The sequence below is a fragment of the Phyllostomus hastatus genome, unplaced genomic scaffold (assembly GCF_019186645.2).
Source record: "Phyllostomus hastatus isolate PE091 unplaced genomic scaffold, TTU_PhHast_1.1 phas_contig_113, whole genome shotgun sequence".
NCBI classification, from domain to species: domain Eukaryota; kingdom Metazoa; phylum Chordata; class Mammalia; order Chiroptera; family Phyllostomidae; genus Phyllostomus; species Phyllostomus hastatus.
Window position 1 is genome coordinate 1840840 of NW_025333530.1, and position 144179 is coordinate 1985018.

Sequence of the window (144179 nt, forward strand, 5' to 3'; positions counted from 1 at the left end):
CTATTGGAAGACATATTTGAGTCTCACAAATTCCATTGTAAATATTAGATATCCCAAACACTGGATTCAATTAAACTGAGAATTATGATCTAAAAGTAACATATATATTCAGCAATATATTTAATCCTTACATTTTGCTTCCAAATCTCAAAATGCAAACAAATGCCTTCCTCTATACTTGATTCTGATTCCCAGATAGTATAACTTGAGCTAGGTACACTGAACATATGTTCAATTGCTTTTCTTGGTGTCTAGGAAAAACAGAATTATATTGCAAGATGAGGTCATACTTCATCTGTGATAAACACCTCTGTCCATCCCTAGACTAGACTGTTATGGGAATGATTTTGATTACTCAAATATTCTTCATATATGCAATCTCCCAAGCAATAGGTGAACAAAAGGTGCTCTGCATTTTAAATCAAGTTTGAAGATCACTCTAGGAATGCCCATTAACTTTGAATTTATTTTATAAAAATGCTGAATTTAACTTTCTTCATTGTATCTTTAATAATACCATATACCTACTTTCAGTTTTAGAACATATTAGAATTTTTTTGCATCAATAGTCCAAATGTTGTGGATAAAGACAAATGACAAAGGATTAGAAGTGTTAAATGGCACTTTTCCACAGGACTGAAAACAATATGGATACTGAGCATAATCATTTTGTCTCTTACACTGCAGCAATGGCTGATGGGTGATAATGAAAGGGAATCAGGCTTTAAAGGGAAAAAAAAACCTTAAGAGCCCAATGATAAAAGAATATTATTCCCTCTTCCCTAACCTGAGAGGAAAAATAGCTCCTTCTGGGGGTACTGAGAATAGATTACTGAAGCTTGCATGTCAGAGACCCATGCATTAGTTTCTCCTTTCTAGAAGAGATTAACAATTCCTAAAGTCAGTGATTAAAAGTCTTTTAAACATACGTTATATATATATATATACTTAAGAGTTCAGAAAATTCACATGTGTATAGTCACCCAATGTTATGGACTTAATTTCCTTTGAGAGAGACAGACAGACAGACACGCAGAACCAAGTAAGGTCAAGAGGGAGGAAGACCAGTGCTACAGAATTGTTTTTATGCACTGCCATCTGACTAAGGACAATCCCTGATTTTGTAATGACATGATAATATAGTCTAATAGCCTATTCTATATTGAAAAATATATTTGAAACTTATAATTGCATATATTTATATGGTAAAAGAACCTTCATTTAGGTGTATTTCCACTTTGGAACATATTTCTAAAGAATATGTACATTGTTTACTACAGAGCGTGAGAAACTACATTTGACTCCAAAGAAATCCAATCTGCACATTACCTGAGCTGTAAATAGTAAGTATTAAAACCTAAAATGCTTGTATCTTTTAAACTGATTAAAGAAAATATATCCTGTTGCAAAAAAAGAATCCTAGCAGAGAATATTGTTTGGGTTAAAAGTGATTAAACATCTAAACAGAAGTAGGTTGTGAATACTATTATTAATACCAAAAAGTCCAGTCATTTGTTTTAAATTTGGAATATCATTCACTATGAATAAATTACTAAAGTAACAACCAACATGGTGCTTTACAGGTGGTATGCATCACCACAGAAAACTGACATGGGACTCATTTAAATTCCGAAATTCCTAATTACAACACAAATTTGGACATCTAATGGCTTAAGAAATTTAGTGAAAATGATCCATTTATCCAGGGGTCAGATTTTCTATGTTCTCAATTACTTTGGAACCTGGCAGAAAAAGTATGCTAGCATTTCCATCCAAGAATCTAAGAACTCCATTCAAATGGGTTACGTGTTAAGATAAACTCAGGTCAGTGGAACATAAAACTAATAATTAAATCAAGAATGTTAATTTACTGAGCTTGAGTCAGAAACTAAGAGAGATATGATATTGCTAGAAATTGAAGCCAATTAAACTGAGAACTAACAGACACAGCAATTTTAAAAAGCATTTCAGTGACTGCTGATGGCACTGTGGAATTTTTCATGGTACACTATGCTCTTGATGAAGAGTTCAATCATTAAATAAAAGCTGAATCATAAAAAAAGGTAAACCATGTTTAGTGTGCAGTTTAGAGGGCTGAGGAACCACACTGCATTTTAGAAAAATTTGTGAACAGAACAATGGTGAAAGAAAAGGATTTAAAAGCAGCTGACTATGGTCAAAAAGAATAAGAACTCAACAACTCTTACACCTGTAGTAACAAGGTAGGATTCTCCTTTCTTTGCAGTTTATTTTTCACTTTATATAATATAGAATATACATAATTCATTCTTACTACATGAAGAGATTTCTCCAATCCACATAGTACTGATCTGTGAACTTTTTTATTTTTACCAGTCTCCCATGGATGAAGTACTTTAAAAATTAAAACAAAAAGTCTAAGAGTTTCATTTACATATGAAAATACTAAATATTCTGGATTATATTCGGTACAATTTTTGGTACAATGTATTTTGTATTTTAAGTTTCTGGGAGCTGCATATTCTTATATGGTGTACACTCATAGTAATTCTATAATAGAATATACAGTTTTAATTTATTAAGATGTAAAGACCTTTTTACCAACTATTAATGTTAACAAATTTACTGTAGGTTTCTAGAACCAGAATAGTTTCACAATGTATAAGCACACACTACTTTTAGAAATGATTGGAAAACCATGGATCCCTGTATTTATTAAACTGAATCACCTGACAGTAAAATTCAGTTAAGGCTCTTGGCATTGGTGAGACTTCCTCCCACTCAGAGCGGCTGCTGTGGTAGACCTGCACTTCGTCTGTGATTTCATCTGGTGCATAATCACCACCTAATATATAAATTTTATCTTCAATTCCAACTGCACCTGCATTGAAGCCTGCACATTCAAAAGATCCTTCACCCTTCCAGACACAAGTATCTGGACAAAAACTGTAAACCTTATAGGTAGAAAGATCACATATATAGAGTGTGCAGTTTACTGGGACAGCTTTAATTAATGTTGCATGAAAAAACTGCCCAAACTCTGCGACTAATTCAGACCACTGATCAGTTGTAGCATTGTATTTAAAAAAGCAATCAAGTGATGGGTTAAAGGCATCTGTAATCTCCACCTCTGATCCAAGAACATAAATTACATTTTGGCATGCACTTGCTTCGGGGTAGTATATGCCCCTGGGTAAGGGGCTCACAGACATCCATTCTTTGGAAAGAGGGTTGTAAGATTCAACATCTAAGAGACTTTTAATGTCCTGAGATCCTGTAGTCTTTCCACCTATGACAAATAACCTATTAAGAGCCATAACTGATGTATGCATGGTTCTGGGTGTTTTCATAGTTGATACCAGGAAGAAATCATTTTTGACTGGACAGTAGCACCAGGTTTGATCAGTGGCATCATGATATGACTCTGCAATGTGAAGCCGAACCGTTCTACAACATGACCCTTTGCAACCACCTGTCAAGAATATTTTTTCTCCATAGCTCGACAGACTAGATCCCGGCAAATCAATCAGGTGCGATTGTGGCAGTATCTTCCACGAATCGGTTTTAATATTATAGCAAAATGTATACTGATTTTCTCCATTTTCCTCAGTTTTGTGAACGAATATGTATTTTTCAGTTGTGGATGGTCGAGCATCAGGGAAAAGTCCACCAGAACCTTGCACACACTTAATTGCATCCAAGATTACGTCAAAACAGTTTGTGCTTTTGAGTAAACACTCTTCACTGAGCAGACAGTCTTGAAGTGTCTCCTCAGGTAACTGATGTAATCTTACTTTTTTAATCAAATAAGGTAGATGCTTTTGCCTTGATTCTAAGTTATATTTAGTCCAATTAAGGACAACTTTCAGTACAGTTTCTTCTTCAGGAACATCTAATTCATCTGATTCCAGACATTTCTGTAGTATTCCAAAATTCATCTCTAAGAAATCACTGGATTTAAATAATAAGGAAAAGTGATGTTGTACAAAGTATAATGCATGATTAAATAAGCGGGTAGAGCCATAGCTATCTGACATAGATAATAACTGTAAACAATTGACAATATTAATACTTTTTATTAAAAAGTCACTGCAAGCTTTGGATAGGAAGGAAACTTGAAGAAATGATGACAACTGGAAGAACATTTCCACATTGTCATCTGTTATCTGTGTTTTTCCAGTATAGGCATAGTCAAGAAATGCTTTCACTGCTTTAGAGGACAAATTAGTGATGGTAACACTTCCACCATCTCTTTCTTTCATGTTTACTTCAAACATAGCCCTGCAAAAATGAAGAACATAGAAGAGGAAGTAAACAGAAATATTCTATTACATGATAATTTTCAGTATTAACTTATAAAATTTCCTCTAAGTTGATTTAAAATATATTTATAAAATATATTTCAAAGCATCCCAAAAATTAGTTTAATGTCTAGAATAGTCATATACAATATTATTTTTCCATAAAATATATGTATTATATAACTCCCACATTGCAAAATATATACATTATATCAGAGATATAGCAACTAATCCAAACAAGGCTATAAAAAGATTCAAATTCTGTATACTGATTTGATGTTCTTATATATTATTCATAAAATCAGGGTAAAATATCTCTAATGGCTGAATTTATTTATTTGTGAGTTAATTAGTATCAACCCTGCAGGTGATAACTAAAATTACTTAAGATATGTAATGCTTTTGGGTTTAGTATTTAAAAGTCTCTTTCAGGGCCCTGGCTGGCGTAGCTCAGTGGATTGAGCGCGGGCTGTGAACCAAAGTGTTGCAGGTTCGATTCCCAGTCAGGGCACATGCCTGGGTTGCAGGCCATGACCCCCAGCAACTGCACATTGACGTCTCTCTCTCTCTCTTTCTCCCTCCCTTCCCTCTCTAAAAAATAAATAAATAAAATCTTAAAAGTCTCTTTCAAATTAATTTTCACTTTGGCAGTAGTTAGACCTGTGAAAGATGTAATACAGTGCGATATCAGGTGTCTCTGACACATTGGTGTGGGGAAATCCTCCAAATAAGTAAACACACCTCTAAAAGGACACATTTCATTAGAGCACTTCAGGAAAAAGGGAATGAGATTTCATAAAACTAAATGATAATAGTGTATCATAGCTAAGGTCACATATCAGTAAATGGTAGAGCTGGGATTTAGATTTAGAGCATGTGTATTAGGAGGTCAAGTACTTAGCTATTATACTATACAGCTTCCTCTGATGAAGAGGTGACGTGAGGATAAGGGACCAGAAAAGAATTACTTAGAAGAGAAACTGGATTAGAATAGAGGGGGAGAAACTGGTCGAACCTGAGAGGGAGCATAAGAACAATTAGGGCTCTAGTGAAGTGTGAAGAAGAATAACTGAAGTGCCCTGAGAAAAGAAATGGGAAAAAAAATGAAAACAGATAGTTAGGCAAACAGCTAATAAAAACTGTATTTTTATCTTAAATCTTACTTGTTTTTTTAAAGTAAGTGTGTTTATTAGAAATTTAAACCCTGCTTACTTCAAATAAAAATTACTTCTAAAATTGAACATAATGCAAAATATTACAGTGAGGGCTTAACTTTATTGCAGTGTGACTAACAGGGCTGAAGTCCATGATGTCACCGAGAAGTCCGTGTATCTGACCAAGAGGCCTCGCAGGGTGGGCCATGTGTCTACACTTAACCTTGCAGACTCAAACACCCAATGTCGAAACAGTGGGTTGTTACAGTATCACGGCTAGGACACTCTTTGTAAGATGATCTATCTGGGGAGCGAGCTTATATTCAGTAGGTTGCCTAAATTTAGAACAAGTTGGGTGCTCTCCAGAGATGCTTCTAGTGGTACTTTTCCCTATTATAGGAGCAACTTTGCCTGAGAGGACAAACCTGAAACCCTCTGGGTCAGAGTGCCTCTCCTTCGGATAACCCATGGATATAATACATGACCCTGAATGTATTTTCCTCTCAGACTCCTCATGTTCTTTGAACTTTCCTTCCATTTTGGATGAATATCGCCTTTCCTCTTTTTCTAAAAGACATAGTGCACAAATCCCCCAAATGAAACTGACCCCAGATCAAAACAATTTTCCCCTGATCATTTTAAGGGACTAATGTTCTATAGAACTTTAGGAAATGCTGGCCTGCAAAGACCTAAGCTTTACAAAAGATTGTACTAAATTTTCATACTCAAAAATCATTAATTAATCTAGGTTCTAATTAGCTGTTTTTGAGAATTAAAATTTACTGTTGAATGCTCCTGTGCATGGAAAATTGAGTTTTAAAATATAATTATCCATATCATAAAATCTGAGTAATAAACAAGGTAAAGTACCTGAAAAAGTCACTGCATGCTGCTAACACACAACGATGACATGGGATTATTTCATCTTTCACAATTATTTTGAAATCATAAAAGACATTTTGTTCTCTAAAATTCTGCAGTACACTTAAGATTTTCTGTCCATGATCTTCTGACACAAGAAAGTCGTTAATCTTCTCAGATGAAATTCCATTACATGAGCTGTGTTGATTGAAATCATATGAATTATCCATAGCCAATTTCTATCTCTTCTTAGAACTGAAATGAAGAAAAAAATCACTGAAGTAGAGTCCTAATAAAACTTTCAAATCAAATTTGCCTTCGTTATCAATTACAAAAAAATGCTCACTAGGAACAATCATAAGAGAGCAAACCTTGTTCTAAATATGTGTTTTCATGACATTTAAAAATAATTCCTTTTGAACTTTTATAAATATTGTGCTCACTGTAATAAAAATTATACTATTAAGGGATAAAATTCAAGGCTATATAAATGTGTTAAGTAGCACAATTTATAAGTTGTATAAATAGCTTATATAGAATCTTACTACATGACTAGCCCTGTTATATGTAAGAGCTATTATTTATATAGTGATCATCATTTGGGTATATACCCAACACTTCCTTCTCCCTGCCCATTCATTTTCTTCTGGTAGCAAAGTAGATGTTAAAATGTTGATTTTGAAGCACAGATATATGCCTTTTAGGGTTAGACTTTTAAAAGACAACTGACTGGGAAAAAAATCAATGTTAAGTTGTATTAACTCGTTATGGATTTTACTAAGGAAGAAAAAGGCAAACATTGGTCCACATTGGTCCATTTGAAAGCAGAAAGAAACAGCAAATAACTTTATTTTAAAGGCCTTTTAAACATGAGGTCAGAAATCCCAGATAGTTGAAGGCCAGATAACTGACTTTCCCAAACCTAAAATTCATGAAAGTTTATACTGTAAAAAGCAAAAATGTGAGAAACAGCACAGAAAAGAAGACTAGGAACTAGAGGAGCTAGAGAAATAGAGATCCTTGATTCCTTAGTATAGTTCTGTTTTGGTTATCTATTGCTTTGCAAATCATCCCTAAAACTTAGTAGTTTAAGACAACAATTTAAAATCTCCTATGGTTTGAGAGATTAGCTGGTGCTTCTTGCTTGGGGTTAGAGTCAGATGGCAGGTCTTACTGAAGTCACCTGAGGGACTGACTGGGTTAGAGGTCCAGTGTGAATTCTTCACTCACATTCCTGATGCTTCAAATGGGACTGCTAGAACAGATGGGACTCTCTCTCTCCTCATGTACTCTCTCCACACGGCTAGCTCGTACCTCTGCATACATGGTAGTCTTGTGATATGTGGACTTCTTTCACGGAGGCTTGGTTCACCCAAAGGGGCTGTTTCAAGTTTAGGTGGAAACTAAACACTGGAGTAGTAGTCTCAATGGTTTTAAAGCACCAAACAAAGCTACATTCTAGGACTGAGACAATCTACTGCTGTGTACAGTAACAATGAATCATGTATAGCTATTTAAATTTAAATTACTTAAAATTAAATAGTTAAGTAATCATAGCCACATATAGTGTCATGGTTACTTTTATGTGTCAACCTCACTGGGCCACAGGGTACCCATATACAGAATGGGATAAAAGTAGGTTTACAATAATATAAGAATACTCACAACTAAACTCAAAACTATAACCTACTTCTGCCCTATCCTGTATTTATTTGGCTGAACATCATTTGTAGGTGTGAATGTGAGGGTGTTTCTGGGTGAGATTAACATTTGAACCAGTAGACCAAGTGAAGCAGACTGCTCTCCCTAATGTGAGTGGGACTCATCTAATCCACTGAAGGCCTGAAGAAAACAAAAGGCTGAGTAAGAAAGAATTCCTTCTCTCTGCCTGGCTGACTTCGAGTGGGACATCAGGTTTCTCCTACTCTAAACTAAGACTTGAACTACAACTTGACTATCACCTATCCTGGGTTTTCCAGATTGTGACTGCAGATTTTGGGACTTCTCAGTCTCCATAAACACATAAGCCAACCACTTATAGTAAATCCATCTATCAGTCCATCTATCCAGCCAGCCAGTCCTTCGATTGGTTTGTTTCTCTGCGAACACCCAACTAATACATGCGGCTAGTGCCTACTGTATTGTATAGCATGTATATAGCAAGTTCCACTGGATAGCTGATATACTGTTTATATTAAGAATAGTATGCTTATATAGGAGTATCTAATTGTGTGAGTGTGTATGCATGCATATTTGGATGTAATTGGCAGGATTACTGGAAAAATAGTTGCCTGCAATGATTTTGTGAGCACTGTTCTGAGTAGCTATAAATAGGGAGACATTAAGAAAGAGTGGGTGAAATGGAGGGAGAGTGATAATGAGAGGTTTGTGGGTAGTTCTGAACCAGGTGTTACCCCTGATCTATTTCTCAAGTCTAGCAATAGGCTGAAGCATCAATCTGTTACTGCAAAGAAGGGCCTCGTCTCCATGGTCTGCCTCAGAGGGTAGCCATAATTTAACATTTTAATTAAAATACATTTTCTCAAGGCTGCAGCCAACCATCTATTTTCCTAGATTGTATAACTAAAAGTCTGTGTTTTTACCCCTTATCTAGCCTTTTTTTACAGCTTAGAGAAGTCGGCTCTGGGGGGAGAAATGACTGCCCGGCACCAGCTGTGAAAATCCATAGGTGTCCGTGGGAAATTTACCAATTCCTGTTTGAAGAGAGATTGCACTGAAATGAGGGGAGGAAGCTCCCTCCCTTTCCCATGCTTCCCCTTCTCTGGAGAAGCAGCACATTCCCCTCCCCCTGATCTCTTTGTTCTGCTTTACCTCTAAATCCTTATAAAAACCTCCACCTGCATTGAAATTTTAAGATGGGTTTTTCTGATGACATAATTCTCCCATCTTCGTGAACTGCCAGCAATTTGAATAAAACTTCTTTCCTTTTTAACCAGCAACTGCCTCACAGGTTTGGTTTTCATTCACGCAGGCAGCTGAGCCTGGGTTTTTGTTACAAGAGAACCATAAAATTGGATGGGAGACTTGGTCTCTACCCACCCAAGTCAGCATAAGTAGAATAGAGAGCACAGAAGTCCACCTTACCAGGGTGTAATGAGGTGCCTCAACTCTCCTCCAATTTTCCTGCTGGAGTAATGTCAGAGAAGGCTGAATTGAGAGCCAGGCCATTAATATCTGCAGAGTGATAACAGTGTCCATCAATCACTTCCCCCTCACTGGAAGTCAAGACCATGTGGCACATGGGGAGCCTGCACTTCTCTCCCAGCTGGCACTAATATGGGATTCCTCCCTCTCCTTGCTGGGGTCAAGTCAAAGGCCTAGTGCAGAGTCAAGAATTTCACTCTCACTCAGTAGCAACAAGCCAACCTCACATGATGTCAGTGGAGACCACATCTGGAACAGCAACAAGGTGCTCCTCCCTCTCCCAGCCAGAGTGGTATCCAAGGATGCAGAGAGCAGAGCCTGAATTCCCAATTCTATCTAGCAGTAAAAAGGAGACCCTCCTATCCTAGATGTCAGTGTAGGTGAGGTACAGAATCTAGACCTCTACCCCAACCTGGAAGTAATTAGGTGATGACCTTAATTTAATAGAGCAGTGTCAGAAAAGACCTGCTAAAATGCAAAATTTAAATAAGTTCCAGAGTCTTACAAAATAATATTCTGAGAACTAGCAACATATCAAATTGAATGAGAAAAACAATCAACAAATACCAACACTGAGATGACACAGATGTTAGAATTATCTGCTAAGAATTTTAAAACAGTCATCACAGAAATGCTTCAAGAAGAAATTATAAATATGCAAATGAAAAAATAGAAAATCTTAGTAAAGAAAGAGAAGATCTAAAGAAGAACCAAACAAAAATTTTAGAATGAATAAAATAGCCAAACGTAACAGAGGGGACAAAAAAAGAAAGCATCAATGAGCTTAAAGAGAAAACAATAGAAACTACACAATCTGAAACTTGAAAATGAAAGGTTCCGATTGAAATGAAAATGAAAGGTAACACAATGAAAAAACAGACTGAAAAGAGGAAAATCATATTGAAAAACAAATGAACAACTTGAAGAACATGTGGGACTATAATAAAAAACCTGAAACCTATGCCACCAAGGACAGGAAAAAGAGAGTGGGACTAAAAAAGTACTTGAAGAAACAATGACTGACAATGTCCAAAATTTGGCAAAAAACATAAGCCTACAGATTTGTGAATATAAGCGAGGCCTAAACAAGATAAGTCTAAAGAAATCTATGCCAAGGAACATTATAGTCAAACTTCTAAAAACTAAAGACACACACAAAAATTTTGCAAGCAGCAAGAAATAACTTACTTGTAAGGAAAAATCAATTTGAATTTAGCATGAATGTTATAAATAACTCTACACATAATAATTTGATAGTGCAGGTAAAACAGACTAATTCCTTAAAAAAGTAAAAAGTAACACACATTAAAGTAAAGTAACACACATTACTACAACTCAATCAAAATGAAAAACAAAATTTGAACAGCCCTGTAACTGGGAAGGAAGTTAAATTAATCAAGTTTAAAGAAGAATTAATACTAAACCTATATAATTTCTCCCAGAATACAGAACAGAAGGAAATATTTTCTGACAAATTTCATCAAGTCAGTATTATTGTGGTACCCAAAGAGAGACAGTACAATAAAATACCCAATATACAGAACAATATCCCTCACAAATATAGATTTTAAATTGTTTTTAAAAATCAGCAAAAAAATCATTAATATATAAAAAGAATTATATACTATGACCAAGAAGGTTTATCCAGGGATGTAAGTGTGGTTCAATATTTGAATATCAATCAATGTTACCCACCACTGAAGCAAGTTAGAAAAATTACATGATCATACCAACTGACACAGTACAATCATGCACCACTTAACAATGATACATTTGGAGAAGCAAGTCACTTGGTGATTCTGTCATTGTGCAAACATCATAGTATATACTTACATAAACCTAGATGGTGTGGCCTACTACCCATCTAGGTTACATGGTATACACTGTCATATATGTGGTCATTGTTGACTGAAATCTCATTATGTGGTGAATGACTGTAAAAGCATTTAAAACTCCAACACCTATTCATGAAAAAAAAAAAAAAACTCTCAGCAAACAAGAAACAGAGAAAAACTTCCTCCTCTTGATGAACGACATCTATAAAAAACCTAGAGCTAACATTATACTGAATGGCAGGAGACTGAATGCTTTTGCTCTAAGATGAGGAAAATGGCCAGGGTGTCCACTCTCACCACTGCTATTCATCATAGCAATAGACATTATAGTCAATACTCCAAGGCAAAAAAAAATCTGTTATAAAAAGGTATATACACTGGAAAGGAAGAACAAAGTGTCTTTATTTACTGATGACAAGATTGTCTACATTGAAAATTTCAAGTACTCTACAAAAAAATTCATAAAATTAGTAATTTGGTTCAGCAATTCCACAGGATACAAAATTAACATATAAAAATTAATTGTTTTCTAAAGGTATCTGCAGTAAATCTACCAATTCCTGTTCATACCAAAGACATGAACACATGGAAACCAAAACTTCAAATGTAATACCATTTATAATAGTTAAAAGAGAAATACCTATGTATAAATCTAAACCTGTCCTGTACACTGAAAACTACAAAATGCTGACAAAAAAATCAAAGAAACCTAAAGAAATGGAGAGATGGGTCATACTCATGAATTAAAAAATCAACATAGTAAAGATGTTGATTATCTCCATAGCAGTATACAGGTTTAACACAATTTGAATCAAAATCCCAGGAAGATTTTTTTGTAGAGATAGGTAAGATTATTCTAAAACTTATACAGAATAACACAGAAACTAGAATAGCTAACATAATTTTGGAAAAGAATAATGTAGGAAGAATCAGTCTACCTAATCTCAAGAATAATGCAGCCACAGTAGTCAAGACTGTGAGATATTGGTGGATCACACAGATCAGTGGAACAGAATATATGACAAAGGAGTAGCCCCACTCAAGCAAAGCCAACTGATTACTTTTTTTATCTCCCCCCTTCACTCCCTCCCACCCCAGCCATCCCCACCTCCCCCCTCAGTTCTACCCCCTTGGCTTTGTCTATGTGTCCTTTATACATGTTCCTTCACAACCCTTCCTACTTTTCTGCCATTATCCCCTTCCACCTCCCCTCTGGTTACTGTCAGTTTGTTCTTGATTTCAATGTCTGATTCTATTTGCTCACTTGTTTGTTTTGTTGATTAGGTTCCATTTACAGATGAGGTATTTCTCTTTTACCACCTGGCTTATTTCACTTAGCATAATGCTTTCCAGCTCCATCCATGCTATCAGAGAGGGTAGAAGCTCCTTCTTTCTTTCTGCTCCATAGTACTCCATTGTGTAAGTGTACGACAGTTTTTTGATCCACTCATTTACTGATGAGCACTTACATTGCTTCCAACACTTGGCTATTGTAAATAATGCTGCTATGAACATTGGGATGCATAAGTTCTTTTGAATTGGTTTTTCAGGATTCTTAGGGTGTAGTTCCAGCAGAGCCAACTGATTTTTGACCAAAGGTCTAAAGCAAGTCAGCAAAGATACACATTTAACAAATAATGGTGAAGCAAATGGATATTCACAGGTTTAAAAAAAATTAACTCAAAATGAATCATAGATTTAAATGTAAATCTATAAAATTTTTGAAAGAAAATATAGGAGACAATCTTTGTAACCAGGGATTAGTAGGTTAGTAGATATGACATTAAAAGCACAATCCATGATATAGAGGCAAGAAGTTGATAAACTGAATTTTATCAAAACTAAGAACTGTCCCTCTGTGAAGGGCTCATTAAGAGGATGAAAAGACAAACTATGGGCTGAAGAAACTATTTGCAATGAAATCTGATAAAGGATTCATATCTAGAATATATAAAAAAAACTCTTAGAAGTCACCAGGAAAAAAAGGCTGGCTGGGTGGCTCAGTTGGTTGGAACATCATCCCATACACAAAAAGGTTGCACATACAGTCCCCAGTTGGGGTGTGTATGGGAGGCAACTGATTGATGTTTCTCACATCAATGTATCTCTCTGTCTTTATGTCTCTCCTCCTCCTTTCTCCCTAAAAATCAGTAATTAAAAAAAAAACTCACCAGCAAAAACCACACACACATACACAGACAAAATAATCCACTTAAAAACAGGCAAAAGACATGAAGAAACATTTCATCAAAGAATATATACAAATGGCAAATATGCATGTGACATGATGTTCAATATCATTAGTCATTACAGGAATGCAAAATTAAGACCACAATGAAATATCTATCACTACCCATCTATTAGAATGGTTAATATAGAAATAGTGATAACATCAAATGCTTAAGAGGATGTAGAGATACTGGATCTCTCATACATCGCTAGTGAAAATTGAGTTTCTTAAAACTTTGAACATAAGATAGTGCTCGCACATAGCCAGGGAACTTGATGGCACAGTTCTAGCTGATTTGAGACCCCAAACAACAAGCCTTACTTAGCTTAGGACATAGTTGTACTGCCCACCTGGGCAGAGAAGTTAATTTTAGTCCTGTGCTAAAGTGCTAAGTGTAGCCCACAGTCCCACGCCATCAAGTAAGCTGGCCAGAGGACCTGGGAAACTGACGAGCCCAGCAGCACTTAAGGAGAACACCTGGCCAGTGATTCCACCTATCTGCAAAGCCCAGCTGGTGAACTCATTAGGCCAGGGAGGTTGGTGTAGTTTTATCTTATTCAGGTTTCTAGCCAGGAAGACATGCCAGCTGTGGAGTCTGTTATAAAGAACCACCCAGGCTTGGAAAGCAAATATGTATTCAGCCTGCTTAGGGTTGAATACAGCCTGCAGGCCTACCAAAGAGGAAGCCTAACCAGAATACCTGGAAAACTTCATAGCCTCACCTACAGTTCCACTTACAACAGCACTGGAGCAGAGAGGTGAGCTAATATGACACCACCAAAGGAAAGTAATAAAGCTCCAATAACTAACCTTAAAGAAATAGAGATTTATGAACTGTCTGCAAAGAATTCAGAATATTCCTCTTACAAAAAATTTACTGAACTACAAGAAAACACACACAATGAAATGAAATGAACAAAATGAGAAGTTTAACAAAGTAAAAGCCATTTAAAAATACCCAGAAATTTTAAAGTTGAAAATAGCAATCAATGACTGGCCTGAAGAATTCATTGGAGAGCTTAAACATCAGACACAATCAAGCAGAAGAAAGAATCAGTGTACTAAAAGGAGGAGCTCAAAGGAAAATAAAGAGTGAATACAGACTATGGAGTCATAGGACACCATCAAAAGAACAATATATGCATTACGAGAATGCCAGAATAAGGAAGAGAAAGGAGAAGGAACAGAAAGTATTTTTAAAGCAATAATGACTGAAGACTTCCCAAACCTGGGGAGAGAAATGGACGTCCAGAGTCCCATTTGGCCCAAAGGATTACAAATAGGTTTAACCCAGAAGGGCTACACAGAGACACATTATAATGACATTGTCAAAAGCCAAAGACAGAATGCAGCAGAAGAGCAAAACATCAGACTGCCACTCCCAATAAGATTATGGGCAGAAATTTTGTAGGTCAGTCAAGAACAAGGCAATATATTTAAAATACAGGAAAAAAACTATCAGCTAAGAATATTACACCTAGCAAAACTGTCTTTCAGAAAAAAATGAGAGATAAAAACTCCCCCCATGCAAAAAAAAAAAAAAAAAAGCAAGCTATGGGAGTTCATTGCCACTATACCTGCCTTACGAGAAATACCAAAGTAAGTTCTTTAAGCAGAAATTGGATGCCATTAACATCATGAGAACATATGAATATACACATAACACTGACACTTGTAAATACAGTGTCAAAGTTAGAGTCTCTAATATTGTAATGGTGGCACATAATTCATTGACAACTCTAATTTAAAAGTTAACATACTAAAATGACCATTAATAGACCTCTGGCCAAGATGGAGGCGTAGGTGGACACACTGTGCCTTCTCGCACAACCAAGACAGGGACAACAACAATTTAGAAACAGAGTAACAACCAGAACTGACAGAAAATTGAACTGTATGGAAGTCAGACAACCAAAGAGTTAAAACAGACATGTTCATCCAGACCTGTAGGAGGGGCAGAGTTGGGCAGCCAGGCGGAGAGGGGTCGGGCAGAGAGGGGTCGCAGCACAAAGAGCGGTGGGACCCACATGTAAGGCATCCCGGGCACGCAAGACCACAGCGGGCGGATCCTGGGCACCCAGGCAGCAGCTGGCAGATACCGGGCTCAGGATGGCAACCGCAGACCCAGCAACACGGCGATTGTTAAGTAAGGCACTGTGCACAACGCAGTCTCCCAGCGCTGGGAAATAAAAGCCTCAGGGCACTAACTGAGAACACCTGTGGGGGTTGAGGCACAGGGAGAGACTCCCTGCCTCACAGGAGGGTTTGTTGGAGACTCACGGGGTCCTACAACATGCACAAGCCCACCCACACAGGAATTAGCACCGGAAAGGCCTAGTTTGCTTGTGGGAAGGAACAGAAGGGACTGAAGTCTGACGGAGAGTAGAGCAAGCTCCATTGTTCCCTCTCAGACCCCATCCCCATATACAGCGTCACAACCCAGCCACTGGGTTGCCCTGCCCTGGTGAACACCGAAGGCTCCGCCCCTCATATGTAACAGGTGTGACAAGACAAAGAAAAATGGCCCAAATGGAAGAACAGATCAAAGCCGCAGAGCAAATACAACTAAGTAACTAAGAGATAGCCAACCTATCAGATACACAGTTCAAAGCACTGGTGATCAGGATGCTCACAGAAGTGGTTGAATTTGGCTACAAATTAGATGAAAAAATGAAGGCTACACTAAGTGAAATGAAGGAAAATGCACAGGGAACCAATAGTGATGGGAAGAAAACTGGGACTCAAATCAATGTAATGGACCAGAAGGAAGAAAGAAATAATCAAACAGAAAAGAATGAGGGAACAAGAATTCAAAAAAATGAGGAGAGGCTTAGGAACCTCCAGGACATCTTTAAACGTTCCAACATCTGAATATTAGGGGTACCAGAAGGGGAAGAGGAAGAGGAACAAGTGGAAAAGTTATTTGAACAAATAATAAAGGACTACTTCCCCAATCTGGCAAAGGAAAGAGACTTCCAGGAAGTCCAGGAAGCTCAGAGAGTCTCAAAGAAGTGGACCCAAGGAGGAACACACCAAGGCACATCATAATTACATTAGCCAAGGTAAAAATGAAGGAGAGAATCCTAGAAGCAGAAAGAGATAAAGAGACAGTTATCTACAAAGGAATTCCCATCAGAATGTCAGCTGATTTCTCAAAAGAGACCTTACAGGCAAGAAGGGGCTGGAAAGAAGTATTCAAAGTCATGAAAGGCAAGAACCTTCATCCAAGATTGATCTATCCAGCAAAGCTTTCATTTAGAGTGGAAGGGTGAATAAAGTGCTTCTCAGATAAGGTCAAGTTAAAGGAGTTCATCACCACCAAACTCTTATTATATGAAATGTTAAAGGGACTTATCTAAGAAAAAGAAGATAAAAAACATGTATAGTAAAATGACAGCAAACACAATTATTAACAACCATACCTAAAACAACAAACTAAGCAAACAACTAGAACAGGAACAGAACCACAGAAATGGAGATCACATGGAGGGTTAACAACAGCAGAGTGAGAGGAGGAGAGGGGGAAAAGGTATGGAGAATAAGTAGCATAGATGGTAGGTATAAAATAGGAGGAGGGCAAGAATAGTATGGGAAATGTGGAAGCTAAAGAACTTATGACACATGGACATGAACTAAAGGGGGGGAATGTGGGTGGGAAAGGGTTTGCAGGGTGGAGGGGAATGAAAGGGGGTAATGGGACAACTGTAATAGCATAATCAATAAAATATATTTAAAAATAAAAACAAATAAAATAACCATAAATACAATAACTTGTTACAGAATACATACTATAAAATGTATGTAAATTGAAATAACAGCTCTGGTTGGTGTGATTCAGTAGACTGAGCGCTGGCCTGTGAACCAGAGTCACCAGCCTGATTCCCAGTCAGGGCACAAGCCTCGGTTGCGGGCCAGGTCCCTGGTATGGGGTGAGTGAGAGGCAACCACATATTGATGTTTCTCTCCCTCTCTTTCTCCTTCCCTTCCCCTCTCTCTAGAAATAGCTAAATAAAATCTTTAAAAAAAAACAATCAATAACCTAAAATATATGGAGGGAACAAAGGTGTCCAGTTTATATATATTATAAAAATTAAGTTATGAGCTGAAAGGGTGTTATATTATATGTAAGCCTCATGATAACCAATAAGGAAAAACCCGTAGGAACTACATACAATACTGTGATACCGGCGTGTAACAATATTACTACAAAAAGTGGTCAAATCACAAAGACATAAAGATAAAAAGAAATAAAGGATCGATAAAACTGTCAGAATGCAAAAACAGGGCAATAGCAAGACTTTACCTAGTAATAACTACTTGAAATGTAAATGGGTTAAAGTCTAAATCAAAAGACATAATGGCTAAATGGATTTTAAAAATCCAACAATAAGCTGCTAACAAGAGACTCACTTTGGCAAACAAATTGAGAGAAAAGGTGTGGGAAAAGGTATTTTAAGCAAATAGTAACCAAAAGAAAGCAGGGGTAGCTGTACTTATAACACACAAAATAGATTTGAAGCTAAAAATGGTCAAAGGAAACAAAGAAAGTCATTATATAAGGATAATGGGATCAATCATCAAGAAGATACAAAAATTGTAAATATTCATGAATGTAACATCAAAGCGTCAAAACATATAAAGCAAACACTAATGAAACTAACAGGAACTATAAACAACGTTACAGTAATAATTGGGGACTTTAATACTACACTTTCATCAATGGAGAGAACATCCAGTCAGAAAATCAGTAAGAAAACAGAGGATTTGAACAGCATTATCGACCAAAGAGAACTAAGAGATATTTACAGAAGATACTGTCCAGAAAAAGCAGAATAATCATTTTTCTCAAGCATAAAGAGAACATTTTCTAGGATAAAGACATATGTTAGGCCACAGAGCAAGTCTCAGCAAATAAGACTAAAAACACACGAACTCTGTTTTTTAGCCACAATCATATCAAACTAGAAGTCAGTAACAGGAGGAAAACTAGCAAATATTTGCAGATTCAACAACACACTCTTGAACAACCAATATATCAAACAAGAATTTAAGTAGGAAATAAAAAATATTTTGAGCCCTGGCTCAAGTTGGTTGGAGCATCTCCCATACACCAAAAGGTTGTGGGCTGGATCCCTGGTCAGGGCATACACCTTGGTTGCAGATTTTATCACTGGTTAGGGTGCATATGGGAGGCAACTGATATCTCTCTCTCCCTCCCTCCCTGTCTCCCTACCTCTCTCTCTCCTCTCTCTCTTTCGCTGTCTTTCTCCCTCCCTGCTCCCTCCTTCCCTTTCTCTCTAAAAAAATCAATAAACATATACTTGGGTAAAGACTTAAATACATACACACATATTTTTTAAATCTTGAAAATGAAATTACAACATACAAAAACTTATGGAATGCAGCAAAAGCAATTCTAAGAGGAAAATTTATAGTAATAAATGTATAAATCAAGGAAAAAGACCTCAAATAAACAACTTAATTTTACATCTCAAGGATTTGGAAAAAAAGAAAGAATACTAGAATAGAAATAAATGAAATAGAAAATATGAAAACAATAAAAAGACTGGCAAAACTAAGATGTGGGTCTTTGAAAAGATTAAGTTGACAAACCTTAACCTAGACTAACCAGAGAGAAAAGTGGAGAGATCCCAAATAATAAAATTATAAATGAAAGAAAAGACACGATAACTGATACCACAGGAATACAGTAAGAATCTACTATGAACAATTATACACCATCAAACCAGATTACCTAGATAAACTAGAAAAATTCCTAGAAACCTACCAACTCTGACTCATGAAGAAATAGAAAATGTGAATAGACTAATTACTGTAAGATTGAATGTGTAATCAAAAACCTTCAGACAAGTCCAAAAGCAGATGGATTGATGGGTAAACTTTACCAATCTTTTTAAAAAATATTTTATTTATTTATTTTTAGAGAGAGGGAAAGGGAAGAAGAAAGAGAGGGAGAGAAACATCAATGTGTGGTTGCCTCTAACATACCCCATACTGGGGACCTGGCCCACAACCCAGGCATATGCCCTGACTGGGAATCGAACTGGTGACCCTTTGGTTCACAGGCCAGCACTCAGTCCACTGAGCCACACCAGCCAGGGCTTGCCAAAGATTTTTTAAAAGAATTAACAGCCATTCTTTTCAAACATTTCCAAGAAACTGAAGAAGAAGGAACACATAAAATAATTTTATGAGGCCAGCATTACCATGATACAAAAGCCATATAAGGCCACTACATAAAAAGAAAACTATATGCCAATATCCCTAAGAAATACAGATGCAAAAATTCTCAACAAAATACAAGGAGGCTGAATTTAACAGCACATTTAAGGATCATATGTCATGATTCATCCATCCCTGGGATGCAAGGATGGTTCAACATACACCAATCAATAAATGTGATTCATCACATTAATTATAAAGATAAACATCATATGATCACTCAAAAGATCCAGAGAAAATATTTGAAAATTCAGCATCTCTTCATAAGTAAGAATTCTTATCAAATTGTACATAGAAGTATCTCAACGTAATAATAAAGGCAAATTATGACAAGCCCACAGCTAACTTCATACTCAACTGTGAAAAGTTGAAGGTTTTTTCTCTAGTATTAGGACCAAACAAAAGTGTCCACTCTCACCATTACTCAACATAGTACTGGAAGTTCTGGCCAGAGTAACAAGGCAAAAAAAAACAAATAAAAGACATTAGAATTAGGAAGGAAGAGGTAAAATTATCTTTGTTTGCAAATATCATTTTATATATAGAAAAGCCTAAACACTCCACCAGAAAAGTGTTAGAACTAATAAATTAATTCAGTAAAGTGGCAGGATACAAATATAATACACAAAATCAGTAGTACTAAACAACAAATTATCAAAAAATGAAAAATAATGAGAAAAATTCCAATTATAGTAGCATCAAAACCAATAAAATACATAAAAATAAATTTAAACTAAGTAAATGAAAGATTTATATACTGAAAACTATAAGACATTGATTAAAGAAGTTAAAGAAGACACAAATAAATGAAAAAATAGACTACATTCTTAAATTGGAATAATTAATATTGCTAAAATGCCCATACTACCCAAAACCATCTGTATATTCAAGGCAATACCTTCAAGGCATTTTTCACAAAAATTTTTAAAAATCCTAAAATTCATACAGAACTACCAAAGACTCCAAGTAACCAAAAGAATCCTGAGAAAGAACAAAGCTAGACATATCACACTTCTTAATTTTAAATCATATTACAAGGGTATAGTAATCAAAACTGCATTGTGCTGGCATAAAAATGGACACACAGACTAGTGGAAAAGAATTGAGAGCCCAGAAGTAAACATATACAGTCAACTAATATTTGACAAGGAAGCCACAAATATTGGAGGAAAATACATTTTCCTTAATAAACATTGCTGGGAAATTGGATATTTATATGAAAAAATGAAACTAGACCCCAATCTCATACCACTTACAAAAATTAACTCAAAATCAATTAAAGATGTAAATGTAACACTTAAAACCATAAAACTCTTAGAACAAAAATAGGAAATAAGCTCCTTAACATCAGTAATAGTAATGATTTTTTTTGGATATGACACCTAAAGCACAAACAACAAAAACAAAAATAAACAAGTGATGCTACATCAAACTAAAAAGCATCTGTATTATACAAAAATTATCAACAGAATGAAAAGGCAACCTACAACATGGAAAGAAATATTCTGAAACCACACATCTGATAAGGTGTTACTATACAAAATATATAAGAAACTCATACAACTCACTAGCAAAAAACCCCAAATAATCCAATTAAAAATGTGCAAAGCACTCAAATAGACATTTTCCAAAAGAAGATGTTAATGGCCAACAGGTATGTGAGTAGGTGCTCAACACCACTAATGATCAGGAAAATGCTAATCAAAACTCTAAGATGTTACCTCACACTCGTCAACATGGCCACTGTCAAAAAGGCAAGTGATGATAATTGTTGTGGAGGATATAGAGAAAAGAGAAGAACCCTTGCTCAGTTTTGATGTGAATGTAAATTCATAAAGCCAATGTAGAAAACAGTATGGAGGTGATTCAAAAATTAAAATTAGGCTATTATGATCTAGCAATTCAACCTCTAGGTATATGCATGTGACATGATGTTCAATATCATTAGTCATTACAGGAATGCAAAATTAAGACCACAATGAAATATCTATCACTACCCATCTATTAGAATGGTTAATATAGAAATAGTGATAACATCAAATGCTTAAGAGGATGTAGAGATACTGGATCTCTCATACATCGCTAGTGAAAATTGAGTTTCTTAAAACCAAAAGAAGCTAAATAATTATCCTGAAGAGATAACTACAACCCCAAGTTTAGTTCAGCATAATTAAAAATAACCAAGACAGGGAAACAAATGTCTATGGGTAGATTCATGGATAAGAAAACTTGATATTTATTATGTACACACAGGAATAGTATATAGCCATTAAAAAGAAATCCAACCATTTCTGACAACATGGATGGACCTTGAAAACATTATGCTAAGCAAACTAAGTCAGACAGAGAAAGACAACTACTGTATGCTGTCATGTATACGTGAAGTCATTTATAAGTTTCAAACACATAGAAACAGGGAGCAAATTGGTGTTTTCCAGAAGGTGGGAGAACTGTGTGAATGTGGTCAAAATGTACAAACTTCCCATTATAATATAAATAAATTATAGAGATGTAACATGCAGCATGATGACTAGTTACCAATATTGTATTGCATGAGGCCTGTCCAGAAAGTATCCAGCTATTCAATATGAAAATGAGAGACATTTATTGAAGAAAATATAAGAAACATTGTACACAGGACAATGACATCTCAGTCCCCATCAAAGTAGGCACCTTGGGACCTCACACAGTTCTCCCAATCGCACCAGCTTCTCGCTCATATTTTCCTGAAACTCATCTATGGTCTGAAATCCCTTTCAAAGTTGATTTTAGTTCTAGGAAAAGCCAGGAAATCTGGGCTGCAGGGGGTGCTGAGTCACCTGGGTGACTTGATGTCTTGTCAAAAACTCTGCACCAGATGTGATGCATGAGTGGGTGTGCTGTCTTGATGAAGCTGCCAATCACCAGTTGCCCATAGCTATGGCCTTCTGAATCATCCAAATAGTTTCCATGGAAGAATGTACAAGCTTAACACAAAATTTGACACAGATTCACTGCTCTACTCCCTCAGTCATTTTGAATGAGACAGCCACACAGTACATATGCTCATTCAACAATGTCTACTGCTCCCACTGACTAGTACAGTGAAATCATTATTCATGCATGCGCATTCTAGTCCACTCTCCTTGGCTGCCAGGTTACACAGATGTCGTGCAAACTGTTCTCGTTAACAATGGCTGAAATTTTTCCAGACCTCATATATTTGAAATTTGCTAATAGTCGTTCTGAAAAGTTCTCATCAGAATAAATAACATTATAACTATGTGAAGTGATGGATGTTAATTAACAACCAAAATATTGCTCAGTAAATAAATGAGTATACAACTGTGGTACATCTATACCATGGAATATACTCACCATTAAAAAGAAACAAACTACTCATATATAATAACTAATGTGGATTTAAGGGCATCATAATGAGTGAAAAAAGCCAATATCAAAAAGTCACATGCCATATGATTCTATATCTATTGATATAATATTCTTGAAATGACAAAATTAGAGACATGGAAAACAGGTTAGTGGATGCCAGAGACTGAGGATTATGGCTCACAATCCTCAACTGTGACTGAGGAGAACGAGGTGGACATGCACAAGATAGGGGTATATGTATGCATAAGAAGACCTGTGTAGTAATCTATAGCAATCTGTAACTTGATTGTGGTGGTAGTTACAGGAGTCTATCTATACATGTGATAACATAACAGAACTATGCACACATGGTATACCAATATCAAATTCCTGGTTTTGATTTTAGTCAATAATATGTAAGATGTAACCACTGGGGAAACTGGGTGAAGGATCAACCACTGGGCAAGTGATCAATCTACACTATTATATCTTTGTAAATTACTGTATATCTATAATTATTTCAAAAAATTGAAAGAAATATATAATAAAATATAAATTCAGTTCAAAAACTATTTTGATATTCCAGTTTTATTGTTTAAAACATGCAGAAAATGCAAAGAAAACATTGTTTTATTTTTGGTATAAGTGGTTCCTCGGTTTTTAAAAACAAGCTGAATATAAGACAAAACAGCTAAAAGGTACCCAAACCTGAGACTTTCAAAAGGATAAAATCTGTTATTTCTTCATAGTGGCATAAGTCTTGAGAATATCAATTTAACACATTGTATGCGGGAAAAGTATTTATACGTTTTACGTTGACTGATAGTAGAGCGCACGATAAAAACTACCCGCAAACAATGTGTTAAAAAGTCCCATACATAGCTATTCACTTGTAAGAAGTTGTTAAAAGATAAAGCCTTCCATGCATATTCTAAATGACAATTGCAAAGAGCTAAAATTTACATTCTTACATTTTGTTTGAGTAAGGGTTCTAAATGGCCCATCAATTACTAAGGACTCCTCTTGAGGCTCTCTGAGGGTCTGGCTTGCTCTTCAGCCAAGTGGACACACAAGTTACACTGTACTGTAATGTGTAAGTGATATCATGAACATTAAATATTGTCAAATGGTATGCAAATATTAATGGTTAAAATCAATAATACATGCTTAGCCAGAAACATTTTAATTCTTGGTAAAAAATCTGTAAGGCACTATTTTTCCTCCAAAGATTCTGCAAATCCAATATCATATTTCACTAATTTGAAGGCATATTTTTTAACATTTATCTAAAATTGATACATATCTTAAAATCACTCTTGGTCAAGTAGCAGTTACGACATATTTGTCATTATGTGTACATTATGTGTGCATGCATCAAAGTGTGAAGAATGGGTATCAGTGTCTTGAAAGAAAACCTTGGAGATAGATAATGACAGTCACTTATTTAAGAAATGATACATCATTAATGTTCTTGATAGCAGAGAACAGATGGAAACACAGGGACATCAAGACTTTGAGCTGACTTCCGGCCAAGATAGAGGCAGAGGTAGACACTGTGTGCCTCCTCGTACAACCAAAAGAAGGACAACAAATTTAAAAACAAAAAACAACCAGAACTGAAGGAAGTTTTAAAAAACAAATTGAACTGTATGGAAGTCCAACAACCAAGGAACTAAAGAAGAAACATTCATCCAGACTGGTAGGAGGGGTGAAGATGGACAGCCAGAAGGACAGGACTGCAGTAAGGCAGCAGCTGGCAGAGCAGGTGAGCCAGCAGCTTGAGGACTGGGCAGTCTGACATTTGTGTGTGGATAAACCAGGAGGAACAACTAGGGAATGAGACAGACCTCAAAACCCAGGGTTCCAGCACTGGGAAATAAAGCCTCAAACCTCTGACTTAAAAACCCTGTGGGGGTTGAGGTGATATCAGGAAAATCTCCCAGCCTCACAGGAGAGTTCGTTGGAGAGACCCACAGGGTCCTAGAACATACACAAACCCATGTACCCGGGAATCAACACTGGAGGGGCCCACTTTGATTGTGGGTAGCTGAAGAAGTGACTGAAACTGGAAGAGAGTGGAGCAAGCAGCACTTTTCTTTCTTGGACCACTCCCCTACATCACAACGCAGCCATGTGGGTTGCCCTGCCCTGATGAACACCTAAGGCTCCACCCCTCACTACTAATAGGCATGCAGAGACAGAAAAAAAATGGTCCAAATGAAAGAACAGTCCAAAACTCCAGAAAAAATACAACTAAGTGATGAAGAAATAGCCAACCTATCAGATGCAGAGTTCAAAACACTGGTAATCAGGATCCTCACAGAATTGGTTGAATATGGTTGCAAATTAGAGGAAAAAATGAAGGCTATGCTAAGTGAAATAAAGGAAAATGTACAGAGAACCAACAGTGAAGGGAAGGAAACCGGGACTCAAATCAATGGTGTAGACCAGAAAGAAGAAAGAAACATTCAACCAGAACAGAATGAAGAAACAAGAAATCACAAAAATGAGGAGAGGCTTAGGAACCTCCAGGACATCTTTAAATGTTCCAACATCCGAATCATAGGGGTGCCAGAAGGAGAAGAGGAAGACCAAGAAATTGAAAACTTATTTGAAAAAATAATAAAAGAGAACTTCCCCAATCTGGCAAAGGAAATAGACTTTCAGGAAGTCCAGGAAGCTCAGAGAGTCTCAAAGAATCTGGACCCAAAGAGGAACACACCAAGGCACATCATAATTACATTACCTGAGAGGGTAATCTCCTTAAAGATAAGGAGAGAATCTTCAAAGCAGCAAGAGAAAAGGAGATAGTTACCCATAAAAGAGTTCCCATTAGACTATCAGCTGATTTCTCAAAAGAAACCTTACAGGCAAGAAGGGGCTGGAAACAAGTTTTCAAAGTCATGAAAGGCAAGGACCTACATCCAAGATTACTCTGTCCAGCAAAGCTATCATTTAGAATGGAAGGGCAGATAAAGTGCTTCCCAGATAAAGACAAGTTAAAGGAGTTCATCACCACCCAGCCCTTATTATATGAAATGTTGAAGGGACTTATGTAAGAAAAATATCAAAAATATGAACAGTAAAATGACAACAAACTCACAGCTATTAACAACCAAACCTAAAAAAAATAAGAAAACCACTAGAACAGGACCAGAATCACAGAAATGGAGATCACATGGAGGGTTATAGTGAGGGAGTGGGAGGGGGGGAAAAGGTACAGAGAATAAATAGCATAAATGGTATGTAGAAAATAGGCAGGGGGAGGTTAAGAATATTACAGAAAATGTAGAAGCCAAAGAACTCATATGGACAACCCATGGACATGAACTAAAGGGGGAAATGCAAGTGGGGAGGGGTGTGCAGGGTAGAGGGGAATAAAGGGGGGAAAATGGAACTGTAATAGCATAATCACTAAAATATGTTTTTAAAAAAACTTTGAGTTGAAAGTGAGTTAGAAGAGTTAAAAAGACTATGAATGTGAAGAAGTTATAAGAGCATCACAAATAATTTTACTTATATTTTCTTCATATTTATGTACTAGGGTGATATTATTTTACAAAGGGCTTTCCATAAATATGAAAAATTAAAAGTGATAAAATGTTGTCATAGTTAAAATGCATCTTCTTTCTCAGTAGCACATACAACCATGGTATATTTTGTTTTATTTTTTAAGATTGTATTTATTTATTTTTAGACAGAATAAGGGAGAGAGAAAGAAAGGGAAAGAAACAATGTGTGGTTGCCTCTCACATGCCCCCTACTGGGGACCTGGCCCACAACCCAGGCACGTGCCCTGACTGGGAATCAACTCGAAACCACATTGTTTCACAGTCCTTGCTCAATCCACTGAGCTACATCAGCCAGGGGCCATGGTATATCTTGTAAGATTGCATCTCAGCTTCATCTCACCTTCTACTTCAAAACATTGAATCAATTTTCAAAATTACTATTTTCTTGCTGCTTAGTATCTTCCATTAAAATTTGACTTACAGAATTGAATCAATAAAAGCCCAAGAATCAAGCCTAAGAATCAAGCCTTTGATGTAATGACAAAAATGAAAATCCCACTTTATATAAGTAAAATGTCAAAAGTAAAGCTATGCCGTGACTAATCTGGGCTTTGATTTCATTGGGTCTTGCAGTAACATTAATTTGGCAACTGATGTTTCAATATAGAACATGATTTCTGGCCTATTCTAGCCAATATTTCTTACAGAGTGCTAAATATATGCCAAGTATTGAATTAGGCACTAGAGATAGCATAGAGAATAAATCAGATATGATCCCTGCTTTCTTAGTGTTTAGTATTTAGAAGACTGACAAATCATAAACTTATAAATACTATGAAGAAACAACTGGAAAATGGAAATAAAAATGAACTCTGCTGGGGGTATACTCTACTCACTTCAGATAATAATAATGGTTAACAGTGAACACTTACACAGTGTTTCACATCAGGTTCTGTACTGCATGCTTTATATACTCTTTAAATCTTCAAAACAACTATGTAAAATAGATATCACTATTGTCCTCATTTTACACACAGGGAAAATGAGGCTTTGAGAATTTAACTAATTTACCCAAGGTCACATAGCAAATAAGTAGGGAGCTGGGATGTAAACCCAGACAGTCTGACTCCCGGGTCCTTGTTCTCATCTATTACAATATTAGGGAGAGAGAGCTGTTCTGACAAAGTGTCATTTAAATTGACACAATAATGACAAGAAGATAAGGGGTTGCTGAACAAAATCACATATAAAGCCCTAAAGAGAGAAAAGGGTCCTTCATTTTATAAAAAATGAAAGAGGACTATCATTGCTGAAATGGAATTAGAGCAAGCAAGGATGTTGGTGAAATAGGGCTGTAGGAGGCCAGTACTGCCTCATGCAGGATCCCACGGGCCACAAGAACCTGGAATTTTATTTTAAGTGCAATTGGGACCACAGAAGACTTTGAACTGGACAGTGACATGATCTTTTTTTATATTTTTAAGTATCTGATGTTTGCAGAATGAATTAAAAGAAGGAAAGAGAAATAGAGTCCAAGTCATTCATTTATTCAACATATATTAAAAAGGTTATAGAGTAGCTATTAATGTGGCAAGCACTATTCCAGATACTGGGCATATAGCCAGAAACAATAAAGGCATGGTCCTCCACTCTGGAATACAATTTAGAGTGGTGAACACAGATAGATACACACACACACACACACACACACACACACCCCTACTCTCTGCTTACCTCAACAATTTCACCCACTCTACTGAACATTTTCTATCAGTGTACAAATTTTAGTATCTCCCATCTTTAAACAAACATCAAACAAAAATATATCCTTTGATCTTTTATTCCCCTCTAGCTATCATCCCACTTTCTACTCCCAAATGCAGAAAACTTCTTTAAAGACGTCTATATTAACTCCACCTCCAGTTATCTCAACCCACTACAATCAAGTTTCCTTCTTTCACCCTACTGAAAGGTTAGTAGTACCTTATACTTCACATATCTTTATATTTATTCTTATGTAGCTTTTTTGTACGGTTTTTTTTTTTTTTTGCTTTGTCAGATTGTAAACTCTCTGCAGGTGATAAGTAGACCTTAAATATAGCTCCTGGCACAGACTTTTATACCACTAACTAAACTAATATCTAAAGCCAGTAATTCATTTTACAGCCCTTTGAGGATTTGTGTATGTGTGTGTTCAAAATCCCGTTTTCCTGCAAAGGATTGAAGGGGGCTCATGGTATCACGAAAAGCTAATGGAAACGAATATAGATAAAAACAGTATATATATAACCCATGTTAAAGAGCATGAAGATAATCCACAGATAACTGTTAATTACTAATGCTGGCCTTGAATTGAAATTCCTTGGCAGCCAAAGGAAGAAAAGAACCTGATTCCCACAATGATATAGCATTTAATCTACCACAAAGTTAGGCACTTACATTTATCTGCAGAGATCGACTTTTCTCTGGACCAAAACCTGGAAGGGGCTTTGATCACTAGGTCTTTTATAAAAGTCACCTACAGTCTACGTGGCACAACTATGAAAACAAGAGACATCAATAAAAACAACTGAGCGAAGGCACAGAGTAATTCCGAAAGGCTGCTTAAGTTATTTAACTTCCGACACTTTTAGAGCAAGGACCTGTGATACGGTGTAACCACTGGTGTCTCAACAAGAGAATCCCGTTTTCTTCCGAGGGTTTTGGTCCAGGCTTGGCCACCGCAAAACGGCGCCTGAGTCCCTTGGTGATGAGAACAAAGGATCAGCGTTAGCCCAGCAGCTCGCGGGCAGCCTTTGCTTCAGGCGGGGCAGACGCCCCGCACTGTGGGCAGCGTCTCGGCCCAATCTTGGAAAGCGGGATTCAGGGTGGGCGGCACCTAGGGGTATAGGAAGTGTCCTAGGTGAGCGGAAAGGTTTGACCTAAGGGGCTGGGGGTTGGCGGAGGAAGTCAACTCGACCCTAGAGGAAGCACAACTCCAAAGGGCACCATGCAGTCCCTTCTCAGACGCGGGAACCTCTCCCATCCCGAACAAGAAGGAGCGGCACGGAATCCTCTCTTTGGTGTGTCACAGGGGCCGATCCTAGCTTCCAGGATTAGGATGCTATCATCCCACTCTGCCCTGAGACCCCAGAGATCACGCACCTGCAACCGCAGTATCCGAAGTCTCCACCCCAGTCTCTCAGCCTCCAGAAGACTGATTACGATTGGCTTGCACTGCTGTCCCGTTAGCTCTTTTCCAAGTGTGAGTGGCGTTAACTGTCCGCTCTGGGTCTTGGTCCCTCCTTTCTCTCGCCACCGAAGCACCGCCCCACGTGACGTTACACGTTGCCGCAAAGCGCAGAGGCGGGTCTCCGTCCACCGCCCCAGCCGCTTCCTTCTAGAGGAGGAGGCGGTGGTGTTGGGGGCGGGGATGTGAGGGGTCAGAAGGCAAACGTGCCCTAGAACGTACGCGATGCTCCGCCCTCTCCGCACACACGCCGGGTAGGAGGGCGCAATCAAGTCTTGGTGGCGGCGATCCTCGTCTTCAGTGTATGGTTCACCACGCCAGGCGGTTCTGCTTGGTTTCAGCCATGGAGGGCGTGCGCTGGGCGTTTTCCTGCGGCACCTGGCTGCCGAGCCGAGCAGAATGGCTGCTCGCAGTTCGATCGATCCAGCCTGAGGAAAAGGAGCGCATTGGCCAGTTCGTCTTTGCCCGGGACGCGAAGGCAGCCATGGTACTACTTGTCTCCGGTATTATTAGCCAAGGGAGATTTTGAGGGAGGTGGGCCTGGTTGTGGACACTCCCTCGCGTCCTAGTATCGAAGCCCGCCTTTTAGCCTACTTGGGTCAGGCGCGGGGCTAGAGTGGTCGGCCCTGCCGAATCTCTGCGTGGCCTGGTCTCTACGGCCTTTGTAGTTGCTTTGGAGGCCTGGCTCCGGAGCAAAAATTAGCCTCTCCCATGTTGTAATTAAAATAGAGACCCTACGAAACCATGAGATAGGTGTAGGGAAGGCCTACGAAATGGTTGGGGTTCTCCTCTCCATGAGTGTTTTTTTATATTTTTATCCTTTTTTTTCTTTCTGCGTGGGCGTGTAGCACATACTTAGTCTGCCAATTAAATAGCCCACCACTCAGCAAGGGTAGCCTGCACGTGATAGGTTCCTAAAAATATTGATGGTATGACTGAAGCAGGATATTAAGAATCTAGGAAAATTTCTGGGGAAGTGGAATGGGGAAACTGAGTAAAGAAAATTAAACAAGGCTAAACAGTTTGAGCAATGTACAGCCCGAGAACACTGGAACAAAGGAACCAGCTTGAGAAGGAGCTGGGGACTTCCTTTTCAGCTCCTCTGTTGGGAAACAGCAGGAATTTCCCCCTCCCAGGCTTCCACGTTTCCCCTATATAAACTTTATTCTGAAAGCTCAAGGTACGGTAGATGTTAGGATTTTCACCTTCTCAGACTGCTAGTCTTTGGTATTAATAAAAGCGTAATTTTAATACAATTCCTGTCTCTGTTTTTTGGCTGAGTGGTGATAGGCAGGCAGCACGGACCCTGGACTCGGTTGCCCTCCAGTTTCAGTATTTCGTTTATTCGTGCACACTGTGGAACTGGAAGAGACAAGGACCAGCCTCCTTTTACCAAAGAAACTGAACCCATGGACAGTGCGCTCCCAGGCATACCTTCCTGGCTACATAACTTGGGAAACAATAAGAATTTTTTATTGTAGTTACATATTTTTAAGCAACAAGTGGAAAGTTGGATTTCAAAATTACTTTTTTTAATGCAGTTTGAAACAGCTTGTAATTTACTGTCATTTCAAGAAACACTCCTTGAAGTTGACCCTATATTGAGAAAACTTTCATTTGAAATTTGAGCTAATTCATATTTTTTGAAGACATTGGTGAATATGTTTAGTGTTGCAGTTTCTAAAAGTGTTAGAATTGAAGGAAAAAACTTGAAAGATACTTTACAATTATATACTTTGTTATACCCATGAGTATTTTTGGTTATTTTTGTGTAATTTTAGTAATATCTTTCCTAATTATTAGGTGGAGCTGCTAACGAGTGGGTAAGGGGAATATGTGAAAAAAAAAATAGTTCATGCATAGCTAATTGTTGAAACTGAGTGATGAGTATATAGCAGTGACTTTTAACCTTTTTCATCTCAGTACACATAGACTAATTACTAAAAGTCTACCTCACACCAAAAAGTTTTTTGCTGCTCTGACCAAAAAAAGGTATAATTTTGATTCATTCACACCGACAGCTATTGTGTTTGCTATTGTCATTTTTTCATTTGACAGTTTAAGGGAAAAGAGGTCAGTGCTCCTAACTAGTCAGATATTGCATGTTTTAAAAGTTCTTGGCAGCACATGGGTTGAAAATCGCTGATGTGTAGGACCTAGTAATGCTTGCACGTGTGCACAGAGGTGTAGGTACAACAAGGTTACTCACTAGGGAATTTTTGTAATAACAAAACTAGAGCAAATCCATTTTAACTTCTTTGATACTATGAAATATAATATGCTACAACTGATAGGGCACAGACTGGACAGTTATGTACAGATATGACATAATCCCCAGTAAGTTAAAAAAGATTATACATAATAGAATACTATATATAATAGGGTCTCATATGCAGATAGCAAAATCATAGGTAAATGAGCATATATTTAGATACTTAGAGAAAAGACTGGAAGGATGCCTACTTGTTAACATTGGTTGCCTGTTCAGGTGAGGAAATTGCTAAGGAGAGATTAACTTCTACTTTCTTAAGCATTGCTTAAATCTTGATGCAATGTACTTTTTAAAACTTTAAAAAAATTTTAAAAACCACAAAAATTGACTTTGTATGTTACAGGCAGAGTACCTGTATGTATACTGATTGTTTATGTCTTATTTATTTAACAGGCTGGTCGTCTCATGATAAGGAAATTAATTGCAGAGAAATTGAATATCCCTTGGAATAATATTCGTTTGCAAAGAACTGCAAAAGGAAAACCAGTTCTTGCAAAAGACTCATTGAATCCTTACCCCAATTTCAACTTTAACATCTCTCATCAAGGGGACTATGCTGTACTTGCTGCTGAACCTGAGCTACAGGTTGGAATTGATATAATGAAAACTAGTTTTCCAGGTAATGTTGCATTTTTGTAGTACAAGGGTTAGGTATCTCCTTGTCTCCATTCGTACCTATTAATGAGTAATCTCAGGCCAGGAAATGTAGATGAAGTTTCAGAGAAAATATGCTCAATACTCAAAGGTGGTATATCTGAGAGAGCATATATCTGAAAAAGGCATATTTCTTTGAATATTAACAGACTTCTATATAAAGGATAGATTCTTTATTACCGAGGAGTCATATAATGCTTTGTCAGAGACAAAGTGAAATGTAAGGATTTTCTTTTTGAATTATACTTCACCTTGTTAAATAAGACTTGTTAAATAAGACTGAATTTTAAGAAACTTAAATTTTTAAAGAACAGTTTTTCAATAGTTCTGGACCAACTGGGCCAGAACTGGACCAAACTGGACTCCAGTCAATTTTGAGTGGCATTCTATTCAAAACTGTGGTGATTATATTATAAGAATTTTGTTACACTTAAGTATTTTCCAAAATTCATCAGTATACTGCAGTATATATGACAAAGTATATTGTAGTTCTTAGAATAAGATAACATGTATTTATGCCATATTTAGAACTCTTTGTAGCACATTTATATAAGTAAAAATAAAGAGCAAGCAATTATTAAAATATTCAAGTTGCTTATATTTTACCTTAGAAATTTGAAATTGGTGGCTGTAGGAACTGCTAACATTTATTTTGGGGTTGAGTATGCCCAGAGAATTTTACTAGAACACAGATTCTCTTAACCATAATTTTCATCATCACTAATATTGTATTTACCAAGCTCTTACTGTGTGCCAAGGCATTTTACTAAGTGCTTTGCATATATTCTGCAATTTAATTGTCCCAACCCTAAAAGGAATATACTATTATTTTTATCAAAGGATAAGTAACAGTCCAGGAAGAAAGCAGTTAATAAGAGAGACATCTTTCTCATTTCATAATGCAACTTCAGGATCTTTGCTTATGATTCCCTGAGTATGGAAGATTTTTATTAATATTATGCGGCCCCCCACCCCCCAATTTCTGCATAGATAACTTATTTACTGGTTACCTTTTGCCTCATTCTTACTTTAGGGAAGCCTTTGTGAACCTTTAAACTAGGTTCTTTGTTGTAGACCCTCATAAAATGTATCTCCTGCATTCTGGTACCATAATCTGTTTATGATTATTTATCAGGATGATTGATTGCCATTCTATTCTTCCTTAGGGAGCAGAACTATGTTAGCTACATAGTTCCCAATAATTATCTGTCAAATGAATCGATGAATACTCTGCTTATATATACATACTCATATGTGTACACACACACACACGCGCGCACACACACAGCAAGGCTTCAGAGTACAGCTGTGAATCTTATCTCTCATTTTTGCTGTCAGTGTCTTTACTTGGAATTTTCCCACCAGCTACTTTTTCTTTATTCCTTTTTGAGAGAGAGGGAAAGGGGCAGAAAGAGAGGGAAAGAAACAGTGATATGAGAGAAAAACATCAATTGGCTGCGTTGGGTACACCCAGCTGGGGACAAAACCAGCAACACAGGCATGTGCCCTGACCAGGAAACAAACTGCCGACTTTTCAGTTTGTGCAACAGCACCCAACCAATTGAGCTACACTGGCTGGTGCCTACCAGCTACTTGCTTTTCTGATTTGTTCATAAAACCTTTCTATTACAACTCTATTCTTAACTTTGCTCACATGGAGGATGTACAAGTGATAATGGATTCCTTACCTGAGTCCTTGGATAAGCATCAAGTTATTTTACTTTAATCTACTGAAATTATTTGCTACATTTTGTATACATTTTCTCAAGAAGAGAACTAGTTTTCAGCAGTGTAATATAGAAGGCTTATTCTGAAAGAACCACTGCTGTAGAGAATTGAGAATGAACTTTAGAATGAGCCCATAAGCTTTCAGAGTTTTCTGTTGTGCTTACATGAACTTTACCTAAAATCAGAAATTATCAGAGAGGCCATTGCTCCTCAGTCAGCATAATTACACAGCAAAGTTTGGCTCATCAGGGTGTCCACCTGGAAATTATGCCTTACCGTAAGACACAGATTTTATTACCAGTTGCCTTGATGGACAGTGTTGGCTTTGGTCAGTACTAAATAAACAAGTAATTACTAATTGAAATTTATAAGAAATGATAGGAAGATAATTGAGCATTAATTGACTAATGGTATCCAGGCCTTGTCTTACTCCTTGACTGGTTCATTGCCAGAAAGCTGCAATATAGCCAATAAAACATGGGTCAAGAGATATTTTCTGGTCATCATTATTATTGTGTCAGTAATTTCTAAAGTATGAATGGACATCATTTCTCAGTGAGGCGGCAAGTAGACACTGGTTTATTTCGCTGGAGATTTATTTGAATTGCTGTGTTTATCAGAATAAGTGAGGAAATTGAGCAAGGAGTGTTTTAAAAGTTACGAAATGATGGAGGGTAAAACTTAGAGCAGCAAGTATATTGTACTTTGTACTGGACATTATTATGATATTGTCAACTCTGAAGATGGAGTCAGTCTTTGCAGGCATTGTTTGTATATTGAAAGCCTCAGTTTTATACTCCCATTTTGTCTGCAGGTAAACATTATATTGGAACTTGTGGAGTCTTCCCTTGTCACATTATCCATTTCTTCTAGGTTCCATTTTCCCCTCCCAGTTCTCATTGCTACTATGGCAGGGCTGGTAAAAATATATTAATGGCGCTAGGAAGCTTTGGGTTCCTTCTAGCCAGATGCCCACAATTAAGGAGATTATTGCAACCACCACTTTAGTCTTTGCTTAATGGAGAAAGAAACCTTATTTTAAAAGTGGTGCATAGTTGGCATTTGATAAATATTTGTTTAATGAATGTCTAGAGAAGAGCAATTGTAAGATATTGGGGACCCTGGTATAAATAAACTGGCAGTGCAGTACATTCCTAAGCCTGGGGGGAAAGGTGTTTTGTAGGTCATTACTGTGATACCCAATTAGGAAATTTTAGTTGTTTTTTTTATTTTTATCTACCATTATTTATGTATTGTAATTACAAAACAAGGCAAGATAAGATAGATACAATATAAAAACTGTGGTTTAAATTTGGGAAATGACCAAGAATTTTTTTCCCCTGTGGCTTTACATTTTCAGCTTTACATTTTTATTATAAACTTTGCTGAGTGTTAATTGGCAGCACAAAAGACTCAATATTTTGAGATTTAATACTAATTTAATAGCTTTGAAATAATTTAGAACTGTTTTCTAGAACAACTGTTATGTAAATTAAGCTCAGTAAGTATAAAGTAAGTGATGGTAGTATATGATAGCTTGGAATGTGGTAGGGCCTGTTTCTTGTCTCCTTCCACTGTGCCATCCATCTCCTGTACCATTATAATGGCTTCCTAATTGATTCCCCTTTTTTACTATTGTACTCACCCAGTTGTTACAGAGTTGAAGTGGTCTTTTTAAAAAAAATAAAACCTGCAGCAGTTTTCTTAAAATTATTAGGTTGTTTTTTAGTAAAATCCAGTCTGTTTAACATGACCTAAAAATTCTCATTACTTCTCCATTTGTTGACCATTTGATCTTCTTTTCCTTCTCATTTGTAACTATGACTGACTTGATAATTTTCCCTCATTAGATAAGTTGAGGAGTCATGCTTGTTTTGTTTTTGCCACAGTATACCTAGTGCTTAAAAGGGTTGAGCATGTAGCAGGAGCTCAATATGTATCGAATGTACAAATGATAGGAGTTCTCAATTTTGCTGAAAATAATGTTTTCATTTGTTAAAAAATGAAAAAGGTACATAACCACAATGAACAATGCTATTTGTATCGGATACTAGTTAGAACATAAACTTTTCTCATCAGTGAGTTACGATAAAAAATAGTTTTTCCTTTGAGTCTTCTTCCTCACTCCATTTATCTCCCGAGCTTTTTCTCTTCTCCACTTCCATTCATTTCAGAGTCAGTTTTCAGCTTTGTGCCTGCTCCAGTCTATTCCACCATCATTTCTATCTAGGCTGATCGATATTCTAGATCTGCATTTTGCAGGATGTGCTAGTTAAAGCATTTTGCATGTTGTGCTAAGGCTTGCTTTTTAAGCTAGGAGTTTTGCCTAGATAAGTCAGTAAGTCAACACTTCCCTTTGTAGTCTGAACTTCTTACTGAAAACCCAGGTCTTCACTGGCAGGGAGTATTCCTCCTTCTCAGTTACTAAATGGGCTTTGAGTGGGGTTATAACATAGAACTAGTATTTATTGAGTAGCACCCATGTGTGTGACACTATTAAATGCCTTGTGTGCATTATCTTGTTTTATCCACTTAATTCGAGGATAGACAGTTGAGCCATGAACAGCGCAGGGCTCAGGAACACCAACCTCCCATGCAGCTGGAAATCTGTATAACTTACTACTCTCCCCAGAACTTGTCTATAGTTACCCTTCAGTATCTAACAGGGCACTGGTATCAAGAACCCTTGCAGATACCAGAATCTGCAGATGCCCAAGTCCATTATATAAGATGGCTTGGAACGGTGCTTACAGTCTGTGCCCTGCATCCATGGTTTTCCAACCTTGGATCAAAAATTCTGTCTGCGGTTGATTGAATCCACAGATGTGAAATGTTGAGATTGGGAGAACCGAGTGTATAGCAGAAAATATACCTATAAGTGGACCTTTGTTGTACAAACCTCCATTGTTCAAGGGCCAGCTGTACTATTAATCTTATAGAACAGATTAAGATACTTCCTCAAGGTTACTTGAACAGAAGGTCATGGATTTGAACCCATACTACAAAACCCAGATATTTAGGCCTGCACTCTACAATATATGGCCTCTTAATACTAGGCTTTATTGATAATGGTTAAGGATTTGCAGTTATAAGATCTGAAAAATTCTGTGGAACTCAGTTAAGTTTATTTAGTTCTTATGGAGGAACTGATGTCTAAGAAGACTTGTCTTACGATTTTTAAAAATACTAGACATTGTAAACAAGAGTGTGATGTTAGAAGAATAGACAACTAGGAGGGTTAAGAATTAGAGCCCAGTATCTATATATTATCTTTTGAATTTGGTTTTATTTTTTGCTATATGAATTTTAGTTAATTAAATATACTTATCTTTTCCTTGATAAATTCTGGATTCATCTTGTTTGAAAAAAATAATTAAATTGGTAAAAGATTTACTCCCAATTGTAGGTTATAGAGTCTCCTGTATTTTATTCTAAAATTGTACCTTTTTATATTTGTCTAATTCCTCTAGAATTTGTGTCTATGTGTATATTGTGTATTTTACATCCTGAAGCTAAACAATTCTACCACCATCAGAATTGGGTAAATAGGAAAAAACGTATAAAGTACTTAACATTTGATAAATGTTAGCTCTAAGTTTGTTGTGGTAGTTGTTGCTGTTATGTGTACAGAATGTTGTTTTTAGTATGGTGGTCAAAATATTAAAATCAGCCAGGATGTTTATTAAAAACTTAGATATTTTGAAATCACAGACCTACTGAACCAAAATTTCTGAGATGCAACTAAGGGTTCTATATGTAAGCAATTTCCCAGGTGATTGTTAGACACATTAATGTTTGAGCAATATTGTATTAATTTACAGAGCCAACAAAAGAAAATGATTGTAACCAATCAACATTTTTTACAAGTGAAATAACCATAAAGCCATTAGATCCTTATCTCACTCTGTATAACAGCATACCAGTAGTTAAAGTTAGGTTTTAAAAACAATTACTAGAACACAGTAGTAAATGTATATTTTGTCAGACCTATTAAAAAAGGATGCATTTTATACTCAAAAGGGCAAAAAAACACAAAGTCAATAGATGTGATTGATTTCATATTATATCTTTTCTCTCAGAAACCATGCAATAAATTTGTGGCAAATATAACAAAGGAGAATGTTGTTAATATATAAAATACTTGTGAGTACTGAAAGGAAAATGACTTAAGGCCCACTTGATGAATGTACCAAAGGCTTGATAAAACAATTCAAAGAGGATATATAAAACAACTACCCCAACAACCTTACAGCTAACATTAAGTACTTAATAGTTCTGGGCACTTTACATGTTTATTCCTTAATATGCCCAACTCTTTGTCCCTAATTTATTAGCTTTAAGAAATAGCCACAACGATGTTAAATAACAGTAAAGAAGTGGTGGAGCCAGGATTTGAACATTTGACTCCAGTCCATAACACTAAAGCTCTTAAGAGTGTTCGATTGTGTTTGTGTATTGAAGTTAAACTGTATTCGTGTGTGCCAGTGTCCTAGAACTCCTAACAAAGTACCACAGACTTGATGTCTTAAAACAACAGAAATTTATTGTCTGACAGTTGTGAAGGTCCCAAGTTAATGAAAGTGTTGCCAGGGCCATGTTCCCTCTAGGTTCTGGGGAAGATTCCTTTGCCTCTACTTCATTTCCTGACAATCCTTGGCATTCCTTGGCTTGGACCTTTCTCACTTCATTTTCCACCTTCATCTTCACGTGACCTTTCCCCCTATAGGTTCTCTGTGTGTCTAAATGTTTTTTCTTACAAGCATACTAGTCATTGGATAATAGGGCCACCCTAATCTAATATGACTTGATTACACTTGCAAAAAAAAAAAAACTATTTCCAAATATGATCACATTTGGAGGTACTAGATGGGCATGAATTTTGAGTGACACTATTCAACCCACTACATTCTATCCTGTGGCCCTGCCAAATTTATATCCTTCTCACATAAAAAATAAATTCACCCCATCCCAGCATCCGTAAGTCTTAAACTATTATAGCATTCATTAACTTTAAAACTTAAGTCACATCTAAATATCAACTCAAAAAGTTCCAGATCTCTATCTGAATCATCTAAATCAGGTATGGGTGACTCTGGGTATGATGGAATGTGGGGCAAAATTTCTCTTCCACTAGTGAACCTGTAAAGCGAGAGGAAAGATCACCTGCTTCTAAAGTACATTGGTGGGGCAGGCATGGGATTGACATTCCCGTTTTAAAAGGGAGAAGTTGGAAGAAAAAAGGCTCATGGGTCCCAACAAAGTTCAAAAGCTTGCAGAGCAAATTACAGAAAGTGTCAAGGCCTGAGGTTAATCCTTTGTGGCTCCCTGCTAGGTCCTCAGGCTCTTCAGGGTGACTGACCGCCCCTACTTTTGCCCCTTTATCCTGCTTTCACAGTCCTTTCTTTTACTTGAAAGATAATGCATTTGCAGCCAGATAGCCCTAACTGTAGGCCCTTTTCTTGCCTGTCTGTGTTGTTACATGTAGGTATTGATAAATGCAACTTAAATAAAAATGCGAAAAGCAACTGCAATTTAGGACTGCTTCAGTGGTGGAGAGTTTCAAGCCTCAATTGCGATTTTTTTCTGTGATGAGCTACTTGTATGGAAGGCTTAAGGGGCTCTTTTGTTAACATACTACATGGTTTGTGGTAGTGTGTGAAATCGTTTTTAGCAGCTCAGACTTTTTTTTTTATTCTGGGTTTGTATCTGGATAAAATTCCCAGACAAGTAAGCTGATAAGTCAAGCATTATTGTGTATATACTAACTGAAATTTTAGAAGACTGTCACATCCAATGGAAGCAAGATTACAAGTAATTCAGTACTTAGTGAATGAAACTACTAGAATTTCTAGTACAATTCATTATCCAAAGCTATATTTCATTACTTGAAACAAACAGATGGAAGAAAAATGGCAAACTTTAACTGAGATGCTGGTTTTGGAAAGAGATTGATGTTGGTTGGCCTTAACATTCTGGTACTTGTAGAATTTTTTTCCCCCATAGGCTTGCAATGGCACCGAGGGGTACTAACTACAAATTATTTTGTTTTACTTTACGACTGTATGTTTAATATGCTTCCAGTTGGTGTATGACCTTGATTAGTTGATTACTGGGAACATTTAGTTAATATCTAACACAGTTTTCCCTAAAGATTAATCTGTAAGATAAGGGATCTACTTTTTAAAACTTGGTTAATGGTTCTATATAAATTTTCAGTCATTTTGTCTGTTCTATGTGTATACTTAAGTTTTTTCGTGTGCAATAATAGAATGATTAAAATGAAGACTGTAATTACGTGAATATGTGATGGTATTATAGGCGACTTTGCCAACTTATATATCCAGTAATCATGCTGTTTTCAGTTAATTTGAAGGACAATGTACTATTTGGTATTCCTACCAAATTTTTTAAATTCCAATTTCCCAGATAAACAAAGTACTTAAGAGCCTTCACCCACTGTGTATTTCCACTGTGATGCCACATGGTGGTGCTGTCGTGCTTTGGCTGAATATTTACAAAACCATCTTTTACTGTTGCTGTCAGATCTCTTATTTTGTGAAGTAAATAAGATGCTCTCAAAAGTGTATAAAAATGTACTCATATCAGATATTTTTTGCTGCACATAATCAGTTATAAGATTGCTTTCCAATGATTGTGCTAGATTGCTTTTTATGTTAATCAGTTTATTATTAGCATGTATATTTAAATTTTTCCTTGATTGCCCCGTTATATTTAGTTAAAAATTAGAGGGTTATAAAATTATAACTTGAAGAAACCAACAAATAAACCATCTACACTGACTCTGTAGATGACAACAAGCATATCTTTTTAAATTTTAGGCTTTTTGGGTAGTAGTATGTTAAACTACAATTCCACTCAGATTACGTACTGCCGTTTTCCAAATCCAAGGTAGCTGTTCTTCCTGTTATTATTTACACTGTTTGTGCCAGAATCTATTCAGGAGGACAGAGTTCATGATTTATATAGTTATAGTGCTTCCACTATTTAAAGTCTTCAGATGTACTTCAGATCACTTATGCAAGGTTGCTTGCTTTACTTTCTCTACTGTGTAATTTGTCAAGTCAGAATATACTAGTGATGCTTGCATTTTAACAAGATAGTTTTTATTAAGCACCTTAAGGAATAAGCACCAGACTGCCAAAGGGATTCATAGCCTTGGGACTCTTAAGATCACAGTTTAATATTTTGATGCTGTTGCATGAAATGACTTTATAGCTTTGCTGGGCTACTTTTAGGAAATAATCATTTTAACAATAACAAACAGTAGATACTAATTGAATTCATAAAATGTATTGTAATGTTATTCTTGAAGAGGAGAAGGCTAGGAGACAACAGATGATTAAATGAGTCTAATGAACTTGAAAATAAATGAGGACCTTTGTCTTGAACTAAAGGACCACATATGTAGGGTTGTTGGAAATATTTCCTAGCTAAACAAGAGGAGACTTTTGACTATTTTGAAATGAGGATGGTGGGGGAATCTTAATTTGGAGCGCAGCTGGCTCTTAATATTTTCTACCCTTGAGATAACTACGGGAAAGTTACTTCTTTACTGTAGAATAATGACTTTCAACCCGTGTGGCACAAGAATTTTTAAAACATGTAGTACCTGACTGTTTAGTCAGGGGCACTGACTTCTTGCCCTTGGAATGAATCAAAATTATATCTATTTTTTTTTCCGATCTGCAAAAAATGTGTTTTTTGGTTTGCTGCAGAATTTTAGTAATTTATGTGTGCCATGAGATTAAAAAGGTTGAAAGTTGCTGCCTGAAGGAGAAACTATAAACTCCCTATGAAGATAAGGTTCATGTGTGTTTTGCTTATCATGATACTTCCAGCATCTAGCACTTACGCATTTTTAGAGTGAAAATTATAATAATAGGAGTCTAATTGAATTCTCATGGAGAAGTTAGTGATTAAATGCCAGCTAAGCATCAAGTAGGGGGATTTGACATCTTTTTTCCAGACATTCTATGTTAGCAGATGTCCATTTTTAGGGTTGTAGTCAATCAGTTAAGAATGTCAGATTTTGGAGATGGATATTTTAGAAATGGGAGTTGGAGTTAGAATAGGCAAGGTACACGAACAGAATCTGTAGAGGGACGATCTTCAAGAGGTTTTCTGGAAAAGCATAGGATAGTAAAACATTTAGGAAATAATTTACCAAATAATAAACATTCAGTTATTTATAGAGTAAACATTTGTGTTCATGTAGCTTGGGCCAGGCTTTCTGAGAGGCCATTAAGCTTGAAGTGTGTGAGAGCAAGAACCATGACTGATTTGTTTTTATTCGTTAGTTCAGTACCTGTTTGTGTAATATTTATACATGTCTGCATGCCTGTAGACTAAATGGATGATGACAGAAATTCCTGCCTTATAATAGTAAAAAGATACAAATGTAATTATAATATTTTTGAAAATATAGTACAAAAGGCATTGTCTATATTTTAATTTGTGTCTTAACCCTTAACTCTGGGAATCGGGTCCTTTGAGTTCTGTGCTTTTTGTCATTTATTTTTATAACACTATGTAATATTTTGTTTATGGAACAGTAGAGTTAGGGATAGACTTCAAATTTTTTAAAAATGAGCCTGTTTTATGGTATCCCCAAAAGAATAGAAATTGAAATCTCTTTTATTTGGAGAAATCATATTAGAAAATATTAATTATTTTGAAGGAAATAAGTATATTTTCCATTCATTGTGATAACTCTCAATAAAAGAACACTTTTCAGCCTTCTACCCATTTCTAGGAAATTATAATAAAGAAGCTGTTCCTTTTTTTTTCTGTTTATATAGCAAAGTAAAATTCTAAACCCCAGAATAGATTGCTCTAAGAGTTCTTAAGGGTGTATGATTCTTTGTCATATATAGGAATTTCCTCTTAACTAAAATTTATAACAGGTTTGGCTGCTAAATTTTACCAATTTGGGAGGGCATCTATTGCAATATTGTTTTTCTCCTTAAACATTTAGTAATTCATGGGATTTCACTATTCCTGTTGACCTGTCTTTTTCCTGATCTGACCCCAGTACATCATTGTACATTACTCTTTTAATTCCCAGCTTAATTGGATTTGCTGATACTTTGTTGAGGATTATTGTGACTATTCAAAAGTGAGCTTGGCCTGTGGTTCTCTTTTGTGTGCTCTCTTTAATAGATTTGATAATAGAACAGCTCTTTTTAATTCCCTGTTTCCTTAATTGACAGGTCGTGGTTCAATTTCAGAATTCTTTCATATTATGAAAAGAAAGTTTACCAACAAAGAATGGGAAACAATCAGAAGCTTTAAGGATGAATGGACTCAACTGGATATGTTTTATAGGAATTGGGTATAATTTCTTTCTAATTTTGAGAGTAAATGCTTGGGATGATTTTATTATCTTTACAAAAAATAGGACCAAAAAAGTTTTGGTTACCTGGTAATTCATATATTGTTTGAAGTTAAATAGGTCATTAGTTGGAAACTTCATGATTTTTATGTATACATTATTATAATGACATTTAAGAAAATTTAACATTTAATGCTCAGTTAAAAGGCATTTACTTTTGAAGCTAGAACAAGACATTTTATTTATCACTTTTTATAAATGTTTTCTGTGTTAAACTTATACATAGTAGGCTTTATTTAACAAACACATATAAAATTTACTGTATGCCAGAAGGCATTACTTGAAGCCTTTTGTAAATTAGTTAAATTATTATAAAAGACCTATTATTATTATTACATGTTACACATGAGAAAATGGAGGTCCAGGGAGTTTAAATGATTTTCCTTAAGGTCATATGGCTGGTTTGTCTTCATGTCTACTGTAACAGTGAAAAAAAATAGCTTATAGACATATTGTAGTATGGAGTTAAAGATCCAGATGTTTTAGGCCTGTACCTTTACATTGAAAATTTTTATCTACTTAAAGCTCTAAGAGAAAATGTTTTTCTGTATCTTAGGCACTGAAAGAAAGCTTCATAAAAGCCATAGGCATTGGACTAGGATTTGAATTGCAACGGCTTGAATTTGACATATCTCCATTAAACCTGGATATAGGCCAGGTTTACAAAGAAACACGCTTGTTTCTGGATGGAGAAGAAGAAAAAGAATGGGCATTTGAGGTAAGATATTTATCAGAATTGCTGTAACTGCAAGGATTTGCTTATTTTGTGCATGTGTATGAGATTGATTTGAGGAAGCCAGCCATTGAAATGAAACACAACTGGAATCCAGTTCCGGTGCTCGGAAGGTGAAGTCCAGGGTACCATGATGACATACAGCATTTAAGCTGACTGAAAGATTAGTCATGGTGAGTTAAGAAAAATGGGAAGAAAAAGGCTCTGGAACAGAAAGAGCTTTGTGTGTATAAACAGCTGAAGGAAGCCATTTGGACTGTTGTGATGAGGGCGTTCCAGGCCAGATTGATAATTTCATGCAGGGTATTATGGGTCAGTTAAAGATTTTGTTCTCTTTCTGTACTTGATTTCTGTTACTAGTAATTTTTAGTTGCCAGTAAGAGAAATCCAACATAAACTCATTTAAGCCAAATGATATCATAGAGGCTACTGGAGTGTTTCATGTAACTGGGCCTCTCAGAATTAACTAGACTTAGGGACTGGGAATCTCAGAACTCTTATATTTTACTTTTGCCTTTCTATGTATCCTGGCTTCAGTTTTCTCCCACCTTTGTTTCTCATTTTGTACATCAGCTTTCTTCTGTGGTTTGTGTAGCTGGAAACATGGCTGCCTACCACTCATGTAACAGGATAAAACCCCACAGAGATTAGTGGACTCCCTTTCTATTCTAAGTCCTGAGCTCACTGGCCTGGCTTGGGTCTAGTGCTTATCTTCTGACTAGTCATTGTAGCCAAGGAAGTGATCTACTGTGATTGGTCCAGCTTGTGTCAGGTGTCCAGAGCCAAGCAAATAGGTTGTATACTAATGTGGCAATTCTTGCAATAATCACCTGAATTGTCTTCAGAGAAGTTTGGTGCCCACGATAAAGAATTAGCAATGAGTCACCCTGGCTGGTGTGTCTCAGTGGATTGAGCGCCAGCCTGTGAACCAAAGGGTTGCTGGTTCGATTCCCATTCAGGGCACATGCCTGGGTTGCAGGCCAAGTCTGCAAGAGGCATCCATACATTGATGTTTCTATCCCTGTCTTTCTCCCTCCCTCCCCCTCTCTCTAAGAATAAATAAATAAAACTTTAAAAAAAAATAATTCGTGATGAGTGGATAAAATGGGGCTATTCACTAATATTCTGAAAAGAATTTAACAGGTGTTAGTAAAGAGTGATAAGATCAGATTTGTATTTTAAGAACAAGTTCTCTCTGGGTGGAGATTAAGGAAGTGAGATATCAAAGATATTATGATCAATTCTGTGATTTACATAGGTCCCACTATTGAAAAACTGGATTCTAGGGAACAAGTCAGATATGAGTTTGAGATGTCAGGTGAATAGAATGAAGGGCCAGGTCAGAGGGAAACCATCATAATCATCATAACATATGCCTGGTAGTTAAAGCCTTGGGATTTAAGGTTGCAGCTATTTTAGAAAAGAGAAATTATCTATATTAGAAGAAAGGCCCTAGCATCATTTGAGAATACTAATAGTTAAAGCAGGTGTGGAAGAGACAAAAAGAATGATAAAAAATAATAAGAAATAAACTAACAGAGTAGTGTTGGTGGATCCAAGGGGCAAAAGGTATTTTGGGAATGAGATCTGTGTCAAAACCGCTGACAAACCAAGTAAGGTAGGAATTTTATCAATTAAGTGGCAATTATATTTAGGATATTTTAAGAGTACAATTTTAAAAAATTGTAAACAAAATTATCTTTAATACTTAAAGGGTTAAACCTTAGCCATTTCACTCTGGGAGAATCCTTTATTCTTGATGGTGGCGTTGGCCTAGGAGCGGGGGAGGCGTACAGTCATGGCTGAGCCAGCTGTGCCTTACCTTTTTGGGTGGTGAAGATGTCTGAGTTCTTGTGGACCCAGTGGATGCTGTGGAAAGTGGTAGCCACTGGGCGTGAAGCATCTTGAAAGGACCCCAAGGAACTCCAAAATAAAGAGGCAGTGGGCAATCTGCTCTATATTAGTTGCTGAGGGCTGGAGTTGTAGGAAGTCTGAATGCAGAGCTAGCTTTGGGAAGTGGTGCAGTGAGGGCTAAAGAACTGGACGTAGTTCTTTGAAAGAACCCCACATGCCCACCCCATGAGTTAAACTAGCCTTTGAATACTTCATATGTTCAGGGTTCTAAAAACTGAATTAAATAGCATTGGTCATTCTGCCAGTGTCCTCCCACCCCCTTCCTTATTCCACCTACCTTAAGGAAACCAGAGTAGAGGAGAAAGATTAGAAAAGCAAGGTGAGGCCAGGGGGGATGTTTGTGCATTTGTTCAAGGAGTAAAATTGGATTTTTTTATGCCCAAAGTGACCAAAGAGATGTGGGGTTTGCCTAAAGGCTTGTTCAGGAGCTGGAAAAGGAAGGTTCATCAGGACACCTTTGAAGGCAGCCATGGAAAATAATTCTTTAAATGTCCCCAAGTGTTTTGGCAATTCAATGTACCAATTATAAAAGTAAGGAAACCATGTACAATACATTTATGTATGATGCATGATATATTTAAATGTGAATTGTTTTTTACACTATACACAATCTCTGGCTCAGGAGGGGAGAGCAAACAACAGAATTAACATGGTGGTATGGACAGCTAGAAACTAGCGATTGAGGAAAGAATGATGAGTATAGGGCTAAGGGAGGCATACCTGGAGCCGAGGAATGCAGATGGGAGGGTCTTTTCAGGGCATCCCCAAATTACTCCACTAGTGAAAGAGCCAGCCTTTTAAGCTCACAGTTGAGATGAGGCTATGAGTTTAGTGTACAGCCCTGGCATGAATGATCGTCTCTGTCCTTTCCTTCTTTTGCTTCACCCCTTTGCATTTGTGCCCATACATACTAATTCACCCACGCTGAAAGAACTGGAGACAGCATAGTTAATTTAATGAGGGCGGAGGAGACAGAGTCTGGAGTTTGGAAGAAATGAAATCAATTCCTCTCCCCATTGGAGGCTTCCAAACCTGAATAAGATACAAGCTAGATAAATGGGAGGAAGAAGCTCTTTATAACATGAGAATAAAACTGAATTTGGAGCAAACAGGGCTAAGCACCTTGATTGAGGGGAAATTTGAAAACAGAGAGACTAAAAACGTCATTTGGAGATCTGTTCAAGATTTCATCCAGGGAAAGAGAAAAGTGAATTGTCAGAACTTGTTTAAAGGTTGAGAAAATAAGTTGCCTTCTATTCCTACACTATGTTGCCTGGTGCCTTTAGTAAACAGAGAAGAAAGTATGAAGAAGGTTCAGCCCTTCCCCACTTTTTACATTTAACTCCAAATGAAAGATCTGCACAGGACAACTTGGCCACTCTCTACTTCTACTGTGTAGATACTACTTCCTGAAATAGCCAGAGTTGTGACCAAACACCATTAGCCCCATGCCTAGGTTTTTTCCCATATGTACTTGGTGACTGAATTTAAGTAACAGGCCATTTGAGAAAGTACTATTGCCTGGGTTGGACACAGGACAAATCCCTCATAAGACCAGGGTTTTTATTAATGCATATAGCCAGTGAATAACTAAACTACTTTAGACTCTTACACTCTTTTTCGTATTGTGAGAACTGATTTAGTTAAGCTGAAAAAAAGTCCTACTTCTACAGGAATCATTAAAAGAATGCCTGCAGGGGTTGAAGCTGCCTGTATGTAACAACATTAACTCCAGGTGTACAACTGTATGGTATCTCCTGGCAACCAAGTAAGTGATGGAGCAGGCTAAGGATAATGCCTTCATCTAAGCAGAACTTAAGGACACTGCCACATAGGATATATGGTAAAATTCTGCATATAAGAGGGGGAAAAAGGAGGCATTTATTTCCTTGGTGACCTAAAAGAACACTGTAAGTGAAAATTATATAAAGAAGATTTTATAAATATTTGCTTAGTGTTTTTAGTAACATTCAAGAAAACAGCATATCTGAAATGGAAGCTAAAACCTTAAGGAGAGAATAGGCTTGGCATTTGAGTGGACAGACACTGAATGAGAAACCTGGTTATTGCCCATGATCACAATCTCTGATATTCGCCTAAGATACAGATACTGCAGAATGCTGATCGAAGCAGTTTTCCAAAAGTAATTGTAGTCAAAATATCTGTTATGGTGTTTATATTATTAATATATTCACTATAAAGAATGGGAGGACAACCATGTGTCAAAAACAATAGATTTGACACTAACTTTAAATCAAATCTATTTTTGGCACATGGTTGTCCTCCCATTCTTTATAGTGAATATATTAATAATATAAACACCATAACAGATATTTTAACTACAATTACTTTCGGAAAACCGCTTCGATATCGCTAGCTATCAGAGAGATGCAAATTAAAACCACAATGAGATACCACTTCACGCCCGTCAGAATGGCCATCATAAACAAAGCAACAAACAACAAGTGTTGGAGAGGTTGTGGAGAAAAGGGGACCTTAGTGCACTGTTGGTGGGCTTGCAGACTGGTACAACCACTATGGAAAGCAGCATGGAACTTCCTCAGAAAACTAAAAATGGATCTGACTTTTGACCCAGCAGTTCCACTGGTAGGATTATATCCTAAGAACCCTAAAACACCAATCCAAAAGAACCTATGCACCCCAATGTTCATAGCAGCACAATTTACAATAGCCAAGTGTTGGAAGCAACTTAGGGTGTCCATCAGTAAATGAATGGATCAAAAAACTATGGTACATTTACACAATGGAATTCTATGCAGCAGAAAGAAAGAAGCTCCTACCCTTTGCAACAGCATGGATGGAGCTGGAAAGCATTATGCTAAGTGAAATAAGCCAGGCAGTGAAAGACAAATACTATATGATCTCACCTTTAACAGGAACCTAAACAACAAAACAAAGAAACAAACAAAATATAACCAAAGACACTGAAATAAAAAACAGACTGACTGAGTTCAGAGGGGAGAGGAGAGGGAATTTCAGGGGAAAAGGGGAAGGGTTTACAGGAACGAGTATAAAGGACACATGGATAAAACTAGGGGCAGGTTGAAATGGGAGGGCGGAGGGGAGGGCTGGGTGGGTGGGTTGGGATGGGAGTAAAAGAGAAAATTGTACTGCAACAACAATCTAAATAAAATTTTTTTTAAAAATTAAAAAAAACAATAGATTTGTTTTTAATATTGTGAGCTTGTTTTTATTAGCTAAAGGGGAAATAATGTATTAAATATTTTTGATACATATTGCAGCTAATTATGTATTTTTCCTCTTTAAATGTATTTTTCTAAATTCATATTGAATTTTAGTTTTTGTTAATTTGGATATAATTTTTGGATTAATTTTTGTTAATTTGGATATAAGTAACAGTTTCTGATTGTAGTTTCCTAGTTCACCTGATGTCTTGTGGAAGAATATCTTAGTAAAGTGGCTTTTTAGTGAAATTTTTGACTAGATTTGTTTTGTTTTGTTTTTAATGGTCACTCATACTTTTCTCTGGTAGCAGCTTCAGTATCAGTTGTCTTTTAAAAGCCGGCTCCCTATCCCCTTCCCTGCCCTCCCATTTAGTCTCATACATAGGGGAAAATAGAAAGTTGTGTGTTCTTTGTCTTACCTATAAAATTCCACCATGATTTCCTGTAGGCTATAGTATGTAGTTAACTAAATATTTATAAACCAGTGTTGCAAGCTGATTTTATATGTTAATTTTAAGCATATATAAAATTAAACATTACCAGTAAGGGCAGATGGCTAAATGTACCTCTAGTTAGGATACTTTATCTATGTAGTACTCCGGTTTAGAATGTATTATATAAATGATTAAGAAATAGCAGGAAGCCCCAAATGAGCAGTGTTCTTCTGTAAGTAAAGGGGGGAATATAGCTTGTATTTTAAAATATTAATCTCAGAAGAAAGGCTAGCAAGACATAACAACTGAATGCAACACTTGACCCTAGACTGCCTCCTGCATTAGAGTCGGGGGAATGCTGTAAAAGACATTATTGGATTAGTTCAAAAATTTGGAATACAAATGGCAGATTTAAGTACAATTTCAATGTATTATTAACCAAAGTTATTAACTACTCTGGTTATGTGAGAGAATATTCCACTTAGGAAATACATATTGAAATATTTCAAACTAAAGGGTCAAAATGTATTTGACTTCTGAAATGGTCGGTGGAAGTGGGGGAATGTGTGTGTGTGCGTGTGCGTGTGTGTGTGTGTGTGTGTGGAGATAGAGAGGTTGAGATGTAAAGAACATTGTAAAGATGTTTACATATTTAAATATCTAAGTTTACATATTTTGTGATCTGTACTGTGTTTTATTTTTCAGGAAAGTAAAATAGATGAGCACCATTTTGTTGCAGTAGCTCTTAGGAAACCCGATGGATCTAGACATCAGGATGTAAGATTTTAAGATTTTTCTGACTTTTATTTTAAAAGCATGAATCAATACTGAGTTTGTTCCTGACTGATAGAAATAATCATTTGGTTTATATCAGTTTTAGAGGGAGGGTTTTATTTGTTTTTAGATTATAAGTTTAGAAGTATTTTTTGTTATGAAATCCTTAAGATCATCAGCGATTTTACAGAAAATTATAAGAAGCATATTACCTGCTTCACATTCAAATACTTAAATATTACAAAGAAAAAAACTTCAGTAACACTATCCAACTACTCACAGTTTCAGTTGAAATTCAAGGAAATCACTACCTTAGTCATCATAACTGTGGTCTGTTTCCCAGTGTACATCTTGAATATAAGAGTACCAAGTTGACTGGTGGTGAGTAATGGAATTTACCCAGAAATTGAACCTGTTCCCCCTTTTAGCCTTAATTATTCCCAAAGTTACAGTAACAAACATGTGAGAGGCCTTGCATTGTATGGTGGTACAGTGTCAGCCCCAGTTCTTTAATTACAGTCTGATTTTACTTTATTCTGTTGTTAATTGGTAAGTGAAAAAATTTAAAAACCAAAAAACATGTAGGGTCCAGGACTCTTAGCCTACATATAGTTGTGATTCTATAGTAGTATTTAAGGAATACTGATAATGTTATAATAATTTAAACTATATGCATACCATTTTTACAGAATCCATGTCAGAAACTGTGGTGTGATCAATATACAAATATCATTATCTCTCGAAAAATAGCTCAGTCTATAGACCACGCCTTAGAGAGATTAACGAAGATTAAAACACCTCATAGATTATCTTCATTAAAAAGGGATGGTATGGGGAGCATCCAAGATCTTGCTCCCCTGCATATGTTAGTAGGTTGGCTCAAGTAAACGCTTATAAAAATTTTTAAAAAATTCACAAACAGTAAGTAAAATGGACTGATTAGATCATACCAAAATTAAGGATTTCTGTTCAAAAAAGTTCATTGACAAAGTTAAAGATGAAAGTTGGGAAGAGATTTTTGCAATATCTAAAACCAACAAAGAGGGGAACGTTTGAAATCTTGTTCTCTGGCATATATCATCAGTTAGTCTCATAAATTGTTACACAAATTCTAAAATTAAAAATAAATAAATTTAAAAAATAGGGATGGTATGTTAAAATTGACTCGTTGTTATCTGAAGATGTTCTGACCACTGTTACCTGTCCTTGTTACCTATCTTATTTTACCTCAGCCCTGCATTCTCTGTGAATACCTTATATTTCCATAGAACTTTGTATTTTTGTAACATTTGCACATGTTGTACTTCCTTTGTATTTCCCTGGAGAGAGCCTGTTTAGGCAGCACCAGTGACATGATGGGAAAAGGACTACCATTTAAACCTGTATTGTGAGCTTGTGCAAAAGTGGTTGATCTTCCTAAACCTTAATTTCTCCATCTATAAAATTGAGATAACAATCATATCAGCATATCCGTGAGACATAAATCACATTAAATAGGTACTGACCTTGTTAAAGCACTATATAAAATCCAAGTAGTACCTTTACAAGAATGTACAGGATGTTAAAGGTCTCTGTGGGGTTCAGTTGTGAACAAGTTCTACCTCAGAGTGTAAGATACAGATTAAGTTTAGTGTGGAATGAATCATTTCCTAAAGAAGTTTTGCATCTCTGTGTGGTTATGGGAATTTTATCAGATTCACTTTCTAAAATATTTCTCAAAAATTCACCTGGTAGCCGCCCTCTATCAGAATAATCCACGTTCTTAAATATTTTGGGATTCCTTTTTAATTCATCTGTTGAAGTAGAATGTTTGGATGTGTGACTCAGTCTACATTTTAATCAAATACCATAGGTTATTGTGATAAAGAAAAAGTGACAATCAGGTTATTTCATATTTTTCTGAATTTGTTATATTGGCAGCACTAATAGAAGGAGTAAAAACAATTAGAAATTCTACTGTGTTAACACTTTAGTATTACTGAAATGTAATTTATAATCTTATTTTCCTAATTATAAAATTGATCATAAGATTAACATGCAGTATAACAGTGAGATAATCTATTTTTTCCCCTTTTAGGCTTCATCTCAAGATGATTCTAAACCATCCCAGAGGCAGTTTACTATTCTTACCTATAATGACTTAATATCATCTGCTGTTCCTATGACCCCCGAAGATCCTTCATTTTGGGACTGTTTTTGCTTCACAGAAGAAATTCTGATACGAAATGGTACAAAATCGTGATATGATAAGTAATAAAGGGAAATGAAAACTTTGTAATATTCTGTACTCACAAAAAATAAATGCCTGATACTATCAAGTTTTATTTCACAAAACACTTTGAAAAAGAAAAACAACTTTCCTATTAAAAAAGCATACTCCCAGTTCAAGATAGCTTAGTAGAATACGTTTACCTTTTCTTTCTTCCCAGAATGGCATTGAATTGACAGAAGAAATAGAAAAGGATGGCAGAATGTTAAGTGATACAGGCATGCCTTGTTTTAATGCACTTTGCTGTTTTGTGCTTCACTTTATTGTGCTTCACAGGTGTTAACATTTTTTACAAATGGAAGAAGGCAAGATCCTCCACCAGCAAAAAGATTATGATTGACTTTATTATGGTAGTCTGGAGCTAAACCCACGGTATCTCTGAGGCATGCAAGTATGTAATAAGGAAGCATTTAAATTCCTGTCCTTCAGACATAACTGTATCAGAGATAACTGCTTTTAAAACCTTTTTTTGGCTAATGAATCCATATTAATATACTTGGGTGTTTTGTTTTGTTTTTTTTAATAAAAAAATGGGAACATACTATTTTGTAAATTTTTTTTCTCTTAATTGTACATCTACTGTTCATAAATAATTCTGTGGCAAACCTGTTACTGACTCTAAAGTATTCTCTTGTATGGCTAATATCAGTTAGGATGCTTTTGACCAGAGGTAACGGTGTCCAAATTAAACTCACGTAAAGTTACCAAGAATATTTATTATCTCATACAAAACACAGTTCAGAGGCATCATTAGGACACTTTTTTGCCTCTGCCTCAGGTTGTTTTGCCTTAGGCTTGTTTCATGGTCATGAGAGCTGCCACTATAACTTCCAGCTTCACATCTTCATAAAACTGCATCTCAAAGGAAAAGCTCTTGTGTTCCCCCCCTCACATCTCAGTTTCATCAGTGAGGAGTACATTTCCCACGAGTCCGCAGAAGAGTTCCCTTCAGTTTCCCTTGACTCAGATCAGATCACCAAGAAACCTGATCCTTAGACTGTAAAGTAGAAGCTAAGGTGAAGATGGCGTTGAGGGAAGCCTACTGCCTGCTGCAAGGGAGGTATGCCTCAATTTACTCATTTTTCCTCTTTGTTAGACATTTTGATTGCTTGTAGACTCTAAGCAGTGGTGCAGTGGTTATCCTTACAACCACATTGGAGCTACATGCTTAATTACTTCTTGAGAAAGTTTCTGGAAGTAGAATGGTTGGTTCAAAGGGATTAAACTTTTTTAGAGCTTTGTGTGGCCAAATTGCTCTCCAAAACTTTGCCTGTACAACTTACACTTCCAGTTAGTTTTACATGTGTGACCACCTTTCACCCCCCACCTGTCCTGATAAGCTATAGATAACTATCTCTTTTTTTAACTTAACCTTTGCCAATATATGTGAAAAATGGTACCTTATTTTTTTAATTTCTATTTCTTTCATTACAAATGAGGTTTGTATGTCAGTGTTGTTATTGCCTGTTTGTATTCTTTTTAATGAACTGCCTGTTCATTGTGTTTGCCTGTTTTTGTTTTTGAGTAAATAGGTTTTAAGTTAAAGTGGGAACATAATATATAAAATGCCAAGACCATCATATTGATGACAGAATCTGTTGGGTTGGCCAAACAGTTCATTTAGTTTTTTCTGTACGATGGCTCTAGTTGTGTTTAGTTGTCTTTAACTTCATTCGAAATAATTTTGTTAGATTGTAACAGCTGTCATATCAGCGTGCATTTTTAAAAAAATCAAAATTGGTAGATTTTTTGCGCATTTTAATATTGAAGATGGAAGAAAATAGGCAACATTTTTCGCCATATTATACTTTATCATTTCAAGAAAGGTAAAAACACAACTAAATGCAAAAAGATTTGTGCAGTGTAGGGACAAGGTGCTGAGACTGATCAAACATGTTAAAAGTGGTTTTCAGAGTTTCTTGGTACTACTGACATTGTAGCCAAATAATTCTTTGCTGTGGGGCTATCTTATGCATTGGAAGATGTTTAGTAGCATTCCTGGCCTCTACCCACTGGAAGCCAGTAGCAAGAGATAGCCAACATACTCAAAATATCCAAATCAGTAAGGCTGTTGGTGAAAATGAAAAGTGTGTCTTTTATTTTACAGAAAAAACTAAACAGACTTTCAAGGCAACCCATTTTCATGTGGTTGTAGTGCATGTCTTGGAGAATTGGTGTTACTGTTTAATATCAAGAAGTGAAATAATTTTATTGTTTCTGTTATAAAATTGAAAGTTGTGTGTAAAATTAGATACTTGCTTAGTAAAAAGAAATAATAATTGGAATGTTTTATAATTTTTTATTTTATTAAGCATGCCCAATATTCCAAGCATAGTAAATAACGTGTTTTAAACAAATTGAGTAGCATTTATAATATAGAAAGCATTATCTCTAGCATGAATGTAATGGTGATAGGAAAAACTGTCATCTCTCTTGTCATTATAATAAAATGATTAACATTGAATTTTTATGAGCCAAACATTGTGCTAGATTTTGTTTTTGTTTTTCTGTTCTTCAAGTTACATGTACACATAGTTTAAAGAGTCAAATCTACAGATTTTTTTCTAAATAAAAACACCGTTATCCTGATATCTTCCCATTTCTAGTCTCCAGAGTAAGCTCTTAAAACTTTTTTTTTGTTCTTTATAAACATACCAAAAAACATTCATATATCTTTTTTGCTTGGTTTTTCAATTTAAGGCAACACTGGTGATTACAGGGGGGAGGAGGGTATAATGGGGATAAATGGTAATGGAAAAATACAATAAAATATAAATTAATAAAAAAATAAGGCAGTTCTTCAATGTGTAATATAAAGCTTTACTATTCTGCTTCTCAGCCATTACATATTTCCTTCCTTTCTCCCTTTTTCTCAGCATAATTACAGTACATCTTTTAGAATATTGACTGATTAAGAATGTTTACATTATTGTTGGGAACCGCCCTGACTGGTATCAGAAGCTGAAACCCCCGCCTAGCTAAGGCTAAGGGAACGCCCTTGGAACTGTAAGCCAGCAAGGAGACAAAAGCTTATCTTCCTGGCAGGAATGCTGCTTCTGCTGCTTTATTCATAACTGAACCCCCAAAAGCTTGGTCGGTTAGCCAAAGACGGGTAAGATTCCCCATGGGGGGAACAACCCAAGCCAGGCACGATCACTTTGGGAGGCCCCCCCAAAAGAAGGACTTGGGGGGGGCTGCAGCAAAAGGGGGTGATGGACCCTCGCTCCTCGGCTTTGACAAAGTCTGAGTTCTCAGCGTCTGGAAGAAAATCTTATCTCTTGGTTACCTAGTTCCCTTGCTCCACCTAAGCCTGAAACAATGACAGGGTGGTACAGCTCGGTACCGAGAAGTGCGGATTTCCCGGGGTGATCAGGCCTAAGAAAGAACATGTAAATTACTGTGAAACCTTCTTTGTTTAGAATGCTCTCAGTTGAATGAGAAGGGTCTTAGGAGGAAGTTAGTTTGTTCCTCAGTCTTACAGCTCTTTGACCCCAACTCAATAGACCGGCAGAGTTCTTTGTTTTCTATAGTTCCTTACTTCCCCTAATGAGTACTGTACTTTACCTGAATTATTATGCAAAATGAGCCTAATAAAAACAGGTATGGACGGTAAATCAGCGCGCTCCCCACTAGGGGGGGTGGCCATTCCATCCCTACTTCCCCACAGAAACTAGTCTTGTCTCTGTGCATGTGTGTTTTTTCTCGCGTATTGTCGAGCCATCCACAGCATTCCGTGGTCACTGCTGGCCGGTGACCCACGTGCAACACATTATTAAGATTATGTAATGCTGTGCAGAGCTGAATGTATTCTTACCCTATACTGCATTTTTTATTTTAATTTTTTCTTTGTCCCTTTGAACTGTATGTAAATCTTTTTATTTATTGCGGCGACATTGGTTAATAAAATGTTATGGGTTGTATAATTCTGTAACATTTTCATATTGTACTGTGTGTTTGCCACCCAGACTCAAGTCTCCTTTTATCATTCCCCATTCCCCTTCTTTACCTTCAACCCCCTCAACCCTCTCTCCCTCTGGTAATCATCATACTGTTGTCCGTGTCTGTGGTTTTTGTTTTTTGTTTTTTTGTTCTTGTCTAATCCCTTCACCTTTTCCACCCAGCCCCCTTATACTGCATTTTTACTTCCTTGAGTTAATAACTGACTTTGTTTGCATAGGTTTCCATGTACTTCTTGCTAATTCTACCTAAAACTCTACTAGGTGTATGAATATCCTGTGTTCAGACATAGCAGTTCATCGTTTTCATCCATCTTCTTGAGGAAATGGTTCCTGTTGTGTCCAGTCTGGACTTCTTGCTTTTGTGGCTGGTACACATCTGTTCTAGAACTCCCTTTCACCATCATCCTGGGATTGCTTGCCTCTCCTCTATGTTGGAGTCCCTCATTTCTCACTTTCTGTATCATGTCTATCTTAAGATTTACTTCATCTGTGTGGAACATATCCTTGAGTAGCTTCCTGAGAACAAAGAGGATGTGGAGATAAATTTTAAGACCATATGAGGAAGGGGTGGTGCCCTTATGCAGAGTGGTACTGGAGATCTAGCTGCTGCTTACACATGACTCCCTTCACCACCACCAAAGCCTAGTGTTGGCACTGCCAGTTGAGTCCTGTACTGAGCTGGATTGTAGTACTGCTTCATGTCCATGTTTTGCTGAGTCCAAAACCATTCCTTGTATTGGGTAATGTGCTACATTACCCAATATATAACTTTATTAGTGTCTGTTACAGTTTCCTGCATAAGAACTCGGGTGAATTGATTTTAAATATGGGTCTGTTTGTCTGTGTGTGCATGTACACACATTCACATACTCCTTGCTGTTGAAACTCGATCAGATTTGTGTGAAATTTCAGTTACGTTTTTCAGTATCTACTACTGAGTATCTGAAACTCTTAATTAGATTTGGGAAACTCAGTAGACCTTCACTGGTTGAAATGTTACCATTGAACTTAAAAACTAAATAGATTTATAAATGCATGTTAATACGTATATCTTCCATCAAAAATATGCCTGAAAACAATTTGTTACTGAAAACAATTCCTAGTACTCAAAGGGAATGTGAAGAGAGCTAATGAGTTCATTTTAGGGGGAAAATAGAAGTTACAGTGTTGGTGAATTTTGGATTGGTAAAGGCCTTAGGACATATCTCCAATTAATAACAGCTTTGTCTTAGAACATTTTTTTTGTTTATTGTTGACACTATTACCTAGGTCCCTATCCTTCCATCTTTGCCCACTTCCACCCAGCCCCTGGCCCCTCTTCCCTCTGGCCTTCACGATAGTGTTGTCTATGTGTTACGCATATATGTTCTTTGGCTAGTCCCTTCTTTTATCCAGTCTTCCCTCCCTCTGACAGACACCATTCTGTTCCATGTGTCCATGCCTCTGTGTCTGTTTTGTTCCTCAGTTTTAGAACAGCTGTAAGTGCTTCACATGAATCAAGCTGTTCAATCCTCATAAGCTTATAGGGTAGGTTCTGTCATCCCTGTTTTACTGGTGGGAAAATAAGGTCCTGAGATCTTAAGCAACTTGCTCTATGAAGTCTGTCTAGAAGGTATCCAGCCATGTAATATGAAAAATAGAGACAGTGAAGATACAAGAAACACTGCATAGGACAATGATGCCTCAGTCTGTCCCCTTCAAAGTAGGCACCTTGGGACCTCACAGTTCTAAGTGCCGTCAGCTGCCCTGTCATATGTTCCTGAATCCCATAGACTGAAATCTCTACCCTTTCAAAGGTGATTTTAGTTTTGGAAAAGCCAGAAATCGCAGAATGCCATATCTGGTCTGTGGCAGGGCTAAGTCACCTCGGTGATTTGGTGTTTCACAAAAAAACTGCCTGAGATGTAATGTGTGAGTGGGTGTTGCCATGATGAAGTTGCCAATTACCATTTGCCCATAGTTGCAGCCTTCTGAATCATCCGAATAGTTTCTGCGAAGACATGTTGAAGCTTAATGCAAAATTTGATGCAGATTGGTTGCTGTAGCCACTCATTTTGAATGCAAAGACCACACAATACACATACTCACTGAGTTGTGTCTACCACCCACCCTGACTAGTACAGTGAAAATTTCATTGTTCACACATGTGCATTCCAGTCCACTCTCCTTCGCTGCTGAGTGACATTGATGTCACACAAACTGTTCTTACATTAACAATGATTGTTTGCCCATTTTTTAATTGGGTTGTCTTCCTGGAGTAGAGTCGTGTGAGTTCTTTATATATTTTAGAGATCAGTCCCTTGTCCAAGGTATCATTGGCAAATATATTTTCCCATATGGCTGGTTCCTTTTTCATTTTGCTGATGTTCTCTTTAGTATGCAGAAGCTTTTTATTTTGATGAAGTCCCATTTGTTTATTCTTTCCTTTATGTCCCTTGCTCTAGGGGATATATTGGTGAAAATATTGCTGCATGGAATATTTGAGATTTTCCTGCCTGTGTTCTCCTGAACAGACACTTCTCCAAGGAGGACACACAGAGGGCACAGAGACATGCGAAAGGATGCTCTGATCGTTATCAGAGAGATGCAAATTAAAACCACAATGAGATACCACTTCACACCAGTCAGAATGGCCATCATAAACAAATCAACAAACAAGTGCTGGCAAGGTTGTGGAGAAAAAGGAACCCCAGTACTCTGTTGGTGGGAATGCAGATTGGTGCACCCACTGTGGAAAACAAGATGGAATTTCCTCAGAAAACTGAAAATGGAACTGACTTTTGACCTGGTAATTCCACTGCTGGGATTATACCCTAAGAATCCTGAAAAAAATTCAAAAGAACCTATGTACCCAATGTTCATAGAAACACAATTTACAATAGCCAAGTGCTGGAAGCAGACTCAGTGCCCATCAGTAAATGAGTGGGTCAAAAAACTGGTACATTTGCACAATGCAATACTATCCAGCAGAAAAAGGAGCTCCTACCCTTCTCGACAGCATGGCTAGAACTGGAGAGCATTATGCTAAGTGAAATAAGCCAGGTAGTGAAAAGACAAATACCATATGATCTCACCTCTAAGTGGAATGTAATCAACAAAACAAGCAAGCAAAATATAACCAGAGACATTTAAATGAACAAACTGGCAGTAACCAGAGGGGAGGAGGCAAATGGGATAACGGGAAAGAAGGGGAAGGGTTGTCAAGGAACGTGTATAAAGGACCTGTGGACAAAGCCAAAGGTGGGTAGGATTGAGGGTGGGAGGTAGGGGTGGGTGGGGCAAGGGATAGTGGTGGTGGCGGGTAGTGAATGGAGACAACTTACTTGAACAACAAGAGAAAAAAAGAAAACAATGGTTTGACTTTTTCTGGACGGACCTCATACATCATACTCCATTGAATAGTGGACTCGATTCTTGAACCACACAGCCCCAATCCAGGGCCTTAACGCCACTGTACTAAATTCAGTGGTATGCTGGCAAATTTAACAATGAGCAATCCTGGGACAGGGATGATTGTGCCTGGAAGCCTTTATTTGTGGCTTTTACTAACTTTGGCGTGTAATGTCACATTTGTGACTAGCACCTCACACGTAATACTATTCCCTACGTTAGTTTCAAATTTTTATTTTTCCTTGCAGATGCATTAAAAGACCTACCCGCAGTTACCTGCTCCTCCTCTCTCCAGGAATAACCTATCACTAGGAGTTATTCATATAACTACTTGGTTGGATGTGCATCCATAGTTGATGGGTGGTGTTATGTCCTATGTGTTCCTAGTAGGACTGAAACATCAGAATGGGAGCTCTTTGTCACTTAAAAGTGGTAACAGTGTTGATAATGAGCTCACTTAAGCCAAAGCTTCTCAAAGGAAATTATATATAACCCTTAGGGATAGGCAGAGATGTGGTAGGAATTACAGTTGGATACCTAGAGGCATTTTATTTCAGTGTTTGGAAAGAAGGTTTTTATAATAAAAGCAATACAGATACTAGTAATAGAATGTATGCCTGCCACATTTTAAGATAAAAGGCAAGGGGTTCTGGAGGAATTTCCCTGCCTAGGGGTACAAGTATATAATAGTCACATTTTAAGCATTTTTCAGTGGAAAAATTGGAAAGGAAGATTTACTAAATATTTAAGCAGAAGTAGAGCATGATAGTTGGCATAGTACACCCCTCTGCAGGTCACCTGCTCGAGAAGAGTGCCCATGTGCTAAACTTCGGTGGTCCTGAGAGTACCCTATTTTTTGTTGATAGCTTCCTTTCTGTGTCCTTTCCAGCACTGCATTAGCTGGGAGCCTGCTAAAAGGGATACTCTTTATCCTTCTAAATCAACTCCATCCCCTCACACTGCTGAATGTCCTAGGCAGTTGACTTCTATGCACTGTGTTAACCAGAATCCTTGGTTGGCTTTTGCAAATGGCAGAGGCCACTAGGAGAAAATTGAGTGGGAAGGGAAAAAGGTCAGGGTGTTTATTGTCTTATCTCTCTTCATGTCATGCAGTGGTTTAGAAATAGCTGTGCTCCTCTATGTCACAGCTTCTAACACAGCCCTCTCCTCCAGAGAGAGGTCTCCAGGTTCACGAACTACTTTTCCTTACCTTTTCTGAGGAGTGGAAACACCTTGGTCTTGTTTTCTCAGGCTGGTTCACCATATCTGTAGGTTTCTTTTACCCTTGCCACCCTCTTCATTTAACTCCTTTTGGGTGTGCCATCTCCTGCTGCAGTCCGGAAAACTGTAGTAATTTGTACAATGAGTAGCCCCAGGAAACCAAGTGGGGTTCTGGGATTGGAGTGCTCACACATTTGATGGGTATACAAATAACTTGCTTGCCAGGGGAAATGGATACTTGTAATTGGTGGCAAGAGGTGATGTTACATTTACTCCAGTTATCACCAATGGTAGTGTAGGATGATGGAGGACAGTGAATTGGAGGATCAAGTGGCTATAGGGTTTAGCATTTAGCCAGTATGGCCATGGTGGGGATAACATTGTTTTCAGCTGTTTGTTTTGGATGTTCAGGGTTTAAACACAGGAAAAAATATAAATTAAAATCAAAGTTAAATGTCAGAAAATACGGCAACTTCCTTTAGTGGAAGAATACCTTATCTTTGTAGCTGACAAAGAGGGAAATGGTCTTACCTCACCCCCTACACCCACGAGAGAAAGTGGTGTCAATGACTGCATCTAAGACAGTTCTCTCCTCAGAAATATTGGTTCTCAGGATCCATACCTACCATCCACCTTTACTTCCTGGGAAATAATGAATTAGATGCCACTGTATCCCAAAGAGAAATACAAGATCAGGTCAAAGAGAAGGCATCCATGCAGAAGAATTGCAGATTATTACCACTTTGCATTGGTAGGGGTTTGGGGGAGAAGTGTAGGAATGAACTCTAAGGATATTAAACCAAAAAGGATGATATAAGAGAGACCAGACATATTGATATGGGTATACTCACACAGGAAGTATTCTTTAATGTGTTGGTTTGAGGACCTAGGAATGGTGATAGCAATGACTCATTACTGCCTACTGTCAACTAGGTTGACCTGTCAGAACTTCCTGGGCATGCTGTAAGCAGAGGTGTCCAACCCACAGCCCACCGGCCACATGCAGGCCAGCATGGCTATGAATGTGACCCAACACAAAATTGTAAATTTACTTAAAACCTACTTTTTGCTCATCAGTTTTCATTAGTGTTTGTGTATTTAATGTGTGGCCCAAAACAACTCTTCTTCTTCCAGTGTGGACCAGAGATGCCAAAAGGCTGGACACCCAAAGGGAAAAGTCCAAAGAACTAGAGAGTTAGGAATGTGGATCTTTTCTGTGCAAACCTGCTCATCACCACAAGCTCAGTGGCTTACCAGAAGAGAAATGTATTCTCTCACAGTTCTAAGGGCCAGAAGATGGAAATTATTTCCACTGAGCTAAGGTTAAGGTGTCAGCAGGGCTGTACTGCTCCTGGGGGATCTAAAACTCCAGGACACTGTCCCCTGCCTCTTCTGGTGGCAGCCATCATCCCCTGGCTTTTGTTCACATTGCTCCAGTCCTATCTCCATAGGCACTTTGCCTCCTCTTTTGCTTGTTTTTTTGTTTTGTTTTGTTTTGGAGTTTTTTTGCTCTGTCTCTCATAAGGACATTTGTGATTGCATTTAGGGCCCACTCAGATAATCCAACATTCACGATCTTTACCTAAATAACATATTTGGTATCTTTTGCCATATAATATAACACTAACATATTCCAGGAATCGGGAATTTATATCTTAGGGGGCCATTAATCAGGCTACTATGATATGTTCAAAATAGGTAAATGAGAAACACCTGTAATGCATCCTTACTATGGGCACTAACTCAACAATAAAAAAGAATGAGCTGCCCTGGCCGGCGTAGCTCAGTGGATTGAACGTGGGCTGCGAACCAAAGCATTACAGGTTCGATTCCCAGTCAGGGTACATGCCTGGGTTGCAGGCCACGGCCCCCCAGCAACCGCACATTGATGTTTCTCTCTCTCTCTTTCTCCCCCCCTTTCCCTCTCTAAAAATAAATAAAATCTTAAAAAAAAAAAAAGAATGAGCTACCACCTGGATGAATCTCCACAGAATGATGCTGAGTGAGAAAAGGCTAATCCTAAAAGGTTACAAACTGTATACTTCTATTTATATAATATTCTTAAATGATAAAATTATAGGGGTGGAGAGCAGATTAGTTAGTGGTTGTCAGGAGTTAAGGAGGAGAAGGGGGCAAAACGAAGCTGGGTGTGGCTCCCTGAAGTATCCTTGTGAAGATGTTAATGCTAGTATTACAGTTGTATCAATATTGACATCCTGATTGTGATACTGTTCTACAATTTTGCATGAAAAGGGTAGAATATCTAGAAAACCTCTAGTATTTTATAGCTATATGTGAACTTACAATTTCTATCAAAAAGCTTAGTTAGAAACTGTCTTTCTTCTTGAAGTGATGAGTGGTTTCTATTTTCCTCACTGAACCCAGGCTGACTTGGCCTCCATATCCTACCTCCTCAGGTTAATAAGCTCCCACCCGTGTTTGCCCATGTCAGTCATCACAAGCCTATGATTCTCAGTTCATCCCTGAGAAGGTTGGCTGCTGTCCCCACATGTGTTTCCATCTCTCAACCCTCACCATCTATGGAAACCCTTGTTTTTTAGTGCCCTCAGAAATGCAAGGTCAGTCATTAGCTAAACCTTTTTTATCTTCAACCTTTCCTGTGAGAACGGTGCCTTCAGAGGAGAGACATGTTTCAGTCAGAGCAGGTGAGGGGAGACCCATCACAGGAAAGGTTGAAGATAAAGAAGGTTTAGCTAATGACTCTCCTCTACACCTCTCGAATGTGGCTGTTTGTGTTCCCACCTCCCTAATACCACTGGGCCGGGAGGTGGCTTAGATGCTCTTCTTGTTCTTTAAGGAAAGCTTCAGGTTAGTCCCCTCCTTTCTCCTGTTCCTATATCATCAATCGATACTACCCACCATTTCTCTCCTCTTACTGTGGTCCTGAGGCACTTGCCCCTATTCCTCAGCTCACTCTCTCTCCATCACATTAAACTCTTGCCAGCTCTAATGTGCATGTAGATGATCAGTCCAATATCCTAGCGTGTCAGCTCCTTAACCTCCTTTTTCCAATATTCTTCATCTTACTTCAGCTACCTTCTTCCATGAGTATTTCCTGGACCTCAGTAACTAACTTCTCCACAATCTTATTTTTAGACATCCTGCTTTTCAAACATCATTTTCTATCTTTTTAGCTCATATCCTTTGCTAAATGAATTCCAGTAACCTTAATATAACTGATTCTTCTATTCACAGATCTTGTTACAGTTTCACTATCTTTTTCCCTTCATGCCCTTACTTTCTTCTTAATCACTTTGATTCTGCGATCAAACATCTCTTGCCTATTCTCTCAGTTTCCTTGCTCTTCATTTGTTAAACATTTAGGTAAGCCACAACCCTGGTTAATCTCACTCTATTTATTTTATGCCTGCGTTCACATAACTGATCGTCTCTGGAGAAAACCATGTTCCATGGTCTCAGTTTAAATTCATAATAATTGACCACATGTGGGCCATTGATACCACCCAGTGACTCCATACTATACTTCATTCAATCTTCTGTTCTGAATGTCTGTTTCCTATCTCTCCTTTCTCTCTCAGAACCCTGAAATTGCACTAGATTGCTCTCAGCTGATGGCATTACTTCTTATCTCACTGAACAAAAATTAAAGTTATCAGAACTTCCATAAATTCTCAGCAATATCATCTGCCCACCTTCCTACATCCGTTCCCACTTCCCATCCCCTCTTATTTATCAAAAATATGGCTCTGAAAGTTCTGCCTTCTCTCTCTTGTCACTGTTTCTTTCAAACTGGGTCACTCACTCTAGCATACCAACATGCAGCTGTTCCTCCCCTCTTAAAGTAAATAATCAATTCCCATCTGCTACCACTCTACTTCTCTTTTTACATTATATGCCATTGTATATATACTCAGTGATTGCAAATCTTTTCTCTCTTTCTCTCTTAAATCTGAGTAGGTTTCCACTCCACCTTGTCCACTGAAATGGTACTTATCTAATTTATGAGAGACATTCACATCAGTAAACTAACTGTTAAGACTCACTTTGGCACCATTTTATAGATAGTTAATTAATCTTTCTTTAAGTACTACTTTTCTTCTTTCACATGGCTTCAAGGACACCCCTTTTATTGTTTACCATGATCTTGTGGGTGCCTTCTCACCTCTCCAAACTGCACATGACAGCCCAAACCTTGGTCCTTTACCGCATCTCTTTTCTACCCATACTTATTCCTTTGGTGACCTCATCCAGCCTCAGGCTTTAAATCTACTGGCAGGCCTGTGCCTCCCAAATTGCTGTATTCTGCCCAGGTCTACCCAGATCTCTTACCTGTCTTCAGACTCAAAACTCCAATAGCCAACTAAACATGTGCACATATCTACTGGCCCCTGTGACCTCCTTGATCTCATCTCTAGTTATCCTCCCCATGTTTACTCTACTGCAGGCACACTGGCCTCCCTGTTCCTTGGATATGTCAGGCACACTCCTGCTTCAGGTCTTTGAACTCATTTTGCCTCTGTCTGGAATGTTCTTTTGCCACATATCCACAAGGCTCACTTCCTCATTTCCACCAGCTCTTTACTCTGATGCCACGTTGTTAGTGAGGCCTTTCCTGCCTACTCTATCTAAAATTGTAAACTGCCTTTTCTCACACTCCCAATGCTTCTAATCCCTCCTCCCTCCTTTATTTTTCTTCATGGCACTTGCCATCATTTATTTTCCTTTCTTGATTACTATCTGTCCCCTACTCCAGTCCCTGTCAGACTGTAAGTTCCATGTGGAGTAAGACCTTAAACTAGTTTTGTTTACTGCTATTTCCTCAGGGTCCTAGAACAGTTTTCTAATTCATATTAAAGTTCATAAACTATTTTTTGAAAGAATGAATATTGGGATTTCCTATTAGTTCACTAGGGCTGCCATCATAAATTACCTCAATCTGAGTGGCTTAAACAGAAGAAATTTATTTTCTCACAGTCCTGGAGGCTGGAAGCCAAGATCAAGGTATCAGCAGGGTTGGTTCCTTCTGGGGCCTTTCTCCTGGCTTGTAGATGGCCACCTTCTCACTGCATCTTGGCATGTCTCCCCTCTGTGTGTGTTGGTGTCTTAATTTCTTCTTCTGTAAGGAGGCCATTTATGTTGGAGTAGGGCCCAATCTGATTACCTCATTTAACCTTCATTTGATCTTTTAGGACCCAGTATCTAAATACAGTCACAAGAGGAGTTAGTGACTTTAAAATATGAATTTGGAATTTAACATATGAATTTAACATATGCACAATTCATTCCATAATAGGTTTCTATCTATATTACCTATTTAATCACTTCCTCAGATGGGTTATTTCTGTGCCCTCTCCCCCCATTATTTTCTCACACAAGCTGATATCTTTCCTTCTTTGCCCTTATCCCAACTCATAACTATGTATCTACACTATGTATCTGTATGTATATGTATAGTGTCTGTGTCTTTCTTCTACCTCTAGACTCTCAGTTCCTGGCATTGTGTTAAAACCTCGATTATATTCTTAACTTGAGCATCATACTTACCTTCTTTGCCCTACAAGGTAAGTATGATTACTCTCACTTCAAGAGTATACAACTGAGACTCAAAGAGATTAGGTAATGTTTCTGAGGTCACAGTACTAGTAAATGGTGTCATTCTGATTTTAATTTAATTCACTCAAACACTCATTTTCTTTCTTCTAACACAGTGTCATCAGGATGGATGGTGAAAAGCCATATTTTGGCCTTTGGCATTGTAAGTGAGATGACGTTTGAAGCAGGTTTCATGTTTAGGGAAAGAGTTTTAAGTGTAGAATCTGAATAATTATACCCACAGGCTGAATTTGAATCTCATGTCTATGTTTTACAATGCCGAAATTTTGTTGGCCTTGATGATCATCTGAATTTATTCTTTCCCTTGTAAAATTCAGGAACTGAAAATATTAAGAAAGTTTGTTTCCTTATTAAAATGTCAGCATTATACAATGAATGCTTAATGTCAAGGCAATAGCTGTTATTTTATTCTAAAATACAGAGAGAAAGGTCATTGCTTTTGTTATAAGAGTTTTAACATATGTTCTTGAAGACAAGCCAGAACTCTATTTGTGAAGACCCATGCTAGACTTTGAAACTCAGTTATTTATAGTTTGGTGAATATCATTCTCTCTTTGGGTATAGCTGATTGTTTATAATTAAAATTAAACATTTTCTTCATAGATTTTATATTTTACAATGAACTTTGCATTGAAAAATTTAATCCATTGACTATGAGTTGAGCAGTCATTTAACTGACAGGAAAATAGCTGCCAATACTTTTTCTTTTGATCTATATATGGAAATAATATAAGTCACAGTGTGACTACTTATAATGTGGGACTCTAGTTTCATTTGGCATTTCCAAATCACTGCTCTGAATTTATTGATAGTGATCAGGTGGCCATTTAATAGTAATTTTTAAATTGGCATTCAGGGTGCAGAGATGTGTCTTAAGCTGTGTATGAGGAAGTTGTTTACTGGTATTTTTTTTCTGTGTATGTGTACCTCCTAAAAATAAAAGAATAGCCCACTTTGTTCAAATTAATTTTGTTCAAAGCAACTGTACATTGTAAATGAGCTAAAGACAGATAATTTTCAATATACTTGAAATCTGATATTAATTTAGTGATTTAAAATTGGTCTAGAAATGACACAGTCACTGGCCGGCAGTGTCTGTGGCGTCATGGATGAGATATGAGATAAATTCACACCGACTACCAAGTCCTGTGGAGGAAAAGGAATGGCATGTCTACCCTCTCAAGAGGAGAGTGCCTCGATCCTTCCCTTCACAGGTTTTTATTGACTTTTAAATTGCACAGGAATACAGATAAAGTTCATTAATCATTTTCAGGCAATAAGGATGAAACAATAGATAGTATACAAAGAACTACAAGGACTTATTCTGAGTCAGGGTGTGTTAGCTAAAGGGCTATAAAACTTTGGGAAACAAACTCATTTCCTGCTCTGACCTTTATCGTTTAATTGAGAGCATTCTTAGCAAAGCAGGTTTCACAGGAGTTTATATATTCTTTCTCAGGCCCGATCACCCGGGAAACGTGCCCTTTCCAGCACAGGGCTGCACCACCCTCTGTCATTGTTTCAGGATTAATTTGTTTCAGGCAGAGGAAGCAAGGCAGCCAAGAGATTAGGAGACTTCACTCAGGCAGAATGAGGACTCAGGCTTTGTCAAAGCCGAGAGGTGAGGGTCCACCACCCCCTTTTGCTGTAGCCCCCAAAGTCCTTCCTTGGGGGTGTCCCATGTGATCGTGCCTGTCTTAGATCATTTCCCTCTTTGGGAATCTTACCTGTCATTGGCTAACCAACCAAGTATTGGGGGCCAGGCAGGGTGAAGTAAAAGGAGCAGAAATGGTGCTCCTGCCAGGGAGATAAGCTTTGTCTCCTCAGTGACTTATGGTCCGAAGGCCACTCACTCAGCTTTAGCCATGGTGGGGGTTACAGCTTCCGTAACCAGTCAGGGCAGCTCCCAAGATAGAAAAAACCTGTAGATAATTAAAGACTTACTATGAATAGTAATTAAAACAATGATATAGCCTGACTCTTCAAGTGTAAATTCTTGTTGTTTCCCTAGGACCCCATCAGACACAAATGAGTGCAGTTGACTGTTTAGTTGAATGAAAGTATTATTAATCTTTTAGTAATTTAAAAAAGGTAAGTAAGCCATTTAGTAAAGTTTGGTTTGTATCATTATTGGAGACCTGTTGTCTTTAATGTCAAATAATTATTTTGAGGTCTATCTCTTATATTTGGATATTCAGGATTAAGCTTAGTAACATTGAAGCAAATGAATTGAATCTGTTTTAGAACTGAGCTAGACTAGAAAAGCCACATCCTGGAGTCTTGATAAAGGTAATTTGAACATTCCTTTTATTTTAAATAAAAAAGTACAATTTTTGGATAATATTCATCAAGTAGAAGAGGGTTTTGGGTGTTTCAAAAAATAACATGTGATTTTTAGTGAAGGATACAGCCTTACTGAATCTTCTTTCATGGAAATCATGGTTAAAATATCAAATACATTATCTGTTAGAATTGCCTGTGGCAAAACTGACATCCTTTCAACTTTAGCATGATTAATTCACCAAAGAAAAAATGTTTACCTTTCCTTGAACCTTATTTACATTTGTGTTTAGAATTATCATTAAAAATAGTATTTCTGAAAATAGTCGATAGATTGTAAGTCAAGATAAATTTGCTTGTGAAGTTGTCAGATAAGTGTTCCCAAAGCAGTTATTTAACCTTTTACAGGAAAATGAATCTTTTAGATCCTTCATTCATTTATGTTATACCCCAGTTATTTGTGTTTTATACCATATTTAGTGTGTGTGAAAATGTTCAATATTTGATAATTCAAAAGCTTAACTAAGTTAGAGTCAGTCTGAAACAAGTGTAAAACATTATGTCCAAAGTCATCATGCAGACTTTCCATCATGAGAAAAAGTTGATTTATTTCAAATAGATTCCCTTTCCTATTTTCTTTCTTTTTAATAAGCTGAGTCATAGGACAATATTGTCTTTCTGGTAACCTTGAGTCAAGGCAAGGACAAGTTTGTTTCAGATAATATTGCCCATATTTATGAGTTACCTAGGAAAATTAAGAAAGCCATTTAGATTAAAAAAACATCCTTGGTGGGTACTCATGATCGATTCATATTTTTTAATATGTTTAAGAAGATGTTTTCTTTATATAAAGTAGGCATTTAATATACATATGTTAAATCAATTGGATTGGATTTGTGGAACAGTAGAAAGCATTATTAGTAGAAAGAGTAGACTTGGTTATAGAACCATTTCTGCCACTGACTTTGAACAAGAAGGTTGATTTCTAAAGTCCCATCTACAATTTTATAAATTTATAGGTGGAAGTAAATGATGTATCTATTTTTCAAGGAAATTGGTGAAAAGGCAAGCAAAAATTGAGCCTGTTCAAAGCACAGCCTAGGTATGAACCCTAGCAATTGACCCTTCAGTAGATTCAGCAGATTGAATGCACTGGAAGAAGAATGGCCACACCAGTGCCTTGGTGGAATGGCATACTGCCAAGGATGCCCCTGAAATGCAGTGACTGGGAAATTACAGTAATAGTATGTCCTGTGAATCCAAAGAAGGCCCAAGGAAACCACCAAAAAAGTTGGGGCCACCCACTAAAGTCCCCAACCAGTGAAGAACTGGCAAATTGATTGTATTGGCTCCTTCCCTCTAGGTGAGGATTCTAAATTTGCCTTGGTTTTTGTGAGTACTGTGGCCTAACTAAGCTTTCTTCTGTTGCCACTCAAACCAGGCTGCCACCATTGGGGATTAGAGAATCTCAGTACCATCTGGATACCCTCAACAAATAGACAGCTTTGGGAGTTACATTTAAAAGTCATTATGTGCAAGACTGCAAAAAAGAATGTGATATTGAATACAGGTTTTATCTCCTCTGTAGCCCACAAGTAGCAGGATTGTAGAAAGGGAAAATAAAGTATAAAGCAGTAGATTAAAATACTAAAATCACAGTGGTGGAGTGAACTAGCATATTGTCACAGGCTTTAATACATTTGAATGATCAACCAATAGGGCCTGTTGCCCGAAAAGCCAAACTTGGAACCCCTGCCAAGAAATCCAGTGCCGTAAAACTGTGGAAGTCATGGGGAACAGCCACTGTCCTGACCCTCACCTTGGATCAATGAGCTATGCTACTGAGAACACAAAGTCTGATCACACCTTGGAAAGGCAGTATCCACTGGAATTTGCACTGGGACATCCCACCTGGATGAGTGAGTTACTGTGTGGTCAGGAACCAGTCAGTCTCCACTGGGATCTCATTGTCCTGCTGCAAACCAGACCTGTTGAATGCACTATATCTTGAATGAAACATGCCTCACTGAAAGAGGGAAGAAGATGGGAGCTCAGGTCTGGCATATCCTGCCCCCAGGTCAACTCCTCATACCTGATGGTGCTCTTCCCCAGCCAACATGTATAGTATGCACAACCAAATCAAGTTCTTAAAGCTACCAACCTCCCTCTCCTCAAGGCTGGGTGGACACATTCTGTTTTCCACTGGTATAGTTATTTGGCTATTGTCTTTGTTCCTCCATTGACCTGGAGGGCATTATACCATGTAGAAGTTGTTACTTAGTTCACCCAGCAAGCCTTAAATGGTAGACAATAAATCCTGACTTTACTGAACACTAAAATGTCTCTAATGAGGAAAGCCATCCTTCATTGTCCTAGATGGCCTTGGACATTATTATTACCTCACAAAGAGGCACCTGTGCCATTATCCAAACAGAATGTTGTGAGTATGCTAATGTATACTCTTTTTTTTAATTTAAGAAATTTCTTTTTTTAATTTATTTTTATTTACTTTTTAATTTTAATCATTGTTCAAGTACAGTTTTCTCCCTTTTACTCCCATTCCAGCCCACTCACCCAACTCTCCCCATTTCCCTCCCATTACCACCCTCCCCCTAGTTTTTGTCCATGTGTCCTTTAAATTTGTTCCCGTAAACCCTTCCCATTCTCCCCTGAAATTTCCTCTTCTCTCCCCTCTGATCACTGTCAACCTGTCGTGTATTTCAGTGTCTTTGGTTACATTTTGCTTGTTTCTTTGTTATGTTGTTTAGGTTCCTGTTAAAGGTGAGATCATATGGTATTTGTCTTTCACTGCCTGGCTTATTTCGCTTAGCATAATGCTTTCCAGCTCTATCCATGCTGTTGCAAAGGATAGGAGCTCCTTCTTTCTTTCTGCTGCATAGAATTCCTTTGTGTAAATGTACCATAGTTTTTTGATCCATTCATTTACTGATGGGCATCTAGGTTGCTTCCAGCACCTAGCCATTGTAAATTGTGCTGCTATAAACATTGGGATGCAAAGGTTCTTTTGGATTGGTGTTTTAGTGTTCTTAGGATATACTCCCAGCAATGGAATTGCTGGGTCAAAAGGCAGATCCATTTTTAGTTTTCTGAGGAAGTTCCATGCTGCTTTCCATAGTGGTTGTACCAGTCTAAAGTCCCACCAACAGTGCACCAGGGTCCCTTTTTCTCCACAACCTCTCCAACACTTGTTGTTTGTTGCTTTGTTTATGATGGCCATTCTGACGGGCGTGAAGTGGTATCTCATTGTGGTTTTAATTTGCATCTCTCTGATGGCTAGCGATATTGAACATCGTTTCATGTGTCTTTGGATCCTCTGTATGTCCTCCTTGAAGAAGTGTCTGTTCAAGTCCTTTGCCCATGTTTTAATTGGGCCGCTTGTCTTCTTAGAGTGGAGTCGTATAAGTTCTTTATATATTTTGGATATTAAACCCTTGTCTGAGGTATCATTGGCAAATATGTTTTCCCATACAGTTGGTTCTCTTTTAATTTTGATACTGTTTTCTTTAGCTGTGCAGAAACTTTTTATTTTGATGAGGTCCCATTTGTTTATTCTTTCCTTTATGTCCCTTGCTCTAGGGGACATGCCAGTAAAAAAGTTTCTGTGTGAAATATCTGAGATTTTCCTACCTACGTTCTCCTCTAGGACTTTAATGGTGTCACGGTTTATATTTAAGTCTTTTATCCACCTTGAATTTATTTTTATATAAGGTGTAAGTTGGTGCATGAGTTTCATTTTTTTGCATGTAGCTGTCCAGTTCTCCCAACACCATTTGTTGAAGAGGCTATTTTTACTCGATTTTATGTTGCTGCCTCCTTTGTCAAATATTAATTGACCATAGAGACTTGGGTTTATTTCTGGGCTTTTTGTTCTGTTCCATTGGTCCATGTGCCTGTTTTTATGCCAGTACCAGGCTGTTTTGATTATAGTGGCCTTGTAGTATAGTTTAGTGACAGCTATTGTGATCCCTCCTACTTTGCTTTTCTTTCTCAAAGTTGCAGCAGCTATTTGGGGTCGTTTATGGTTCCATATACATTTTTGAAGTGTTTGTCTATGTCTGTGAAATGAGCCATTGGTACTTTAATAGGTATTGCATTGAATGTGTAAATTGCTTTTGGTAGTATGGACATTTTGATGATATTAATTCTTCCAATCCATGAATACAGTACATGATTCCATTTGTGTCTTCCTTGATTTCTTTCCTCAGTGTTATGTAGTTTTCTAAATACAAGTCTTTTACCTCTTTGGTTAGGTTTATTCCTAGATATTTTATTTTTCTTTTTGCTATTTCAAATGGAATTTTTTTCTTGATTTCTGATTCTGCTGTTTCATTGTTGGTGTACAGAAATGCCTTTGATTTCTGGATATTGACTTTGTATCCCACTGTTTTGCTGAATTCATTTATTAGGTCAAGCAGTTTTTTAGTGTAATCTCTAGGATTTCTTATGTACACTATCATGTCATCTACAGTGACAGTTTTGTTTCCTCCTTTCCCATTTGGATGCCTTTTATTTTTTTTCTTGTCTGATTGCTGTGGCTAAAACTTCTAGTACTGTGTTGAATAGAAGTGGTGAAAGTGGACATCCTTGTCTTGTTCCTGATCTTAGTGGAAAAGATTTTAATTTTTGCCCATTGAGTATGACGTTGGCTGTAGGTCTCTCATATATGGCCTTTATTATGTTGAGGAATGCTCCCTCTATTCCCACTTTGCTGAGTGTTTTTATCATGAATGGGTGCTGTACCTGATCAAATGCTTTTTCTGCATCTATTGATATGATCATGTGGTTTTTGTCTTTGCTTTTGTTTATGTGATGTATTACATTTACTGATTTGCGCACATTGTACCATCCTTGCTTCCCTGGGATGAATCCCACTTGGTCATGGTGTATGATCTTTTTAATGTATTGTTGGATGCGGTTTGCCAGTATTTTGTTGAGAATTTAGCGTCAATGTTCATCAGCAATATTGACCTGAAGTTTTGTTTCTTTGTTGTGTCTTTATCTAGTTTTGGAATTAGGATGATGTTGGCCTCTTGAAAAGAGTTTAGGAGTCTTCCATCTTTTTGGATTTTTTGGAATAGTCTGTGAAGGATAGGGGTTAGCTCTTCCTTAAATGCTTTGTAGAATTCTCCTGTGAAACCATCTGGTCCAGGGCTTTTGTGTGTTGGGAGTTTTTTGATTACTGCTTCAATTTCTTTTGCTGTTATTGGTTTGTTCGGGCTTTCTGCTTCATTTTCATTGAGTTTTGGAAGATTATGTTTTTCTAGAAATTTGTCCATTTCACCTAGGTTTTTAAATTTCTTGACATACAGTTCTTTGTAGTAATTTCTTATAATCTGTTGTATTTCTTTGGTATCTGTTGTAATCTCTACCCTTTCATTTCTGATTGTGTTTATTTGGGTCTTCTCTCCTTTTTTCTTGATGAGTCTGCTTAAAGGCTTGTCAATTTTGTTAATCTTTTCAAAAATCCAGCTCTTGGATTCATTGATCCTTAGAATTGTGCTTTTAGTCTCTATGCCATTTAATTTTGCTCTGATCTTGGTTATTTCCTTTCTTTTGCTTGCTCTGGACTGTCTTTGTTGTTGTTCCTCAAGTTCTTGTAGATGCAGGGTTAGGTTGTTTGAAATGTTTCTGACTTTTTTAGGTCGGCCTGTATAGCTATCAACTTCCCTCTCAGGACTGCCTTTGCTGTGTCCCATAAGTTTTGGGTTGTTGTGAGTTTGTTTTCATTTGTTTCCAGAAACCTTTTGATTTCTTCCTTAATTTCATTCTTGACCCATTCATTGTTTAATAGCATGCTATTTAATCTACATGATTTTGAATGTTTTGAGGTTTTTTCCTTGGGGTTGGTTTCTAGCTTCAGTCCCTTGTGATCTGACAAAATGCTTGGTATGATTTCAATTTTCTTGAATTTTTGAGGCTTGTTTTGTGTCCTATCATGTGGTCTATCTTTGAAAATGTTCCTTGTGCATTTGAAAATAATGTATATTTAGCTTCTTTGGGATGGAGGGCACATATATATCAGTTAAGTCCATTTCATCTAGGGTACTGTTCAATGCCATAATATCTTTGTTGATATTTTGTTTGAAAGATCTGTGAATTTTTGATAGTGGGGTATTAAAATCCCCCACTATAATTGTGTTGCTTTCAATATCTTTCCTTATGTCCTGTAAGATTTTCTTTATGTATTTGGGTGCTCCTATGTTGGGTGCATATATATTTACAATGTTTATGTCTACTTGGTGGATTCTTCCCTTGAGTATTATGAAATGACCTTCTGGGTCTCTCTTTGTGGCCCTTTTTTGGAAGTCTATTTTGTTTAATATGAGAATTGCTACCCCGGCTTTTTTTCCTGTCCAGTTGCTTGGAAAAATTGTTTCCAGCCCTTCACTTTCAGCCTGTGCAGGTCTTTTGTCCTGAGGTGGGTCTCTTGTAGGCAGCATATGTGTGGGTCATGATTTCTTATCCATTCAGCTATTCTATGTCTTTTGATTGGAGCATTTAATCCATTTATGTTTAAGGTTATTATTGATAGGTACTTATTCATTGCCTTTTATGTGTGTATGTTCCTCTCTCTCTCTCTTTTCCTTCCTTTCCTTAAAGCAGTCCCTTTCGGACCTCTTGCAGGGCTGCTTTGGTGGAGGTGTATTCTTTTAGACTTCTTTTGTCTGGGAAGCATCTTATTTGGCCTTCTATCGTGATTGAGAGCCTTGCTGGGTAAAGTAGCCTTGGTTGCAGACCTCTGGTTCTCATTACTTGGAATATTTCTTGCCATTCTCTTCTGGCCTGGAGTGTTTCCATTGAGAAGTCAGCTGTTTGCCTTATTGGGGGTTCCTTGTATGTCACTTCCTGTTTTTCCCTTACTGCCTTTAATATTCTCTCTTTTTCTTGAAATTTTGCGGTTTTAATTATGATGTGTTTTGAGGTGGGCCTCTTTGGGTTCCTCTTGATTGGGACTCTCTGTGTTTCCTGGATTTGTGTGACTTTTTCTCTCATCAAATTAGGGAAGTTTTCCCTCATTACTTTTTCAAATAGTTTTTCTATCTTTTGCTATTCTTCTTCTCCTTCTGGTATCCTTATTATACGGATATTATTGTGTTTCATATTGTCTTACATTTCTCTTAATCCCTCTTCATTCTTTCTGAGCTTCTTTTCTTTTTCTTGCTCTTTCTGGGTGTTCTTTTCTAGTTTGTCCTCCAATTTGCTAATCCGGTCTTCTGCTTCATCCATCCTGCTTTTTATTCCTTCTACTATGTTCTTCAGTTCAGAAATTGTATTTTTCATTGCCTCTTGGCTCTTGTTGATAGTTCCTATTTCCTTTTTCATGTTGATGTAGTTTGCAGTGAGATCGTTGTAGCTTCCCTGTAGCTTCTGATAGCTTATTTTGAGTTCATTGAGCTTCCTGATAATCATTGTTTTGAACTCAATATCTGATAGTTGGGTTGCCTCTATTTCATTTAGCATTTTTTCTGAGGCTTCCTCTTTTCCCTTCATTTCGGGATTGTTTATTTGTCTTCTCATTGTTTGTGAGACTCTTCTTGTTAGCCTCTGCTTCTTAAATTGATCTGTTCTGGTTCCCTGTGTTTATGGTGTGAACTTCTATGGTAGAATATCTGTGAGATTCAGTTGTGCAGTCTCCTTAGGGTATCCTGGTGTTCAAAGCTTCCCCCTACTCTTTTTTGTCATCAGTTGGAGGAATAAGGCAAAATGGTTTAAGACAGCAAGACAGTATTCTATGATATTTACATTAGTAGCCAGTAGAGAAGAGATGGGATATCCTTTGGCTACATATAGTGTTAACCGTGATCTTCCTCCCCTTCAGTCATGTTTTAGAAAGGATGGAAAGAAGAGAAGACTCTTATTGCGGAGGAAAGGATTGTTAGTTGGATGTAGAAAGCTGTGAGGCTGTGGGAGGTCAGATTCTGAGGTAGGGTGGGAATAAAGAATAGTAAATGGGAGTAGTGTGTAAAAGAATAGAGGTAGCTCCCACAATAATAGAGTTCAACAAATTGCGAAGTGGGCTGAGATCTGGGAGGGGTGTTGTGTAGTATTTACAATTATATGAAATAGGTCTTATTTACCGTAATATTAAAGCAACAATCATGTGACAGAATCTATGAGATCTAGATAACAAAAATAAGGAGTATAGAACCTTGAGTGGTGTACTAATGGAACACAAATGAAGGACAGTAAATTAGCAATACACTGTGACTGAGATAACAGGGGAACCTATCAAATGACAGTAGAACCAGCCAAGCAAATAAGATTATAGAGAAAGAAAAAGAATACCAAAATACTATTAAAATAAAAAATGTCAGAAAAGTGAGAAAAAGATAATACAAATTTGCAGTAACTTACAAGCTCAAAAAAAAAAGGAAAAAAGTAGAAGATGGAATGCAGGGGAGATAAATTTGGTGTGGAAGGAATAATATTAGGATGAAAGGAAGAGAAACATAAGGAATTGAGAGATATAAAAATAATAAGTAAAAAATAAAAAGTCACTTAAAAAACAAGATAAAGTCAAATAATCAAACAACAGCACCCTCCCCACCTCCCAGCAATAAAAGACCAAAAAAAAAAAAAAAACCTCTTGTTGGTTTCTAACTGGCCAAACCAGTTTTTCTGGTCTTGCTGGCTTCAGTAGGCTGAGGGGCATTTGGAATGCTTATCACTCTTCCCAGTCAAAACTCTGTCAGTCTTTCGAGTACTGTCCCCAGGGCCAGCAGGGTACTCTCCCCAGAGCCAATCTGATGTCCTCCTGCAGGACCCTGGATGTGGATACAGGCGCTCCCAAGCATGCTCTTTGGAGCTCACAGCCTCAGTCTCCCGAGCTCTGGGCCCCTGCAGAGCTCCTGTGTCTTTTCTGGGTTCAAGGTGCAAGCTCCCGGGATCGCAAGGAGACGCACCCTTCCCCTAAATTTCACTGCGGCAGGCTCGATGTTGTTGGGAAGCACCTGCGTCTTTTCTGAATTCATGGTGCAAACTCCAGGGATCACTCACCAAGGGGCACACACCAATTTCCCTGTTTCAGGCTCCAGGAACCCCCGAAGCACTGCGTCCTTTCTGGGTCCACAGCAGGAGTCAGGAATCCTGAAGGGGCACGCGCTTCCCCAAGTTCACCACTGCAGGCTCCAGAAACCCAAAAACACCCCTGTGCCCTTTCCTTGCTCAGGGCTGTGGGGTCTGGGTCTTACACAGAACCACACTCCCACTGGGCTGGGGGCATGGGAGCACGTCCAGGCCCCTGGTCACACAGGCTGGGGGCACTCACCCTTCCCACGGCTACGCATGGGTGCCTGCAGTCCCTGTGTGGCTGTGTCCCAGTCCAACTCCCCTCTCTGTGCCTTCAAGCCACAAGGCCTCCCCTGGTGTTGCCCAACCCCTGTTGTCCAGGGAGTGAGCAGCGACTCCACTCTTCCGGGTGCCCTGAGGCAGACCTGGGAATACCAGGCCTGGGGACTGCAACTCCCCTGATTTCTGCGCTGATCCCTGGGTCCCTGTTGTCCTGAAGCAGTCTCCTTACTGTCTGTTTTTCCAATGCCTGCTATAATTTTTGATGTCCTATTTTCACAAATGTTTCAATAACCTAGGCCCCTAGCTCTGTTCCTCCGCTGATCCTCGAGTTTCTCTCCCCTCCACAGAAGAAGGGGATCACACTCCCTCCAACAAAACCGCCATCTTAGGACCCCCATGTATACTCTTTATAAAGTCACATGAGGACACAAATGAATGCTTTGAGAGATCTGACTCCCAGCCTAAGGGACTAAAGTCAGTGGTTTGGATCATGGGACTGACTGTTGGTCGAAGAGAACAGTCATTTATTTGTGGAATCATTATCTTAATCTGTGTTTTTTCTTATATGTGCCTACGCTGTTGCTGTGGTATCTGCCTCCAGTTAGACAGATAGCTGCCAAAATAGCCATCTCCATGCTAGTGAATCCCCTTGTTGGCCACTCGGGAGGGGTGGGATTTTGAAGGAAGTTATAAAGAGGATGTGAGTGCTGGTTGGCCCCTGAGCTGAAGCAGGCAATTGGAGGACCCTCATCCCTTCCCTGTCCTTGGAATGTATGTGCTGCCCACCATTCCCATAGCCAAATACATTTTAGGAATATAGCCCTGAGAGAACAATGTATTGTTGAGACCATCTGGACTGAATATGTGACTAAACCCAGTTAAGGCTTCTACATAAACTTACTTGTAAAATTCTGGTAGGCGTGTGCAGAGGTCTTCTTGTTCTGTGGCCACTGAAGATAAGCCTTGTAAATTCCCTTGCTTATGAAACCCACCACCTATCCGTCTGAAATGATCTGCTTCTTTAGTCTCTCCTTGCCTTCTTTGTGCAGGGGCCAGCTACAAACCAACAAAATTTACTCCTAAGTGTTTTATTGTTTTGATCCTATTGTGAATGGGATTATTTCTTTTTCAGGCTGTTCAAATGTTAGTGTATGGAAACATTAGTGTATGGAAACACATTAGCTTATTTTTGTATGTTAAGTTGTATCTTGAAACTTTATGGAATTTGTTGAGTAGTTTTAACCATTTTTTTTGGATGGAGTCTTTTGGGTGTTCTGTATATAAGTTCATGTCATCTAAAAATAATTTTACTTCTCACTTTCTGATTTGGATGCCATTTATTTATTTTCCTTGCCTGATTGCTATGGTGGAACTTCCAGTACTATGCTGAATAACAGTAGTGAGAATGGGTGTCCTTGCCCTGTTCCCGACCTTATAGCAAAATCTTTCAGTTTTTACCATTGAGTATGATGTTAGCTATGGGCTTGTCACATAGGAAGACCTTTATTATGTTAAAGCACGTTCCTTCTATATCCAGTTTTTAAGGGTTTTTATCATGAGAGATTGTTGAGTTTTATTAATTGTTTGCATCCATTGAGATAATCATGTGATATTTATCCTTCATTCTGATGCTGTGATATATCACATCTATTGATTTGTATGTATTGAAACTTTCAATCCTGGGATAAATCCTCCTCATTTTATCATGATTTACTATACTTTTAATGTGTTGTTGAGTTCAGTTTGCTAGTATTTTCTTTAGAATTTTTGTATGTATCTTCATCAGGAATATTGGCCTATAATTTTTTTTTTGAAGTTGCCCTGTCTGGCTTTGCTATGAGGGTAATGTTTGCTTTGTAAAATGAGTTTGAGAGTGTTGTCTCCAATTTTTTTAGAAGCGTTTGAGAAGAATTGGTATTAATTCTTTTTTAAACATTTGGAAGAATTCACCAATGAAGCTATTTGTCCTAGACTTTTCTTTGTGAGAAGTTTTTAATTTTTATTTTATTATTTAATACTGCTTCAATTTCCTTATTTGTTATTAGTCTGTTAGATTTTTTTAATGACTGATAAGCTGTGTGTTTCTAGGAAATTGTTCATCATTTTCTGGGTTGTCTGACTTGCCTAATTCCTGAAAGTGTTTGTTATTTGCTGGGCTAGCCAGGAGGGAGAAGACAGTTTGAGTGCAGAGCAGCAAAGGCACAGGGAGAGGAAGCAGCTGGAATGCTGCTCTCTGTGTTTGGTGTGGGTGGGTTAACTGGAAGAATAATTAGTTGCTAAGATTCATAAGTTGGCTGCTACAAGAGATGTGAGTGGTAAGTAGACAGGTGGTCATCAATAATTTATTAGGCTAAAGGATTTGAATTTTATTCTTTACATTATTGGAAGTCATTAGGAGGATTTTAAGCAGTGAATTACTTTGATGGTAAACAGAGGTTAGTATTATTACTTAAAAGTCTTTCCTCAGGCTTTGCCTGAATCTCTTATGAATCAAAAAGGGAGATTTAATGGAACTGTTAAGTGAGATACTTCATCCTTTTGATGTATTTGTTTGTCACCCACAGATAGGTAAACTAATAAATAGCTGCTGTTCAAAAGTGATGAGTTCACTCATTAATACCTCAGCCCTCTCACTGTGAGGTTACATGGAAGTGACTAAGTTACCTACCTGTTTATCAGTTTCCCCAAAACAGGGATTGACTGTTCCACAGGGCACCTCTGTGGTGCAATGGAAACTTTAAAAGTATTTTCAATGCTCATACATCTTAATGAGGATGACTTCAGAGATGAGAAAAATCCAAGTAAATGCATGAAAATAAAAAGCCATCTGCTAGCCTGAAGATTAATTCTAATCCAGACAATGCATCCAACTCAACATTATGCATTCTCTACTCACAACAGCAATGAATATAGAAAAATATTGGTTCAACATTAGTGTTCAAATTTCAGGATTTTTTACTCATTTTTATTTATTTTGTTTTGAGCATTGAAAATCTAATACGAACTGTTAATGCCCTGTAGATACCACCAGATATATTTTTGTTTCATCTGATTTGTACTATACTCATTTTGGTGGTTTATTTTATACAACATTTTTGTAAAGCTAGCTAGCATTTTTCATCTTTATATGCAAACTCTATGCAGAGCAATTCAAAAAGCATATCTTCTCTACTGGATTCTCTGCATACAGTGCCAAGCAGAGCTGAAGCTACCAAAAGAAATTCTGTATATGCAGTGCAAAACCTACAGATATGAAGATAAAGATAAACCTGAGCAATCGAAATGATGGCTCCCAGACTAAGTCTGTGTGAAGGCAACACATGCTGAGATTGCCCCTGGGACTGAGCCCTGAATCCCGTCCATGGCTGGGGAGGGGAAGACTTGAGACATAGAAGAGCAATTCTAGTTTTAGAGTGCTAAGAAGAGTAATAGACAAAGCTCTTGTTGAATAAAGTGTTTATTTGATAATCTAGAGACACCATGGGGAAGATCAGCAACTCTTTGGCTGGTGAGCAAATGAGCAGGTGTAGATTAAGTGTACTTGTAAAGTTTATTAGCTTAATGACTGTGGACATTTCAGAAGACACACTAGCAATATCAGGATAGAGAGGAAGCTCCAAATCAAAGCTACACACTGTAGATTATAAATCTGATCATTAGAAATTTTGTTTTTGAGTAAATATCTGAGTGTTTGTTTAGAGAATATACTTGAGAAATGTGCTTTCATTAAGCTTTCCATGCTTTTTTCATTAAGCAAGATATTTTTATTAATAAGTTACATGTCTTCCATTAAAAGCTTGATTTGTTGGTGTGCAGAAACTCTCCTATGCCTCGCTAATGTTCTTCAAAGGTGAACTCAACCAGTATGCACCTGTAATAATTAAAACTCATCCAGTTGCAAGGGTCAGAAACCTTATTCTATCTAGTTTATGCAAAGAGGGAAGAGTTAGCTCATATATTTGGGAAATGACAGGAGTCAAATATTTTCAGCATCTACTATGCATCAGGCAAGAGAATCAGACAGTCTAGATGCCTATTTTGGTTTTGCTACTTCCTAGCATTATGACTCTGGCAAGTTACTTCCTTTCTGTGCCTCAGGTTTTTTTCTTTTTTTTTTTACTTACATAAGAAACATTAATAACTTACTTCATGATGTTGTTGCAAGGATTTAGTAAAGTAATATGCATAAAGTGCTTGGAATAATGTTATCATTTCATAAATCCTGACATTATCCCAGGTGAGGAAGGTATCATTTTAAAGGGAAGGAATAGTAAGTTGTCTGCCAAGGTTTCACACAGCTAATTAATATGGGGATGTCTTTCTACCTTGTTATGCTGGCTTGTGACCAATGACAACTGTGCTTTGAGAGGGTTAACATGGGGAAGTTAACTTTGAGTTAAGTAAAATGAGTTAGAATGGAGATAAGCAGGCTATGACAAGGCCATATCAATGATCCATCAAAGAAATCATGAAGGTCTGAGTTTGAATAGTGAAAACTGGCTTACTGAGGATAGGATGGATTTGAATGACATTAAACAGATAAAGTTGTCAGAACTCAGCAGTTATTTGGATAGTAAAGGAAAAAGGAATTAAAGGTGACTGTGGCAAGAATGTATATTCAACAGCTGTCACATCCTCTAACAGAGGCTCAGTTTTTTTTTTCAGTCAATAAATGAATAACAATTAGTAGACCTTGAGTATGAATGTCTGGGAGCATTGTGTTATATGAAAATTTAGGAGAACAAGCAAGTTTGGGAGGGAGAATGGTAAGTTCCATTTTGGATGCACTCATTTGGAGAAGCCATCAAAATATTAGGGGATTTCCTAACAGAATTTTGAGAATATAAGGCTGGAGCTTAGGTGAGACTTCAGAACTAGAGGTAGAAACTTAGGAGTCTTCCAGGTGAATGTAAATGTTGAAGCCATATGATGAATTCATATTTTCAAAGGAGAAAATACCCAGAAGAGAAGAGGGATAAAGGCAGAGCAAGTGGACAAGATTAGTGAGGGAGGAGAACTTGAAGTTCATGGGCTGTGCAGGAGCAACCAGAGAGACGGAGGCAGACCAGACATGCCCAGAGGGCAGAAAGGCCAAGGTGCTACCCAGAGCCACTGCTGAGAGCACAGTATGAGAGAGTCCACAGGCATTGAAGATTAGGGGGACGTTTTTCTAGAGCTGTTCCGATAAAGTAATGAAAGCTAGATTTCACTAGGTAGAGGTATGAATAAATGAGATTCCTGGCTGTTGTGGTTATCTCCTTCCAGCTGTGCCAGATGTTAACAACTGGCCAGCCATTGTCAGACTGCTTTTATTTTTTTTTTTTAACTTAGACATCAATTTACTTAGAGATAAGACAAAGTGAAGCTTCAACCAAATGCAGTTTTTTTTTCTAGGGAGGCTTAGCTTGAATTCCTATTTTGTTTCACTCTAATGAGCTGAGTGGGTCTTGAACTGGCCAAAATTCGTCCCCTGGGCCCACTGTGGCTCCTCTCAAACCCTGGGGGTAAACGTTCCTCCCAAGTAATCATCTTTTGTCTCATCTTACTATCTGAAAAGGGCCTAAGACAACAGAGAGAAGCCCACAGTCTGACAGGGAGATGTTTATAATTGCTTCATTCTTCCCATCAAACTTCATTTAGTTATTTTCTCCTTGACCCAAAACAGAAAGACCAAATGAACAAAGAGACCCTAAGTTTTACCAGATCAACAGTATTAAAGAATGCTTGTTATGAGGGGGAGATTTCAACATGGCCATAAACTGTGTGGAAGAACCAAGTAGAAAAGATAGTAAGTTCAGAGTGGATCACGAGGATTTTGAAAAATGCCTATGTTGTTCAGTCTATTAGAGTTGAAACAAGTGTCTGTGGTTCAGGAGAGAGGATCAGCAATAATACCTATTAGATTGCTGTCAATAACTGTTGTACACATCCCCATCTCACTTTGTCTTTGCCATGACCCCATTTCATGCCCTTATTTCTCTCATCAAGACTATTACAGGACAGTTGCCCTCCCCTCCAAGTTGCTCCCTTCACACTGCTCTCAGCTTAACCTTCTGGAAACAGCTCCATATCCCTCCCACTATCCATGCGTCTGAGTCTGGAGCACCATTGTTATAAGCATTAGAAAAATCCATGCATTCAATGAAAAGTAGTTTTTTAATTTCCCAGTTCCCCCTCTATGACCTGCTAGAACTTTAAATAATAACAAATGCCTACTTCCCGTTTACATCCATCCGATCCTATAATCCATAGTTGTCAAAGCAGGGATGGAGGCAGGTAAACATCTCTTTTCTCTAGTTTGAGTGGAATCTTCTGGGTTGGGTAAAAGTAGGTTTACAGTCATGAGTATGTAAAACATAGTTTATTCTTGTATTATTGTTTATTTATTTTTGTATTATCTTCCATATGAACAATTATAGACCAACTTTTGCATCACCCTGCATTTTTTAATACATAAAAAAATTAATTGATGCCCTGACTGGTGTGGCTCAGTGGATTAAGCGCTGGACTGCGAACCAAATGGTCATGGTTTGATTCCCAGTGAGGGCATGTGCCTGGGTTGTGGGCTAGGTGCCCAGTAGGGGGCATATGAGAGGGAGACACACATTAATGTTTCTCTTCTTCTCTTTCTCTTTCCCTTCTCCTCTCTAAAAATAAATAAATAAAATCTTTAGAAAGCTTAATTGATATACATGAGGACACTTTACTCAATAGGCTATTATTGAGGTCATACATAATGCATATTCACTTTTGTGGATATTTATACATATATTTCTATGCCTCACAGTTCAATGTAACAACACCAGAAAGAAAGAAAAAGCAATCCACTACCCTTAATGCTATTTTAACAAAATGTTTTAAATTATGTTTCTTCTAGTTAATGGTTTAGAAAGAAAAATGGAGAAAATGAATGAATTTTACCAGAATGAGCCATCAGAGATCTAAATAAATGGACCAAATGAGTTTGTTTGAGTGTTTCCATTTACATAGGATTACACATTCAAATAAAATTGTATACATTTATTTGAATATGTAATCAAGGAACTGAACATAAGTGGTACTTATTTTCAAGTGTAGTATCCCTAGTTTACACATGTGGGTACCTCAGTGTGTTGTTAAAAAACAGAAAATAGTTCTTTCTATATGCATTTTATGCAAATTTCATAGCTGTTGCTATTGTTCATCAGCTTCATTGCTTCTCATGCACAAAGCACCTGCACATATTAGCAATAATGCTGCTACAAAACTGAGGACTATATTCAAGTTTCTCAAATTGTCTGAGCCATTGGAAAAGTTCAAGTTCATTCATTCCTTCATCCTTGATTTAACAATTAGTTGTTATCCACTGTGCTGCTGTTGGATTACAAAGGTATAAGAATCATCTAGGCATTGGAAAGTGCCTATTCCTACTGGTTTTGGTATTATTTCAGGGGATAAATCTGTCATGGTCCATGACCCAGATGCTTTTAGTTCACTGACTTGTGGGCCACCACTTGGTTGTTAAGGAATGGAGGTAGGCGATGCTCCTGGGAAATGCTTGTGCTATCATGTGCATAATGTAACACAGGGGTACAAGTGGGGACACATGTGTCAATATAAAACATTACTCACCACACTAATAAAGCATTGAAAAAGTAAGTTCTAGCCCTGGCTGGCAAAACTCAGTGGATTGAGTGTGGGCTGTGAACCAAAGCATCGCAGGTTTGATTCCCAGTCAGGGCACATGCCTGGGTTGCAGGCCATGGCCCCCAGCAACTGCACATTGATGTTTCTCTCTCTCTCTCTTTCTCCCTCCCTTCCCTCTCTAAAAATAAATAAAAAAAAAAGAAAAGAAAAAGTAAGTTCTGTTCTCCTGTTCCTGTCTTCACAATGGCTGAAAGGCCAAGTTTGAATGGAGAATTCTTGGGTTCTTCAGAGTTTTATGCTGGAATGTGGCAGCATCGGGGATCAGGCCCTAGATCTTGGACAAGGCCTTCAGCCTGCTCCATTCTTTGCATAACTCTGGCTCCCTCATGTTGGGAACTGCCCTGCCTGGTATCAGAAGCTGTAACCCTTGTCAAAGCTAAGGCTGAGGGAATGACCTTTGGACCATAAGCCAGCAAGGAGACAAAAGCTTCTCTCCTTGGCAGGAGCACCACTTCTGCTCCTTTTACTTCACCCTGCTTGGCTCCCAATGCTTGGTTGGTTAGCCAATGATGGGTAAGATTCCCCAAGGAGGGAACGATCTAAGACAGGCACGATCACATGGGAGGCCCCAAAGGAAGGACTTTGGGGGCTACAGCAGAAGGTGGTGATGGACTCTCACCCCTCGGCTTTGACAAAGCCTGAGTCCTCCTTGTCTGTGGGAAAATCTCCTAATCTCTTGGCTGCCTTACTTCCCTTGTTCCACCTAAGCCTGAAACAATGACAGAGGGTGGTGCAGCCTTGTGCTGGGAAGACTGGGATCCCCAGGTGATCAGGCCTAAGAAAGAATACATAAAATTCTGTGAAACCTGCTTTGTTTAGAATGCTCTCAATTAACTGATAATGGTCAAAGGGAGAAGTAAGTTTGCTCCTCAAAGTTTTACAGCTCTTTAGCTATCTGACCCTGACTCAAAATAGGCCCTCAGGGTTCTTTGTTATCTATTGTTTGATCCTTACTTCCTGGCAATGAGTAATGAGCTTTGCCTGAATTCCTGTGTAAATGAATCCAATAAAAGCCTGCTCAGGCAGGAAAATGAGGCGCTCTCCCCGAGGGAGAGTGGCTGTTTGGTCTCTATATCCCCACAGGACCTGGTTGTCTCTGTGTATGTTTTTCTTGTGTTTTGACGAGCCATCCGCAGTGTTCCACAGTCACTACAGGCCAGTGGTCGTGTCACCCTCACACACCACAAGGAGCTTTACATTCTGATGGGGGACACCATGGCTTACATAAACAAGCTCTGTCTATACTGCATAGATAATTGTCCTGGACCTAGTGAAGACAACTGAACAGGCCCTGGAAGCAGTTTTTGGCCCCTTGAGAGATAAACTTTGGATTCCTATATATCTGAAAGGTGGTCTAGAAGAAGGAATGTGCGAACTCTGGCCTTGCTAAGGGATGAGGGTGAGAGCTCTCTCCCCTTGCCATTAAGTAGATTTCCAGACTGAAATGGAGATTTCTGGAAAACTTGTGAGCGTAATGTACAATAATCCTTTTGCTTCTTAATCATATAAGTATTCAGACCCTACCTGTGAGTACCTCACTTGGCCCTTTTTGCACTGCCATAATGTTAGATGAAAGAAAGTGCAAAGAGGAAACTTTATATATGAAGATGACTCTAATCTTTCTTTCTCCTTCCACCCAACTGCATCCCTATTATGGTGACACACAGCTGGTGTGAGTGAATCCTATTTGGAGAGGGGTTGTGTTGGCCTGAGTGTTCTCAGTGAGTTTGTGATCATGAATGATCACTGTGCCCTGAGACATACCTCTTTCAGGGACTGGGGATTTTGATGACTTTGCCTAATCTGTTCCATTTATTCTGAACAAAGTGTGAGGAAAGAAAGTGGAAGGAGAGAGCAGCAGCAGCTGAGGGAAAGATGCTGCTACAGAAGTACAATTACTAAGGGATTTTCAAAGTTAAAAAAGGGACAGTTTTGTTCACATATTGTCTAAAAATAATATGAATTATCAACAAAGAAAAAAGTTGACTAAGACACTGATATTGAATAACTAAATGACAGTAAAAATGTGTATGCCAAGTGATACAAAGCTATGCAAATATGTCTACATGACAAAAATTTGTGAGAGTAGGTGACATGAATTAACAAGCTGTTGATGTTGATGATGATGATGAACATTTACGTATTGGGTGCTTACTTTGTTACAGGACAGGCACTGTTTGAATGGGCTTACATGTATTAACTCATTTAATCTTTATAAAACCCTCAAGGAAGTTCCAATTAATGACCCCATTTTTCAAATGAAAAATAAGGCACAGATCTGTCCAGTAATTCGGACAACATTGTAAATGCTGGAGCCAGGATCTCACTCCAGGGCCTGCACGTCACACCTCTACACAGAGAGGCTGAAGTGTCATCATCACTGAATTAGGCTATAGTGTCCTCTTTTTGTTTTATTTTGATGTATTTTTTTCTACATTAATATAACAAATGCCCTTTGTCATGGAAGTTTTCTACTTCTTTTCATTACTTTTATACATCGACTGAATAAAACCTGTTTCTTATTATCCATTGTAATTCCATTATTTCACCACCTTGGAATATTCCTGTTAATTCCAATAATCTTTATGTGTCCAAGTCTTACTTTCAAGGTCCAGCTCAAGTGCTCACATTTTCATGAAACTATTCTTAATTCCCCAGATGTAAATGACTTCTCCCACCCACTTATAAATATCCAGGACATGTATTTATTCCTCTTATTACAAACTGTATTTTTAGCCTTGCTTGATAGTTCAATCATAGTCATCTCCACTTTTACCTCTTGATATATATATATGTCTCCGTATTTTTTAGGCTCTCACTATAGCAGCTTGTACATATTACTGAAGTACGAGCCACATTGAAGTGACATTGAATGGATGACTGTGAACAGGTGTCCTCAGATCATATTGAAACAGATTTAAGTACTTTTGATATCTCCTTAATAATACACACATCACAGTGGAGGCTCTAGTAACACCTAGAAACCCCTGCAGAACCAAGGCATTTATTCCTCCAGCTGGGAGTGTTAGCTCACAGTGATGATTCACAGCTAAGTCCCCTCCCAGGAGCTACATCACCCAAGCTTGTGGCTCTTACATAGGAACTACTGGCATCCAGTGACTGAGCTGGGGTTCAAAGACCCTGTCCCCTGACCCCTTTGAGACGTCTCTGAAAGTTCATCCCTGCTTTGAAGCTCTTCATGGAACTGACTGAGGCCTTTTGCAAATAAATCACAATTCAACTTCTTCTGTCCAGTTCTAATGAATGTGGTTCCTGAGTTAATTCCCCAATAAATTTCTATACAAAACTCTAACTTCCAACTCAGAGTCTGCTTCCTGAAGAACGAAGTCTAAAACACTTGTTTTTTTCAATGGATTGTTTTCTGGAGCTCTTAGACTTTGGCACCCTACAGATAGATCTGGGTTTGGAGCAGGTTTGAGTTCTGGCTTTATTACTTATTAGATCTGTGAACTTGGAATGTTATTTATGTTCTTACATCAGTTAGAATCAGATTCAGATGCATATAATGAAAGCCCAAAATCAGTGCTGATTAAATTATATTTAAAAAATATTTCTCTCTCACATGGCATTGAATCCTCATGATGTGGATATGGACCAGCTCTGTGATCCTCTGTTCTAAGGTGTGATCCTTGTCTTCATTATCCAGAATGGCTAATGAGCCTCAGCCACCACATTCGTGGATGGCATGGAGGAGGCAGTGACTGGAATGACTCCTACCTTTAAAAGGGAATTCCCACAGGTTTTCTACAACACTTTGATGTGTGTATCATTGGTTAGAACATACTCTCATGGCCACACCTAGAACTAAAAATGTATCTGAAATGGTAATCTGCCCATCACAGGCATGGTAAAAATTTTGTTCTTTATACAATGCTTTGTGATAAAGGTTAGAAAAAATGTATGAATTGGCTACCAAGGGTGTCCAACCCGTGGCCCATGGGCTGCAAGTGGCTCAGGATGGCTATAAATGTAGCCCAACACAAAACTGTAAATTTACTTAAAACCTTTTTTTTAACTCATCAGTTTTTGTTAGTGTTTGTGTATTCAATGTGTGGCCCAAGACAACTCTTCTTTTTCCAGTGTGGTCCAGAGACACCAAAAAGTTGGACACTCCTGGAGACAGATGATGGTCAATAAGTGGCCCCAAATTCTTTCTTTTATATCATAGCTATTCTTTTTTTTGTATATACTTAATGTTTTTTTATTTAATCTTTATTATACAATTTTTTCCATTACCATTTAGTCCCCTTATACCACCCCCGCGCCCCCTGCAATGACCACACTGTTGTCCATGTCCATGAGTCTTTTTTCCATTTTGTTCAGTCCCTCCATCCCCTTCATGTTTAAAATGAGTAGCATTATTGATAAGTCAAGAGTACTAGAAGCCAGCTGTGTGACTGAGATCTTTGGGCCTTCTCTTCCTATATGTCATAATGGGATTGTGGTTATGATTAATGAAAAGATGCTGGTAAAAACTGGTAAATAAGACAAGTTCCTTTAATGTAGACAAAGGATATGACTAAGAACATGCAGATACTTCTCAGAGCACGAGAAACAGCAGCAATTAGAACCATAGGAGCAACTATGCCTGGTCTTCAGGTCCCCACCAAAGTGATACTATTATTTGGAGAGGAATCTTGTCCACGGCCTTTCTTCCAGCTTTTTGTTTTTAGAATCTTGCCTCTATTGATTATCCTGTAGATTCTAAGCTACTTTTCTGCTTGCCCCAAAAATGCAACTAGTAACAACCCCAGCATATTCTTGAGTCCTTACTCAGAGGGGAAATCAAATGTCAGTTTCCCAGGACAAATTTTCCAGATGTCCTTGTCCCCAGCATTTCCTTTCTCTAGTTCCCTAGACCTTCGCTGTTAATTTTGGCAAGCTGAGCTGAGAAGATTATATACAACAAGAGTTCCTGGCACTCTTCTGTAGATTTTTACTCTGATGTTGCCACTGTGGCTGCCATCTGCCCCATTTAACATCAGTCAGGAAAATCATTTCCTCTACTCTTCTGCTCTAGGCAGAGGTTTAAGCTCATAATAATTGTTAAGTGGTGATCAACATACAGTTGTGGTTCTATAAATTGCAATGACTGTTATGGCTGTTTATAAGCAATATGTTCACCTTCCTCTTACTGTTTCTGAAATCAGTGCATTACATCTCAGCAAGTTCATGACCACACCAGATTTGTGGATCTTCCTATCTGCAGAATCTAGATCTGCTTTACCATATTCAGGACCACTGGGATCAGATTCCCTGTTGCCTTTTATATTCTCCTTTGGATGAGACATTTTTTGCATCATGGGGATGTTTATAATGTTTCAAAAATTGGCTTGGTTCTTTTATAAGAACCATTGTGGAGGATGAAAACACCATTTGGCTTTGTCATTGGACAGACCTGGTTCTGCATCTACCCTTTGCCACCTTTTAGCTTTATAATCTTAGGCAAATAAATTAATCATTCTAAGTGTACTCCTTAGTATTCCTGTAAGGATTTAATGGAATTTATGAAGTCCATTGCATAGTGTCCGATGTAGTAGCCATGCACAAAAGATTACCTTTTATAATAGAGTTATTCATTATTTATTAAAGAAGATTTCATCCTATTTATAGTTTTCACTTTTTAAAAGTAACATTATAAACATATGTTCAATCTGATCAGATCATTTTGGGCATTAACTGAGGTGATTGTGATTTTTCTCTTCTAGTCTATTGACATGAAAAATCACTATAATACTTTTGAGGTGAATCATTGTTGCGCGTGGGTCACCGGCCAGCAGTGACCACGGAATGCTGTGGATGGCTCGACAATAAACACGCGAGAAATAACAACATACACAGAGACAAACTAGTTTCTGTGGGGAAGTAGGGACGAAATGGCCACCCCCCCTAGGGGGGAGCACGCTGATTTACCGTCCATACCTGCTTTTATTAGGCTCATTTTGCATAATAATTCAGGTAAAGTACAGTACTCATTAGGGGAAGTAAGGAATACAGAAAACAAAGAACTCTGCCGGTCTATTGAGTTGGGGGTCAAAGAGCTGTAAGGCTGAGGAACAAACTAGCTTCCTCCTAAGACCCTTCTCATTCAACTGAGAGCATTCTTGAACAAAGAAGGTTTCACAGTAATTTACATGTTCTTTCTTAGGCCTGATCACCCTGGGAAATCCGCACTTCCCAGTACCGAGCTGTACTACCCTGTCATTGTTTCAGGCTTAGGTGGAGCGCGGGAACTAAAGCCACCGAGAGATAAGGAGATTTTCTTCCGGACGCTGAGAACTCAGACTTTGTCAAAGCCGAGGAGTGAGGGTCCATCACCCCCCTTTTGCTGCAGCCCCCCCAAGTCCTTCTTTTGGGGGGCCTCCCAAAGTGATCGTGCCTGGCTTGGGTTGTTCCCCCGTGGGGAATCTTACCCATCTTTGGCTAACCGACCAAGCTTTTTGGGGTTCAGTTACGAATAGCAGCAGAAAGCAGCATTCCTGCCAGGGAAGATAAGCTTTTGTCTCCTTGCCGGCTCACGGTTCCAAGGGCGTTCCCTTAGCCTTAGCCTAGGCGGGGGTTTCAGTTTCTGATACCAGTCAGGGCGGTTCCCAACAAATCATTCTTACATACCTTGAAGGTACTTTTTGATTTAATTAAGTCAATATATTACTTAGGAATCTTTTTATCTACCTATATAAATAAAATGGACTTATAAATTTCTTAAAGTATCCTTATCTGACATTGGAATCAGGATTGCTCTAGCCTAATAAAAAGCTAGGCATCTTTCTCAATTTTTCTAAAATAATTTATATTAGATAGTAAAGAATTATTCCTTGAAAATATGGTAGAATCCTCTGTAAAGGCAAGATAGCTTAGGCTTTGGGGAGGAACAGTCTTTGATTATCATTTCAATTCCTTTAATGCTTACTGCTGTACTGATATTCTCTCTCTTTTTTTTGTATTTCCAGGAATATTTATTGGATCTTATAGGTTATGTCACTATTTATGTTAACTGGGCAGTATTGTCTTTATAGATACACACACACACATACATGTACACACACACACACACCATATATATATATATATATATATATATATATATATATATATATATATATACTATATATGTGTAAGTGTGTATATATATATAGTATTGTATATTTATGTTAACTGGGCAGTATTGTGTGTGTGTATACATGTATATACACACACATATTTTAAGTATATTTTATTGGTTATCTATTACAATTGTCCAATTTCTTCCCCTTTGCCCACCTCCACCTAGTACCTCATTCTCTCCAGCAATCCTCCCCACTTAGTTCATGTCCATGAGTCACACATATAAGTTCTTTGGCTTTTACATTTCCTATACCTTTATTAACCTCCCCCTGTCTATTTTGTACCTACCAATTATGTTTCTTATTCCCTGTACCTTTTTCCCCATTCTCCCTCTCCCACTCCCCACCGATAACCCTCCATGTGATCTCTATTTCTGTGAATCTGTTCCTGTTCTTGTTGTTTACTTAGTTTGTTTTTGTTTTTTTTTTATGTTCAGTTGTTGATAGTTGTCAGTTTTCTGTTATTTTACTGTTCATAGTTTTGATCTTTTTCCTAGAAAAGTGCCTTTAACATTTCCTATAATAAGGGCTTGGTGATGATGAACTCCTTGAGCCTTACCTTGTCTGGGAAGCACTTTATCTGCCCTCCCTTTCTAAATGATAGCTTTACTGGATACAGTAATCTAGGTTGTAGGTCCTTGCTTTTCATCACTTTGAATACTTCTTTCCAACCCCTTTTTGCCTGCATGGTTTCTTTTGAGAAATCAACTGATAGTCTTATGGGAACTCTTTTGTAGGTGAATCTCTGCTTTTCTCTTGCTTCTTTTAAAATCATCTTTTTATCTTTAATCTTTGGCATTTAAATTATGATATGTCTTGGTGTGGCCCTCTTTGGGTCCAACTTTTTTGGGACTCTCTTCCTGGACTTGTATGTCTATTTCCTTCACCAAATTGGGGAAGTTTTCTTTCAATATTTTTTCAAGTAAGTTTTCAAATTCTGTTCCTCTTCTCCTTCTGGCACCTCTATGATATGGATGTCAAGTAGGTTTAAAGTTGTCCCAGAGGACCCTAAGCCTCCACTTGTTTTTTTGAATTCTTATTTTTTCTTTCTGTTCTGGGTGAATCTTTATTTCTTCCTTATGTTCTAAATTGTTGATTTGAATCCCAGCTTCCCTCCCTTCACTTTTGGTGCTCTATATATTTTTCTTTATTTAACTTTGTATAGCCTTTACTTCTTCCTTTATATTGTGGCCATACTCAATAATTTCCCTGAGCATCCTGATCACCAGTGTTTTGAACTCTGCATCTGATAGGTTGACTATCTCCTTGTTGCTCAGTTCTTTTTCTGGAGTTTTGATCTGTTTTCTCTTTTGGTCCATGTTTCCTTGTCTCCTCTATTTGGCAGGCTCCCCATGTTTCTATGTATTAGGTAGAATTTCTTTGATTCCCAGTGTTAGCACATCTGTTATGTTGTCAGGGGCAGGGCCTTAGGTATTTGCTAGGGTGGGGCAACCTACTTCTCCTCTCTGTGGCAGTGTATATGCAGGGAGGGGTCAGAGAGGGAACATTGTCCTCGCTCAACTCTCACCTCATTTTTAGTCACTTCTCCCACTTCCTGTAAGTGACTGGTGCCCTTCTAGCTGTTGCCCTGGTGCTGATTTCCCAAGTTAGTGCATTTGTGTATGTTCTAGGACCCTGTGGGCACTTTAAACAGACTCTCCTGAGAGACTGGAAGTTCTCCCATCTCAGCAAACCCTGCTTGTTTTTATAACCAGAGGTTATGAGACTTTATTTTCCCAGTGTTAGAACCCTGGGCTGTGCAGTCTGGCCTGGGGCTGGGATTGCTGGCTCTCCAGTTGTCCCTCCCAGTTTTTATTTACCACACATAAATACAGGACTGCCTGTTCCACCAGCCACTGCTGCCACCTTGCTGCACACCCTCTCTTCCCAGGCTTCCCATCTCCACCCCTCCTATTAGTCTCGATGAATGTTTCTTCTTTAACTTCTTGGTTGTCAGACTTCCATACAGTTCAATTTTCTGGCAGTTCTGGTGGTTTTTTGTTTTTACATTGGTTGTTATCCTTCTTATTGTTGTGTGAGCAAGTAAAGTGTGTCTACCTTCACCTCCATCTTGACCAGAAGTCTTGACATTCTCTTTCTGTACCATTTTTTTGGTTTTTATGTTTCTAGAAATGTTTCCATTTCATCTATGTTTTTAAATTTGTTAGTATATACTTGTCCATAGTAGTTTTTATTATTTTTAAGTATTTGCTATCTCCTTAATTACTTTTCCTTTTTTTAAAAAAGATTTTATTTATTTTTAGAGAGGGAAGGGAGGGAGATAGAGAAACATCAATGTGCAGTTGCTGGGGGTCATGGCCTGCAACCCAGGCATATACCCTGACTGGGAATCAAACCTACAACACTTTGGTTCACAGCCCGTGCTCAATCCACTGAGCTATTCCAGCCAGGGCTACTTTTCCTCTTTAATATTAAATTTTGTTTTTACATTTTCCCCCTTTTCCCTTGTTTAATCCCATTATGGGTACTTTTGTTTTATTTTACTAATCTTTTAAAAAAGCAGCATTTGGTTTTGCTAACCTTCTGCTCTAATCTTTATTTCCTTCCTCCTGGTTTTTCTTTTTTTTTTAGAGAGGAGGTAGAGGTGGGAGTTTATGTTCTGATGCTCTAAGTCCAAATTCTTGAGTTGAATGCAGTCATATAAAAAACTTTTATTATGGAAACTTTCATATGTGTTTTATATTATATTATACATTGTATAAACATATAAAATATTATGAAAATTAATATTTATATATTATGTAGAGAGAATAGAATAATGAGGCTTCATATACCTACACGTAGCTTTAGCAATTATAGTCTGGACAATCTAGTCTTTTGTCTACCCAGCACACTTCTTTTTCCACTAAGATTAATTTTCAGCAAATCCATACAACATATCATTTAAATTACAAATACCTACATAATAATCTCCAAATATAGATTTTTTGAAATATAAACACAATGCCATTATCCCACCCAAAATATAAAAAAATGAGTGGTATCTTTTTTATGTTGTATTTCATTTCATTTTAGAAAGGACCCTTAACTAAGATCTACTCTATTAATAAATTTAAGAATGTACAACACAGTATTGTTAACTATAGGCACAGTCATGTGCAGGAGCAGAGCTCTAGAGCCTGTTCATTATACATAACTGAAACTTTACCTCTTTAACAGTAACTCCCACTTTCTCTTACCCCCCAGCCCCTGTCAACCACTATTCTACTCTCTGCTTCTATGAGTTTGACTATTTTAGATATGTCATATAGGTGGAATCATGCAGTATTAAATGAATTGCTAGGCCTTTAATTTCTTTTATATAAAGGTCTTAGCAACCCTCTTCAAAAAGTTATTGTGAAGACTAACTCAACCAAGTGACTCAAAAGACTCCAACAAGTATATGCTTCCTCAGAAATTCCTATAAAGATGTGATACAGGAATCTTCTTTCTATTCATACTTGTTGATTTTTTTCAGCTTTATTGAGATGTAATTAACATAAAAAACAACACATATGGAAGTCTGTCCAGAAAAAGTCCAGCCATTGTTAATATAATGAGAACAGCTAGTGCTGTGTGATGTAACCTGGCAGTCGAGGAGAGTGGACTGGAATGCACATGTATGAACAATGATAACTTCACTGTACTAGTCAGTGGGGGCAGTAGACACCACTGAATGAGCATGTGTACTGTGTGGCCATCATGTTGAAAATGACTGAGTAAGTAGAGCAACAAATCTGCCTCAATTTTTTAAAATATTTTATTTATTAAGGAAGTAAAGGAGAAAGAGAAGGGAGAAACATTGATGTGTGAGAGATACATCAATCAGTTGCCACCTGCACACCCCCAACCTGGGACCTGGTTGCAACCCAGGCATGTGCCTTGACTGAGAATTGAACCAGAGACCTTTCCATTCATCGGCTGGTACTTAATCCATTGAGCTGCACCAGCCAGGGCAAATCTACATCAAGTTTTGCATTAAGCTTGCACATTCTTCCACAGAAACTATTCAGATGATTCAGAAGGCTGCAGCTGTGGGTAACTGGTGATTGACAAGTTCATCATGAAAATGAACCAACTCATGCATCACATCTCGTGCAGTTGTTTGGTGAAACATCAAACCACCCAGGTGACTCAGTTTCCTACAGCCCAGATTTGATGCCCTGTGACTTCTGGCTTTTCCCATAACTAAAATTACCTTTGAAAAAGAAGATATTTCAGACCGTCTATGAGATTCAAGAGAATACAATAAGGCAGCTGATGGCAATTGGGAGAACTCTGGGAGGTCCCAAGGTGCCTACTTTGAAAGGGGCTGAGGTATCACTGTCCTATGCACAATGTTTTTTGCATCTTGAATCTTCTTTAATAAATGTCTTTATTTTTCACATTACATGGCTGGATACCTTCTGGACAGACCTTGTATATATTGTTTACAATTTGATGAGTTTAGACAAATGCATATACCTGTGATACCATCTCCACAGTCAAGTTAATAAACACGTTTATCACCTCCAAAACTTTCCTCATGCCCTTCACGTGTATGTGTTAACACTTTACATGGTATTCATCCTTTTAAATAAATTTAATTGCACAACACTGTTATGTAAACTATAGGCCTGTGTTGTACAGCAGATCTCTAGAATTTATTCACCTTTGTGCTTCCATATAAATTTTAGGGTTTTTTTTTCTGTTTCTGTAAAAAATGTCATTAATATTTTGATAGGTATTATATTGCATCAAGATTGCTTTGGGTAGTATGGGCATTTTAACATATTAAGTATTCTAATCTATGAACACCAGATATCTTTCCATATTCATCCCTTTAATTTCTTGCATCAATGTTTTGTTATTTTCAATGTACAAGCTGTTTACTTTGTGAGTTAGGTTTATTCCTAAGTATTTTATTATTTTTGATGTTGTTATACATGAGATTGTTTTCTTATTTTCCTTTTTGGATAGTTCATTGTTAGCACACATAAATATACTGGATATTTTTGTGTGTGTGTAGATGCTGTATCCTGCCACCTTATTGAATTATTTATTAATTCTAACAGGTTTTTTGCTGGAATGTTTAGGGTTTTCACCAGATAAGATCATGTCATTGGTAAATGAAAATAGTTTTAGTTTTTCCTTTTCTATTTGGATGCCTTTATTTTTTTTTTCTGGCCTAATTGTTGTGGCTAGGACTTCCAGTACTGTAATGAGTAGGAATGTCAAGAGTAGGTATCCTTGTCTTGTTCCTGATCTAGAAGGAAAAGCTTTCTGTGTTTCACTATTGAGTATGATGTTTGCTGTCCAGAGGTGTTTAACATTTTGGTGTCTTTGGGCCACATTGGAAGAAGAAGAGTTATCTTGGGACACACATTAAATACATTGCAATATGTAATTACAAAAGAATCTCATAATGTTTTAAGTAAATTTATGATTTTGTGTTGTGCTGCATTTGTAGCCATCCAGGGCTGTATGTGGCCCATGGTCTTAGGTTGGACACCCCTGCATGTAGACTTTTATATATGGCTCTTATTATGTTGATATAATTTCCCTTTATTTTTAGTTTGTTGAGATTTTTTTTATCATGGAAGATGTTAAATACTGTTGAATACATTTTCTGCATCTATTGGGATGATCATATGATTTTTAGCTTTCATCCTGTTAATATGGTATATCACCTTGAGTTCCATATCTCATGCAGCCCAGGAATAAATCCCTACTTGATCAGGTATATTATTTTTTGATGTGTTGAAGAATCTGGTTTGTTACTATTTTGTTTAGGTTATGTGCATCTGTATTTATCAAGAATTTTGACCTGTAGTTTTCTTTTCTTGTAGCTTCTGTCTGGCTTTGGTAACAGGGTAATGCTGACCTTGTAAAATGAGTTTGGAAGTGTTCTCTGCTTTTCAATATTTTGAAAAATTTGAGACAGATTTCTGTTAATTCTTCTCTAGATGTTTGGTGGAATTCATCACTGTAGCAATCTGGTCCCAGGCTTTTCTTTGTTGGGAGATATTTGATAACTAATTCAATCTCCTTTCTAATTATATGTTTGTTTAGATTGTCTATTTCAGTATAATTCAGTCTAGGTAGGCTGTATGTTTTTAGAAATGTATTCATTTAATTTAGGTTATCTGATTTGTTGATGTATAATTGTTCACAGTAATTGCTCATGATCCTTTTTATTCCTTTGACTTGAAAACTGAGTGATGTCTTAATATTAAATTTGTTTAATTGTCTCAAGATTTTTTTTACAGTTTGTTTGAATCAGTATTAAAAATGTTTCTGAGGTGCTTTTTTAGTTACTTTTGATCTATACATGCCCCCTCAATTATATTCTTGCTATATATTTGCAGAAGAAAATAAGGCATAGTTTTTATATTTTATTAACTTAGAAATACTTCCAGTGTTAACTTGTTTCATTTTGCTTTTAAATTTTGGAGATCAGTGCTTTTAAATTTAATTTTGCTTTTAACTATGAAAATTAATAGGTGTAAATTCAATTCTACAAAATAATACATATTAAGGTAATTTAAACTTTTATCCTGTCCTCTCCACCTTATCAATTTTCCCTCCTTATATAGTTTTTAAAATGTTCTTGTTTATCCTTCCATTAAAAAAAATAAGCACTCTCTGGCTTTTGCTCATTGCATCCCTGTGGTGTTAGTTAATATATCCCTCTGTGCTCTTCAATTCCTGTAAATTGGTAGACAGATCTAGGGCATACATTCTCAACAGGGGTGATATCACCTGCAAAAAAATGAAAATTGGCTCTTTTGGAGTTAAAAAAATTCTCTTTTAGTTATAGTTCTCCAATTTTAATATATATTGTTTTCACAATCAATAACATCAAATTAGTGAATTTCCTATGTGATTTTCTTTTTATAATATTTTACTTTTTTCAAATACATAAATTTTTGAATCTGTATTTTATTTTCATTCTCTAATTTTATTGCATCATGGCCATATAGTCAACATAATATTAACAATTGGGCTTTTATTGGTGATTCCTTTTTTTCTTTACATATTGCCTATTTTTGTTAAAGTTTTACAAGTACCTTACTTTGTTAGGTGTATATTCCTCTTTCTGTGTGTGTGTGTGTATTTGTGTTAGCACCACCATATTCAAAATATTGATCAAATCCTTGATGTCTGTGTTTTGTCCTTCATCTACCCATTACTGAGATGGATGTGTTAAAATCCCAAATTGCTACCATTATTTACATATTTCTTTCTATGCTTATGTCATTTGCTGCTTGAAATATTTTCAAACATTAATCTTAGTTGCAATGATGTTAATGGGGGTATATCATCTCATTGTATTGCTCCTTTTACCAGTATATAACATTCCTCATGCTATTTTTTACCTTCTTTATATTTTGTTAGCTACTAATATTGCTTTATTCTGTTTTATTTACCTAATAATTTTTTAAAAACCTGTTCATATTCAATCTTTAAAAGTTTTCTCTGTTGTTTTGTCCCAAGAGAATTTCTTGTATACAGTGTATTACTGACTTTTTTTTTGTCATCTGAGACCCCAATCTGTTACTTGGTAAATTATTCCCATTTACATTTATTGTTATTACTAATATAGTAGGATTTTATTTTTGCCACCTAATTGCTGTACTTTTTTTCTTTTTTATTCACTGCTGTTTTCTGTTAAGTATGTTTTCTTCTACTGATATAAAAGTTGCTATTTCTGCTTTCATTGTTTCCTTTAATCTCATACAATCTATTCTCAATACAGCAACAAAAGGAATCCTTTCAAAACATAAGTAAAATTATGCCAGTTCTCCCTCAATGTTTTCCTTATTCATGCAGATAAAAACTAGTTATTAATGTGTTTGATTGTGGTGTACCCGGAGCCCATGTTCTTAGCTACTATACAATACTGCTTCTTGCTAGGGATAAATATTAGTTACTTTTTCTTCTCACTCTTCCTCCACCTACAAAATAGGAAATTCATAAGAGCAGGTTAAGGACCATGACGTGTCTCCTTTTACATTGTTGCAGTGTCTGGCGTAACACTCATCTGTTAACTAACATAAACCAATAAACTAAGGAGAAGACAGTAAAGAGTGAGGTCAAGTTAGAATAGAGAGACTGCAGACTCAAGCATAGGAAGAAGTTCTGAGTTATTGATCTCCAACAACATGCCAGTGATATTACCAGCAAGAGTAGGGTACACAGGCTGAGTTGGATGGAACAGCCCTTTCCAACCTTTGCTTCTGCTCTTGAGGAGGGGCACATGCCAACCTGAAGCAGTGAAAGGTTCCTGACCTTGTACATGAACAGCAGCTGCTGCATGGTCAGTTGTAGATCTGTGTTAAAATGTTGAGGATTGGGAACTCCCACAGCAGATTTCTTCTGTGAATTTGTAGCCATACTACAAGCCCACCAAGCTAACGAGGGTGCTCAGAAAGCAGTTAACAGTGCCACTGGTGCTCCAGCTGTTTAAAATTGATCAGGCACCATGAAAAGAAACTCGTGCTTCCTTGGACAAAAATATCTAAACATTGAAAAACTTAAATATTGTGGTAAAAACATTGCAAAATATAAAATAAATTTAAAAGTAAAGGAAACCGTGAACCTTATGTACTGAGTAAATGCCAGGTCTGGCAAACATAATGCTAGTCTTCGAAGTTTTACAAAACTGGGGAAGACAAATTTTCAGCAAAGTACAGAAATTTAAAGCATTCCTTTCTTTAATTTTGTAATTCTTTACATAATGTCATTTCTGTTTTAAATAATAAAATTGATAACTGAGCAAGGAAACACAATTTGGGTTATAAGTCTTCCTTTAATAAAAATTCTTTAAACAGTGAAAATTAAAAAAGAGTGAGGTCAGGCGAGAGGACTGATCCACAAGTATCCTCTTCTTTCTTGTTGTGGGCACAGGGTCTAGGATCAAATTTCCTTTCTGATGGTCATTATTCTTAAACATGTATGGCTTGGCTAATGTAAAATCTTGGCACATTTTTAAAGAGTGAAGGAATAGCTTCCTTTTCTTAATATAGATCTGGATGAAGAGGGTTTAACTATCAGCCCTCCAATAATAACATTTATTCATTTAGTAGAAATATGAAATAGCTAGTTTTTAATTAGTTCTCATTGGTTGGGGAGCTGTTAAGCAAAGTGGTTAATGTTACTTATTTTTCCTTAAGCCTTTGGCAGCCTTCCTTTTGGGTTGACACTTGGACTTGGAAATAAAAGAGCCAATGTTTTTATTTTACCACTTTCATTTCCAGAGCACATTTCTAATTTCTTTCAGAATGATTGTTTTCATTTTAAAATGTTTTGAGCCAGTTTAATAAGAATCTAAGCTAAATTGCCCTGTGTATGAGCTGTGGAGCTTTAACCTGATGGGGGCAAAAAGTCAACTTAAAATCAAAGGGTAGGCCTTGCATAGAGCCTACATTTGGTGACCTTAGTTCTCTGGAGAGATTAGATTTCCCCAGCTGATACATTTGTGCTCAGCACTGGGGAAGTGAATGCATTTGGAAGTGAATCTTTCCTTATGCTTATTGCCCAGTCATTTCTTTATTGGCTTACAGGCTCGGATCTGATTTTACTAACATCATATAAGTTCACTGAAGGGCAGAATAAACAATGAAAACTTTATTTACTTGGTTATTGCTCAGATGACCATAGTTAAGAAGACTTAAATCACAGGGACTCATCCTAAAATATTGATTATGGTAAGTCATTACTCGTGTTCTGGGATTTCTGGTAGTTTGATTTTGGAATATAAGCTTTCCAGGTAAAAAGGCAAGAGATAAGGACTCTCAGATCATGCATTCAATTCATTCAACTAGTATCACTGTGAACAAAATAGACAAGACATAGTTTGGAAAAAAATCCAAAAGACATTGGTTAGTCTGAGCTAAGAATTGCTACTGATTTATGCTCCTGAGTCCCAAGAATAAAATGGCATTAATATTGATGATTATGTACATGTTCATATGTTTCATTGCATTTAGAAATTCTTTGAATTGCCAAACCTATTTGCTCATAGGATGAGCTAATGAACTGGCTTAGTGGATCGAAGAAAAAATGAGTGCAGAGATTCAGGGGATCACAAGGCACTGATGGTTGTTACTATCAGACTCAGGAAAGCCATCTTTTCCCAACTTGTTCATGCACTGAGCTAAAATTATTGGTGCAATGAAGATGGAAGCATGTGTAACAAGTAGATGGGTAGCTTTAACAAATGCTTTCCATTAAATTACTTGTACATTTGAAATGCATGATATGACTTATAAGACAGAGACAATATCTTTCATGGGAAACAGATAAAATAACCTCAAATACACATAAAGATAAGGTGTATATTAATTTATCAAATTTTTAAATAAAATGCCTAAATAGAAATAAAATTTAAAATACTACTTTTGGACACTGAATAACAATATATAGATATAATGTTATAAAATGAGATAATTTGATACAGTGGAAAGGATAGGAGATTTAAATTCTGTTAATCTGGCCCAAATTCTTTCTCTTGTTATCTATCTCTATAATCTTTGAAGAAGTTTCAGGACATTCTTAAGTCTATGTTTTCTCACCTTAAAAATATAGATATAATAACACACACATAATAATCTTATCGTGCTATTTAGATATATATTAGATGAGTTAATATATAAGAAAACCCTTATATTGATGATCTTTAATAAATATCAGTTCTCTTCTTCTTTCTTCTTCCCACTAGTTAGAATGCATAACATTAAGCAGTGGGTAGATTCATTTTGTAATGAAGAAGTTATACTGATAAGATTAGAACTTCAATCATGATCCTGTCTATGCTATAATTAGAAATCATATCTGAGAAAAAATAAACAATATCTTTTGATTAATCACTTTAGTACTATCAATGGTTTTAGTGTGATTCCTCATCAAGCCTTTAAAATTATTAGATCTTTTTAATTAAGAAGTCTTTCCTAAAGTGCAATGCTTATTTATGTCAAATGATTTACAATGAGATCCTTTCTAATTGTAGATGTTACATCAACTTGCATAGTTGGAATAGTTAGCCAACATATGCATCCAAGCTCACTGTATCACTCCAGCACATCACTGTAGATTAAAATGTAACCTTGGAATAAATAGTAGGATTGGTAAAATGAACAATGTAGGGTTATCTTTGTATTAATTCTGAACACAGCAAGATTAATATTGGAAGAGAAAAACACAGGTATCTGAATCAGACATTCCTGATTTTGCCATTGGGGGCTTTATGGTAGTTTCTTGCCCATAGAGAGAGGATAGGGTGAGTAAAAGAGCCAATGGTTAGTTAAGGCAAATCCAATTCTAAGAACAGTGTTAAATAATTTTCTGTTTTTTAAAAAATATATTTTATTGATTATGCTATTATAGTTGTCTCAATTTTTTCTCTTTTGCCCCCTCAACCCAGTACCCCCATTCCCTCCAACAATGCCCCCCCCCCTCAGTTCATGTCCATGGGTCATATATAGAAGTTCTATGGCTTCCCCATTTCCTATACTATTTTTAACCTCCCCCTGTCTATTTTGTACCTACCATTTATTCTTCTTAATCCCTGCACCTTTCTCCCCTTTTTCCCCCTTTCCCTTCCCAGCTGAAAACCCTCCAAATGATCTCCATATCTATGATTCTGTTCCTGTTATGGTTGTTTGCTTAGTTTATTTTTTTTTAGATTCAGTTGTTGCTAGTTGTGAATTTGTTGTCATTTAATTGTTCATAATTTTGACCTTCTTTTTCTTAAATAAGTCCCTTTAACATTTCATTTAATAATGGCTGGGTGATGTTGAACTCATTTAGCTTTACCTAATCTGGGAAGCACTTTATCTAGCCCTTCCATTCTAAACCATAGCTTTGCTAGATAGAGTAATCTAGGTTGTAGGTCCTTCTTTTTCATGACTTTGAGTACTTCTTGCCAGTCCCTTCTTGCCTGCAAATTCATTTTGAGAAATCAGCTGATAGTCTTATGGGAACTCTTTGTAGGTAAATCTTTGCTTTTCTCCTGCTGCTTTTAAGATTCTCTTTTATCTTTAACCTTTGGCATTTTAATTAAGATGTGTCTCTTTGGGTCCAACTTGTTTGGGATTCTCTGTGCTTCTTGCACTTGTATGTCTATCTCCTTTGCTAAATTGGGGAAGTTTTCTTTCATTATTTTTCATATAAGTTTTAAATTTCTTCCTCTTCCTCTTTTCCTTCTGGCATCCCTATGATTAAGAAGTTGGTATGTTCAGAGATGTCCTGAGGGTTCTTACACTATCTTGTGTTTTAAATCATTTTTTCTTCTTGCTGTTTTTGTTAAATGGTAATTTCTCCCTTATGTGCTAAATCATTGATTTGAATCCCAACTTCCTCCCCTCCACTGATGTTTCCCTATAGATTTTTCTTTATTTCACTTAGTGTAACCTTCACTTCTTCCTTTATGTTGTTGCTGTACTCAATGAGTTCTTTGAGCATCCTGATCACCAAGGTTTTGAACTCTGCCCCTATTAGGTTGGTTATCTCCATTTGCTTATTTTTTTTCTGGGTTTTGATCTGTTCTTTCATTTGGGCCATATTTCTTTGTCTCCTCAATTTGGCAGCCTCTCTGTACTTGTTTCTGTTTATTAGGTAGAGCTACTTTGACTTCCTGTCTTAGTAGCATGTCCTATTGTAGAAAAGGCACCTATAAATTGTGTGGGGCAGAGCTGTAATCACCAGGGAGGGGCAACCTGCCTCTGCTTTGTGAATTTTTGTGGTTGAAGGGCGTGGAGAGGGGACAATGCCACTGACTGGCTTCTGGAGGCTTGCCTAGCACTTGCCTTATTTCCAGTCACTTCACCCACTTCCTGTGTGTGACTGGCCCCCTTCCAGCTGTTGCCCTGGTGCTGAATCTCTTAGTGGGTGGGTTTGTGAATGTTCTAAGTCTGTGTGGGCCCTTTAAACAGAGTCTCCTGAAAATCTGGCCATTTCTTCCACCACCCCAACCCCCACTGGTTTTTACAGCTAGAAGTTATGGGGATTCATCTTCCCAGGTCTGGAACCCTGGGCTTCGCAGTCTAGCCTGGAGCTGGAATCACTCCCTCCCAAGGTATCTCTCCTGATTTTTCTACCATATGTGAATGTGGGACTATCTATTCAACTGCCACCACCTCCCCACACCTGTATGGTTGAATGTGGCTTCTTTAAATCCTTGGTTGTCAGACTTCCATACAGCTTGACTTTCTGATGGATCTGGGTGTTATTTCTTTCAAGATATAGTTGTAATTTTTCCTGTGGTTGAGTGAGAAGAAGTGTATCTACCTATATCTCCATCTTGATGGAAGTCCTAATTTTCTATATTTTAGTCTAAAAGCTATAGTGGTTGATCCCTTAGCAATTTATCTGATTCTGTTATTCAATGATGCTTTTAAAATAATTTATATCTTCATTTATAATTTTTAATTAAAACTGCCATGGTAAATGAGGCAGTACAAAGACCTACACTCGAGAACCTCTTATCTATCAAGGTCCATGAATCACAGAGCTGGGAAAGAAATCAAACTTGGGTTAAATAAATATGAAAAGCCATATTTTTTTGTCTTTATTGGAAAAATACAAATAGATAAAAATCACTTTTTAATTAAATAAATACTAGTAAAATGCTATTTATCACACTACTGAAAATTATATTTTCAGGATAATATTCTATATAGAAATATAAAATATCTATTTCATCTATTCAATATGTATTTATCCAGGAAACATATACTTCCTATATTGTATAAATAGAAATAACTAGATATCAGAAAAAGCCTAAAAATGTGAGATTTTTATCAGGAAAAAAGATCTGATGTGAACCTGAGGCCATTAATAATTTCAATGTATAAAAGAAATCCAAATAAATTGCAAAATGATAACTCAGTGTATCATATGCCTTCTAATATATATACTAGAAGATCACAGTACCATTTTGTAGTTTTCCTGACAAAAGCACATAATCTGGATCTTGTGTTGAGGAAATAATTAGACAAACCAAGATGAATCACGACCTGAAAACAACTGGATTTTACTCATAAAAAAATACAGCTCATGAAAAACAGGGAAAACCTAAAGAATTATTTCAAATTAAAAAAAAAAGAGGACCTTTGACTTAAATGTCAGATAGTATACAAAAATTAAGTTAAAACAGGTCACAGGTCTAAACATAAAATGTAAAACTATAGTGGTTTTAGAAACAAATATAAGAGAAATCACTGTGAACTAGAACTGGGCAAAAAAATTCTTATAAATGAGATCAAAACCACAATCCATAAGAGAAAAAAATTGTTAAATTTAATTTCACCAATATTGAAAACTTGTTTTAGGAAAGACACTGTTAAGGAGATACTTAAAAAGCTACAAACTGGGAGAGTAGTATTTGCAATTACATATCTGACAAGAAACTTATGTAGAATATATAAAGAATGCTCAAAAGTTAATAATAGATGATTTCTGGAAGATTGTGACCAAGTAGGTGGGAACTGAGTCCACTTGCTCTTGTGCCCAACTAGGACACTTAGCTGATCTTCCAAAAAATAAATAGTCAATGGAATCTTAGCTGATATGAAGTTTGGAAGCCAAAGAGTGCAGAAGATTCTTCAAAATGGGTGGTAAGGAGGATTTATAGGTGGACAAGGAAAATCTCCAGGTATGGCACCAGCAATCACAGTACCAGCAGCCACAGTGCCTACATCCATGGAGAGCCTGGTCAGAGACAGCTTAGCAGCTTGCTCCCCACCCAGGGCAGGGAATCCCCAGACTGGGCCAGGAGCGACTTGGATATACAGTCATCAGGGACACCCAGGCTGAATACACACACAGCTAATAGCACACCCTTAGCTACAGTGACAAATGTTAACTGGGAGAGTGCCAGAGACTGAGATTGGACTTGCACTTGGATGTGGTGAAGGTGGAGGGCCACAACTAGCCGTGACTGGATGTTTGACTAGACTCTTGACGTTTTGGAGAGGTAGTGTGTACAGAAAGCCAGACAATGACTCAGTGCTGCAGTGGGAGTGCCCAGAGAGACTTTTTTAAAAGGAGACCTGAGGTATACTGGGCAGGGACCCCGCATGTGCAGCTGCCTTGCCAACAAGGAAAAAGTATTGTGGGTGCGATCTGCTTCCACTCAGTACAGCCAGACAGATTGATAAAAAAGGTACAAAGCAAGGTGATTTCTTGACCCTAGCCTGGCGCAGCTATGCAGAGTGGAGAATGTGGCTGCAGTATGCTGTGGGTGGGGACCTGAGTACCCGAGATTATTTAAAGCCAGACTGAGCTCCCTTTCTTGGCAAACTGCAGGGGAGAGAAGGTTGTATCCAGCCCCCACATCCTGCAGGAGCAGGGGAAGATCTGCAAAGACATCTGGGCAGGCTTAACAACACTGCAGGGAGCATTTTCTCCACAAGAGAAAGCCACCAAGAGGGATGCCTAAAAGGGCCCATTTTGAACTCCTCAGATGGATACAAAGTACACTGGCTCCCACGGCCCTATTTCACTGAGGCCATCAAAGCAGGGAGTTCAAAAACCACCTAAAAGTGGTACAACAAGAAGGATTCAGGGCTCTGCTCAGCCACAGCTCACCCACAGAGCTGACATTTACACCAATAGGAGATAACTGACTCTTATACAGACTGAATTCCCTCCTCCAACCTATGAAATGGACAGCTATTTAATAAAAAAATATATATATATATATATATTGCTGGAAATAAACTGGAACAGACTAAGAGGGGACGTGTAGGGGCAGGGAGGGAATGCACCCACAATTTTCCCAGGAGACTGAACAGTGCCTCCCAGGGGGGACACAGAGGACCCACCCTCTCAGTCACAACAGAAGCTCCCACAAGAGGGAGCAAGTGAAGGAAATACAGGAAGTGTTGCCAGAATTTGGATGACCCACCCCAGGACCTTGAGCTGATACAAAACCAGAGACAGATCCAGAAAGAAGGTAGAAGGCAAACACCAACAGCTGTGAGGTGAAATTCATCTCCATCAAACCAGTGTGTTTTTCTTTCTTTCTTCTTTTTTTTCCTTTCACATAGCCTTTTAACATTTCTCTTTTGTTTCAATCATATACCAACTAAATCACTACTCTTGGTTGCTTATATTGTATTATTTTGAGTAAGATTATATATTGTTTTATATTATTGTTATTTCAAATTCTACATTGTACCCTTTCTGGCCTTACTCCATTTTGCCCTTTTCTTGACCTTTCTTATCATTGCTGTAAATTCTATTTTTTCCCACACCATAGTGTTCCTATTCCTTACTCTTACTGTTTCCCCTCCATCTATCCTCTCAAAAGCATTCTTATATCCTTAAGTCAGCTCACATTCCTTTTTCCCCTTCTCATAATAGTCTTATTTACTTTCCATCTTTACAAGTTGTGGCTAGTTGGGTGAGGATATCATGGCTACTTCTATTTTATACAATACGTACAAGACACAGCAGGAGTTGGTACTACCAGTCAGCCAGCCAGAGGGCAGAAACCACCAACAAGCAAAGCCAAAATACTAGAGGAGAGCCCACACAAACTAAATAAAGGGCAAAGTTAGAGCATCCAGATCAGGAGACCAAAGAGACTGCATGACTGAAGCCCACAGAACTCCTACCACAGAAGTCCACCCCACGAAGACAGGCAGGCAAAGCACAGCAACCTGAGATGCAGAAACAAACAAAATGAGTCGTCTAAAATGGGGAGACAAAGAAGAATCCCCAATCAAAAGGAATGAAGGAATCCCCAGAAAAAGAACTAAATGAAATTGAGGCAAGCAATGTATCAGACGTAGAATTCAAAAAAATGTTTATAAGAATGCTAGAGGAACTCAGTGACAACTACAAGGAACTGAGTGGGAATTATAGTGGCATGAAAAAGGAAATAGAAACTGTGAACAAGAACCAGGAAGAAATGAAGAATACAATATCTGAAATGAAAAATACACTACAAGGAATTATAAACAAACTGGGTGAAGCCGAGGACTGAATCAGCGAGCTGGAAGACAAGGTAGAAAGAAATACCCAAGCAGAAAAACAAAACAAAACAAAAAGACTAAAAAAGAATGAAGATAGTTTAAGGGTACTTTAGGACAACATGAAACGAAAAAAAATTTTGCATCATAGGAATATAAGAAAGAGAAGAAAAGGAGCAAGGGATAGAAAACTTGTTTGAAAAAATAATGACAGAAAACTTCCTTAACTTGGTGAGGAGAAAAGTCATGCAAGTTCAGGAAGCACAGAGGTTCCCAATCAAAATGAATCCAACAAGGTCTACTCTAAGACATATCAAAATTAAAATTCCAAATAATAAGGACAAAAAGAGACTCTTAAAGGTAGCAAAAGAAAAACAGCATGTAACATACAAGAGAGCTCAGATAAGGCTATCAGCCATTTTCTTAACAGAAACACTACAAGTCAGAAGGGATTGGCATGAAATATTCCAGATAATGAAAAACAAGGACTTACCACAAAGACTACTCTATCTAACAAGGCTCTCATTTAAAATAGATGGTGAAATAAAGAGCTTTCCAGACAAAACAAGGCTAAAAAAATATGTCTCCTGCAAACCACCACTGTGGAGATGCTAAAGGGACTACAATAAAAGGAGAAGAAAGAGAGTGCAAGACAGACAGAGAGAAACATGGGTACAAAAAAAAGTGGCAATGAATAAGTACCTATCAATAATAACCTTAAATATAAATGATATGATGCTCTAATCAAAAGAGTATGCTAATGTAGCCAAGTGGATAAGAAAACATGACTCATATACATGCTGTCTACAAGACACTCACCTTAGAAAAAAGATCTACACAGACTGGAAGTGAAGGAATGAACAAAATATGCCAAGCAAATGGACAGGGAAAAAAGCCATAGTAGCAATAGTTATATCAAACAACATATATTTCAAACCAAATTGCATAAAAAGAGACAGAGAAGAACACTTTAAAATACTCCAGGGAAGAAGCTATCAAGGAGACATAAACATTGTAAACATATGCACCAAATATAGGAGCACCAAAACATATAAGGAAAATCTTGGAGGACTTTAAAAGATATAGACAGCAACACACTAATTGTAAGGGATTTAAACACCCCACTGTCAACAATGGGTAGATCTTTGAAACAAAGAATCCACACAGATATTATGGCACCGAATGACACTCTAGATCACAGGTGGTGAACACAACACCTGCGGGCCGAACCTGGCTCTCCAACTTGCTTTATCCAGCCTGGCACCTTGTTTACCTGACAGCAGCACTGAGATCCTTACCCCCAGTTAAGGAGTAATTACATTTATACAGCCCTAAAATTACTTTTGGCCCTTTGAAGGCAACCGTGAGAGTGATGTGGCCACCAGTGAAAATGAGTTTGAAACCCCTGCTCTTGATTAAATGGACTTAATTTATATATGCAGACCCTTTACCCCAAAGAAGCAAAATATACATTCTTTTCAAATGCACATGGAATATTTTCAAATATAGACCACATGGTAGGACAAAAAACAAGCCTCAAGTAAATTCAAGAAAATTGAAATCATATCAAGAATTTTCTCAAATCACAGTGGCTTGAAACTAGGAACCAACCTCAAGGATAAAACTCAAAAACATTCAAATTTATGGAGATTGAATAGCATGCTGTTAAACACTGAATGCATTAACAATGAGATCAAGGAAGAAATAAAACATTTTCTGGAAACAAATGAAAATGAATACACAACAGCCCCAAACCTATGGGACACAGCGAAAGCAGTCCTGAGAAGGAAGTTCATAGCAATACAGGTCTACCTAAAAATAAAAATAAATAAAAATTTAAAAATAACAGAAAAATTTGAAATAAATAACCTAATCATACATCTGCAAGAACTAGAAGAATAACACTAAACAAAGCTCAGAGCCAGTAGAAGGAAGGACATAGTCAAGATCAGAGCAGATGTGACATATTATCTATAAAAACAATTCAAAGGATCAGTAAATCCAGGAGATGGCTCTTTGAAAACATAAAATCAACAAGCCTTTAACCAGACTCATTAAGAAAAAAAAGAGAGTGTTACAGAACAGACTGGAGTGCTGAACAATATAAAAGACCTCCCCTTTTTGCCCAGGTGTTCCTCCTCTGTACTAGGTTCGCTTTGCCTGCTGCCAGAGGAAAAACATCTCTCAATGCCACAGATCCATGAAAAGGAAAGGAATTATTATTTATTTAAAAATTATACAAACTAAAGTTTTTTAGAATACCCACAAACACACACGGCCTTTCCTTCTCCCTCTGCCCAATCTGGGGTACCGTATCTCAGGAAAGATGTAGAAATCCATGATTCCAGCTCCCGGCACCATCCACTTGGCAAAAGGGAGCACTTCCAAAGCTGGAGGTCCTGATTCCACCAAAGTCACGCGGTCCCTGAAAGGACGTGTGGTCCCAAAGACAGACGCCAAATGGCTGCCACGCCTAGGTTTAGATCCTAGCAACAATCTTCCTCTGCAGCCCGATTTCTGGCTCTTCCCACAATTGGTCACAGCTGCCAGCATTCCGGGCAGGTGTGGCCCTGTGGTGTGGAGCCAATTATCTCTAAGCTCTTTCAGACTTCATTACAAATCCCTATTTGGGGCCCCCTTCTTGACTGCACCCTGTTACAAGAGGACACAAATACATAAAATCAGAAAGCAAAGAGGAGAAATTACAACCAATACCAAAGAAATACAAAGGTTTGTCAGAATTTCTTTGAACAATTATATGCCAAGAAATTTGACAACCTGGGCAATATAGACAAATTTCTAGAAACATATAGTCTTCTGAAACTGAATCAAGAAGAAGGATAAAGCCTGAATAGCCTGGTAACAACTAGTGAAATTGAAACAGTAATCAACAAACTTCCAACACACAAAAGCCCTGAACTGGATGGCTTCACAGGCAAATTTTACCAAACAGGGAAGAGCTAACTCCCATCCTTCTCAAACTATTCCCAAAAATTCAAGAGGAAGGAAGACTCCTAAACTCTTTTTATGAGGCCAGTATTATTCTAATTCCAAAACCAAGTAAAGGCAAAACAAAGAAAACTACAGACCAATATTGCTGCTGATCATAGATGCTAAAATCCTCAATAACATATTGGCAAACTGGAACCAGCAATATATTAAAAAGACCATGCACCATGATCAAGTTAGATTAATCCCAGGGATGCAAGGTTGGTACAATATTTGCAAGACAATAAATGTAATAAATCACATAAACAAAATGAAAGACAGACATCACATGATCATATCAACAGATGCTGAAAAAGCATTTGGTAAGTAAGATACAGCACCCATTTATGATAAAAATATTCAGCAAAGTGGGAGTAGAGGGAACAACCTCAACATAATAAAGGCCATATAAAAGAAATCTACAGCCAACATCATCCTCGATAGGCAAAAACTAAAAGCTTTCCCATTAAAATAAGGAACAAGACAAGGATGCCTGCTTTCACCACTTCTATTCAACATAGTATTGGAAGTCCTAGCCACAGCAATCAGACAAGAAAAGGAAATAAAAGGCAACCAAATTGGAAAGGAGGAAGTAAAGCTGTCACTGTTTGCAGATCACATGATAGTATACATAGAAAACCCTATAGACCAGGGGGGTCAAACTCATTTTCACTACGGGCCACATCAGCCCCTGGTTGCCTCATAGTTGCCTTCAAAGGGCCGAATGTACTTTTAGGACTGTATAAATGTAACTGCTCCTTAACAGTTAAGTGAAAGCTTGGCGTTGCTGCCAGTTAGAAACAAGGTGCCAGGCCAGATAAAGCAAGGTAGAGGGCCAGATTCAGCCCATGGGCCTTGTGTTTGCCACTTGTACTATAGACTCCACCAAAAACTACTCTACATAATAAGTGAATTTGGCAAAACAGTGGGATACAGAATCAATGTTCAGAAGTCAAAGGGATTTTTGTATACCAAGAATGAAATATCAGAAACAGAAATCAAGAAAAAAATCCCATTTGATACAGCAACAAGAAAAATAAAGCACTTAGGAATAAACCTAACCAATGAGGCAAAACATCTTTACTCAGAAAACTATACACCACTAAGAAATAAATTAAGGATAACACAAATAAATGGAAGCATATATCATGTTTATAGATTGGAAGAAGTAGCATTATCAAAATGTCCATACTACTCAAAGCAATATACAGATTCAATGCAATCCCTATCAAAATACCAATGACATATTTCACAGATATAGAACAAATATTTCAAAAATTTATATGGAACTATAATCAACCCCAAGTAGACTTAGCAATTTTGAGAAAGAAGAACAAAGTAGGAGAGATCACAATATCTGATATCAAATTATATTACAAGGCCACTATAATCAAAACAGTCTGGTACTGGCATAAAAACAAGACACATAGATCAATGAAACAGGATAGAGAGCCTAGAAATAAACATATGTCTCTATGGTCAATTAATATTTGACAAATGGGACAGGAGCATAAATGCAGTAAAAATTGCCTTTTTAATAAATGGTGCTGGGAGATCTGAACAGGTACATGCAAAAACAAAATGAAACTAGAACAGAAACTGACACCATACACCAAAATAAACTCAAGATGAATAAAAGACTTAAATATAAGTTGTGACACCATAAAAGTTCTAGAAGAAAACATAGGCAGTAAAATTTCAATAATATTTTGCAAAAATGCAACAATATTTTCACCAATATATCCTCTAGGGCAAGAGAAAGAAAGGAAAGACTACACAAATGGGACCGCATCAAATTAAAAAACTTCAGCACAGCTAAACAAAACATCATCAAAATGAAAAGGGAACCAACCATATGGTAAAACATATTTGCCAGTGATACCTCAGACGAGGGTGTGATCTCCAAAATATATAAAGAACTCACACTACTCTGCAACAGGAAGACAAAAGATCCAATTATAAAATCAGCAAAGAACCTGAATATACACTTATTCAAGGAGGACATACAGAGGGCACACAGACATATGAAGGAATGCTCAACATCACTATCCATCAGAGAGATGCAAATTAAAACCACAATGAAATACTGCTTCAAACTGGTCAGAATGGCTATCATTAACACATCAACAAACAACAAATCCTGGTGAGAATGTGGGGAAAAGGGAACCCTGCTGCACTGTTGGTGGGGATGCAGACTAATGCAGCCACAGTAGAAAACAGCATGGAATTTCCTCAGAAAATTAAAGGTGGAACTACCTTTTGATTCAGTGATCTCACTGATGAGATTATACACTAAAGTTCCTGGAACAACAATTCGAAAAAGCCTGTGCATCCCAATGTTCATAGCAGTGTTATTTACAATAGCCAAGTGCTGGAAACAGCCCAAGTGCCCATTAGTAAATGAGTGGATCAAAAAACCGGTACATTTACACAATGGAATATTACGCTGCAGAAAGAAGGAACTCCTACCCTTTGTGACAGCATGGTAGGACTGGAGAGTATTGTACTAAGTGAAATAAGCAGGTGGTGAAAGACAAACACCACATGATCTCATCTATAAAAGGAACCTATTGAACAAACAAATGAGCAAAATAGAACCAGAGACATGGAAATAAGGAACAAAATGACAGTGACCAGAGGGGAGGGAAGAGAGGGATAATTGGGAAAGAAGGGGCAAGGTCTAGTCAAGGAACATGTATAATGGACACATAGTAATGGACAACAGTGTGGGGACTGACTGAGGAAGTGGGGCAGTGGGGGGTTGGTGCAATAGGGGAGAGCAACAGGGGGAAATTGGGGCAACTGTAATTGACTAACAATAAAAAGACTTTATGGTGAAGCAAAAATGAAACTTAATACAAAAATAAACACACAACTAAAGAAAGTGGGCAGAAAACATGAAAAGACACTTCACCATAGAGAGTATATGGATGGTAAATATCCAGAGAAAAAGATGCTTAACTTCATGTCAGGGAAATGCAAACACCACATTCATACCTAGAAGTGGGGTGCAGTATAAGAAAAAAAATATGTGAGTTGCTTTGAGATCAGGCAGTGGGCAGCAGGGAAACCACTTGAGGCTCAAAAGATCATATCCCATATTCTTCCCTGGAAAATTTTTTTGATAAAACTGTTACTTGCAATAATAGTAACAAATAAAATATGTGAAATACTTGTGGTTTTAGGTGAAGAGGGCAGGAGACTGAATGTTAACTTGTGTGACTTGGTTCTTACTATCTTTATCTGGCCAAGGTTCAACTAGAAGGGAAGGAGCTTAGAGAAGAACCAGCAAATTTGCAGGTAGAGATGGAAGGAAACAGAGGGAATCCAGAAATCCTGGAACTCGAATGACTGAAAGATGAGACTGTGTTTTATCTCCAGCTGGTTATAAAGAGGAAAAACTGATAAATGCTTCAAGCAGTAAAAACTGACTAGGATTCAGCCTTGGGACAAAGACCAAATCAATGATGTTTCATATGTTAAATCTTTTATATGGATTAATCTGGGTGGGAGAGAATGGCACTTTTTTAAGTTTTATATAATCATCTCAGGAACAAAGACTAAAGGATGTGTTTCATGAATCCAAATAAGTTAAAAAGTACTTGTTGTTAATGTAGAAATATGTACAAGTTCTGTCCAGAAAAAGCTCAGCCACTGTTAATATTATGAGAGTGGTTTGCATGACATAGATATAACCTGGCAGCCAAGAGAGTGGACTGGAATGCACATGCTTGAACAATGACAACTTCACTGTGCTAGTCAGTGGGGACAGTAGTCACCATTGAGGGAGCATGTGTGGCTATCACATTAAAAAATGACTGAGCAAGGACAGCAATTAGTCTGCATCAAATTTTGCATTAAGCTTGAACATTCCTCTGCAGAAAATATTCGGACGATTCAGAAGGCCACAGCTATGGGCAACTAAGGACTGGCATCTTCATTATGACCATGTCCCTGCTCATGCATCTCATCTTATGAAAAGATTTTTGGTGAAACATCAAATCATCCAGGTGACTCAGGTTCCACTATAGCCCAGATTTGGTGCCCTGCAACTTCTGGATTTTCCTAAAACCAAAATCACCTTTGAAAGAGAAAAGATTTCAGACCATTGGTGAGCTTCACAAAAATATTATGGGGCAGCTGATGGTGACTGGAACTGTGTGAGATCCCCAAGTGTCTACATTGAAGGGGACTAAGATGTCATTGACCTATGTACAATGTTTCTTGCATCTTGTATCTTCAATAAATATCTCTATTTTTCATATTACGTGGCTGGTTACCTTCTGGACAGACCTCGTATATCACAAAAATAGTGGTGGGTGTGATTACTGGTAAATGAAACTGCTTATCATTCAGTAAGTAACAAGTTTTTAAGAAATTTTCTGTCAAGAGTTGCCAGCCTGGATAAAAGTGATTGCGATTTCACAAAGCTTTTTCTGGCAGTATGTAGACTGAGAAATCTGCACAGCTCCAAAGGGCTGCATGTTCTCCATTACCTGGTTTATATATGGTCAAGGAGGATATTGGAAAAGGGAGAATCCCCTAGAAGGTGGAACCAAGGGCTATGAGGAACCATGAATAATGGAGCTAATCCCAAATAGCAGAAGAACCTGGCCTAAACAAGAAATATTCCTAACCTGAGGGTAGGGGTTTATTGGAACATTTACCTAATGAAGTTTCAGCATTACTATTAATCAACAGCTGCTGTGCCTCTGATTTATATCTTTGTTAAATGGTAATGTCTGTCATCATTTCCTGTCTCTGTCCTATTGTATATTAGGAAGATAACTTTTTAGAAAATTTTTACTATTACTTATAATTGTCTGATTCAAGAGGGCTTAAATGTGATGTAGATGAATTTCTGGTCTGGTGTTGTGATTGGATAGGACATTTAGAGCCTCATTTATTTTGTGTGACTAAAAGAGAGAAGCAACTACTGATATTTGTGACCAAAAGGGTAGATTGTGCTAGACTGAATTGTTTAGACAAAGAAAATATGTATTGCCTTCTTTTAAGACACTGAACTTAGCCACGCGACTTGCTTTGGCCAATGGTGTATGCGTCGATGTTACTTACACTGATACTTAGTTCCTGCATCTATCTCATTCTTTTTTTCTACCCAAAGAGTAGCATGTCCCAGATAGGGCCTCTTTCTTCAGGTTGGGCCCTGGAATGAAAAAAAAAATTGTGAAACAGAGCTGCAGTTGAACTATATAGGTAATGACCTGTAAAGAAATCGAGGAACAAATGGTTGTTCCCATAAGATGTTGAGACTTTGAGGCTCTTTGAAACCTGTTATTTCACTTGACTACTTTCTCTTCCTTATAGTTCCTCATCTATGCTTCTAGTCCTATTCAATCCAGTTTTAATTTCTTGTAGAGTTTAGAGTCTAACTCATTCTCTATTCTCCAGTAGAGTAATAGTAATATTTATCCTGGTTCAAATGTAAGAAGATGACATTTTCCCTTAGATTAAGTGTAACTCCCTTAGATCAGACTGTAAGGTTTCCTTCTCTTTTCTCCTTAGCTCTCCAATCCAAACTCTTACAATTTTCCTCTCGCCACTGTCTTCTAAATTTTACCATAGTTCATCAATGCATCTTTATTTTTTTTTATGTTCTCTTCTTTGAGCACCTTCCCCATTGTTTCCAATTATCATTCCATCCCACTCACATGTGGTTAACTCATACACTCACTCTCCTCTCTTGGTCATCTTAAATGTCACCTTTTCTGGGACATCTTCCTTGGTCTTGGTTTCCTGCTCTCTATGCTTACTTTGCCCACATGGTAACACTCATAATGATGTACCACAACTTTGAGTTTTCTTGGCTATCTCTCCTCTTGACTATAAATCCCTTGATCTCAAGGACTTTTGTCTGTCAACACCCAGTTTGGACTTGGCTTCTTAAATTTTTGTAGGAAAACAAGTTGCCAGGCAGAATTCTACTGGAGAAGGATATATCTGAGACAGAAGCAATCAAACAGTTGCCTTCTGTTGATATATTAGAATATTAATTTCATGATCTATGCATGAATTATTCACTTTATGAATCCTCTGAACAAAAAATTAAGTTTAGGCTAACTTTACATCATCATCCAGCATGCTCATGTTCCTTCACTGTCACAGCACAGCTAGGTATCACAGAGATGAGACTGACATCGGAAGGGCCTTTGAATAAAATACTCTCATTTTTCAGATGAGGAAACTGCTAATGCAGCTTGTTGGTGGCTGAAGTGAGACAAGAAAGCTTTGTACTATAATATCTTTAAAATACCACATGTTAAATGCAAAATTAGTTGGTATTAAGTGAATTCCAAAATCATATCTTAATTAAATTTGTATTACATGAACCATATTTCCTTATATTCTTGCAGATAATTAATAATGAAGTCTTTTTACATTTACATAGAATTTACAATTTATGGGGACTTTTATGTGTATTAGCTCACACAATGATCATTTGCAATAGGCAAGGATTATTACAAATAAGGAAATTTAGGTTTGAAGAGAAAGAATGAGTTGTTCAAATAAATGTTAGTAAATGATGATGTAGGGGAAGTATCTGGGGTTGTGTTATATATACTACTTAATTCCAAGCCCCTTTTCCTATGTCCCCAAGCACTTCTATAATCAAGAGTTGATTCCTTGATAAAATTTTTATAAAAATATATATCAAAGTCCACTGCTTAAATGGTTCAGGATATAAGTTGTGAGATTGCTGTTAACAGTGTAGCTTATTAAGATATTGAGTTAGTTGTTCTAATGAGTTCAGCAGTTCCCAAAACAAGTATGTGCCAATTTAGCAACCCTTACTTACATAGGGCAAATTTAAGACTTTTTAATAAATAAGATAGCTGGGTCAGATAAGTTATTATTCAATAACAGTGTTTTCTGCTTTATACTTTTAAGATATCATGAAAATACCCATTTTCTATCTAAAATCTCTATTTAAACCTTTTTCCTAAATAGTTATTCTTATGGAATAAAAGATGAATTGAATGTTCCTAACACCCTTATAAATGTTGATCACGTATATGGTGTGGTACTAGATGGAGCATTTTACTCTAGATTTGAGAGGCCTTTGAAGCTCTTTAGAAACTTAGTAAACATTGCATCAGCACACACAGAGAGAGAGAGAGAAAGAATGAAAAAGTGGGATTTAATGATCATACTGTCTTCCTTGAAAGAGTGGCAAATAAATACTATATTGTAAGCTCCATAAGGGAAGGAACAGAGTATTTTTTTTCCCATTGTAGTCCCAGCACCGGTACGCCTTAATAAAATGACTTTGTTAACCAATGCAAATATGTAAAATTAGAGTTTTTCCTTATTGTCAGTACAGATCCAATAAGGCTTTCTCAAGGAAAGGAGGAGCAAAACACAACATCCTGAGTAAGTTGAATGTTATAAGGATTAAATAAGTTGTGTATGTAAAATGCTTAGCATAGTGCCTCATATATGAAAGGTTGCAGGATTTAACAAATAAAAATATAGGACGCCCAGTTAAATTTGAATTTCAGATTCTTTATCTGAAATTAAACATATTTCCACCAAGAAAATTCATTATTTATATGAAATGGAACATACACTAAAAATTATTTATTATTTTCCTGAAATTCAAGTGAGCATCCAGCCAGCACTAGACATACGCTGATGTCCTCAATAAATGTTACCCAGTGCTGCCACTGCTGCTACTACCATCTTGCAATGTGACTTTTACTCCCAACACACTGCAAAAGTAAAGTGGTGAGAAATTTGTGCCTTTTCACAGACCTTTGAGGCAATTAGCTATGACTCACCTGGGGTCTCTGGTATGAAGGGCCACTCTCACTTGACATCTTCTGTTGCCAGATCTTTTGTTGTTTTGATCTTCTTCCAATCTCTACAACAGTTAGGTTTCTTCTGTGTCATAGTTTTTTTTTTTTGCTTTCTCCTGCCAACAGCTAACTCTAGGCATTTCTTTATTTCCTTTTATTTCTTTCTCTTTGAAGAGCACAGCTTTCTCTGTAGTTTTAGTCATCACTTTTATATTATTTCTATGTCATCTAAGCTCCTGTCCTGACCACCCCTTTCTTCTGCTCTGAGCCTGGCAAAAATGCCTGTGTGGTCAACACAAGGGATTTCAGGCCCAAAGCATATGAGATACAGAACTAAACAGTTTATTGTGCTTCCCAACTACTTCTTCTTCCAATTTCCTGAGTTTTGGAATATGTTGTTTTTGAATTCTCTTTCTTCTTTAACAGTCATAAGTAATCAGTTTCAACTGTATTTGATTCTTTGAGAAATAGGATAAAAAATGGTACTTGAAGTAAACAAAATAACTGTAGCTACTTCTTCCTTTTAGGCTTATGTGTGAGTTTGGGGAGGGACTATAGGGAGAATTGGCACTATTTATTTCAAGGGTATGTTGTGACCCTTCAAGGCCGTGCAGGTCCATGGTATTTGTGCAGATGGAATAATATTCACAGAGCCATTGGGATGTTGGTATACCTTTATTCAAGGGTGGATGAGCCACGCACGCTGCAAGCTCCGTGTCTATCTGCCTGTCTCATGTCGTGGCCCTTGCTCCCTCCCCAGCATGGCACCCACCATGGCACCTGTCCCCGTGTGTGTCTCTCATCATCATCACCCCCAGCAGAGTCCCTACCTGTCTAAGTACTAGAGGGGAACAAAGCCAGAAAATTGCCAGAACATTACATAACATAACATAATTCTGCGCATGCGAGCCCACCTCATGTTATGGGAACAGTTTATTGGACCCAATTTCAAGGCTATGAGAACACTAGTTATCAGGCCCCTCCAAGGTTGTGGGAACACTACTTCCCTTAGTTACCCAGACACATGGTCAAGGAAGCCAGGCTGCCTCCACTTATCCTACAAGCAGGAACATAAATATCTATGCTGCACCCTTTTATGTTCAGGGTCGAGGGTATGGAGAGAAAGAAAACCCCTGGACCTTCAGCCTCTGGCAGTTTATCTGTTACAGAAGGGGAAGACCCCAAATGGATGTGATCCAATAATGAATGTTTGTTTATGCAAATATGAGCTGAGGAGCAAGGGGAAATCAGAAATTTTCTGTAAAATAAAGTACGGGAATTTGGGGGTAATAGAGACTCAAGGGAAACAGGTCCACAAAAAATAATAATGGGAAGCAGGAGTCTCCAGAGAAAGGTTCCTACTGAAGAATTGCTGAAGAACTTGCCAGAGTGTGGATATCTGATATTCACTTTAAGTGGCTTGCTTAGAGCAATGTTTGTTAAACACAAAAATTCCTACAATTGTTTGATATGGAGCATATATAGAAGGAGGCATGATTTTGGAGGTAGGAAGGAGATTTCACCTGAAACGAAAATGGAACCAGAAGTGACCATGAGTATGCAGGACCCTGGAGATTTGCAGAAACTTTAGGAATGTTATTGCTAACATTCCTAAAGGGCTTCATATGAAGGGCTTATGAAGGGCTTAAACCAACTTTATGTAAATCTGTAAGGACAAGGTGACTTTAGCTGACATTTGGGTTACATTCTTTTAATAGGATCCTAGAATATGTCCTCCCACAGCCACACCCCTTATCAACTTACACCCAGGTATCAACCTATGAGTCTTGATGAGATCTCTAGGCCTCTATGACTTCCATCTACACTCCCATTAATTCTACATGTTTCTGTCTTGGTTTTGTGGATTTCAAATCTGAAATTCTGTTTCGAGTTAGTTGCATGACTCTGAGTTGGTTCCCTTGGTTTCTCTCACCTCAACACAGAGAAAGTGATACAGTCAATTCCTGATTTTCAATATTATGAAATTCTGTAAATGATGTGAGGCCACAGAACAGCTACATATTGAAAGCTCTATTTTGTGCTTAGTTATGAACATGACTTTTACTCTTTATCTCCAGCAGATGGGGCCAGGGAAAGGCATTTGTCAGATTTCAAATGCTTTGTGAGGTTTCCTTAAGCCAGCTGCTTTATCCTAGGTTCTCGCACAACCCTTATAACAGCCCTATTAAGTAGGAATTACAATCCTTGTTTTGCAGATGGGAAAATTGAGGCTTAAAGGGTTAAGTAATTTGACTAAGGCTGAACAAGCTAGTAATAGCAGAACCAAGGTTAGATCAGAAGTCTTTCGGACTCCAACTGCCATGCATTTTCTCTGCAGTGTGTTTTTTCCCCCAGGATAGAAAAAAAAAATGCTTATTTCAGCTATGTTCCCTAGATATAAAAGCACTGAGCTTTTTGGGAGATTTCAGGTGAATTGATGATTAAGCATGTTAATCAGGAAAAAAAATGAAGTGTAAGGATTTTAGCAAAGTTATGTGAGCAGATCAGTGAAATGCAAAGTAGCAAAAAAGTAGGGACTCTCTGTACTTGCTCTTAGCTCATGGAATTACTGTGCAAATCAAAAGAGAGAATGAGCAAAAAAGCACAACGAGAAGTACAAAGCACTCTCCAAGTACAAGGTTTTATGATTTTAGTTATTACTATTTTTGAAATTATTCTTTGGGTCCCCATTTGTGCAGTGACTTTACTTTTTTAATTTTAATTTTTTGCTTAATCCCTTCACCTTTTTCACCTACCCCAACCTCCTACCCATTGGCAGCTGTCAATCTGTTCTCTGTATCTATGAGTCTGATTTCTTTTGTAATTGATTTCTGTGGTGGCCCATTGGCTTTCCCAGGGGAAGCAGTCACTAGCTAACTTCACAGAGCTGACCTTGGCAGGCAGAAGCAGTGCACAGCAGCAGTAGCTTGGCCCCAGTGGGAACAGCTAGAACCTGAGGTGAGGTTCTATGCAGAAAACTGCCATGGAAGTATGGACGGGCAGGATTTGACAGTTCCAAGTGGAAGGTACATGCGTTAGGTTGGCAGCGTAATAGCATTTTTTTGAGGTAATTACATTTTATGGTAATAAAAGGGGAAGCAATCATCACCAAACTTGATCCTTGTCAAAATCCTGTGGTGTATCAGTAATAGGATAAAGTTTGGACAGCTTTGGGAATAATTGAATTTTGTGCAACAGAGGCAATTTAAAAGTATTAACTTTTTTCCTTTGTAAAAGTAATGGACATTTATTTTTAAAAAGCAAGGAAATCATATCTATCAAGTAAATGTCCCACTTTTCAATTTCCATGTTTCCCCACAATTCCTCTATTAAATTTTAATAGGTAGTTTTCTAGCAGTTTAATCTGTTCTCTCTCCATATATTAACACATTTTAATAGATTACAGTGCCTAAAATGAATGTATTTAAATAATAAAAATAAATGTATCTTTATTATAATTTATTATATAAGTAAACAAAAATTGGACTCACACTGCAATTCTGTTCTGACGTCTGCTCCCCTCACTGTTGTGAACATTCCTCTGTGTTAAGATGGGGCAGGGCGGGGAGAGCAGTGGGGAAAAGGTGAGACAACAGGAGCTGAACAACAGCAAAAAGATGTTCAGCCTTAACTCATGGTTAAGGCAATTTTAAAAGCTAATTTATATATTTCTAGGAATTTATCCATTTCATCCAGGTTGTCCAGGTTGTTGGCATGTAGTTGTTCATAATATTTTCTTACAATCCTTTGTATATTTTTGATGTCTTGTTATTTTCCCTCTTTCATTTCTGATTTTATTTATTTGGGTCCTTCTTTTTTTCTTGATGAGTCTGGTTGAAGGTTTGTCAATCTTGTTTATCTTTTCAAAGAACCAGCTCTTGGGAAGAAAATGAGTGAGAGAAATGGCAATTAAAAAACAGAATGAGTTGAACATTCTGTTTATCTCTCTCTGCTTCTTATTGTGTGGTCAAATAGGTTTTTATTTACCATGTGAAATTCCTCAAGGACAAATGTTCAAATCTAATAATTTTTTAGATGTAGTTATTTGTATTGAAAAAGCAATCTTCATGTAAAGAAGTAGAAAGAAAACATAGGAAATTAAAAACAAGCAATTTTTAATTTTTAATTTTTATTTTTGCTATATAAGGCCTCTTGCTAGAAGCAAACACTCTGTACAGATATCATTTTAGAAATGGGTTTTTTCACGTTACTGTTACTGTTTAGCTCACAGTTGAATGGAAAAGCACACTGTGAGTTTTGCTGTCTAAAAACAAACAACACTGCTGGAGAACATTTAGCATATAGTGTTTCTACAGGAGAAAATTTGACACAATTTTCTTAGAAGGAGGAGTCAACTTCTCAGAGATGTTCTTTATGGAGTTGAATTTAGAATGTCTAAAGGTATAAGGACTAAAGTAATGTGAAATAATTCTTACAGGAGCTTTTTACATTGGCTAACTGAAATTGTAAATTCAAATGGTTTTTTTTTTTAATTTCTACTCCTGGAAATGACCTTGGAGATAAGATTAATGAGGTTTGGAATTAGCAGTGTGATATAAAAAAGTGCCATTGGCCCCTTTAAATATAGCCTCCTTGGTTTGAAATGTAGGGCTTTTTCCCCACTGTCTGCCTTCTAGAGATTTCTTTCCAAGGCACGTCCTTAATACTTAACACAGCTGTCAAATGGAGACAGAGATAATGAAATGCACTCAATGAAGAGTTTTCAGACACTTAACTGAACTAGTTGGGGTGGGATGGGAATCTGATAGGCAATTAAATCATCCAAGGCCAGGGTCAAAGTTGCTATTGAGAACGACCCAACACGGGGCAGGAATGGGATGGGGCTAGTTTCCCTGTGATGCTCAGTGTTTGCCTTCAAGAAACCTAGCAGCCACGTGGTGCAGGCTTCACAGGCAGCCGCCCTGGGCAATCAGTCACTCAACTAAGCTTCTTTCAACAGGCTCCTTTGAAGGTAATCTGACAATACATCTCCCTGGCTGTCATGCCACCTTACTACCTCTTGCCAAAGACATACTCACAGAAATAGACTAGGAGTAAAAGGGGGAATAAAAGAAGATTCCATCTTGTCCCATTTATTTAACTTAAATGAACTAATTTTCAAAGTGGACAATTAGACTTATTGGTAAATTCAAAATCTTGGGCAAAATGTAACCATACAACTACCTCAAAACAATAGACCAAAACCACAAATCATGTAGCTGAAGCATGAGCAGAGGAAAGAACTTTGATCTTTCCAGCTACATGGGAACCAAAGTCTACCCCCCCCACCCCCACACACAGGAAACCAAAGGACCAGGACATAACAGAACTTGAACACCAGAACCCTTTCAAAAGCAAAGGGTTGATTATTTTAGGAAGATCTAGTGTTAATGCCTTTTTATATAAATGGCTGAGCTCCAAGTTCCTCCAATTAAAACTTGCCCACCAGTGCTTCCATATACCCGTTCCCCCTATCCCCACAAAAACCTCCCCAAACCCTGAATGGCACATTAGCTTCCCATTCTCCTGGGTGGTCCATTCATAATAAAAGAGCCAATCTTCCTCCACTATAGTTCTGGGTGTTTAGTGTTTGGATCTGTTAAAGACAAACTCTTTCTGTTGGGTAACAAAGATGGCAGTATCTGTTTCTGTGTGTCCTGGAAACAGAAAGGTGGATGACAGGGATGACAGTTCAGTTTCAGGAAAGCATCAGCTCAGTTCTCCAATCTAGAGAAGAAACAGAAAGCAGAGGGCACAAGTCCCTGTACTATTTGAGACATGAAGCACTTTTAACTGGTAGAAACTTTGGCTGTTGCTTCTTTTTCTCCACTCAGTTGCTTTGCCTATATTGGAAAGTTGGGACTATCAAGACAAAATTGTCAGGAGGCAACAATTAAGCAAAAGTATTTATTTGGGATCAAAGAATTGCAATTTGGCATACACAGACTTGGGTAGTAACCCAAATGGTGCCCCACTAGAGAGCAAACTCAGGTTTTGTTGTGGTGGTGGTTTGTGAAGGAATGTTTGCAGAAGTTGTTTATAAAGAGTTTTGATTAGTTGGCAGCAGAAAGTTAGTCTTGGTTAAACATGAATGGTTGTTAGGAGCTAATGTTTGGTGATCTGACCCCAGCCTCAGAACTAAAAGCTCCAGGCTGCCTATATGACTACCAGCTCTACAAGTGAGAGCTGGCACCTAGGGATAACAGTCAGTAAACACCAGTAACTATGGTATTCACTCAGCTTTTACTAATGCATATTCAATTCAAATCCATACTAACCTAACGACAATAGTAATCACTCAAACAATCAGCAATAATATCACATAAGAGAATGGGGGGATAACAAACCCAAGTCCCAAGAGTCCAGATCAGGTTCGGTCCCAGAGTCAGCAGGGACATACATCGAGGTCTTGCAAGGCAGAGTCAGAGGGACTGAAGCACCGGGGAGCTCTTTCTTCTGAGGCTGAACACACAGGATGTCTCAAAGCGACTCTCTCTGGTGCATCTTGGTGACCTGAGGTCTTCTGCTTTTATGCTCCTTTTGGTTGCAAAGTCATGATGATTTTCCACAATTTCTTGTAAACATGTTTTTCTTAATTTGGATAAGCATATGTTATTTTCCTCAGTCCTCATAGGCACAGGTTGTATGTGACAGCTCTGACAGACACATCTTGTTTTATGTCACTGAGAGGGTGGCGTTACCCTTCAGATAAGCACAGGTTGTCTGCCACACTGTGCTGTGCATGATGAGGGGTTTCATGAGTCCCCAGCATCATTGATCTACTGCACATGCTCTAAACATGACTGCAGGTCCTGCTCTGCATGATGGTAACTAATGCTATTGCAAAGCAAAGGCCTGTTTACTGCAGCAAGTTGAAGGCTTTGGAATATTTGTGGTTTAGCCCAGTTCACAGTTCAGGGTTCAGCAGCAAGGACCTGCATAAGGGCCACTGCCATAATAGCTTTCTAGATTAATTTTAAAACCCTTCACAAAAGTGACTCCATTTTATTTCACCCTTTACAGGACAAAGGGGCTTGTATATATGTTTCTCATTATAGGACTCTCAAGATTAGAAACTGTAGTCTGGGAAAGCTGAGTTTTTAAAGTAGAAAGAATATTTGTGGTTTATAAAAATGCCCTCCTTAATTTTTTTCTAGTTTTAAAATATAAAATAATAGAAAGTAAAAATGTTTAAAAAATAAAATTACCTTCCTCAAGAAAGGTGTTTTCTGTGGTGGCAGGAATTCCTTCACAGCTGCCACGAAGAATAGGTTTCAAACAAGATGACCTGAAGGCATTTTTATTCTTTGCATTTCAATTAGGAATGTTAGAAAAGAGGACAGTGAATGTGGAAGGATCTGATTCACTTTAAAGTTTATTCTTTCTGCTTCTCCATGTGCCTCACCATGAATTTTATTGAAAAGCACAGAATTCATTTTGTTAATTTGGGCTGATAAATAGAAATTAACTAATGCCACACCTCCTCTGTATGTGAGAGAAATAAGCAAACAATGGAATCAATTCCAAGAAGTGAGAAAGACCAAGTTTACACACTTAGAATTTCATGGGTATTTATTTTCAAAGTTTTTTTTTGTTTTACACTTATTACTATCTCAGTGATTTATGTTATATGATTTGTTCCTTTCCCTATTTATAAAATACTATCTGCTTATGGTAAAGGGCAAAAAAAAAAAAAGCAAAAAAAACCCCTTTTTAATCTATATTTTCACCTATATACTATTCTAATTTACTAATGAGAATTGATTTATAAAAGATGAGAATTAACTCCTATGACCACAAAATGTGGGCAATAAAAGGTCTTGCCAGTTTTGATACTTAATATTAAAATATTGTCCTCTAAAAATATTTGTCATGAAGAATCTTCAAATGACTCTTGGTGAGATAAATCATATTAACACTTAGGTACATGTTTTCCTACTATGAAGATAAATGCTCTAACTTAATGTCATTTATCTAATAGCAAGAATTTCCTTCTTACAACATTTTGTTTATTGTTATTCTTAATTATTTAAGAATTATTTCCTTAGCTCCTGCTATCTCTCAGTATTTCTTTCATTACTACTTGTACAATACTATAGGATGTTATATGCTGTCTTTTATTTAGATTCTCATCACCCTTGTCTTTTTGCACCTTTCTGAATTTTATTGCCCATGGACAAAATAATAGAAAGTGAAGATATTTTACCTATGGATAAGATCCTGCAGTTTTAATGGCTCATATGGCTGTCCATGACAATTATCTTTGCTTATTTCTCAGGTCTCACTTCCAGCCATTCCCTGCTAAGTAAGCACTTTATGTTCTGACACTGCTGAATTGCTCATGTTTTCTCATGTCTATTTTACTGTTTTATGCTTTCCCAATGATAGTAGCTTCATAGATTCCTCTTCCTGCCCCTACCCCATTCTTATCTGTCTGTTCTATTTTCTTCAACTAACTCCAAATCATTTTTCAAATCTTAGTTCAGTAGTTTCCTTCTTCTTGAAGCCTTCCATGATTCTATGACTCTATGTTATTATCATGGCAACCTCTTCATACTTCTGATACTTCCCACATGTAGTAATATATTTTTATCTGTTCATTTCTTCCAACACAAGAAAACTTCCTGGGGCAGGGGTCAAATCTCATTCATCTTGCACCATGCTGTTACCAACAAGCCTGATACACAAAGGGCGTGCATAAATACCTGTAAAATAAGACTTCAGTTTCCTCTGCTTTCTTTGGTTTCACACATTCATGTCCTGGTATTTTAGGTATCTGTATTTTGGAAAATAAAATGTTTAAGGAAATCTGGTTAGCTTAGGCATTTTGTAATTTTAACTCTGGATAGTGGTGTACTCAATGATTTTAGTTTCCATATTTTTACAATATCTCTCTAAGTCACATAGACAGATGCCTTGATATTCCTTGGGAAATGATTGAACACTATGTGGTGAGCTCTATACATGAAAGGACTTGACAGTACAATCACAAGAAAAGCAATATGGTTTAGTGATGAAAGTGAAGCAGCCTTTAATTTGAGTCTTTTTCTGCTGATGACTGCAGTGTGACTTTCAGTGAACTGTAGGCCCCTTTCATTTCTTTTTGTAAATGAAGAGTCAAGCAACCCACTATACACAGTCATGGTGAAAACCAGTTTAACCAAGGGACTCAAAAGTCCCCAGCAGGTATATATTTCATCAGAAATGCTTAGTAAAAATATAATACAATAATGTTCTTTCTAGTAACACTAATTCTTATTTTAATAACTTTATTGAAGTGTAATTAATGTACAAGTATGGCACATAGTTAATGGATATGATTTGATGAGTTTGGACGTGAATATACCTATGATATCATCACCACGATCAACTTCATAAACATACCTATCACCTCCAAATGTTTTCTTGTGCTTTTGTATGTGTGTGTGCATGTATATGTGGTAAGGACACTTAACATGAGATCTATCCTCTTAACAGATTTTTAGGTTTATGACACCATATTGTTAACTATAGTCCTATGTTGTACTGCTGATCTCTAGAACTTATTTTGTATAACTGTAACTGAATAGCCATCAAACAACAACTCTCTCCTTACTATGGCCCCCACCCCATACAACTACCATTTTATTTTCTGCTCCTGTAATTTGGACTATTTTAGATATCTCACATAAGTATAATGATGCAATGCTTATCCTTCTGTGATTGACTTATTTCACCATATTTTCCCAAAAGGTATCCTTGTTGTCCCAAATCATCCTTTTCTTCTCCTTGTTGTTGTTGTTGTTGTTGTTCTTCCTCTTCTTCTTCTTCATCTTCTTCTTGTCTTCTTTTCTCCTTCTTTCCTCCTCCTCCTTCTTCTTCTTTCTTCTTCTTCCCCCTTCTATTTCTCTTCATTCTCCTCTTTCTCTTTCTTTCTTCTTCTTCTCCAGGTTTGTGCATGTTTTTGCAAATGATTGGATTTCATTTTTTAATCTATTCATCTGAATGTTTGTGTTGTTTCCATATCTTGGCTGTGGGAGGCCCCATCTTGCAGACCTTTCCTGTCTGAGAATGAGTTGTCCTGGACACATTCTGTTGTTCTGGTGGGAAATGGGGTGGCAATTCCCTCTAGTGGAGAATGCCCCAAGTCCATCTTTGAAACAGCTTTTATTGGGATTGGTATGCAAAGGGGTATACAGTATACATGCAAAACTCATCAATCAATGTCTAAAGGCCATAGTTACAGAAAACAGATATTATCTATAGACAGCAATTGAAGAAACACAGAGATCTGCCTCAGGTCAAGGTGTATTAGATATGCTGATGCCAGAGGGTTGTTAAGGTGTGGTTCATGAGATTAGGAGTCCACTCCCTTATGCTTTGAATTTAAACATCTGGTTTATATCAATGGAGCTATACAAAGCAAAGCAAGCTTCAAAGGGTACAATGTATTCTTTAGGCCTGATTTCCCATAGGAACCCTCAGTGTCAGTATCAGGTCATGCCTGCCACCTGCATTCCCAGTGTTCTGGTCGAGACTTAACAGGCAAGGCCTTGCTGGGGCAGGGCTACAGTTTCAGATACCACGCAAAGTGGTCCCCAACACTTGGCTATTAGAATAAAGCTGCAATGAACATATGAATGCAAATACCTCTTTGTGATCCCGATTTCAATTCTTTTGGATATGAACTCAAGTGAATCACTGGATCATATGATAGTTCTATTTTTAATTTTTTAAGGAACATCTATACTGTTTTCCATAGTGATTATACCACTTAACATTCCCACCAATACCATTTGACATTCTCATCAATACCATTTTGTATAAGCATTGCTGTTTTTCTTGTCTTTTGGTAATAACCATCCTAACAGGGATAAGATGATATCTTGTTGTAATGATTTGCATTTCCCTGCTGATTAATGATGTTAAACACATTTTCATGTATGTCTGGCTATTTATGTGTCTTTTTTTGAGAAATGTCTATTCAAAAGTACTTCATCCATTTTTATTTTATTTTTGACATTGACACCTTGTCAGATGCATTGTTTACAAATATTTTCTCCCATTCCATAGGTTGCTCTTTTCCTCTACGGATTGTGGTTTTTTGCTGTGCAGAAACTTTTTATTTTGATGTGGTTCCACTTATTTCTGTTTTTGTTACTTGTGTTTTTGGTGTTATATCCATGGAATCATTGCCAAGAACAATGTTGTGAAACTTTTCTCTTATATTTCTCCTGGGAGTTTTACAGTTTCAGGACTTCTGTTTAAGTCTTAATCTATTTTGAGCTATTTTTTGTGTATGGTAAGGGCTTAATTTCATTGCTATGCATGTGGATATTCAGTGTTTCCATATGTTGAAAAGACTACCCTTTCCCCATTGTATATTCTTGGTACTCATCAAAGATCAGTTGACCATATATGCATGGACTTATTTCTGGGCTTCCATTTGGTTCTGTTTGTCTATATATCTGCCTTTATTCCAATACATTGATGGCAGAAATTAAATAAGCAAAAAATAAATGGAAAGATATCCCATGCTCATGGATTGGACGACTTATATTGTTAAAATGTCCAAACTATCCAAAGTGATTTACAAATTCAATGCTATTTCCATCAAAATCCTGGTGACATTTTTTTACAGAAATAGAAAAAACAACTTTAAAATTTATATGGGACCACAAAAGACCCAGAGTAGACAAAGCGATCTTGAGTAAAAGGAATAAAGCTGGAAGCATCACACCTCCTGATTTCAAAATATATCACAATGCTACAACAATGAAAACACTACAGTACTGGATACCAATTAATGCTGAAATATACCAGAACAAGTATAATTATTGTTTAGATACTTTGTGAATGTCACACTTGAGGAATATAAGTTAAAATAACTTGATGGAGTATTTTCCCTAGAGACAATTTACACTCTGGTTGACTCATTCTCCAACTTTGCTGGGATATAATCAGGCAATGGAGCATAGAGATGAGCCCACTATCATCTATCTTTGAAAGTGAGGAGGGAAATTGATAGAATCCTTCAGAAGGGAATAGCCTCCAATCTACTACTAACATACACACACAACTTTATTTTGCGATTATTGAAGAATCTGACTTGCTATAAATAGGTGTGGAATTTGGTCAAGTCATGTTCTTGCCTGGGCCTGTGTGCAGGATTGATGATTTTTAAGCTTTAACATTTTATGATATTTGAGGCAGCAAACAAAGCTGAATTCCACAAGGAGATGGTAACAAAGAGGTTTTCTGGGAACATCGGGCAGAAAACCCATACAAGTGTGTCCCATGGCCCTTCCACTATCTGCAGGGCTGAGCACATAGCCAGCTTTAGATAGAAACATTCAATCTGTAGGTTGACAAAGACAACCATAGTCGTTTTTTTGAAATCCCTACACAATATTCTCTCCAAATGGCTTGCCAAAATGTTCAAAAGCTGTGTTTCCCCTTTAAGGACCTGGTAGGGAGAAATAAAATAAATAGGGTTAAAAGACAGCTTGAGGCACATACAGCAGATTCTTTTTTCTTTTTGAGACACTTCAAGTAGCTAACTTTTCTTTTACAAAGTGAAAAAGTAATCAGCAAGTAGGAACCAACCTTCAGTTCATTCAGAAGTCAGCATCCAGGGTGAAAGAGTTCTCTGTGTGACTGGACATCACTCCCATCCTCTGACACTGGCCTACCCTCTTCTCAGAGAAGTTGGTCTTCCCTTCATGGAAATGTTCTCCATGAAGTCAAACAGGTTTTCTGCTCAGAAAGCCTTGCTGAAACCCAGCTCCAGCAGGAATCTGTCCACTACAAATTCAATGTACCGCTTCATCAAAGTACAGTTCATCCCAATGAACTTCACTGGCAAGGCCTCGGTGAGGAACTCCTGTTCTATCTTGATGGTATTGATGATGATCTCCTTCACTCTCTGCTCTGAAGATTTGTGTACCAGGTATTTGAACATCAGGCAGGCAAAGTCACAGCGCAAGCCTTCATCTATGCTAATAAGTTCATTGCACCCATAAGTTCATCTATGCTAATAAGTTCATTGGAAAATGTGAGGCCAGGCATCAGCTTCGCTTCTTGAGCCAGAATATCGATGCAAAAGATCCAGAAAAGAAGATTCCTTTCATTGCAGCAAAAGCCACGACACATTCTCTGTAGGTGGCTTCTTTGTCCCCAGTCCAGCGCAGGACCCAGTCTGCCTTCTTCTTGACACAAGGTATCGTCTCGATGGTGTTGAAGAGGACCTCCCTCTCCTTGGAATCTGTAACGTAAGTGTCAATGAGGAGGCTGTACATCTCAGAATGTATGTTTTCCATGGCGATCTGGAAGCCATAGAAGCAGCGGGCTTCCATGATCTGAACCTCTTGGCTAAACCGCTCCACCAAGTTTTCATTCACAATGCCATCTCTTGCCGCAAAGAACAGTAGGACGTGCGAAATGAAGTACCTCTCCTCGGTCTTCAGGGTCTCCCAGTGCAGCAGGTCCTTGGAAAGATCCACCTCCTCTGCTGTCCAAAAGGAAGCTTAGGCCTTCTTGTCCATCTGCCAGATGTCATGATACTCGATGGGGAAGATGACAAAGGGGTGGTGGTTCTCTTTCAGCAGTGTTTCATCCTGAACGCTGAGGGCTGGTGCCTTCGTTTTCGGCTCACTGGCTCCTGGAAGATCCTGCGGGCAGCATCGCTGGCTAGTACGCCGGTGCCACGAGGGCCGGTGGTGTGCTCTCCTTGTCTGCCAGACTGAGCCCCTTGAGGGGAGAGAGCTGCAGCTGCTGCGGGTCCGGGAGAGTGGCGAGCTGGCGATGGACAGAAAGCTTGGCTGCGGTGGTGGGTGATCACCCAGGTGATGCTGCATGCGGGTCCAGGGACCAGCAGATTCTTAATTATGGTGTGCGTATTTATTATTTGCTCTGTCTGGTTTCCTGGCTCATGCTTCCGTAAGTGCTCCTGTTATTATCATTAATAATACTAGTGTTAATAACTACTAAAATTCATGGAATATGAACAAATGCCAGACTTTCTTCTGAACACTTTATAAGAATTATCTCAGCTAATTAATGCAGTATCCCTATGAAATAGACATTTCAGGCCTATTTTAGAGATGAGGAAAAAGAAACAGAGAGGTTGAGCAATTTACACTCGGTGAAGTTTCTAGTAAGTAAGATTTAGACCTAGGTCATACATCCAGAGTCAATTTATTTAATCACCATGCTATATTTTCTCCCTGAATGACTCTGTAGTATTGGTTTGGCATCACTTTGTTTTTGGTTTCTGTGCTTATATTCGACACAGTTACCTTTTTTTTTTTTTGGTTCCTGAAGGCTGTTATTTCTCCTGTGTCTAAACTCTGTCCTTTTGTCAGTACACCTATGTGCTGCTGTATCTGGGCACCTGCCAGTCCTGAGCTCTTTCTTTTTCGATTTTTCTCTCTAGTCTCTGGAGGCAGCTGAATTATTTCATAATTACAAGGTAAAAATAAGAATTATGCGTAGAGAAACCTATAGAAAGCTAGCAAGCACATCACCTTATGAGAGTCAGAATGCACACGGGCAAGTCCCAGCTCTTTTTCTACCCTTAACAAGACAGAATGTGAGTAAGAGAGATAGCATACATGGTCTACCAGTTATCTGTGACTGGTGTAACAAATTACCACAAACTGTGTAGCTTAAAACAACAGGAATTCATTGTATCACACTTATAGAGGCCAGAAGTTTGAAATCAAAGTGTCAGGAAAGTTGCCCTCTTCTGGAGGTTCAATGAGAGAATTCATTCTTGGCCTCTCCCAGGTTCTGGTGGCGGTCAGCATTCCTTGGCTTGTGGCTGCATCACTTCCATATCTGTCTCATGGTCACATTGTCTCTTTCTCTTCTGCCTTACTTACTCTTACAGGGATATTTGCCATTGGATTTAAGGCTCATTCAGATAATCCAGGATAAACTCTCCTCCAAATCCCTAACTTAATCACATCTTTTGCCATATAAGGTAATTTCACTCTGTCACCATATAAGGTATAATTACAGGTTCTTAGGGTTAGTAAGTGGACATATTTTTGGAATGACACCATTCAACCCACATATATGGCAAGTTTGTAGTCACCCTTCTATACAGGCCTATGGCAGACACAGCTAAATGTTTACTGAAGTCCAATAAAGCTCAGACTTCTTTCCAGTACAAGGGTTGGCTAGGGCTTGCTTTGGTAGATAAAATCAGTTTTCTTTTTTTAAAAAATATATTTTAGTGATTATTCTATTACAGTTGTCCCATTTTTTTCTCCCTTTTATTCTCCTCCACCTTGTACTCCCCTCCCACCATCATTCCCCTACCTTAGTTCATGTCCATGGGTCATACATATAAGTTCTTTGGCTTCTCCACTTCCCATACTATTCTTAAACCTCCCCTGTCTATTTTGTACCTACCATTTATGCTTCTTATTCTCGATACTTTTCTCCCACTCTCCTGTCTCCCTCTCCGTGCTGATAACCCTCCATGTGATCTTTATTTCTGTGAACATGTTCCTGTTCTAGTAGGTCCTTGCCTTTCATGACTTTGAATACTTCTTTTCAGCCCCTTCTTGCCTGAAAGGTTTCTTTTGAGAAATCAGCTGATAATCTTATGGAACTCCTTTGTAGGTAACTGCCTTCTCTTCCCTTGCTGCTTTTAAGATTCTCTCCTTACCTTTAATCTTGGGTAACTTAACTATGATGTGCTTTGGTGTGTGCTTCCTCCAGTCCAACTTCTTTGGGACTCTCTGAGCTTCCTGGAATACCTGGAAGTCTATTTCCTTTGCCAGATTGGGGACATTCTCCTTCATTATTTTTCAAACAAGTTATCAATTTCTTGCTCTTCCTCTTCTCCTTCTGGAAGCCCTATGATTCAGATGTTGGACCATTTCAAGTTGTCCTGGAGGTTCCTAATCCTCTCCTCATTTTTTTTAATTCTTGTTTCTTCATTCTGTTCTGGTCAAATGTTTATTTCTTTCTTCTGTTCCGAACCATTGGTTTGAGTCCCAGTTTCTTTCCTTTCACTGTTGGTTCCCTGTACATTTTCCTTTCACTTTTCAGAGTCAACACTTTTTCCTCTATTTTGCAATCATACTCAACCATTCCTGTGAGCATCCTGATTACCAGCGTTTTGAACAGTGCATCTGATAGGCTGACTATCTCTTCATTGCTTAGTTGCATTTTTCCTGGAGCTTTGATCTGTTCTTTCATTTGGGCCATATTTTTTTTTGTCTTGGCAGAACTGTTACTTAGTATAGGGCAGAGTCTTAGGTATTTGCCAGGGAAGGGACACCCACATGGCTGTGTTGTGGTGCTGAATGTCAGGGAGGTATCTGAGAGGGAACAATGCCTTGCTGACCTCTCAGCTGACTTTCAGTCACTTCCCCTGCTTCCTATAAGCAAATTGGGCCCTTCTGGTGCTGATTCCTGGGTGGGTGGTTTTGTTTACATTCTAGAACCATGTAGATCTCTCCAATGAACTCTCCTGTGAGGTTGGGAGTTGTTCCTGCTGCCTCAACTCCCACAAGTTTTTTCATTCAGAGGTTTTGAGGCTTTATTTCCCCACACTGGAACCCTGGATTGTGCAGTCTCTAAGTCTACCCAGTTGTTCTTCCCAGTTTATCTGCATGCAAATGTGGGACTGCCTGGTCCACCATCTGCTACCTTGCCCGGTCTGCCAGCCACCACCTCACTGAGAGTCCTCTCTACTCGGCTGCCCATCTCCATCCCTCCTACTGGTCTGGATGAATATTTCTTCTTTAACTCCTTGGTTGTCAGACTTCCATACAAATCAATTTTCTGAAAGTTCTGGTTATTTTTGTTTTTAAATGTGTTGTTGTCTTTCTTTTGGTTGTGCAAGGAGGCAAAGTGTATCTACTTATGCCTCCATCTTGGCTGGAAGTCCTAAAATCAGTTTTCTTGATGTAGTATGATAGTTTGGTATTGACAGATTAGATTGAAGTGTTGACCCTGCCACTTAGTGACTGGGTGACTTTGGGCAAATGAAATTTGGCACACCTACCTTGCAGGTCATGGTGAGAGCCAGAAATAAAGTAAATAAACCACCTTAATATATTTAATAGTTTGTTGCATGAATGAGTGAACATTCCCTATGTACTCTAGAGGTAAATGAAAAATAAATTTTCTCTGACCTCATAGAGCTGAATGTTTTAAAAATAGACACACTTATATTTTAACATTCAGTGACAGAGTGATAAAACATTATCATAGGTTAAAGCCTTGGTATAGGCCAGATGCTTTTGAAGCACCAACAAAACCCGCTTGATCCTGGGTAGCTCTGTGCTATGGAACAGTGCCTTCACTGGGAAAGATTAATTCTGAGAATAATCATATTATGTTGAGATATTTTGAAAATAAAAATGATAGGGTCCTGGCTGGGTGGCTCAGTGGGCTGAAGCATCATTCTGTACACCAAAAGGTTGCAGGTTGGATCCCAGGGCAGGGCACATACCTAGGTTGCAGTTCTATCCCTGGTCTGGGGTGCACATGGGAGGCAACCAATCAATGTTTCTCTCACACTGATGTTAACCTCTCTCCCTGGACCTGCCTTCCTCTTTCTCTAAAGATCAATAAAAACATATCCTGCCCTGGCTGGCGTAGCCCAGTGGATTGTGTGTGGGCTGCAAACCAAAGTGCTGCAGGTTCAATTCCCAGTCAGGGTACATGCCTGTGTTACAAGCCATGACCCCTGGCAACCGCACATCGATGTTTCTCTCTCTCTCTCTTTCTTCCTCCCTTCCCTCTCTAAAAATAAATAAATAAAATCTTAAAACAAACAAACAAACAAACAAACAAAAAACATATCCTTGAGTGAGGATTCAAACAAAAAGGTAGAAAACTCCTTCAACAAAAATAACTTTATAGGAATTTCATTGGTGATAAAACAATTTTGCTCTGTAATTGGTTGCCATGCTGATTTTTGCTAAAGCAATACTATTCACATGTTGATTATTTAGAGCTAAAACATTTATGTATTTGAAGTGATCAGGAAAAGACATTCAGACATGTACAAAAATCTGTGCACCCTAAAATAACAATGGTCTTTAAACATATAACACTTTCTTTTGAACTCTCATTCTATTTTATTTCCTCATCCCTAAGTTTTACCCTGTGTCATATTATTTCTATTCCTTTTTTATACCCATTTTCTTCCATGTGTTGTTAGAAATGATATGCATAAGAAGAGCAGAGCTGCATATCTATTTTATAACTCAACACACAGTACTATTTCAACTCTGTGGGGCCACTTATGAAATACTAATTGTTAATATTGAGCACATCCATGTGCTCCTCAAATTGGAAATACAGTGGTTGTACCTGAGAGCTTCTTAAGCCCGGTCCCACTGCCCTCCAATGTGCATGCACCCAGAGCCCGCAGGCTGGGCCTGAAGATGGGAGGATTCTGGCTAGGGGCCAGAGGCACAGCAGGAACGGGGTAGCTTTGAGGGGTGGGAGAGGAAGAAGGTGCTGACCCTCACCTACTTCTTCATGTTATGGTTCTTCCCAGGCACTTGCCCCATGCTGCGGAGGCCAAGTTAGCCCCTGATGGGTCTCGCTGACTCCCAGCTCCTCCTCCCTGACTCCCAACCCCTCCTCCCTGGCGCCAGCCCCTCTCTGCTTCCTCAGGGGCGTTAGAACCTAGACCTGATACAGAAGGTGATGCCTCTAGGAAGCATGGCCGGCAATGGGCCCCAGGGCTACAGTGGTGGCATGCGGCCCCCACCCAATTCCCTCAGACAGGGCCTGCCGGCTATGAACATGTACAGGGACCTCGGGCAGGAGGTGGGTCTCCTAGAACACCCATGATGCCCAGTGCTAGAGACTTCACCAATTTCATGAACACTACACCCTTAGGTACCCCATGGGCACGGGCGCAGAGAGGGCTATCTTCCTGTTCAGCCTAACCCAGAGGGCCCATGCCCTCCATGAGTGTGGTATAGCATAACCGCTTGATCCGTGGGCTCTAGCGATTAGGACGGCTTGCAGAACTCTTGGTCACAGTAGAACTCTCGGGTCACAGTGGCCGGCTGGAGCAACGTCTGACACCCTCCATACAACCGCCAGGTGGAGCTGTCGGGCCTTCCTGTAAGTCCTTTCTGCACCTGTTCCCTGGTGTTAGTAAGAGAGTCTCAAGGTCTGGGCAGTTTTAAAAGTTATTATTAAATGTTATTTGTGCTAAATGTTAAAAAAAAAACGTAGCACACTATTTTACAGGCAGTAAACAGGGTGAGCTTGACAGGAACCCAACCAGCCTAAATGTAGCCAACTGAGTTGCTTTCCAAACTTGAGCAACCCACTTAACCTTTGAGTCTCAATTTCCTTATTTTTAAAATGATTATACTAATACATATTGACAACCGTCTTGAAAGGGACTGCCTGGTACTGTTCTTGGCTGATAGTAGATGTATATTGCCTGAATTCCCTTTCTCTTCTTCTTTTTGAATAGAATATAAATAAAACAAAAATACACATTTTCTTAAAACAAATAAAACTAAAACAAACTAAACCAGATGGTCTATATTGGTATTCAGATCTTGCTTCTGTCTTCTCAGTGCTTTTTAGAAATTTTTTTGAGTCGTTGTTGCATTTCCTTTCACAATAGACAAAAAATCAGCACAAAAGCTAATAATTTGATCAGATGTCAAGATTGCTTGGTATTATTTTTCAATGAGACATCATACCTTTTGTAATGCCTGCTCTGCCTGTAGCTTCATATTTCAGTTTGTGGTCTATGAGTTGTTTGAATAATTTCATATCCTGGGGATGTATTTGATTTAGTGAGCCATTTTAGCTATATGATACAATTACTAATTGACCACCATTGTTCAAAATGTTTATTGAATGAATAGAATGTTAAAACAAACAGACCTTAGGTGAGTAATTCTGAAAACAAAATGATTAACACATTTTCATTCTTCTATCCTTGCACTCATTTGTTCTTTCATTCACTCAGGCCTATTTGTTTAAACTGGTTTATTCATTTAATAAATGCTTATTATACACCTACAATGTGCTAATCATTGCCTACAATGACAAACAAGAATAGAAAATTATACATACAAACATGTACATTCAAATATACATACATATATATTCATATCATCACCCACTTTGAGGATTTGTGGTAGCTTGCAGAAGCTGAGATTAAAAAGCAAAACACCTGATAATAATACAATATTTAATGCCAATAGTAATTGAAAAAAATCTTTTTAAAGCAAATAGTGGCACAATCCAATGTAGTGGTAAAGATTTTGTCTCTGGTGTCAAATAGGTCTAGTTTTGACTTCTGGCTCTGAACCCTGACAAAAGTAGGAGTTCTGTCTGGAGCCTCAGTCAAACTGCATGGAAGATTCATATGCTTGAACACATGTGTGCATGCACCTGTGCTAAAATTTTGGGAATAGAAAAGGAAGATTTGATTGATAGTTGGTTATTAGGATTTGGTGGTACCCTCACTTCCAACTGGACCTTGGACTGCTGGTTATCTTCACTGGGAAAAGCCTCTTTACTGACTTAATTTTTCTTATTTGAAGCTAGAACCATTGTAAATATGGTCCTTGTTTTTTTGTTTTTTGTTTTTTCCCTCACTGGCTCTTCTGTGTTAACATCCCAGCAAGACATACAGACAAGCCAGCTCCAGTTTCTACAATGTGCAAGTGACAAATATTACATCACCTTATGAAAATCTGAATGTTGAATTGTATCATAGAGCAGATAAAGAGTTGATTGATTTATGCAGATAGGTTGCCTGGCTGTATTTTGGAGGCATTTCTTGCGATCTATCCTTCAAGTTCTGAAAGAGTAATAACGGATTGAGACCTCTGAGTTCTTTGTCACATATCCTCATGAAATGGCAGTCTTCCTCTGGAAGGTTTTAAAGTAGATTTTACTCAGGGAGTAACAATAATAATCTCTAAACTTGAAAACTGTCAGGAAAAGTTAGAATGAAAATGTTGTTCTCAAGAAAATTGATATTTTAAAAAATTTAGTATTGCTCATTAAGGCAATATGAAAACAAGTCAATTCAATTTGACAAATGTGTACTAAACACCTGCTATATATCAGACATCTTAAAAGCATTGGAAAACAAAGGTAATACCCAAACTCATTATTTTGAAAACCAATAGTATAGAGAAATAATCCTCATCTTCCTTATATAAACTACTCCTTGGATAAGCTATCCAAACTGTTGATGAAAGGTTTTGCTTTGCAGGGGTATTTAGGCTAAAGAATAAAGAGTAAATGACAGAAGATCGTACTTCACAATTCTGCTATGGACTGAATAGTACCCCTCCTTCAATTCACATGTTGAAGCCCTTATCTCTGATGTGAGTGTATTTGGAAGTAGGGCCTCTCAGTACGTAAGGGTAAATGAGGTCATAAGGCTGATGCTCTCAAAAGAAGACAAGGAGACGCTAGAGCTCTTCCTCTGTGTCACTTAAGTACACAGTGAGACAGTGGCCATCTGTAAGCGACAAAGGGAGTTCTCACCAGGAACTGAAATGGTGGAATGTTGACCTTGGAAGACCCAGCCTCTAGAACTGTGAGAAAATAAATTTCTGTTGTTGAAGCCACCCAGTCTATGATAGTTTGTTGTGGTAGACTTAGACAAACACAATTGCCTAATGAAATAATGGCTCTATGCAGTGATTATCAATGATTATTACTATCAAAAAGAGAGAATTGGAAAATATACATCTCATAATAAGAGGTAGATATTACTGCTTTTGAGGTAGTATTGCCAGAAATTCTAACCTGAATCTATTGGCTTTCTAGACCTAACTATCAATTCATAGCAAGTACTATGGGGGGGGTAAATGATTTATGTGACAACATGGTAGTATAGTCAACAAAAGCCTGGCTGTGGGAATGCCACAAGACAAGCCAGTTTTTAAAAACACATAAATGTGTTTTTTTGGTTAGAAACCAAAAAAATATGAGGGAAGAGGAATCTATGGGCTAAATAAGAAATATATCTGCCAGTTGCATTTGTAGGCTTTCTTACAAACTTGACTCAAATGAATGTAAGTAAAATCTATTTCTGAGACAATCAAAGAAATGTGAACACTAATTGGACATTTGATGATCTTAATGAATTATGCAACTACCAGCAAGGATAATAGAATTATGATTATGTTTTAGAAAATAATCATCTTTTAAAGGTATGTGAAGTATTTGTCAATAAAATGATACTAACATACAGGAGATGTGTCAAAAACTCTGGAGGACAGAAGAGTGGGTCGTAAAATAAGTGCTACAAGATTGGTCTCGATGGTGAAAAGGGGTTTATATACTGTTCTCTTTACTTTTGCAGATGTCTGAGACTTTCCATAATAAATATCTTAAGAGAAAATAAATAAAACCCCTAGCTTGCCCCTTAAGGATTTCAAATTCTAATAAGATATACATGCATGCTTTCAGATAATTGTGATATAATGTGATATTAGCTTTAGTTAGAGTGTTGAACATAGTACTCAGCAACTAGAGGGGCCATCTGACAATTATAAGAATTTAATTCTTGACTTGGTTGAATGGCTCAGTTGGTTGGAGTATCACCCTATGCACCAAAACATTACATGTTCGATCCCCAGT

At 37.6% G+C, this 144179-nt stretch overlaps 2 protein-coding genes and 1 pseudogene across 6 annotated transcripts; 1 reads left to right on the forward strand and 2 right to left on the reverse strand.

The window, feature by feature from the left end:
* Nucleotides 1-2210: 2210 nt before the first annotated feature.
* On the reverse strand, nucleotides 2211-29974 carry KBTBD3 (kelch repeat and BTB domain containing 3). 5 transcript variants are annotated; one of them, XM_045837631.1, is made up of 6 exons: nucleotides 29776-29974; nucleotides 29071-29509; nucleotides 11294-11421; nucleotides 9401-9490; nucleotides 6305-6550; nucleotides 2211-4260 (listed from the first exon to the last, which is right to left on the reverse strand). In XM_045837631.1, exons 5-6 carry the CDS (start codon nucleotides 6523-6525, stop codon nucleotides 2658-2660), a joined length of 1824 nt encoding a protein of 607 aa, XP_045693587.1. In that variant the 5' UTR covers nucleotides 6526-6550; nucleotides 9401-9490; nucleotides 11294-11421; nucleotides 29071-29509; nucleotides 29776-29974; the 3' UTR covers nucleotides 2211-2657. The 5 variants fall into 5 exon arrangements, with proteins under 5 accessions (XP_045693587.1, XP_045693588.1, XP_045693589.1 ...); XM_045837632.1 differs by lacking the exon at nucleotides 11294-11421; XM_045837633.1 differs by lacking the exon at nucleotides 29071-29509 and having other exon boundaries at nucleotides 29776-29973.
* A 103-nt stretch (nucleotides 29975-30077) lies between these two features.
* Nucleotides 30078-53776, forward strand: AASDHPPT (aminoadipate-semialdehyde dehydrogenase-phosphopantetheinyl transferase). Its single transcript, XM_045837635.1, has 6 exons — nucleotides 30078-30347; nucleotides 32526-32751; nucleotides 43745-43866; nucleotides 44483-44644; nucleotides 50919-50990; nucleotides 53065-53776. Exons 1-6 carry the CDS (start codon nucleotides 30165-30167, stop codon nucleotides 53227-53229), a joined length of 930 nt encoding a protein of 309 aa, XP_045693591.1. The 5' UTR covers nucleotides 30078-30164; the 3' UTR covers nucleotides 53230-53776.
* Nucleotides 53777-134182: 80406 nt separating this feature from the next.
* LOC123817467 lies at nucleotides 134183-138600 on the reverse strand (annotated as a pseudogene).
* Between the last annotated feature and the right edge of the window lie 5579 nt (nucleotides 138601-144179).

Bases quoted from the DNA above. Each gene is read 5' to 3' on its own strand.
- KBTBD3 (XM_045837632.1), bottom strand. From the start codon at position 6,525: ATGGATAATTCATATGATTTCAATCAACACAGCTCATGTAATGGAATT. The intron at 4,261-6,304 runs GTACTTTACCTT...TCATTTTTGCAG, and splicing joins GCATGCAGTGACTTTTTCAG to GGCTATGTTTGAAGTAAACA.
- AASDHPPT (XM_045837635.1), top strand. From the start codon at position 30,165: ATGGTTCACCACGCCAGGCGGTTCTGCTTGGTTTCAGCCATGGAGGGC. The intron at 30,348-32,525 runs GTACTACTTGTC...TTTATTTAACAG, and splicing joins GGGACGCGAAGGCAGCCATG to GCTGGTCGTCTCATGATAAG. The intron at 43,867-44,482 runs GTATAATTTCTT...TCTGTATCTTAG, and splicing joins ATATGTTTTATAGGAATTGG to GCACTGAAAGAAAGCTTCAT.